The following is a 144,179-nucleotide window of genomic DNA, read 5'->3' as shown; positions in this document are numbered from 1 at the left end:
GGTTGAATGTATTGTTTCTTAAATTATTTTAACTTGTTCTTTCTAGTTTTGTTTAATTTGTAACTGCTCATGGTTTACATGCATACAATAAATACCAATATAGTTGGTCCGTTATTAGACATTATTCGTATAAAATTTCCAGCTGACTCATTCCTGGTTGCCAGCGTTTCACTCCAGTGTGCTAAGTTGGACTCATCAGCTGGTAAATAGCACACCTACCAAGACGCATGCGTGGAGCCTACTTGGAGCCACCGCCAGTGCTAATGCACTATCAGAGACTTTGTTTCGTTTTCTAAAAAAAAAAAAAAAGATGCCTGCCTGGCTATCAGATGATACAGATGTTGATTCCCACAGGGATAATTTATAATGTCCAATTTATAATGTCTAATAACTAAAGCCCGGATTTTTATGCAGTAACAGGTTAGATTGCAAACTAATTTGGTTAGTAGGAAGTGTCGGCCACCCGCTCTTCCATAATGTAGCAAGAGTAACTTAAATTATAGGGGTTCTGATGGCCGTACACCTAATATTTATGCAAACCTCATAGGATAGTCATTATGAAGGTAGACTATGCTTGCTACTCGCTTCACTAAGTTTGTAATCTAACCTATTAATGCATCAAAATCCGGGCTCTACTAATAACGGACCAACTATACTGGTATTATAAATTTACTCACTCGGGACAAATATTTCACGGTCCCTATGGGAATCAACATCTGTATTATCTGCATATAATAAAGTATCCGCATATCTCACTAAGGAATGTTCAATGCTCTAGTAATTGTTCCACACATTACCTGATACCTCTGCAACTTAAGATATATGAGCCTATCACAATTACAAGTAATCTTATTCCTGAGGATATACAATGTTGTACTTGCTCCAAACAAAAGCCATCAGCTACATTTTCTTTCTGGTTACAAATGTGATCATATGAGATTTCATGAACTCTATTTATCAAGATAGGAGGAGAAATCTGAATTTTGGCATCCAGCATGGACAGGGAGCAATATCGTGACCTATTACTAGATGCTCCGTGTGACCTCATCTTGAAGGAGGTTCTAGACAGCTGGTCATCAATCATCAGAGATCTAACACCAGGGAGTGATTCTACCTTAATTAGTTCGCCAAGTCCAACGGGACGTGACATGACATGGCATGATGATTTGCAAACAATATGACGTCAACTACTTCTCAGGCACCTTTTAAATACAGCATCCTGAGTAAAGTACCCAGCCCTTAGATTGTGTTAAGTTATTAATTTTTGGATCGAATTTCAAGAACAGTTGACATTCAAACACATGATTTTATTTTAAACTCGCATGTTCACCTCCAATGCGAATAATTACATCCCAAATCACATGCAGAAGGTATTTTACAATACTGTGCACCTCCTGACACAAAAACTGATCGGACTCTGATACGGAATGATCAGCGTCATTGTTCCATGGCATGGTGGCCTTCGATCCAATGAGTACGGGTTCGATTCCCAGCTGGGTCGAGGATTTTAACCTTCATTGGCTACTTCTTCTGGTTCGGGGACTGCGAGTTTGTGCCGTTTTCAGCAATAGAATTAATCTTAGGTAGGGCCCCTCCTCACAGACACGCAAGTTGCCTATAGGGCGTCAGCTCGAAAAACCTAAAACAACAGACTTTTCCAGAGGCCATACACCATTGAATTATTATAGGGTCATTGTATCCCTCGTCCCGTGTTATGGTCTTTCTAATAACATATTTCTTTCATACTCCTTAACGTAGATTTGGTCCGTGCACACTTTGACAATTAAGTCGCGTAGTTCTACAACGTTACGAAAGTGACAAGCAGTGTCAGGGGGCCGATGACCTAGATGTTAGGCCCCTTTAAACAACTATCATCCTCATCATCATCATCATCATCATCATCATCATCAACAACAACAACAACAACAACAACAACAGTTTTAAGGCAACCTGTAGCGATTGCTACCATTTAAACTCGTTCTAAAAGCGTGAAAGCTCCCTTTTATATGCAAAGGGAAGATAAACCTTCGCATAGCCTATTAACTACACAAAAAGGCTCTATCAAAGTGCTCCCTCCTTTAGGTCGGACAAGTACTCGAGGCATTTCGGTACTTTTAGCCGGTCACTTTTTGCATGAAGTTTACATTATTCAACTTATAAGAATACTGTTTAAGATATTGCAGGCGTATTTAGCGCAATGGTTAAGCTGCTAGCTTTCCAACTAAGCGTATATGGTTCGAATCCTACTGGTTTCTAACGTGAACATAAAGTCATGTCGTATCAGAAATGAGTTTCAGTCTTGAACATGAACCTCAGCCAAATAAAAAAAAAAAATGAGTTTCACTCCAGCGATCCCGGGAACAATTTAAGATAAGCTGAAGAAATATACAGTAGGTCTATATTAAGAGAAATATTACAATCACGCGTAGGATATACGGGAGCTTAAAGCGATAAATTTGGATTAGATTTGTCCTGAAACATCTCCGTTAAATGAAAAATTAAACACCGTTACAACTCCGACTAAGTAACAGATAACTCATTCATTTATGTTTTGAAACTGTGAATACTTCGTAATCATTTGTACCCTTGAGGAAGTGGCACCAGCAACTGCAGTAGCTTTCATGTCTCTTTTTGGCGTATATATTTTCATTGACGTTTTTGCATTTTTCGTTTCCGTTTTGACCCTATAGCAATCTCCTCAGGGTAGTTGAAAAATAAAGAAAAAAATATAATAATAAAATCTGCTTCTGGATGTAATAAACGCACCAACTATACAGTACCGTATTTCATTGACTAAGCTGAAGAGTTACTTTTACGATCAGCTGTAGAAGAGCTGTTCAAATTATTACTAATCAAAACTGATCCAAGTGGTGTCTTACAATAGAAATTTGTACGAAAGTGTAACTGCTAAACTGCTAATTACTACGCAACATTTGCTGCAGAACGTATACTTCGTTGACCTTCGAGACGCGACAGATGTGCTTACTTACTAAATTCACAAATGAGGACCAAATATGTAAAAGGATGAAAGTGCCAGAAACATGTTTTCGAGTAAACGCCAATAACAGAGTTTCCAAGCACAGTGGCACTTTCATCCTTCTCTACCAAAGGAGACCAGGAATTAATGATTACCTACGGCCTTTGAAGTACAAGTATACTACATCCAATACATTTCATATAATTACATGACAAAATATATCTTCTATAAATTGAATGTCTTTAATTAATTGGCTCAGAGATTAGGAAATACATGAGTGATAGCAGACTGACAGCACAGAAGAATTGAAGCGCGAGATGCTGGCACATTCACCCTTCCACACCAAACTCAGGTGGGCACATTGGACTGTGCCTCTACTTGTTGAACTTCTTACCAACTAAACAGAGGCACATTCACAAGTTAGCACCATATGCAGCATGGCAAATACATCGCCTAATTACGACAAAAAAATCATATTTCGGCACTTTCCCCCTTTTCTACCTTTGCTCCTCAAATATACAGTCGAACCTTGATGTATCCAACTTCCATTACTCGAATTTTCAGTATCTCGAAGTAACTTAATTTTCCCAGCCGTTTGTCTTATTTTTCACTTACATTTATTTCTCTACTACTCGAAATTCGGTTACACGAATTTCTCGATTTCTCGAAGCAAACATTTCCTCCCTTGAAGCAGTTAATAGTCTGTAACTTGAATTTTGTGCAACATTAAGTGAGCAATACAGCACTTGTGGTTTGTGAGGAACAGTTGACAAGTAAAAAAAAAAGTTTACTGTGATGCTGGGAGCTAATATGACGGGAAGCGAAAAAACTAAAATTTCTAACGATCGGAAAATGGGGAAGCTTTGTTGTTTCCCGGGTGTGAATTAATTACCGGTCACGTACGAAAGCAATCCCCGAAGTCGCGGATGACAAACTCCATTTACGAATCTTGGCTGCGTGGTATTGACGAGAAGTTTCAACGTGCAACGAGGAAAAGTTAACCTTAACAAACAGAAAAGACCAACGGATTTTTTTCCGAAGGTGTTAACCGAGGATTTTTTTTTGTTTCACTACTGTATGTGTACCGGGCGGTACACCTCCACTCCGCTAATTTAAAATGTGCGCCTGTTGAAACTCCTCTGCTGGAGGAAGTCTGAACTTTATTGACAGTATTAATTTTCTACCGTCTCAGAAGATGTCACCACGTGGAAAATTTTGAGTTTTTGAACTGTGTCATTTTTGATGTGTTTTTGTTTCGCTTGAAGTAAGAAGTGTGAACTTTCTCTTCTAGAGGACACTACTGAAGATCTACAATAGTGCAACCTAGTGCGGAGTCAAAGAACTATTTTTTTGGAGAAAATTTAATTTCAAGAGTTTGTTCTTTGTTAAATTTCTTTCTATCATTGTTTAAGTTGGCAATATTTACCCCTTTCTTCCCCTTGTGTTGAACCTAACCAATCCCGAATTTCTTAAATTAATTTCTATCCAATCAGATGTATCTTCCCCCAACTTGAATCTGTTGCGGGGTCCTATCCAATAAAGAGTTTGTGGGAGGGTGTTTTCTTTCCCCTAACGCCTAGAAACTTCCGCGAGAGTATTTAAACTGCTGATTTTTGGGTCTCTCGGCCACTTCTGTTCCAACTTTCAGTGTGTTAAGTACATAGCAGGGGGCGGGAAGCGCCTCTTTCTTCTCCAGCCGTTCAACACAAGGTAATGGCCGATTAATAACTTCTTTCCTTGCTAGCTCAGCAGTTTAACTTTCGGGGCGGGTTCTAAGCGTTCAACCATGTAACCTTTCCCTAAAATGTAACTTCTCTTTTCATCTATTCTCTTGTAAAACGACATATTGGGATAGAGAGTGCTAACCCTCTCGAGCTCCCACTCACATTGTCTTGAGGTGAACTTATTTTCTCAACCTATTCTTCGTTAATGTAAAACAAATTGTTCTTTTCTTAAGTCACCTCTTTAGCATGGGATTAGCCCTTGTATTAACGGCCTAGTGCCAAGTAGGTCTTAATCAAAGTGTATTAGGAGTGCTAGTTCGCCTCCTCTCAAATTGTTATTTTAGAGGTCATTTAATTAACCTGCTTTTCTTTTAATAGACCTCAGTAGATTGGGTATTTTACCCCTGTGTTTATGTCCGTTGAGGACAACTTGAAGGTGGAGTTTGGTATGGCCAGGGAGAGGCTTAAATTTTGAGAGCGAGTGGCTCTTTTGAAAATTCTGGGTTGTATGCCTCATGGAGGTTTTTCAGTGTAATTTGGAGCAAGGGCTCCTAGGTATGAATGAGGTTTTCTCCCCCTCTGTTAACACTTGTGTTTGGGGTAAAACTGAGCTGATTGCCCAAGCATTGTGAAGTCAGGGCGCGAAGCCCAAATTCTGTAAATATTGTAACTAACCCCTTTTGAATTGCTACTTTGTACCGGCCATGCTTGTTATTTCTTTGTTTTCGAAAAGAAAATATAACCTTGTTGAATTTTAAATTAATTTTACGTCGCACTATAATTTCGTAGCTTGAAACCCATTCACACCCGCACCTTCTTTCACCTCTACCTACCACGGAAAAGTCCGTAACAGTATGTACTGTATCCTGTCTTCTAAAAAGTTACTATAATAAAGGTTATAATTAAAGTGATGCCCTAAAATAGAGGTTGTTTGTATATCTTTAATGGAGCTCGATAGCTGCAGTCGCTTAAGTGCGGCCAGGATCCAGTATTCGGGAGATAGTGGGTTCGAACCCCACTGTCGGCAGCCCTGAAAATGGTTTTCCGTGGTTTCCCATTTTCACACCAGGCAAATGCTGGGACTGTACCTTAATTAAGGCCACGGCCGCTTCCTTCCTAGTCCTAGCCCTTTCCTATACCATCGTCGCCATAAGACTTATCTGTGTCGGTGCGACGTAAAGCCAATAGCAAAAAAAAATTAAATACTGTTAAAAATAATGTGTTCAGTATAAACCCCGTAGATAGAGTTATTCTCTGTATCTCGAAATTTCGATAACTCGAAGTAATATTTAGCTCCCGAGGTGATTCGAGATATCGAGGTTCCGCTGTACTTGTAATTTAATTTTCCCGAAGACATCTGCGAACTTCCCAGTTATTACGCACCTTCTGCTGCCCAACGTATACTTCACTGGCTTTCAAGCCACAACATACGTTAAGTTAATTATTTCAAAAATACACCCGTTCTGAAGAATAGTACCGGTTCGAGTTACTCCCAAAGGATACACTGGAACAACTCGGTAACAGAGGAACAAGTGTAATACGATAACGCGAGTAAACATTTTCCTTCTGATAATTTCCCCAGTTGTTCACACACAAGTAAAACATACACGCACACCTTCATTATGCATCTTTATTCCTCTCAGCGTTCATTGAGCAAGGCCTTGTGAATTAACTAGCCGCCACCACAATCCTCTATTTGCTATTACCTCTGTGGTCTCGTTTATTTCCACGCCTCGCACTTTTTAAAATCACTAAAAACTGAGTCTGATCGTCGCCTTGGTATTCTTGTGCCTTACATGATCAAGTCCATTATTTTCCTCGGTAACCTGTCCTGTCACAAGAACCCCAGGACCAAAGATGGTTAACGCGCACAGCTTCATTCTGTTTCTCATTCCAAATATCCTTCTGTCATTGTTCCCACCCCTTTGTCATTCTCGCTATTTCCTTCGTTTCTTCCAACTTATGAATAAGATACCACCCAGATTTCACTCCCGCTCAGCAAAGGATTCCAATATGAGAGTAAAAGTTAGTGGAAGACATATTCAGAATATTAAATTTGCTGATAATCTGGCATTGATATCAGGATATCCCAAGATTAACACAAGTGTTACAGTGCTTGAATGACAAAATTACGTACTTTGGTATGAAAATCTACCGCAAAATGATAAACAATTCTGATAAGTAAACACCCACAGATACTGCATGTTGCCATGGAGGAGTAGTACAAAAAGTAAAACAGTTTAAATACCTTGAACAGATTCTGAGGGAAGATCTTCGTTGTGAAAATTAAATCAGAACTCTCATAGCCATAGCGAAACATATATTTTGTGACAAAACGTCTCTGTTATATCGACGCAACACATATCCCTCTAAAGAGAAAGCTTGTAAAGACCTATGTGTGGCTAGTTACGATATGTTGTGAAGAAATCTGGACATTGAACAATGATGATATAACAGGCCTAGAAGCCTTTGGGATGTGGTGCTGGCTTCGTTTCGAAAATATACGCTGGGTAGAGAAGAGGACAATGTGGACGTACTTGAGAGAATTAACGAGAAGCGACAGATACTCAATAAAAAAAGGTGATCAACATGGCTGGGGCACTCATTGTGACATGGCGGGTTAATCATTGAAATACAGTACTTGAGAAGAAAATACCTGGGAAACGCCCTAGTTAGAGGCCCAGAAACACACGACACAAGTCGTTCTTCAGTTGTACTGGTCTAATAAATTATGACATTAAAAGAACAGCCCAAGAGAGATTCATCTAGAGAAGACATATCGTTGAGACAAACCAGTTGTAAGACTGAATTGATGATGATGATGATGATAGCAAAGTCGGTCTGAAAGCAGGGCAATGTAAATGTCATTTTGTCTGAGAGGTCAATTCCTTCTTAATTGATTACAACTGCGAGCTCATCTTTGCTACATCTTGATTTGATTTTCTGCCTGCTATCATCTTGATGGTTGCAGTACTTTTGCACCTGTCTCTTGGCACAGATCAGAGCGAAATGCAGCTTCACCTAAGTCCCAGTCTCAGCGATGGCTGTGACAATATGGAAGCTGCTGGGGTGTGGGTGGTGCTGAGTAATGACATTCAGAATACGGCTGATGTATCTGATTGTCATGAAACGTGTTGCTGATAGGGTGAGTCGTACTGCAATAACATTTTCTGGCCTAGTGAGGAAATAAATGGCAAACTACCTCATTCCTCATCTTGCCTAGTACGCCTCTTTTTGGTGCTACGATTGGTTTTTGCAGTTTCCTTACAACCAGCCTTTGGTGATGCTTTCTGAGGATTCAACTAGCCTCCGAGCTGATCACCTAGAAGATAGTCAGATTTCATTTTACTTAGTATACTACCTATCATCCCGAGCGAATGAATCAAAAGGCTCCCAGATAATCTATAATTATTCAACCTTCAAAACCTATTTAATTAGGAAAGATACAAAGATGGATAGTTGCTATCTGAGCAACGACCTAGAAACATAGAAAGTTAATTTACTTTATTTAATGTTTAATATTCATGCAAGTTTGCCGACATTCACCTGAATTCTTTCTAATTTTGGCATGCCAGGCAAGCTGTTCCTTCATTTAAAGGAAACTGAGATACGTGGTGAACGAGATTATTTGGGAATAAGAAATGTGCCCCAGCGATACTCTCGACACATATCTAACGCTGTGAGTTTAATTCCTTTTTCTCTCTTTCCAGTTCGTACCAGCAGAGTTCCGACGCCCTTTCTCCATGCGATCTACATAACACGAGAGTCGTACTTGAATATTCCACTGGCCTCGCTTGGAAACGAGCTCGTGACTTTCAACTTCCAGAGCAAATGCTTTCACCGCTAGTTTCCGAGACGAGGACAGAACATGAGATGGAATATGTAGGATAGTTTGAAACGACCACAAAATCTCAACAGAACATTAAAACCAACATGAGATAAACGTAATCAATATACTAACCCACGAAATGTTAAAACTTGTTTGTGATCCACGGCGAATACTTTTCCTCTGGTAGTTTAAGATCGCACTAACAAATTTTCGGCATACAAGAACAGGAAAGTGCTAGGATTGGGAGGTTAGCGGCTATGGCCAGAAATGGTCGATAAATCACAGCCTGTTACTTTGTCACCGATATTTTTCTGTCATCGATGTATCAGATACGCTGTCACGGAAGTATCTATGGCAAAAGATCGTTCAAGTTGTGTACTTGGATCACGACCACAGGGTTATGTTATCCGCTGTAGCTCAAGGTCTATATACGTTTTCCATTTACCAGTTACCTGCTGCGATACTGAAGGTGTTAAATCATATTTTATCATAGTGTATTTGTGAGCATAGTAAAGAGAATACCTATCTAGAAACTTTATAATTATGTCAACAGCTAGTTCATGTTTCATACGTAGCACGAATCGAACAGATCAGTCCCCAGCCGGCAAATGAGGCATGTGTGAATACATAATATTCTTTCGACAAGTACTTGTCCGATTTTCAAAATAAACACGGTGCTGAATGTGTAATGTTTGTAGATTTAAGGCTATGTGTACAAAATAGTGTGGTACCGTTTAAAAAAGTTAGTACCATGATCCCAAAAAATATTAACGTCATGACACAGTACTGGAAGTCCGATTATTAGCCCTTTGGTAGCATTACTGAAAGAAAAAACAAAATGCCAATATATGTAACCCTTCACGAGTTATTTTAGGTGGACAACTTTGCTGAATGGGAGGAATATTTGTATTAAGTTCATACATTTATTATTTTTAGTCCTTTTATTTTTAAACCTACATTAAGTACTGCAAATAATTGGTATTCCGGAGACACGACACGGGTAATCACTTTCCGCTTGTTAATTTACTGCGCATCATGTTAACAACCTGTTAACACTTCAAATTATAAGTGTAAATATTATTTTCCCCACTTCTAATGTCCCGAATCTTCCGAAGTATACTACCAAACTTTGTCTTCATATCAACTAGAAGTACTTCCATATTGGCCGCCCGCGACCAAAGAACCAAAGAGTGACCGTGACGATAATCATATGCTCGTGCTTCCTGTGACAGAATCACAGATAAAACTCACAGATATTTTTCTATCACAGATACGCCTGTCACCGATATCCGGCGAGTTGGCTACTCGGTTTGAGTCACGTAGTTGTCAGTTTACATTCGAGAGATAGTGTGTTCGAATCCCACCGTCGGCAGCTCTGAAGATGGTTTTCCGCGTATTGTGTCCATCATTTTCTCTATTTTGCTATGGACTTCCTTGTTGGATCGTTTTTGGTGGATGCTATTCTTGCAACCGGATCCCATGATTATAATGATTCTGCGCTCTTTTCTCTCCGTTCTCCGAGGAGTCCTTTATTGGCATTTAGGGATAAGATTTCGGTTGTATACACAATTTCAGTGGAACCTCGATATCTCGAATCACCTCGGAAGCTAAATTTTATTTCGAGTTATCGAAATTTCGAAGTATGGAGAATACCGTTTTTGAGCATGTATAGCACATAATTGAATCATATCTATGTATGGGCTTATACTGAATACATTATTTTTAACAGCATTTAAAAATATATACAATGAAACTACTTTACGGCATCCATTTAATTATGACCCTTAATATAATAACTTTTTTTACCGGGCGAGTTGGCCGTGCGGTTAGAGGCGCGCGGCTGTGAGCTTGCATCCGGGAGATAGTGGCTTCGAATCCCACTGTCGGCAGCCCTGAGGATGGTTTTCCGTGGTTTCCCATTTTCACACCAGGCAAATGCTGGGGCTGTACCTTAATTAAGGCCACTGCCGCTTCCTTTCAACTCCTAGACCTTTCCTATCCCATCGTCGCCATAAGACCTATTTGTGTCGGTGCGACGTAAAATCACTAGCAAAAAAAAAAAAACACTTTTTAGAAGAAATCAAGAAACATACCAAGGTTAAAACCTTTGGAAAAAAATCCGTTAGTCCCTTCTGTTTGTTACTGTTAACCTTTCCTCCCTTCCAGAAACCACACTGACCGACCAAATTCTTGAAGAAGTTGATAAATTGAAGAATCTCCCTTGGACACAACAAACAAAAGTGGACATGAAGAACGCACAAATTCAACCTGTAGACATTTTTAATCGAAATATATATAGAAAGAAAGTTGACAGGTGGCAAGTTACTCCAGAGAATGAAATGCCAAAACGAGCAGGTACCAAGTGGTCGGAAGAAAGGAAGAGGATCTTTAGTGAACAGATGAAAACATCCTGGATCCTCCGCAGACGAAATCATAAATAAAGCTTCGTGTGTTATGAAAGGTACCGTCCACGCGTAAAAATAATAATAATAATAATAATAATAATAATAATAATAATAATAATAATAATAATAATAATAAACTGTACTTCGATATACACGAAGTCAAACCTAATTTCAAATAGCTGAATTATTTTGTAGAGCATTAAACTGTCGATACAAAATTTGTCTATGTGGTTATATATTTTAAAAAATCACTCTTCCTTTTTTCAAATCCCAGTTTACTCAGTCCGTGCTGTCATGCTACGCCACAACAGACATACATAGAGGCTTTTTTCGCATTAATGATAAATGCGACAAAATATATTTTGAAGAGATTTTGAAATATCTGAACCAAATCATATGATTCTGATTAAGAAATTATTGCTTTGTTTTTGCGAATTACAGCGAATTAAAGCGACAAGTCCCGTTTAAAGCGAAATTTCTTTATTTTGCGATAGGTGCGAAAATGCAGCGAAATTCATGGAAAATAACGATCTTATATCACGTGTGTGAAAGGGAACAGAATACAGAAAAACGGTTTTCCCATTTGGACAGAAGTATTTCTTCGTATTAAACAAAAAGCGAATTCATCTACGTACAAGCCATGAAGGACCTTGGAGGGGTGTAAAGTAAAGGCTTTCACTACTCGTAACCTAGGCACGTGATGGGGTAGAGTGGTTAGCTCTATGCCCGGCCGCCTTTGCCCCCCCCCGGAATTAACCTGGTACTCAGTTTTGGTGTAGGATGAGTGAACCTTAGGGCCATAACCACGCCCAGAGGTGAAAATCTCATTTCTTAAGTTTTGCGACTTCCTGACGGGGATTCGAACCTACGTCCTTTCGGGGAACCGAGCACGCCTTTACTGACTCGGCCAGGCAAGCCCTCTTCGTATTAACATTCTATGAAATCTCTTAATGCTAACGCCATATAGGGTGAAAGGGTTATGTAATCTTGATTAGGGCTAGGTTATAGTTCTAATCAAGATTACATAATGCACCCTGGTGGGGTTGTGATAAGCGTCATGCAATTGTAATTATGATGAATTATTGAGGAATATATATTTCATGTTCAGAATAAATAGTATCTTACTGTACATACAGTAAGAACAGGCCAGGCCGAGATGGCAGGTTTCACCATACCACAGAATGTTGTCTCCAGTGAGATTAACAAACACAATGAGGGACAGAATTAGGTTTCTCAGAACTTGGGACAACGAACGAAAGAGAGAGGGTAACTTGTTGCCAAAGTTTTCATAGCCCCGGGCAGTCTTGGTAGTAGCAACAGCGCAGGGAGCCGGGTGCAAATTTCTGAGAAATGATGGCGAGGTATCTCCATGTAACTAGCGGGAGTGGAACACGGGGTTGGCACTGGAAGAAAAAAATATGAGCCTTCCCGGTCACGTGGTTAAGGTGGACCAATGGAAAAATTCACTTGACCAAAGCAAGGCGACAACTTCGTATTGTAAGAAGCACTAGCGAGGCTAACTCCGTGGATTAAACTGATAGAAAGAAGTGAAATATCGATTCAGAATAAAGTGGAATTTAGGAGCCTTACTATATCATAAAACTTATAAAAAGTTAATAATTGCGGGAGATTGCATGGTGAAATTCTGAGAATTCATGGACGCTATTCGTTGATTGGCTGAAGGCAAAGGACGCCACAATAGAGCGCGAAACCCCGAGCCGGGATACGGCAGCTAAATTCGCGAATATATCCATTACCAGCGAACGATAATAGTTGAGAATTGGTATAGAGTATTTGAGAACATAATTACATCATTGGATCATATATTTAAGCCACGGGCCAAACCGCAAACTGTCGTATGAAGATATCGGGACTGTGCGTTCCAAGATGACCTCCGTTGAACTCGGAAGAGAGGGGATACAAGTATAAATATGAGGTCGTAGACAAGGACAAAAAAGTACTTCTGATATAGCGTTCGAGCCGTGACTACGCCAGGGGTGCGAGTGTGTACTTACTCAAAGTAGAGTTCGAAGTATTATATTGTTACATAGTACAGTGATTCATGACGTGATGTAGCTCATATTACGGTCTTGAGCAGTCTACTAGTATGAAGTGTTTCAAATAGACAGGACTCAGTAAAGCATAACTTACGGAGTGTGAGATTCTACCAACAGATTCGGAAGTGCGTTACATGAGAACGGTCACGAGTGTTTATGTCACCTAGTAAACAGTCGATTCTAAACTGATACCTGGTCAGCTACACGAGCGTGAGACGGGAAATTCAAGTGCGCGTACGGGCCGTTGTAAAGGGAAACCCGAGGTATCCCATGTTCCTAGTGTCCGGGAAAGGAATGAAGAATGTAAATCTACATTAAGTTGGCTATATACAAGGCCGAGAGTGTAAAATTTGTGAATAGAATTTAGGGTGGAAATTATTCCAAAGTGCAACAGCTAATTTATTTGTTTTTATTCAAAATGTGTAAAGTTGAAAAGGGTCAAGGATTAATTCTTCAAGCTGGCATGAATACCAGTGGAATGCATTGCTAAAAACCGGAGGGGCTATGGCTTCTCGTCCGGTTTTAGCAGACTACAATGGCAGAGTTGAGTACCTTTTAATGTATTTATAGATTGCTATCGTTAGGGGGAGGAAATCATATTAATTTATCATGGTAACTTGATTGTGAAACGAGCCGTCTACGGCTCGTATAAATTCAAAGATAGATAGACAAAGGGACAAATTAATATGTAGATTAGACCAAGCACTCATCATAAGTTGATTATTAAATAGAGTATAGTAGGGTTGAGTTGTTCATTCAAGTGCTTGAGTTGTTTGCGATGATATGGAGCACGTTTCACGTAAAGATAATGTAAATATTCATTTAGAAGTGCTTCCAAAGTGTTTTTCCGTTATCGGAACCTTTATAGATATTAAAGCATGTTGTTAAGATAATCCAGAGGTAGAATTGCCAAGTGATTTAAATTGTTGTGGGACGGAATGAAGTCCATTGATTTGTTTGTAAATATCGCGAAGTTCGCCAGTGGACAAAATAATAATAATATGTACAAGTGTCGAAGTAATACATTAAAATTTGGTAATGTGTAAAAGCGTGTTTAATAATAATCTTTGAGAATAAAGGCACGGGCTTAGATGGATAGAATGATTGCAAATTAAAGTAATTTAAATGTGGAGATCACATGTGCCGTGAATAATTATAATTTGTGCAGTGAATCCGGTTTTAACACCAATTTTTGATTTCACGTTTTTGGACTCCATAATAATCATAAATAATTTTGGTAGAAACGAGATAGGCACTTTTATAATATGGTCACGCTATGTTTGAGGTCCAGAGGGATTTGAGCCAAAAGTTGAGATTTGGAGTTTTGTGGGACAGAAATCCGGCCCGAAATGAAAGTGAATTGTACTGATGTTGATGAAGAAATAGATGGATCTTAAGGCCCACATAGAGGTTGTATTTATATACCGGTGTATTGAGTGGCAGAATAGAGTCCACACACCGAGGGTTAATTTGTGAAATGTTTTGAAGAGTTCCAAGGGATAAATGGACTTCAAAATGGAAAAGGAAGGAATAATTTAACACTTGCAGAGATTGGAGGTATTTGCCCAACTGCGAGGTGTTATGGGATTTGAGAATTGTCTTAGGAGCATATGGTCTCCATGAATTAACGGCAGTACGAAAATAAGGTTGCGGGTTCGAAAACTATTATGTCCCGACCGATGTGAATTCGGATCTTGGTGATTTCTGTTTGGGAGAGAACGTATGTGACTAAATTATAAAGATGGGGAATAAAAATAAAGATTCTCGAAATAATAATAGTATTATTAATAATAATAATATTCCAAGTAAATCATATCTGGATTGATTAGTGCCAAAATAAATCGGAGTTGTAAAAGGGGTTATGCGTTAAACATATTAAGAGTGGACTACCGTGTAACAGGCGAAATAAATTTTTTTAAAATTAATAATAATAATAAATATAAAAAAAATACTTTTTTGAAGAAGAAGAAGAAGAAGAAGAATTTACTTTTTTTTATTTTGGACATAATAATGATGTTGGGAATTGAAATGAAAAATTTGAGATTTTTAACTAATAGTAATAAAAATGAGAATATTTGAAGAAGGAGAAGAAGAATAATCAACGAAGGTACTTTTATTTATTTCAGATGAAAATAAATAAAATCGCGAAAAGTTGAAATATTAGTCCGAGGATGATTATAGGTTACGATAATCATGATCTCCACAAAATATAATAATAATAATAATAATAATAATAATAATAATAATAATAATAATAATAATAATAATAATAATAATAATAATAACAATAATAATAATAATATTTTATAAAATATTTTTTTATTTATTTTTCTTATTATTTCGGATGCTGATGATGGATGATACTAGGGAAGTCAGCTGGCGAATTAACGTAATAATGCCAATTGGTTGTAAATAATAAGTTAAGTTAATATATGTAAAATGAAGGCAAATCCCTACATCTGGACCATTAGGTTAGAGTCCCTTTGTCGTATTCCTTCAACTAACGATTAGCATATCTTGGTTAGGAACCCGGGGAGAGTTTGTAGTTTCCCGGGTTGGTCTCATCTCAATCAAAGTGGAGGCGATAACATGGTCCATGTGATCGCGCCTACTTAGCCAACAGGTATTTGGTCCATGATCAAATATGGTCATGGTGTTAACGAAGGTAAATCTGATACCTTCAGATATCAACGGTTCTACCACCAAAATGGAAGGGTGGTCAAAAGTGACAAATATTATGTAATCAATTTCAGGAATAATTTGCCAAATTACCGGCAAATCAAAGGTCAACAGATTTTGATTGTGTGTAAAATTTCATTTGTTTACTTAAATAAATGCTCCTTTAACATTTGCAAGGAAACAGTTCCAGGTTCTTGTTCTTGTAGAATAGTAAACCCTTGGTGACCGTTTAAATATCCGTCCCCATTCCTAGGACGGAGCCTTCATGATTTCCCTTTGATCTGAATATATATATAATTTGTGTGTTTTATGATGAGCCTTAAAGTTAAAGATTAGAGTGTCCCGTTCAACCCTGTAGTACTGATTGGATGGCGCCCTTACATTTAGTTTGAGATCTTATATCTCAAAATATTTTTTTTATTGAGTATTAGTTGCGATGGATTCGGACCGTAACACTCCCTGAGATAAATGCTGGTTGGGACTCAGGCTTTGAGCGGGTACAATAAGGAATAATGAATGATTATCAATTTTGTTTCTCTTCATTCAGTTATCATTCTTCCTTCTTTCTTTCTTTCTTTCTTCCTTTCTTTCTTCCTAACCTCCAGGGTTTTTTTTTTTTCTTGGACTCAGCGTGGGATTCTACCTCTACTGTTTCAAGAGCAGTGTCCTGGAGCGTGAGACATTGGGTCGGTGCAAACAACTCTGAAGGATGACCAGTACCTCGCCCAGGAGTTCTCACCTGTTATGCTGAAAAGGGGCTTTGTGGGGGATGGGAAGACTGGAAGGGATAGGCAAGGAAGAGGGAAGGAAGCGGCCGTGGCCCTTAAGTTAGGTACCATCCCGGCATTTGCCTGGAGAAGTGGGATACCAGGGAAAACCACTTACAGAATGGCTGAGGTGGGAATCGTACCCACCTCTACTCAGTTGACCTCCCGAGACTGAGTGGACCCCTTTCCCGCCTTCGTACCACTTTTCAAATTTCGTGGCAGAGTCGGGTATAGAACCCGGGCATCCGCGGGTGACAGTTTATCACGCTAACCACTACACATACACACATTTCACATAAATAATTCAAAAATCTTACGAATTTAACTTTCTATTAATAATTTTAGGAAGTGATTCAAGCGAAATTAAAGCGATGGGGTCAGCCCTATTTCGCGAAATAACGTGAAAAATAGTTTCTTTTTTGCGAAATCGAACATAAATTAATGCGAAAAAATCTCTAGACATACGTGTGCGTATATACATAACGGCAGCACAAGATTTACACACAAATTTCAAAAGTAAATATGAAAGTGTCAGATGTTACAGGTCGATGCAACTGCATACAATCCTCACGTAACATTTTTCATCGTAGGGGTTGTTCACCCTGGTTCTTATGAAGCGGCCTCTCTAGTGTGAGCGATATTTTGTGCTTGTGTCAGATGTGCTCAGTGGTCCGTGCGGTGGTTGTGCCGCGACGCGACGAGAGCGTCCACCGAGGTGCCTTTGACGCGAGGCGTCCACGCTACCTTCACTAAGTACATCACTTTGTAGGAGAAGCGCAGCTTTTTTACCAACACCGTCCCGATATTGCCTTTGATGTTGTTGAGTGTCTACTCCTCACCCTCAACCTCCCTTCCCCCTCAGTCGCTGTGTACAGAGCTAAGCTTAACCTGTTGAACGTCGCCGTTTTGTGTTGCCGACCTCCATTTAAAAAAGAGTTTCTAGATCCTGTTATTGCTATGTGTTAAGTAATGGGTTTCTCTGTCATGTAAAAATCAGCGGTTGTGACAACCAGGTCTGGATCGTACATCCTCTTCCACAATACAAATATGAATAGGCAACACAATTCAGATTCATTAGTGAAAGAAAAAGGACCCAGTCACTCACATTTCGTCACTTTTAAGAAACTGCATTAATTATAAAAATCCTCAAGTTCTTCTTTATCATCATCATCATCATCATCATCATCATCTGTTTTACCCTCAGTGTCCCGGAGATTCAGGCTCTGGGTGGGGGATACAACTGCGGAGGATGACCAGTACCTTGCCCACGCGGCCTCACCTGCTATGCTGAACAGGAGCCTTGCGGGGGGGGGGAGTTTGGAAGGGATAGGCAAGGAAGAGGGAAGGAAGCGGCCGTGGCCTTAAGTTAGGTACTATCCTGATATTTGCCGGGAGGAGAAGTGGTAAATCACGGAACAACCACTTCCACGATGGCTGAGGAAGGAATCGAAGTCCCCAGTTCCAGCCCTCGTACCACTTTTCAAATTTCGTGGCAGAGCCGGGAATCGAACCCGGGCCTCCGGGGGTGGCAGATAATCACACTAACCACTACACCACAGAGGTGGCCTCAAGTTCTTAGTTACTTTAAAAAACCGTCGAAAAGAGTTCATTATGAGTAGGAATTGAATGGAGGATGTACGTTACAAACAAACCTATTTATGTGATTTAATTTTAATGGAATACCAAGAGAAAGGATACTGGCAATACCGATGGATTACGCGATAAAATGTTGGTTTACAGGCTATCAACAGCAGTCAGACTGCAGACAGAGCTGACAACAGAATTTAATTTTTGGTCCGAAGCAGGTACAAGAGTCGGATAAAGCCACAGTCTTTCAACCTTATTCATAGCTTACACATATAGTTAATTGAAAGGCATTACATAACTTGATGGGATTCAATTAGTAATGAACATGGCTTACACCAATAACTTGGACTTCATGACAGATAGCGCTGTAAATCTGAACTCTATTATCTCGGAATTTGAAATGCAACAGAAAAAAAAAAAAAGCGATGAAAATATAATTTTCCGAGATTAAACTGATTGTCGGTTGGAAAGAAATTTTTTTTTTTTTTTTTTTTTGCTAGGGGCTTTACGTCGCACCGACACAGATAGGTTTTATGGCGACGATGGGATAGGAAGGGCCTAGGAGTTGGAAGGAAGCGGCCGTGGCCTTAATTAAGGGACAGCCCCAGCATTTACCTGGTGTGAAAATGGGAAACCACGGAAAACCATTTTCAGGGCTGCCGATAGTGGGATTCGAACCTACTATCTCCCGGATGCAAGGAAAGAAATCTAGGAGAGCTGAACGCCAGATAGGAACTATGGAAAAGGGAACAGATAGATCAGCTGTAGAGTTTAGATTTATATTTTCCTACGATGGTAGTATAAAAAAAGAAACCGAACCAAGATATAGCAAGTTTGATGAAATGGAATGAAATGGCATATTTCTTTTAGCGCCAGGAGTGTCCGAGGACAAGTTCGGCTCGCCAGAGGCAGGTCTTTTGATTTGACGTCCGTAGGCGACCTGCGCGTCGTGATGAGGATGAAATTATGATGAAGACGACATATACACCCAGCCCCCGTGCCAGCGAAATTAACCAATTAAGGTTAAAATTCCCGACCCTGTCGGTAACCGAACCCGGGACCCCTGTGGCCAAAGGCCAACACGCTAACCATTTAGCCATGGAGCCGGACAGCAAGTTTAATGCAGTAAGTTTACAGTTCCGATCAGTGGTACGTGGTGAGAAAGAAGTGTGAAGTTCGCAGACGATATTGAAAATGAAAACTTACAACCTGTTTTCCAGTCATTGGCCGGGTCAGGGATGGAATGAATGAAGCACTGAGGGATGGCGGATTTGGTTTATTACGAATTACACTGCGGTTAGTATTCTCTACAATGTGGAAACCTCCCTCAGATATACTGAATTCAATCCTTATTAAGCATGCTATTAGTGCGATGGGGTCGCCACTCCCAAAGTGATGTATTAATGACTGATAGATGCCATGAAATGAGAATGGAGAGTGTTGCTGGAATGAAAGATGACAGGGAAAACCGGAGTACCCGGAGGAAAACCTGTCCCGCCTCCGCTTTGTCCAGCACAAATCTCACATGTAACGACCGGGATTTGAACCACGGTATCCAGCGGTGAGAGGCTGACGCGCTCCCGTCTGAGCCACGGAGGCTCTCGCAGACGATATTATATTTATATAATGATTTTAGGTTGACCATACAGTGCAGACATGAGAGATGGATAGACTCAGTGAAAGGAACATACGTGACTAGTGAAACTGATGACGGGTAAAAATGGTTGGGATCTATGGTGATAAGGTATTTGTAATGCATAGGTATAGGCTAAATTAGGAATGAAGAAGTTAGATAAAATATACGTCTATGAACTTGTTCCAGTAGGAGACTTCATGAGAGGCGAGTGGAGATGAGTAGCTTACTTAGAGGACAGTATTGTCAACTTAACAGAATTTCCCTCAAAACTGACGAAATTTCAGCGAAGATAGCGAGGAAAAACTGGCACTGAGGGTGGCGGATTTGGTTTATTACGAAGTACACTGCGGTTAGTATTCTCTACAATGTGAAAACCTCCCTCAGATATACTGAATTCAATCGTTATTATGCATGCCAGTCCTAAGCGTGCGTAAACATTCAGAAAATGTTCTCGCAGAGTAGACCAATCCAGCACCTCAATTATTATTATTATTATTATTATTATTACAACGACCAAAACAAACAATTCAGGGAAAAGGTGACATTCTCATATCCTCTTACCCAACACAGATACATTTGAGGTCAAATAAAGGCAGAGTAAGCCATTATGCAATGTTCCAATTCAATAGCTGCAGCATAGCAGGTAGCAGTAGGTACGGTACATCAATTCAGTAAGGTATCGAACAGATTTCGTAAGTCAAATGTTACAACGGTGAAGAGAACTATCTGGAAAGTGAGTGAGACATGGGTAGGCCTATCCTTGAATTGGACTGTACTGTCATCATTTAAACCTTCACCAACTTAACATGTACTCATTATAAACTTCAGTTACATAACACTTAGCAACATTACTTAACCTATTATAAATCAAGATGACTGTCTGCCTCAGTAGCGTAACGGTTAGTGTTATTAGCTGTCGTCCTCGGGGGCCCGGGTTCGATTCCCGGTACTGCCAGAAATGTAAGAATGGCAGGAGGGCTGGTATGTGGTTGAAATGGTACATGCAGCTCACCTCCAATGGGGCTGTGCCTGAAAAGAGCTGCACCACCTCGGGATGAGGACACGAGTTTATTAGTCTGACTCGTTGGTTGAATGGTCAGCGTACTGGCCTTCGGTTCACAGGGTCCCGGGTTCGATTCCCAGCCGGGTCGGGGATTTTTAACCTTCATTGGTTAATTCCAGTGGTTCGGGGGCTGGGTGTTTGTGCTGTTCCCAACATCTCTGCAACTCACACACCATATATAACACTATCCTCCACCACAATAACACGCAGTTACCTTCACATGGCAGATGCCGCCCACCCTCATCGGAGGGTCTGTCTTACAAGGGCTGCACTTGGCTAGAAATAGCTACACGAAATTATAATTATTCAAGATGACTAATACAATTAATACAATTACGCTTAACTCAGTTGAATTTTCCACAAAATTGTAAGATACATGATCCTTGATTTGTGTGAAATAAAATGTCCCTGTCCTTCATTAACGTAGATATTTTGCTACTTTCCCCAAACAATAAACCTGGCAGCCGAGGTGTCGGGTTAAATATTGAAACTAATGTTGTGTCTAGAAGGATTGCCCTCTAGGACACTTTACCAGATGTAACTTCACCGAGCTGATTAATTTCAGCAAACAGACTGAACTCTAGCCAAATCTCGATAGGCAACGTCTAGCTACGGCCACGGAAACTGCAGCATAGTCCATCCAATCTGCTAACAATACTGATGGTCCGACCTCATATGAAATACAATTCCTTCAAGTGAAAAGTGCGTTAGACTATGTTTAGAATGTTTTGAACCGTGTCGATTATTGTTAACTTTTGTTTATTATAGCGCATTCCAACTGAAAATAGTAACCCTGCGCAGCCGAGAGTTTCCAGTTACTTGAGAGTGCCGTATTCGCGCCACATCCGTTAGTATTCATATTCAAAGTAATCTCGAGAACTTTCCTTTCTTTAGCTTATCCGTGTTATTTCTGGGGTCGTTGTAGGATTCGTCCCTAAAAAAGAAAATATGACAACTCCAAGTAAGAATCATTCTGCCAACTTTATTAGTTACTTACGATAAACAAAGAACATTACCAAAACAAACGAGATATTAATCCATGTAGCAATAATGGAGATTCACTTATCTGAGTACACTACTCGCTATACTTCAGATCCTTCTGGCTATCCTAACGCATTACTCCTACATGCCACTATTCTACTTATCTGGTGCTATTCTAGGCTGAATAATAATAATAATAATAATAATAATAATAATAATAATAATAACAACGGGGAGTGGTGTGGTCAGCACGACGAATCCTCTCGGCCGTGGCCGCCATCTCACCGTCAGATAGCTCCTCAACTTGTAATCACGTAGGCTGAGTGGACCTCGTACCAGCCCTCAGATCCAGGTAAACGTCCCTAACTTGGCCTGGAATCGAACATGGGGCCTCAGGGTAAGAGGCAGGCACGCTACCTCTACACCACGAGGAAGTCCTGGGCTTCCGACGGTGAGGTGTAATCACACTCCCCACCCACCTCCCGAATGCAGGATCACAACTATGTGAATCGAATCGCGTAGCCAACTCACTCGGTGGTAACGATTATTATTTCTTCTTTTTTCAATTTACTTTACGTCGCACCGACATAGACAGGCCTTATGGTGACGATGGGATAGGAAAGGGTTAGGAATGGGAAGGAATCGACCATGGTAACACGCAAGGCAGAGGCCACACATCCTCATTAGAGTTTCACCCTTACAAGAGCTATGTCCGACTGTAATAGCGCCACAAATAAAGATATTCATCTTCTTACTGCGCAATATCAAGTCCACATGACATTGGCGATCTTCACGACGAGAGCGGTGGGATCTGCTGCCAATCGGAATAGTTCTTCTGTGCTGGAAATTCCGGTCCACCCTGTGATGTTTCTTAATAATAATAATAATAATAATAATAATAATAATAATAATAATAATAATAATAATAATAATAATGTTATTTGCTTTACGTCCCACTAACTTCTTTTACGGTTTTCGGAGACGCCGAGGTGCCGGTATTTTGTCCCGCAGGAGATCTTTAACGTGCCAGTAAATCTACCGACACAAGGCTGACATATTTGAGCACCTTCAAATACCACCGGACTGAGCCAGGATCGAACCTGCCAAGTTGGGGTCAGAAGGCCAGCGCCTCAACCGTCAGAGCCACTCAGCCCGGCATTGTGATGTTTCTTATCCATGATGTTATTCTTTTTCCAACACCTTTTCGATCTAGTAGCGGCTATTCCTTGGTATGTGGCCGAATTAAGATATCTTTGTTTGTAGTCTTTTTCCTCGTACGAAAATGGGAAACCACAAAAATCCATTGTCAGAGCTGTCGACACTGGGGTTCGAACCTACCGTCTACGGAATACAAGCTGACAGCTACGTGACTATACATAGACGACGGGCGGTAAAAGAGAGGCGTAAAGAGAAATATACTTACGAAAATATGGCCTTCAATAATTCATCGTAATTGTATCTTCTTTCCGACAGAGCGACCTCTAATACTGAGAGATGAGGATTAGTCAACTGAACACGTCCATCCTTTTGGGTTTATGAAGGGCAGTCTGCTTTCAAAGACCGTTTCCACGAGTCTTTCAAACGTCAAGTACTAAAAGGTCGTAAGCTAAACACACAAATGAGACAAAACATAGCTCCTTCGTCTTTAAATTAAAATATAAGCTAATTAGAGACTTTAAAAAATAATAGGAATCGATATTATGATCGATTCAGAAATGTTTCTAACGAGCGTTATCTGTACCTAATACGCAATTCATGAACATCAAAAGGAATTTGTTTTCAATAAACTCCAGAGAATGAAATACTAACTTTTACATTTTGTTTTGCTCAGAAATAGAAAGTTATTCACAAAACCGATGCTTGTATAACGTGTTATTTTTAGTCTTGGTACCAATTTAGTCATATTAAAATCTCACTTGTTTTCTTATCTGACGAAAGTTGTGCAAGTCGAAAGCAAGACTTAGATTGGAAGCAGCATAAGAGGAGAGAAGAAAAGGAAAGAAAAGAGAAGAAAATAAAATAAAAAAGAAGAGAGCGAGATTGGAATCGGTCCGCAAAGGGAATAGCACACAGGAGATAAAAGTTCGACCGGAGCGCGCTTTTTTGTGCTTTGTTATGGGTACAGAAGTTCAACGGTACAAATGTATTTTTGATATGCAATACAATTTATGAAACAAGCCTGTCTCTCGAAATCTCGACACTGTTTACAATTCGAAATGAGAAGTCTACAATAACTATTAACCAAAGAGCATAACAAATACGTTTCAATTATAATAATTTCGTGTGGCTATTTCTAGCCGAGTGCAGCCCTTGTAAGGCAGACCCTCCGACGAGGGTGGGCGGCATCTGCCATGTGTAGGTAACTGCGTGTTATTGTGGTGGAGGATAGTGTTATGTGTGGTGTGTGAGTTGCAGGGATGTTGGAGACAGCTCAAACACCCAGCCCCCGGGCCATTGGAATTAACCAATGAAGGTTAAAATCCCCGACCCGGCCGTGAATCGAACCCGGGACCCTCTGTACCGAAGGCCAGTACGCTGACCATTCAGTCAACGAGTCGGACAAGTTTCAATTAATCACCTATAACGCCAACCACTGCTGGTTCAGATTTAATGAGGGCAGAGACAAATTTAGAAGAAAGCAAACAAAGTATCATACAGGACGAAGGACATTCAAAATAACGTGTTTTGAGAAACTAGCAGTGCTGTTTTACGTCATCATATCATAGGCATTCATTAGCTGGTGAGTAGAGCGATTGTCTTCTGATTGCTAAGGAGACCATTTTTACAACCGCAGCTCTTCTGCAATGCTGACGTATGGAACCTACCACAGCTCCTTGTTGTTGTAGAACCTGGCGGTCAGTTTTTCTCTGTCCAGCTCTTCAGGCCTGGGGTTCGATTTCCAGCAGGGTCAGCTAATTCACATTGCACGGGGACTGGACGATTCCTGCAACTCGCACACAACACTATCCTCCACCACAGTAACACGCAAGGCAGAGGCCACGCATCCTCATCAGAGTTTCACCTTTACAAGAGCTATGTCCGGCATATAAGGTCCACATGACGTTGGCGATCACTACGACGAGAGCAGTGCGGTCTGCTGCCCATCAGAATAGTTCTTTTGGGCTGGAAATTGTGGTCCACCCGCGATGTTTCTTGTCCACTACAGGTAACTACAGGTACCGAAGTTTTTCTGCAACTATTTCATCTTCAGAATTTGATGAATAGAACAATGAAGTATCATCTACCAGAAGAGATATTCTACCCTTAAAAAGAGCACAGGGCTATGTCATTAATATATTATATGAAAAACAAAATTGTACCCAATATGTAACGTTATGGTACACCAAAGGAGATCTTTTGTAGTTCACTTTCATTCATACCATTATGAACATATTGTTGTCGATTTGATAAGAAATCCTTAAACCAGAGCAGTGAGGGACCTCTCACACCTGCCTTTTCCAGTTTGTATATCATCAGTTCATGGCTAACAATATCAAAAGTTGTCAGGTAATCTACAAACAACGGGTAGCATAAAAGTACATTATAAGGAGCAGCTGGTTCACCTGGTATAGCGTAATCTAGACACTGGAGCCATGCTTGTCGAAGCTCCTTTTCCCCACACGCCGCTCATTCCGGTGGTATTTGAAAAAACTCAAATAAGCTAGACTCAAGCAGGGAAGATTTACCGGTACGAAAATGAACTCAAGCGAGACTTCAAATCTGCCACCTCGGCGTCTCCGAAAACCGTAAAAATATAAAACCAATAAGATTACTACTTCAGGTCTCTTCTGAGGACAATCTGAGTGACCCTTCCACCACTACAATACGTAACGCTATGATTTTCTCTTTTCCCGTGTCTGCTGTTACAAAGTTATTTGTTTCAGTTAACTGTAGGATTCTCGCTCCCTTTCCGTTCATTTCACTACATCCACATCCCCTACGGCATTCACAATCGTTTCTGTTCTTTGCTACGTGAATATTAACATAAAATAACACCATTAGAGACAAATCCCGTACTTATTTATTCTCCTCGAACCATAATTCATTTTTCTGACGTCCTTTACCTGCGTTTTACATATACGAGTAGGTAAGGGTTATTCTGCCCGAAGGCAGGTCCGAACCTCTGCAGAGGTGTTCCTGAGCCGGAGTTTACGTGCGGAAGGGTGGCCAGTTCCTTTCCGCTCCTCCATTCCCTTACCCCCCACCAACAGCGCGTGGCAACCCATCTAACTCCTGACCACGCCCAATGTTGCTTAACTTCGGAGATCTCACGGGATCCGGTTACATATACGAGTAGCTTCTAACAAATCAGGTCCCACTGAGGTGTGGTAAGACAGAACTTGTTTGGGGATATATGAACTCATTCACACGCGAAATCACTTGACCTGGTGAGTCACGCCACTGCACCGCCTCTGTGGATCAGTGGTAGAGTGTCAGCCTCCGGATCCCAAGATAGCGGGTTCAAACATGGCACTTTTGAAGGGCGGAAGAAAGTCCATTCGACACTCCATGTCGTACGATGTCGGCATGTGACACATTTGGTGTTTACCCGACAAAATTAATTAAATTTCAGCCATAGACGCCCAAGAAAGTTCCGGTTTACTCGGTCTGCCATCTACTGGGCCTAGAGTAAAACGGAACATCGAAATTGACGAGCAGACAGCCAGATGGCGTCAAATTGAAATGTCTGCGCACGGTAGCTGAGGCCATACGATTATTATTATTATTACAGTATACAGTTATTCAGAGCGGCGTGTGATATTAATAAACGAATGAATATTGTGGTGACAAAGTATAATTTCAGGTATTCCTTAAAGCATTGCTATTTTAGATAACGGTACTCATATTAATGGTACACTTTATGCATTCCCTATTATATGAATTGTTTTAAATATAGCCTACTTTTTAAATTATCCCACAGTACCTTTTCATTTTTATTCCTCTTCACAATTATCGGAGTACTCGGTACGTCATGGTAGCCATTTTAAGTCTCCCAGCAATATCAGCACTGATAGTCATAAGTTTGTTTGAAATGGGAAGAAAAATGTTTCTACCTGGACGGCTGAGGGCGACCTCATGTTAAAATGTGAATGTGATGGAAATCCTAGGGGTCGAATTCATTATGCTCGTTGGGGGCGAATTAATAATAACAACAACAACAACAACAACAATAATAATAATAATAATAATAATAATAATAATAATAATAATAATAATAATAATAATAATAATAATAATAATAATAATAATAATAATAATGTTATTTGCTTTACGTCGCACTAACTACTTTTACGGTCTTCGGAGACGCCGAGGTGCCGGAATTTAGTCCCGCAGGAGTTCTTTTACGTGCCAGTAAATCTACCGACACGGTGCTGTCGTATTTGAGCACCTTCAAATACCACCGGACTGAGCCAGGATCGAACCTGCCAAGTTGGGGTTAGAAGGCCAGCGCCTTAACCGTCTGAGCCACTCAGCCCGGCTGGGGGCGAATTAATGTACTTATTAATTTTCTTATAAGAGAATAAGTTACATGTCAAAATAAAGGAGAACAAAGTGCAGTCGTGCCTGACTCGTTTCTAGTGTAGATCTGAATTTCATATCTCCCTATTCTTATCACTGAAGTTTGATTTTTGTAGTCTGTAAGATAACCCTTCTTCGCCTCTATTCGACCCCAATTACATACAAAATCGCAGAAGATCTTCGACCAATCAACGTGAGCAAGCTTCTTTTCTAGATCTACAAATGTCTTGAACATGAGCTCTCTTTTTTATTCGGTCTTTTAGCATACAAAATAATTAAGTAGCCTGATTACTGACAAAAATTCTAAACACACATACTGCGATATTGGACTAGAGAGTACATGTTGTTCGTCAAAAAATAATGTGCGTAGCTTTACATTCACTAAGTACGCGATACACGGTACGTTTGACGGCTAAACGACTATCATTAGTGTGAAATGTTAAAGTGGTTCGCCAGCTTGTGCAATATTTAATCTTCTAAATACCAGTGCTTTTACATTCGTGAGCAGCAATAAATCAAGGGATGTATTATTACAAAACTCCGTAGCACTCGAATGGAAATGAAGCAGTCGTGGTGGAACTTTTAACAAGTCTGAAGTGTCGGCTGAGTGGTACTCTCATCAACTGACGGAATACAGTAAGTGCCCACTTAACGTTTTGAGGATCAAACCGAAGTTCACTTACTAAACTCTCATTACTTCACCTACAAACTTGTCTACTGTACAGACAGATCGTAAGTTGAGTGTAAACATGAAAGTTTAATGCTATATTTGAACCGAAATATGTGTCTTGCCCTCAAGTAGGAATGAAGATAACAACTTGCAAGCTACACATTTTACCTTATTAGGGGATAACTCATGTTATGGATGATCGTCGATTGTTCTCGATTCGGATTCAGGACTTACGACATTTTGGTAAAAACCTTCCTGTACGCGAGGCAGTAAAAATCGTCGGAAAGTCTGAGGTTTTATAAGAGCAGTGAAAATGTATACAGTCCTAGTATTTTTCTGGAGTAAGTTCAGAATCGATGTGGGTAAATTACACTGTCTGTGCCGTGATTCGTTTCTAGGACTTCTAATTGGTGCATCTCCTCATCACCATTGGTAAAGTGATTTACAAGCTGTATCCGACAGAGATAGAATACCACTCATTGTTACATTAGAAGGGTAGAACAAGTATCTTCTGCTTCTTCTCCTTCCGCCATTTTTACCAGACTCTGGTGGGGTCACGGGTATGAAGTGTATCACACGTATGCACCTGGCCTTCTTTTACGGTCGGATGCCAACCCTGTACACAGCGGTGTACTCACTAGTGCGTGTTTCTGTACACATGGTGCTGTGGTTCGCATACGAAGAGGAGTGAAGAGAAACTCTCAGTCCCCGAGTCAGAGGAATTCCCTAGCAGTGGTTAAAGTCTCCGACCAGATGGGAATCGAACTCAGTTCATAGGAGCCCCGCAGTTGCAAGCCCCACACTAAAAAGATTTTGTAAGCGCCTGGGGAGTGTTGTAATCTCCACGTGAACTTCCATCTACGTTCTTGTAAACCTCATTTTATCGGAGCATTCAGAGCATTTGAGTTGGTAAATTGTAATTGTAATTCCTGTGCAGTGCATGGTATTACTTAGTGCCGGATCCAGTGGCTCAGACGTTAGAAGCACTGGCTTTTTGAGCCTAAATTGGCCGGCTTGATCCCGGCTCAGTGCGGTGGTATTTCAAAGTGCTCAAATACGTCAGCCTCAAATAGGTAAGTTTATTATCAGGAAAAGAAAGAACTCCTGTTGGACAACATTCCAGCACCTCGGCGTCTTCTAGGGACCATGTGCCTCATTTTCCTCTCCTCGCACCATTTCGAGCCTGTTTCCTTTCCCTCCCGACCTCGGAATCCTTCCATTTCTAACACTTTCTTTCTAACAATTTCTCTCCCTCTCTCTTTGTTGCTTCTTCTTCCCTTATGCTGTTTGTTTTCAAATCTTTCTTGACTTCATGAATCAGGGTTTTTTTGACTTCTTGTTCCAAGGATATTTGAATAACTGTTTTGATAACCTGTTGTCATACATTCTGAATAAATGTCGAAAAAAAATATCAATCGCCTCTTCCACATTGTATCTGTTATGTTCCGGTACATTTCATCATTACGTCTTTATTTCCAGAGTTGTAAAGTTCCTAGCGGATCGAGTATTGTCCGTATAATTTTTCTTTTCAGTACTAATTTATTCAGCACTATATATCAGACTAGACATAATAATTTTTCTTCTTGCGTTAGGGTCTACTAGCGACCATACTCCAATTTCAATTCTTCATCCTTTGTTGTTGTTCTTTCCTTTTCTTCCAATATTCCTTCATTGTTTCACTATGTTTCTTTTTTCTTTCTTCAGACCACTTTGTGCCGTGTTTTTTTTTTGTCCCTCCCTTGGAATCCTTTCATCTTTTAAAACTTTCTTCCTGAAAATTTTTATTTCCATTACTTCTTCTCTGATGTTGTTTCTTTCCAAGTCTTTATTTGATCCCTTGAATCCAGGTGGTTGTTAACTTTTTCTTCCAAAGATACGTAAAGATTTTTTGGTTAGTCTATTGTCGTCCATTCTGTAAATATGTCCAAAAAATAGCATTCTCCTCTTCTGTACTGTTATACATATGTTTTTATGTTCTGATAAATTTCGTTATTACTTCTTAATTTCCAAAATTCTGTAGTTTTTAGAGGGCCTAATATTTTTCTTATAATTCTTATAATTCTTCGTTTTAGTACTTCCAATCTTTCAAGTCTATAATTGAGTACTAAGCATTCACTGGCATATAAGCATTCTGGTTTCATAATAATAATAATAATAATAATAATAATAATAATAATAATAATAATAATAATAATAATAATAATAATAATAATAATTGTACCGGTTGGTACACCTCTACGCCGCACTTTTGAATTTTCCGCCTTAAAGTACTCCCCTACAGCAGAAACTCTGAACTGAATTATCACAACAGTTTCTCAGAAGATGTCACTGAGTTAATTTCGAACTGCTTTTGTTTACTAATTATCAAGAAGTGTGGACATTCTCTGATAGATGTCTCTACAAAAACTATGACCATGCACCCTGGTGCGAAGTGGTAGAACTTTATTTGAAGAAATTTTGTATTCATAAGTTTGTTCCTTACTAAATTTCGTTCTTTCATTTGTGGGTTGGCAATATAAATCTTTTCTTTCCGCCAGTTTTGAAGTTAGCCATTCAATAATTTCTGTCATTAATTTTCAGCCAATTGTGTCTTTCTTCTCCAATTTTGATGTGTAACTGTAAGCTACCCAATAAACGACTGTGGGTGTGTCTTAATTATTCATGAAAGGTCTCGAATCTTCCCCGAGAGTATAAAAACTGCTGATTTTCCTGGCTCTCCGCCACTTCAACAACATCTAGCTTAGGGTATGGAAGTATAGCAGCGGGCGGGTAGCGCCTCTTCCTTCGGGCAGCAGCTCTTCATCAAAGGTAATGGCCGTTTAACATCTTTATTTCTTGCTAGCTCAGCAGTTTAACCCTCGGGGAAGGTCCGAAACCTACCTGTCTAAAAATGTAACTTAGTGCCGGCTTATGTAAAATTTATTACTTTAACTGTAAATCGGGGATAGAGAGTGCTTTACCCTCTCGAGCTCCCCTTCATTTCTGATTTGTGGTGAGTACATTTTCATAACCGATTTTCTTCTCTTCTTAATGTGTTAAAATCTTTTCTTATACGAGTCACCTCTCTAGTTTGGGAATAGCCCCTGTGTCATCGGCCTAGTGCCCCTTAGGTTTTATAAGGTTTCATGTAGGAGTGCAAGCAATGCCTCCATTCATCTTGGTATTTTGGGCCATTTAATTATTCTGTTCTTTTCTTTTAAGGCCCTGTAGGCTGGGTTCGAGATACCCCTGTTTAATTCTTGTAAGTTGTGCCTTGATGGCAAGTGATTGTCAGGTATGGTATTGCCTTGAATAGGCTTGAAAGACTGAGAGCGGGTCAGCTCTTTCTGGTGTTTTGAAAGGTGCCTCTAGGAGGCTTGAGATTACAAGGTGGGAGCAAGTGCTCCTTGAATGAAGGGGTTCTCTGCTATTTGATCAAATGAGTCTCCCTTGGTAAAGTTGGGCTAGTAGCTCAAGGATTGTGTAATTAGGGCTCGAAGCCCAGAACCTGTAAAGACCCCGAAAACTCGGGCGTTCGTTTGTAAAATTATACCTTGTACCTGATTAGTGGATAGTGGTCGAGTTGTTGTTATTTAAATTCTATGTGAAATTTGTTAAGTTTTTCTACTATTGAAAATATAACCTTTATTGAAATTTTAAATTGATCTTTCAGCTTTGTACTTGGACCCATTCCAGCCCGCACCTTATTTTAACTCTGTCTTCCACGGATAACTCCGTAATAATAATAATAATAATAATAATAATAATAATAATAATAATAATAATAATTGTACCGGGCGGTACACCTCTACACCGTTTATTTAAAAGTTGCGCCAGTTGAAACTCCTCTTCTGGAGGAAGGTTGAACTTTATCTACTCTATTAATTCTCTACTTTCTCAGAAGATGTCACCACGTGGAAAATTTTGAGTTTTTGAACTGTGTCACTTTTGATGTGTTTTTGTTTAGCTTGAAGTAAGAAGTGTGAACTTTCTCTTCTAGAGGACACTACTGAAGATCAACAATAGTGCAACCTAGTGCGGAGTCAAAGAACTATTTTGTTGAAGAAATTTTTATTTCAAATGCTTGTTCTTTGCTAAATTTCTTTCTGTTATTGTTTAAGTTGGCTGTATACCCCTCTCTTTCCCCTTGTTTTGCATGTAGCCAATCCCGAATTTCTTAAATTAATTTCTATCCAATCAGATGTATCTTCCCCCAACTTGAATCGATTGCGGGGTCCTAGCCAATAAAATAATTGTGGGCGGGTGTTTTCATTCCCCTAACGCCTAGAACCTTCCACGAGAGGTTATAAACTGCTGATTTTTGGGTCTCCGGGCCACTTCTGTTCCATCTTTCAGTGTATTAAGTACATCGCAGGAGGCGGGTAGCGCCTCTTTCTTCTGCAGCGGTCAACAATAAGGTAATGGCCGATTAATAAATTTTTTTCTTTTCTTGCTCAGCAGTTTAACTCTCGGGGCGGGTGCGAAGCGTTCTACCATGTAACCTTTTCCTAAAATGTAACTACTCTTTTCTTCGATTCTCTTGTAAAGCTACATTCTGGGATAGAGAGTGCTAACCCTCTCGAGCTCCCACTCATATTGTTTTGAGATGAACTTATTTTTCTCAACCTATTCTTCGATAATGTAAAACAAATTGTTCTTTTCTAAGTCACCTCTGTAGTATGGGATTAGCCCTTGCATCAGTGGCCTAAGAGCCAAAGGAGGTCTTAAAATCAAAGTGTATTAGGAGTGCAAGCTCGCCTCCTCCCAAATTGTTTTAGAGGTCATTTAATTAACCTGCTTTTCATTTAATAGACCTCAGTAGATTGGGTATTTTACCCCTGTGTTTATGTCCGTTGACGGACAACTTGAAGGTGGAGTTTGGTGTGGCCTGGGAAAGGCTTAAATGAAAGAGCGAGTGGCTCTTTTGGAAACGGAGTGTTGTGTGCCTCGAGGAGGCTTTACTGTGTAATTTGGAGCAAGTGCTCCAGGGTTTGATTGGGGTCTTCTGCCCCTTTATTAAAATTTGTATATCGGAAAGTTGGGCTAGTTGCTCAAAAATTGTGAACTCAGGGCTCGAAGCCCAAACTCTGTAACCCCTGCAATTGTACATTTCAAATTGTGTTTCGGCTACTAAGTACCTGTTCTTTGTTATTACTTAATATTGAAAAGAAAATATAACCTTGTTAAATTTTACGTTAACTTTGATTCCGTAGTTTGAGACCCATTCACGCCCGCACCTTCTTACACCTCTACCTACCATCAAAACGCGGTAACAAGTGGTAGCAGAGCGTGGTTGAATGGGTCTCAATTTAGCCCCTTTTGACGGCTAAACACTGTTTTGATCCGAACTCTAACCATTTTCTCAGTTGCTGGAAATTTTTTATTGAGGTTGTTCAAAATTTTTCCGTCATCATGCCCGGCCCTCGCGATGTTCTCCTCCTTAACTATTTGCGCAAAGAGGAGTTGATCTACGAATTAACTATTAGAAACGTGCAATCTGGAGGCACGGTTGTTATCGACACTAACAAACTTAGAGAGTCCCTTGATTTGCCCATTTCCATCCCCAATTTGGGAGAGAAAGAAATTGATGACTCTCTTTCCACGATCGTCGAGAATATTTCTGGGCTAGCATCTGTAGTTAGTTTTTTTGATGAAAATGATCCGTCTCCTAATCAAATTAAGCGTGTGCAAGGCAGACTATATCACTTTTGAAATAGAGTTAATGATCTGTTGTCTCTAAAGGTGAATGACGTTCAGAGGAAGGAAGCTAATACGCTCCTTGAAACTATTTCTGAATTGTCTAGTAAAGTCACTCAATTGTTAACTGGGGAAGTTCCTCCCAAATCTGATCAGCCCACCATTGTGAATGCAGGTAGTGAGGAAGCGCCTCCCAAGGGAGAAGTCAATAGGATAACCGTTGCTGCTCAAACTATCCCGGCCCCATTGGACACCGAATCTGAACGCCGTGCATCGTTGAGTAACATCCGTTCTGAATTAACTTCCTTACCATTGAAACCTTTACCTACTATGTCACCCGGGTTTAGCAGCTTGCCTCATCCATTGGCAATGTTGCTCAGAGGTATTTCTAAGCTTTCTGTTAACACCACCAGTGATGTAATTTCATTTTTAAGATTTCTAGTTGAATTTCAGGATCACGCCCTTGTGTTTTCTCTTTCCCCTTGTCAAATTTTGCAAATTATCTATCCTTATGCTATTGGTGTTCTCTCAGATAAAATAGTAAGAGCTATTGCTGAACAGTCATCTATTGAAGATTTTCACGCACACTTGCTTGCAAATTTCATTCCTGCCCGCGCGAGGTCATCTCTGATTCAGAAATACTATTATCGGGTACAGCGCTTGGATGAAAACTTGGCTGATTTCATACAGGACATTAAGTTTTATACTAGGGTGTTTGCTCTCCACTTCCCTGATGATCAGATCGTGCAAGCTATTGTTGAAGGGATCTCACCACCCTACAGGTCATATTTGTGTTTCGCGGCATGCCCGCAAACTTTCTCGGAACTTGAAGCATTGGCCGTCTCAGCGGAAGGAGTTAGATACGCCGATTCCTTGCGTGTCGCGAAAGAACCCCCGCCTTCCTTTAGTAACACTCGGCCTCCACCTCGCCGATCAGTCACCCCTCGTAAATGTTATGCTTGCGGGTCGCCTGACCATCTGCGCAATAAGTGTCCTCTGATCAAGTCTAGTAGGGCAAATAATGGAGCTGGTTCATCACAGGGCTGTTTTAAATGTGGGGCTTTCTCACATATCGCCAAGAATTGTCCCAATTCGAATAGCACCCCCTCCTGCTCAACTTCTGGGGTAACTTCCAACAACAGTCAAAAGTGACTAGTGGCTTCGGCTGAGTCAACTAATCCATCTTCCCAAGGCTCAGCCCCTGGCAAAAAGGTCGAGAATTCAGGGAACGATAAGTCTTCGAATACATCTTTTGAATGCCCCAAAGAGTGTCTTAGGATTGCGGCGGATATCCCCGCACCTGTTCCTTTTCTTAAGATTGAGATAAATAACGAACCTATAACAGCTCTATTAGATTCAGGCAGTGTTTGTTCCATTATTTCGGCTGAATGGTACTCCAAATTGAAATCTGTTTGTAAACTACCTGTCTATGACTCTTCTCCTGTTAAATATGTTTCGGCTAATACATCTCCATTAGAAATTCTAGGTTCTTTACTGGTCAAAATTCGTATTTTTAAGTTTACATGGAAAATCAAACTGTTTGTGGCTAAGCACTTGTCTTGCCCCATCATACTGGGAGCGGACTTTATTTCTCACACTGGTCTTGTGCTCGATCTCCAGTCTAGGTCGTGCACATTCAAATTCGCTTCTAGTTGTAAAATCCCACTATTAACGTGTAATTCTGTGTCATGTTTCTCTATTTCGCCTACCCAGGATGAGATGTTGTTAGACCTTAGACATCTACCTGAGGAGCAGGCTAATAGTATTCGTAAATTATGTCAGTCATTTCCAGAGGTATTCACTGATACTCTTGGTGTTACTGATCTTATTGAATACAAAATTGAGGTCACGGATTCGATTCCTGTCCGTTTTCCACCTTATAGGCTATCTCCACCTAAAATGAAGGCTCTGAAAGAAATCATCGATCAGATGTTTAAGGATGGTATTATTAGGCCCTCTAAGTCGGCGTATTCATCGCCTATTTTTCTAGTCCCGAAACCCCAAGGAGGCTTCAGGCATGTCATTGATTACAGGGCTCTCAATCGGAAGGTGGTGTTGCAATCTGTGCCCCTTCCTGACCTTCATTCTTGTTTTTCATGGTTTCGTAAGGCCAAGTTCTTCACTATCTTGGACTTGAATCAGGCCTATAATCAAATTCCCCTTGCCGAAGAGTCTAAACACCTTACAGCGTTTGCCACGGACTGGAATTTATACGAATACAACCGCGTGCCTTTCGGGCTCCCCACGGGGGCAGCTGTACTCACTAGGCTACTAGATAGGGTCTTCTCAGACATCAAATTTGAATACTTATATCACTACTTGGATGATGTCGTCGTGTTTTCGGAGACCTTCGAAGAACATCTAGATCATCTGCGAGAAGTTCTGAATCGCCTTCGTAAGGCTGGGTTAACTGTTAAGTTGTCCAAGGTTGCCTTTGCTAAGCCCTCTATGTCTTTCCTAGGGCATATTGTGTCACCTGATGGTGTAGCAGTCGATCATTCTAGAACACAGGCCATCCGTGATTTTAAACCTCCCAAGGACATTAAAGGCATCGCCAGGTTTATTGGTATGGTGAATTTCTTCAGAAAGTTCATTCCTAACTTTGCTAATAGAGCGGCGCCCTTAAACCTTCTTCGTAGGAAAGGCATCAAATTCGAGTGGGGACCTTCTCAACAAGCCGCTTTTGAAGATCTGAAATTAGCTCTCTGTAATGCCCCTGTCCTTGCTATGCCTGATTTCTCAAAGAAATTCATCGTCCAAACGGACGCGTCGTCGTCAGCTGTAGCTGCAGTCCTTCTTCAAGAGACTGAACTAGGGAGGCGACCCATCGCCTATGCATCTAGGACTTTGTCGGCTCAAGAAGCCAAGTATTCCATCTATGAGCTCGAAGGTTTGGCAGTCTTATTCGCCTTAGAGAAGTTCCGTCTCTATCTGGAACATGTCAAATTCGACCTGGAAACAGATAATCAAGCCTTAAGCTGGGTCTTAGGTAGGCCGCGTCGTACTGGTCGTATAGCCCGTTGGGCCATTCGTATTTCTGCCTTCCAATTCGATGTCAGGCATATCAGAGGTACTGAAAATGTTGTTGCTGATGGACTCAGCCGTATGTTTTCAAACGAGGTCGAGACCCACGAACCGGTCGACAGTTCATCACCTTCCGAGTCCATACTATCCGAGGTTAATGCCATCCTAACAGATGCTCCCATGCTTTTTAGAGATATTGAGAAATACCAACGTGAAGATCCGACGCTGGCTCCGATAATGGAAACCCTTTCTTCTGGGGAACAGGTTGTCCCTTATGTTCTGAGGAATGGTGTTCTATGTTGCCCATCGAGGCATGATAAGATGATGAAAGTTGTCGTTCCAGCCGTTCTGGTACCTATGATCTTCAAGTATTATCATGAGACCCCATTAGGAGGGCATCTTGGAATCTTTAAAACCCGTGAAAAGATTCGTGAGATGTTCATCTGGAAAGGTATGGACGGTGAAATCCGTGAACTTGTAAAAGCTTGTAAATCATGTTTGCTGAGTAAACCCACCATGTCCACCAAGGTAGGCCTTTTGTCTTCGCATCAAGCGTCGCGCCCCATGGAACGCCTGTATATTGATTATGTAGGACCCTTCCCCCAGTCAAAGGGTAATGCCAACAAGTTCATCTTTGTATGTGTAGATGGTTTTACCAGATTTTCTTGGTTATTTCCGACTAAGCTGGCTACCGCTCAGTCCACCATTACCTGTCTAAATTCCATTTTTGCTTCTTTTGGTCCGTCCCAATATATTGTATCTGATAATGCTAAGGCGTTCACATCAAATCTTTTTCGTAAATTCTGTTTTGACTTGTCCATCTCTCATGTAACTACTTCTGCTTATTACCCTCAACCATCTCTGGCTGAACGGGTTAACCGTAATCTCAGGTCTGCACTTATTGCCTATCATCATGAAGATCATTCCAGGTGGGACACGTCCCTGCATTGGATAGCTTTTGCTTTGAATTCGGCGGTTCATGAATCTCACAAGTTTACTCCAGCTTCTTTGATGTTCAAGTTTGTTCCCAACTCGCCGCTCTCTAACCTCTGGTCTCTGAATGACATTCTACCCGAGACAATAGATCCGGATAACATTAAAGATCTTTGGAAGAAGGCTAAAGCCAATCTTAAAGTGTCTCATGAAAAGGTTAGGGAAAGGTATGATCGTGGACGGAGATCCACCCCTTTGAAGGTAGGTGACCAGGTTATGGTCAAAAATTTTGTTCCCGCGGGCAAGCTTGCCCCCAGATTCCATGGGCCATGCATCATTCTCGATTTTCTCACACCGGTTACATTGTTAGTAAGCAATCCAGCCACCGAGAGGATATTTAGGGTTCACCTGTCCCAGGTGAAACCGGTGTAAATTTTGTGTCAATTTGCTTCATATAATTTGATAGGAATATGATGGTTATATTTTTTTTTGAGTTCCACTTTTAAGGCATTCTGCTCCTTCTATTTTATTTTATATGTAAGCATTTCTTGTAAACCTCCCCCGATTGTTAAACTGCCATCCTGTCCTTGTCACGGCCATTACCACGCTCCCGTCTCCTGCTCCACTAAATACAGTGGCTGGCTTAGATGAAATGCCATGGATATCGCCACGCCGCTGGCCCCTCAATCTACATGCCTGTGCCCTCAAAAAAAAGATGATGGTCCAACACAATTTTGCCGCCGAGCTTTTATGTTTCAGTGCCCCCGCAGCCGCGCAGCGCCGTGCAGCAACTGGGGAGGGGGATGGGCCCCCTCCTCTCCAGCGAGGACGACATGTGTACGGCGAGCCGGAGCTCTCCTCCCGGCCAAGGCTGATGTGCGGCGCACGACCTGCTACTGGCCCGCAGCCTGTATATGTTCACCGCGGGCGCGGCGTATTTCAACACCTCTGCTCCCCTCATAGTGCGGGCGAGCGGTATCTCAGGGTACTTGAGGGGTCCGAGCGGCCTCCTTTGGACGCAAGCTGCAACGGCCGGTCTGGCCATCCAACTTAATCTACATCAACTACATGGACAGTCACCATAAGCAATAATTACACTTGGGAATTCAACAACCACATTTGGTGGACATTGCAAAATTTTCTTCACTTTTAAGTAGTAAAAGTTTATCTTCAGAAATTCAAATTCTACAAACATAAAGACTTTCATTCACCTGCAACAAGAACATTTTGAAACTGAATTAAGAAATCTTGTAAATGCTCCTGCTATCTATCTTCATATCAACATCATTACTTGGACTTCGTTTCAAACTGATCTCATGCGTCACCCCTGGAGGAACTTTTGGGGGGGGGGGAAGGTCTGTACCGGGCGGTACACCTCTACACCGTTTATTTAAAAGTTGCGCCAGTTGAAACTCCTCTTCTGGAGGAAGGTTGAACTTTATCTACTCTATTAATTCTCTACTTTCTCAGAAGATGTCACCACGTGGAAAATTTTGAGTTTTTGAACTGTGTCACTTTTGATGTGTTTTTGTTTAGCTTGAAGTAAGAAGTGTGAACTTTCTCTTCTAGAGGACACTACTGAAGATCAACAATAGTGCAACCTAGTGCGGAGTCAAAGAACTATTTTGTTGAAGAAATTTTTATTTCAAATGCTTGTTCTTTGCTAAATTTCTTTCTGTTATTGTTTAAGTTGGCTGTATACCCCTCTCTTTCCCCTTGTTTTGCATGTAGCCAATCCCGAATTTCTTAAATTAATTTCTATCCAATCAGATGTATCTTCCCCCAACTTGAATCGATTGCGGGGTCCTAGCCAATAAAATAATTGTGGGCGGGTGTTTTCATTCCCCTAACGCCTAGAACCTTCCACGAGAGGTTATAAACTGCTGATTTTTGGGTCTCCGGGCCACTTCTGTTCCATCTTTCAGTGTATTAAGTACATCGCAGGAGGCGGGTAGCGCCTCTTTCTTCTGCAGCGGTCAACAATAAGGTAATGGCCGATTAATAAATTTTTTTCTTTTCTTGCTCAGCAGTTTAACTCTCGGGGCGGGTGCGAAGCGTTCTACCATGTAACCTTTTCCTAAAATGTAACTACTCTTTTCTTCGATTCTCTTGTAAAGCTACATTCTGGGATAGAGAGTGCTAACCCTCTCGAGCTCCCACTCATATTGTTTTGAGGTGAACTTATTTTTCTCAACCTATTCTTCGATAATGTAAAACAAATTGTTCTTTTCTAAGTCACCTCTGTAGTATGGGATTAGCCCTTGCATCAGTGGCCTAAGAGCCAAAGGAGGTCTTAAAATCAAAGTGTATTAGGAGTGCAAGCTCGCCTCCTCCCAAATTGTTTTAGAGGTCATTTAATTAACCTGCTTTTCATTTAATAGACCTCAGTAGATTGGGTATTTTACCCCTGTGTTTATGTCCGTTGACGGACAACTTGAAGGTGGAGTTTGGTGTGGCCTGGGAAAGGCTTAAATGAAAGAGCGAGTGGCTCTTTTGGAAACGGAGTGTTGTGTGCCTCGAGGAGGCTTTACTGTGTAATTTGGAGCAAGTGCTCCAGGGTTTGATTGGGGTCTTCTGCCCCTTTATTAAAATTTGTATATCGGAAAGTTGGGCTAGTTGCTCAAAAATTGTGAACTCAGGGCTCGAAGCCCAAACTCTGTAACCCCTGCAATTGTACATTTCAAATTGTGTTTCGGCTACTAAGTACCTGTTCTTTGTTATTACTTAATATTGAAAAGAAAATATAACCTTGTTAAATTTTACGTTAACTTTGATTCCGTAGTTTGAGACCCATTCACGCCCGCACCTTCTTACACCTCTACCTACCATCAAAACGCGGTAACAATAATAATAATAATAATAATAATAATAATAATAATAATAATAATAATAATAATAATAATAATAATAATAATAATAATAATAATGCTCGACTGTCATTATAAGGACACAGCTACAAGTGAATTATGTTGATATTCAGACTGCAGAACGCTACAAAATCTTTCTTTACAATACAGAACAAGAACAATACGATCAAAATCAACAGTTTGAAAGCGTATTGTATGCTCGGTTTATAATCTAAAATCAAGAACGGTCAGAGTTGAGGCCTTCGGTTGAGAGGGTACCGGGTTTGATTCCCGGCCGGGTCGGGGGTTTTAATCGCCTCTAATTCATTCTTCTGGCCCGGGGACTGGGTGTTTACGTTTGTCCCAAGACTTTCCTCTTCATATTCACACAACACAGTACACTACCAACCACTACAGAAACCCGCAACAGTGATTGGCGTCAGAAAGGGCATCCAGCCGTAAAACAGGGCCAAATCCACATGTTCGACACATTTCGCACCCGCGACCCCACAGGTGTGAGAAAATCGGTAGATAAGGAAGAAGATCTCTTGATTTTACAGTTATGTCTCTGTGAATGTTTATTTAGTTACTTGTTTATTCCATTTGGGGGGGAGGGGTCTAATCCCCAGTAACCCACCTCACCCCTGGCTACGCCCCTGACTCTAATAATACGATTTTATATGTGCAATAATAGTTTTTTAAATTTGGGTAGAACCAGGTATTGCAAATAAATATTACCTTACAGATGTCTTCCACAGATGTGTCATAATGAATGTCTCAACTCACCTGAAACAAATAAAGAGAAACAAAATTATATAGGACAACAGCTCTTGTCCTCATTACAAAAAGCTGGTAGCATCACGACAGACGGAACATGGAATTAATTTGGGGGGGGGGGAAGGGAAAGGGATATTTGTTTTCTTCTGTTACACAACAACATACAATCTTGACATTGGAAATTTTAAATGAATCGTGAGAGTTCCGCGGGCGGAGTGTCTGTCGCCCTACCAAGTAGCACGACCATTGAGCGCCACGAGCAGAGGTCGCTGACCTTCACGACGTACAGTAACGAACTCCCTTCAAGGAGTAAAAGTAGAGCAGTTCGACGTGCAAACAAACGATATTTTTAAAAAGGACGGAGCATGCCAGAGGAATTCCAAGAGTGGTGATGTGTACTTTAAGGGGATATATACGTAGATAAATATTATCTCCCGCTAGCTCTTAAATAATGGGAAAAAAGTGGATTACGTCAGACCTCTCAATGAATAAGGAAACCGGCAAAACAGAGGGCAAGGTTATCACAGACGTTGAGATGAAAAACTCGCTAGATTTCGGAGAGAAATTTTGACTTTCAAAACCAGTACCAGAGTGGATCCAGCGATCCAGAAATACCTGGGATATACTAAAGATATTTTGTAATTAATAACAATAATCATTATTGACAATAATAACTGCAGTGTAAGTAGCTCCGACAGTAGAGCACTGGGCTTCTGAACTCAAGTCGACTGGTTCGAACCTGGTTCGTTCCGGTGGTATTTGAAGATGTTCGGATACGCCGGCTAGTGTCGGTAGATTCACCGGCACGTGAAAGATCTCCTGTGGGACAAAATGCCGACTCATTTGCACCTCCGAAAACAGAACTAGAGGAACGTAAATCTAAATAATATATGTATTGACAATATGCTTTACGTCACACCGACACAGATAGGTCTTATGGCGACGATGGAATAGGAAAGGCCTGGGAGTGAGAAGGAAGCGACTGTGGCCTTAATTAAGGAGTGCAAGTTCAAATGGTGCCATTTCCATTTTAAGAAAGTTGTGGAAAAACGCAAGGAAAAATAAAAGGCACATTGAACGTACCCATGATCGAGTATGGTACTACTTTAAAGGAATTACGTCATTCTGGTCTGAATTGCTCATGGTATTCGATGGTACTCAACAACTGCAATGAATGTGGACGAAATACTATAAAAATATTTAAAGTGAAAATAGCACCGTTTGATCAGACACTCCTCAATTAAGGTACAGCCCCAACATATGCCTGGTGTGAGGATGGGAAACCTCGGAAAACCATTTTCAGGGCTGCTGACAGTGGGCTTAACAAGCTGATGTACCATGCTTCGCTACGGAAATCTCAGAAAATCTGCCTTTGTGGTTTTCCCAACTGAAATACATTACAATGTCGTCAGTAAGAATGCAGCGATTAAAAGCAACGCTATTATATAAAATACTCGATCAAATGAAAAGCCGCACATTTTCTCATTTTTACGCTACCGATCTAACAGTCCAAAGTTCCAAAGCTGGAATGACCAGGCTACAGAAAGCCCCGAACAATCCTCTGCCATAATTCCGTTAAAGGTGCACATTGCTCATTCCAATCAGTGCCTCTGAGTACGGATTGAATTGCTGGAATGCTACGATGAAGTAATGTGTTACGTACCAGTAGTATCAGAAAATTCATGAACCAGAGGAATGGCATGCTAAAGAACAAAGTTATCTAACTCCCTAGCTACTTCCCGGCAATATTCAAGCACACTGTTATACTCGGTACGCAGCAGTAATCCCATCTATTGGTGAGGAGTGCCAGCAGAAGACACAAAGCTTATCACAACAAACAGTGGTCAGTGTAATGTTATTCATCAATTTGATGAGCTTTCTAGATTGTAGGCCTTCACATTTAGTTTTTTCCCACTCTGTGATATTAGAACATCTTATAAAATTATTTATAGCATAGAATGTAGTTGCTTATTCCCATGTTTTACATACCGATTTTCATTAAAATCTGTTTACCCATCTTCTCGTGACTCGGCGTTGACATTGGACTTGGCAATAAACAAAAATACAAATTGATGACTATCTTTGTTATCATAGCCGGTACGATAAAAATGTATAAGACATAAAATATTGGAAATTTAGTTCTATATAGCTTTAGTTATGTAGTATTTATCAATAGGACCACTAATAACAATTATTTGAGAATTAAATTTAAGGCCTTCCCCTAAACTACCATTTCACTCAGCATGAATAAAATGATTTATCCCCTAGATTGTAGCAACTTATTCCCCGACCTTACATACCGATTTTCATTAAATTCTCTTCAGCCGTTTTCTCGTGACAGACAGACAGACAGACAGACAGACAGACAGACAGACAGACAGACAGACAGACAGACAGACAGACAGACAGACAGACAGACCAGACAGACAGACAGACAGACAGACAATACGGAACATGAAAAAGTGCATTTTCTTGTTACTGTGTACACGACCGATACAGAAATACAATTCATTTTTAAATTCTGAGCAATGTACAGACAAAACTCTTATTATATATACTGACTGACTGACAGAGCAAATGCAACACCAAGAAGGAGTGGTCAGAACTTTATGCCAATTGCAGGGTAGACTGACGTCACTGAGGTATGCTCATGATGTGAAATGCGCCGCTGTGCTGCGCACGTAGCGAAAGATAAATGGGACAAGGCGTTGGCGAATGGCCCACTTCGTACGGTGATTTCTCAGCCGACAGTCATTGTAGAACGTGTTGTCGTGTGCCACAGGACACGTGTATAGCTAAGAATGCCAGGCCGCCGTCAACGGAGGCATTTCCAGCAGACAGATGACTTTACGAGGGGTATGGTGATCGGGCTGAGAAGGGCAGGTTGGTCGCTTCGTCAAATCGCCTGTGGCGAAGATGGTTGGCGCAGGGACATGTGGCACGTGCGAGGGGTCCAGGCGCAGCCCGAGTGACGTCAGCACGCGAGGATCGGCGCATCCGCCGCCAAGCGGTGGCAGCCCCGCACGCCACGTCAACCGCCATTCTTCAGCATGTGCAAGACACCTTGGCTGTTCCAATATCGACCAGAACAATTTCCCGTCGATTGGTTGAAGGAGGCCTGCACTTCCGGCGTCCGCTCACAAGACTACCATTGACTCCACAGCATAGACGTGCACGCCTGGCATGGTGCCGGGCTAGAGCGACTTGGATGAGGGAATGGCGGAACGTCGTGTTCTCCGATGAGTCACGCTTCTGTTCTGCCAGTGATAGTCACCGCAGACGAGTGTGGCGTCGGCGTGGAGAAAGGTCAAATCCGGCAGTAACTGTGGAGCGCCCTACCGCTAGACAACGCGGCATCATGGTTTGGGGCGCTATTGCGTATGATTCCACGTCACCTCTAGTGCGTATTCAAGGCACGTTAAATGCCCAAGGCTACGTGCAGCATGTGCTGCGGCCGGTGGCACTCCCGTACCTTCAGGGGCTGCCCAATGCTCTGTTTCAGCAGGATAATGCCCGCCCACACACTGCTCGCATCTCCCAACAGGCTCTACGAGGTGTACAGATGCTTCCGTGGCCAGCGTACTCTCCGGATCTCTCACCAATCGAACACGTGTGGGATCTCATTGGACGCCGTTTGCAAACTCTGCCCCAGCCTCGTACGGACGACCAACTGTGGCAAATGGTTGACAGAGAATGGAGAACCATCCCTCAGGACACCATCCGCACTCTTATTGACTCTGTACCTCGACGTGTTTCTGCGTGCATCGCCGCTCGCGGTGGTCCTACATCCTAATGAGTCGATGCCGTGCGCATTGTGTAACCTGCATATCGGTTTGAAATAAACATAAATTATTCTTCCGTGCCGACTCTATTTTTCCCCCAACTTTCATCCCTTTCGAACCACTCCTCCTTGGTGTTGCATTTGCTCTGTCAGTCAGTGTGTGTATATATATATATATATATATATATATATAGAGAGAGAGAGAGAGAGAGAGAGAGAATGCCTTTGCTGGCGGGACCTAGTGTTTACACTGCACTAAGTCTTCTGGTATGAGCTAGAGCAATTTTGTTACTTTCATTGATCTGTCTCTGTCTTTTCCTTGGCTTTGACAATATGAAAGTGACTAAGGTATGAGCGATGCTAGTAATGCCATTCCTTACGCAGCCAGTCCCTGCTATGAATGGTGTGAAACTGTTGCTCATAGGGTCGGTTGGTGAATGCATTTCAGTGGGCTTGGCAGACTGAAATGTAATAGCAACTTCTGGCTCGGTGAGGAAAGCAACGGGAAACTACCTCACTCCTCATTTCCATAGTACGCCTCTTCAGTGATGCCTAGGCCATCTATGACAGCTCATGGTGGAACTGTTCAGGATCCAACCAGCCTTCGGGCTGATGACTAAACATACATACATACATACATAGAGAGAGATTCCTGTCCTGTGGTGTATGTAGGGGTAGCATGTTTGTCTCTTATCCGGATAATTCGGCTTCGATTTGCAGTCAGTACACAGTTTTTAATTCTTAACTGAGGGCTGACGTAGACTGTTGATGATATTGCTACGCTGATCGCGTGTCACTTGGCTGGGCACCAATCATCTTTGCAAGTCAAGGCCTTTGATTGGCTGTATCTGCCACAGGTTTGGTTGTATTATTATTATTATTATTATTATTATTATTATTATTATTATTATTATTATTATTATTATTATTATTCAATGCTATGTGTTTAACGGCATCACAGCTGATTGTCGGTCTACACCAGAGTCTACATTTTGCACTGGAATAGGATTCTCTTACATCTGAGCACTCATAAGAGTCTACTGATTGTGTAAGGATTCGTTCTCGCATCCTTAATTTGAGGATAAGAACCAAATGAGGCCAAGTTGTTCCTTTAATTATGAAAGGTATCGTAAAGTTCGCTCACGTCCAAATTCATTCCATTTATGGTTTATGTTTGGCAACCCTACTTATGAGCTTCTACTACAGAACGATGATTACAACAGTAGTCTAGTTTCCTAACTCGTGCCTGTTCGTACAGAACATGAAAACGTGCCTCACCCAATGCATGTCGTGACGAACGAATCGATTGGGCCGGTAATGTGACAGAGATTTAGATTGTTATTGCTTAGGCTTGCTTTTACCCTAATGCACCGATAATATACAATAAGTGCAACGATACTCTGGTCACTGCGAGCAAACAACACGCACAGAACAGAGGTTATCGTGATTTGTATCAGCACGCGAGAAACGAACCCTACTAGACAAATTTATATAGTTATGGATGCGATGTCAAATAGGATCAACGAGTTTTGTTCTGATTGCAAGATACTACATACTCGCTATACATATGAAAAAATGTATGTACTGCATAGTATCAATTATCCATTTTGATGGACATATGCAAAGTGAATGGTTAAGTTTGGGAAATATTTGATTCCTACAGGATACTCTTTTAATTACCGTAATGTACGTACGTCGTTCAAAGAGTTATCGAACTTTGCAGCTACTTACTTGAGTCCGTAAATATTCGAGCAGGAGGATGCACAGTGACTTTTTGTACTCCTTTACAATTCTGGAACTCTTCACAAGAAAAGTGTATGTGATTTCTCTGTCGTTGATTCCTGCTACAAGAGCTTCGTATACTTGTATGTTGACTCCTCAGCTCAAACGGTGGCTGGATCCTCAACAAATCCAGCTTGAGCTGTTATAGGCAGCCTAGATGTCGCTGCAGATGCGTAGAAAATAAATAAGAAATGAGGTAGTTCCTTGTTGCTTTGCTCACCGAACCAGAAGGTCCTATTACATAACAGTCGCCAAGCCCCCTGAACAACAAACAGCAACCGACGCAATTAGCAACACTTTCGCACCATTCACCACAAGAACAGTTTGCAGAACGAATTGTGTTACTATAGTACAATACTACTCATATCTCCGTCATTTTCATATCGCTAAAGACAAGGATGAGACTGAAAAGAGAAACAAACATGATCTTTTTTTGTGTGTGTGTGTTTTACGTCGCACCGACACAGAGATGTCTTATGGCGACAATGGGATAGAAAAGGGCTAGGAGTGGGAAGGAAGCGGCCGTGGCCTTAATTAAGGTACAGCTCCAGCATTTGCCTGGTGTGAAAATGGGAAACAACGGAAAACCATCTTCAGAGCTGCTGACAGTAGGATTCGAACCCACTATCTCCCGGATGCGAGCTCACAGCTGCGCGCCCCTAACCGCACGGCCAGCTCGCCCGGTCAAACATGATCTAGCCCATACCAGGAAGTGTTATGCACTCTGCACAATGTATCTCACTAGAGATGGGTCTGGGAAACTCCAGTACTTCGTAAGTGATACTTATTTTTGAAATGATTTTTTAGAAAAGAACCGAGCTTGTACGAGTTACGTTACTGTTGATATCATACCCACAGCACGCCAGTGAGATGTGACTTTTCATTCCTAAAATCCCACATACTTTGACTGGGATTCAAACCGCGGCTGACTTGACCAGATGCCAGACACTACACCAGCCATCTACCACGATCCTACCTGTTAAAGAAGTCTTTGAGTGTGCCATTCGTCTATGTAACACAACCTTCAGCGTCGCCGAAAACCTACCTGTGTTAGCAAAGTCAAAGCCATCTCCGTGCAGGCCATGAAGGCCCATGAAGGAGTGAATTGTTCTGGCTTTCACTATTAGTAACCTCGGTAGGTAGTGGGATAGAGTGGTTAGTGGTTAGCCACTTTCACCGTATGGCCGACACATGGATATTGGTTGTTCATACTCCTACGACATCATCTATCGGCAGGGGATATAATTCTAATAACTGAGATACGAGCTACAACAACGCTTGGTTTGATGTGGGAGACTTCGATCGCACTATATATATAGACTTTAAGACTTACGAATTCCATAGCCCGTAATATAAATAACCAAAACAGAAAGCAGTCTGATGTCACAGTAGTTTGTAGAGTTCTGTTCCAGTTTTTTAATTTATGTTCGATCGTTAAGTTATGAGCTTAGTAAGGACCTTCTGCTAAGTTTTCAGCCCACAGGATGGTTGGATCCTCAAAATACGTAGAATCAATCAAAGTTTGTGCAGTTAAGGAAATAACGCAAAAACCGATGGTGGCGCCAAAATGAAGCATACAAGGAATTTTAAGGAATGAGGTAGTTTTCCATTGCTTTCCTCACCAAGCTAGAAAGTGCTATTGCAGCACGACCAGCACCTTTCATAACATCCAGATGCACTAGCTGTGCTCCGAATGTCGTTACTGTTGTGTGTCCTTCGCTATCTCAGCTCTGCGCCTGATAGCTCCGCAACACGCCGAGCCCGGATCTTTCTCGACTCTACGAGGTTACTGCAGTGCGCTTGCTTGTGACGTCAGCCAGCGCTATAAAAGAAGCTGCATTCCGCTCCTTCCCAGGACTCCCCAGTGTCTAACGCCAGATTACACTGCAAGTCGAACACGGAGGCTATCCCTCTTAAACATGTGTATCGAATAGGTGGACGGAATTCTGGTTGTGAGGTCTCACCTCCCGCTTCCTGTAACCACGTCGAGCCCCGATGTCAGTATTCTACTCATCCCACAGTCCTCACTTATGCTCCGACAACAACATTAGTATTCTACTAATTGTGAATATTTATGTCAGCTCCTGACAAGCCTACGGCAACTACTAGCATTCTGTTAGTATGAACTTTCATTGCTAGTTACACTAGTAATTCTACAAGGCAGATAGTTTTCGTGAGTATATAGAACTCTCATGTATATAAAGTATATTTCAACAGACCCACAGTCTACTGTAATATCATCATTAGTTGGGTACAAGTTCATCCAGCTTCAAGAAAAGTTTAGTTCTCTTTATGTACATATTGTGTAAAAACTGATTGAAACAATAAATTTATGTTCTGTTTTCTGTATACCGATTCCTTGTATACAACAGTTACTCAGCATCCTGTCACAGCCATCAATGAGACTGTGACTTTGGTGGAAGCTACATGTTAATAATAATACTATTTGCTTTGCGTCCCACTGACTACTTTCACAGTTTTCGGAGACGCCGAGGTGCCAGAATTTAGTCTTGCAGGAGTTATTTTACGTTCCAGTATATGAGCACCTTCAAATACCACCGGACTGGACCAGGATCGAACCTGCCAAGTTGGGGTCAGAAGGCCAGCACCTACATCTACATGTTGCTCTGCCCGGTGCCAAGAGACAGAAACAAGAAATAGCAACAGTAAGGACTACGAGGCGCATTTGTGGCGAAAACAACGTACAGACTGCCCCAGACGGCAGTTCCTGTTTGTCACGGAGTCGTTAAGACCATTCCTACACTTAGAACACTTCAGTGTTGTCCTCGAGTCCAGAACATTAAGAAGCTATTAAACTAAGTGCGATGCTGATCGAGATATGGAATTCAAATAACCGCGGGTTCAATGCTCATCAACGACGGTCGATCTCTGAAGACAGGAAGAAAGCAAACTGCCTATACCACTCGTGTTGTCATATAAAATAAATATATTAATATGAAGGAAGAAATATGGAGCAAAGTATGAAAATGACATTTGGAGGTCAGCACATATTTGTGAATTGGATTTTTTTTTTTGCTAGGGGCTTCACGTCGCGCCGACACAGATAGGTCTTATGGCGACGATGGGATAGGAAAGGCCTAGGAGTTGGAAGGAAGCGGCCGTGGCCTTAATTAAGGTACAGCCCCAGCATTTGCCTGGTGTGAAAATGGGAAACCACGGAAAACCATTTTCAAGGCTGCCGATAGTGGGATTCGAACCTACTATCTCCCGGATGCAAGCTAACAGCCGCGCGTCTCTACGCGCACGGCCAACTCGCCCGGTAATTGGATATTTTTAAGACTCTGATGTGCTCTTTGCTACGAAAATTCGAATCTAGGAGGGCACTGCATGTTGTTAGATTAGAAAAGGTTTAGTCTTCCAGAAATCCTATAGATGTAGAAGAAATGGAAAACCCAAAACTACTCTGTTTAGATGATGTAGATCTCAAGGTTGTGGATGGGAAATGATGGATGAGGAAGGCGTCCAGAAGGGATGAGTTGAAGAAAGTCTCTGAGTAGTCCAAGACTTCAAGGCTGCTGCCTCAGAAGAAGAAGAAGAACAACAAAAAAGAGGAAGGTCGTAGACGTATGACGGATGACCTCCTAGCAAAACTCTAGCTCTCTGCGTTCTCCCCCGTCTATATACAGGATGTTTCCGTAAGAGCGTGCAAACATTTAACAGGACATAGAGGATGCTCCACTGAACAATTTGAAGTAGGGAACCTGGGGTTGGAGAAGCCAGCTAGGAGATAATAGGTATACAATCACATTACTGTGTAATTTTTTAATTTACATTAGTTACAGTTAACTGCAAGTACCATCAATGATACAATGAACGTACAATTTTCACTGTATCTTACAAAATGTGCTGAAACTAACGGCCATCCACCTCAATGCATGCGTGATTCATAGCACGTTCTGTCAAGGGACATCGTAAATACGATACAACAGAGCCACCTTATGGACAGATAAAGTAAACAAAACCTGCGTCATGACGTCCACCTTGTTTCCTTGCAGGAAATAATGAATGTACATGTAGCACAGCACGTGTAAACTTGTACGCATATTAGTTGTAGATAAGCTGGAAAACAGTAATGCGAGACGAAGTGGTAGACAAGTTTACTTCCATATCTCCTTAAGCCGATCTCTCCGACCACATGTTCCCTACCTAACACTGTTCAATGGAGCATTCTCTATGTCCTGTTAAACTTTTGCATGCTCTTACGGAAACACTCTGTATACGTATCGATTACAGTATCAATTATGATTTAAGATATACATTCACTCCCATAAATATTCGGCCACTGATAAAATCCGCGAAAAAGTGATGACAATAACGCACCCATGAGCCGAATGTGAAACCAAATGTGTCCAAGTTATGAAACTACACTTGGTTGCTTAGGCCGAAGAGGAATCACTGAGCATTGATGTACAGTATGCTGTAAAAGAAAGGACACTGCGCACATGACACGCCTCAAATATATTTGGTCACCTGGAAAGGCCGGGATTGCCGCTGTGTTCATTGACAGAGACAGGGAAGATAGCGTTGCAAAACGTTCGGTTCAGGAGTGCGATGCCGCGAGACACGTCGTGCAGAAATCATTTGCTGCAGTGTTGCGGACTGCTATCAAATGGGGTGCAAAAGACAACACAACACCAGGTTTGAAGAACGCCAGCTTGTGATATTCCATCGTGCTCGAGGTAAATCGCATAGAAAGATATCGCAGATGCTTAACATAACCAGAACAACAATTGGAGATGTAATAAGACGATGCAAAAATGAAGACAGAATTGATTCAGTTCCCCGGACAGGCAGACCATGAAGGCTGACAGAACGAGAAGAGCGGTTGTGCTTCAGAATGGAAAACGAAATCCGAAAATTAGTGCTCTGAAACTGGCAGCAGCTGTTTTAGAGGAGTGTGGAAAGAAAGTGGGTATTGATACTGTGCGAAGAGCACTGCGAAGGAATGAGTTCTTTCGGAGAAGAGCTAGGAGGAAACCATGCATTAGTGCAGTAAATAAAAACAAGCGGCTAGAGTTCGCAAAAACCTTCGTACGCAAACCCAGTGCTTGGTGGGAGGATGTGTTATTTGTTGATGAGTCAAAGTTCAAAGTCTTCGGGTCCGATGGAAAGCAATTTGTGTGGCGGAAACGTCACGAGGAACTGAGAACAAGCAATTTACAACCAACGGTAAAAAAATTGTGGTGGAAGAGCAATCGTGTAGGGATGTGTAACATCGAACGGGGTTGGTGCACTGAGTTTCATTGAAGATACTTTGACAAAAAAGGGGGTATTTGGCTATCCTCAAAGACAATTTGTGACAATTTTCGGAAGAACTTGGTATACAGTGTACTTTCAAGTTCTACCAAGACATCGACCTCAAGCACAAGTAGTAACTTGTCAGGGAGTGGCTGTTGTACAACTGCCCGAAAGTCTTGAAACTCCACCCGACCTGAACCCCATCGAGAAGGTATGGAGTCGAATGAAGGCAGCTCTGCAATTGTGGCGGCCAAGTTCCTTCAGAGACTTGAAGAGGAGACTGCTACAAGAATGGGTGGCATTAAGCCCTGATTATATCAAGAAAGTTATCGCCAGTATGCCGAATCGACTGGAATAGGTCCTAAAACATCAAGGCGGACATACAAAGTAATGAATGTGTAACAGTGTTGTGAATTATGCGAGTTTATGTTGCTTTTTTGTATAGAGGCCGAATATTTTTGAGGTGGCACTGGAATTATTGCTTTTATTTAATGTACGACAGAGGGCGTACTGATGACTGTCAGAAGATTTTGAATTACATCACAATGTTTGTAGAACGTGTTACTATGTTTTCCTACATGTTTCGTTGTATTAAACGTTATCATAATAGTGTAAGAATGACTACCCAATAAAAGGGTGTGAAAAATCAGACTGACCGAATATTTATGGGAGTAACTGTATAAGCTCAAAGAGAAACCCGTTAAGAATCAAAGAATGACAACTTTCATCCAATCTATTAGAAATGTTCAGATTTCTCAAACTCTATGAAATCAAAATAATATTATCCGCGAAATACTGCACATGCAAGCAATATACACCCAATGTATTTACCTATTAATTGTAATCTTGTCAGTTATCACGTTGCGGAAATAGAAAGGAGACAACCCAGACAATCACACACGACCTAAAATAACAACGTATTTCGTTTTTGTATGCCAGTGAGGAGTGTAGTTTGTAGGAATATCTTGCTCTGCAATTCTTTTACTATTTCATTCGTGCGACGTCAGACACAGGGAGAGAACAGAGAGCAGGATGACATTTTTTAAGATCAATTAAGGAATGCACAAGAATGAACACAATACCAAATTAAAATAATAATGAATAATCAAATAAATCCTCAGTATGTCCGCCTCTGTAGTGTGCCGGTTAATACTTAACTGCCGTCCTCAGAGGCCCGGTTTCGATTCCTGATACTGTCAAAGATTTAAGAATGACAGGAGGGCTGGTATGTGGCTAAAACGGTACACGCAACTCATCTCCACTCGGGGTGCGTTTGAAAAGACAGGACGAGCAGAGGAATTTATTTCGTCCTCAATAAAGGTAAAAATCAAGTAACACAAACAATGGAGGGATTTTTTTCAAGAATTCCAAAACTGGCTTTAAATTAAAACCTAAAGGGAATGTATTTTTCTGGACTAAGGAAGTAGAGCGTTGGCTTTCTCAGCCCAAGCTGGCTCATCTGGGAGATACACATCAGCTCGTGTCGGCAGATTTACTCTCGTGGGACAAATTTATGGCAGCTCCCGAAAACAGTACAGTTAGTTAGAGGAACATACATTCCGTAGAAGTAATTAGTGGGACATAAAATCAGTAACATTACAAAATTCTTAGTTACCGGGCGAGTTAGCAGTGCGGTTAGGGGCGCGCGGCTGTGAGCTTGGATCCGGGAGAAAGTGGGTTCGAACCCCACTATCAGCAGCCCTGATGATGGTTTTCCGTGCTTTCCCATTTTCACACCAGGCTGTGCCTTAATTAAAGCCACGGCCACATCCTTCCCACTCCCAGGCCTCTCCTATCCCATCGTCACCATAAGACCTATCTGTGTTACTGCTACGTCAACTAAATAATAATAATAATAATAATAATAATAATAATAATAATAATAATAATAATAATAATAATAATAATAATAATAATAATAATTGTTACGGAGTTATCCGTGGTAGTTAGAGGTGAAAGAAGGTGCTGGCGGGAATAGGTCTCAACTTACGAAATTAAAGTTAATTTAAAACTTTAACAAAGGTTATATTTTCTTTTCAGAATCAACAAATGACAACAAATAACAAAGATGTAACAGGTACCAAGTAGCAGATTAACAATTTAAGAATTTACAGAGCCCCAAGATTAATTTATGAGCTCTCAGCTCACCACCACAATAGTTACAGGGCAGAAAACCCCTAAGTACAAGGAGCACTTGCTCCTAATTACAATGTTAAGATGAAAAGAGCAGGTCCGCTCTCAATTTTACCAGCCTGTCAAAGGCTAAAACAACCTTTATTCCTAACTGCCCTTAAGGCACACATACTGTGAAACAGGGGTATCTTGTACCCAACCTACAGGGCCTTCACATGAAGAAAACAAACACTGGGTTAATCAAATGGCCCAAAAAACAAATTGACTGGAGGCGTAGCTTGCACTCCTACATGAAACTTCTTAAAACCTAGGTGGCACTCGGCCAGTTATACAGGGGCTAATCCCATACTAGGGAGGTGACTAGTTGGCAAATAAGTTTAAGACTTTAAGAAGGAAGAGAAAAATGGTTACGAAAACATAGTCACCTCAAATTCAAAATGAAGGGGAGTTCGAGAGGGTTAAGCACTCTCTATCCCAACTTGCGGCTAATTTACATGAATGCAGTAAGGTTTACATTAAAAAGGATTCGAACCTTCCCCCGCGGGTTAAAACTGCTGAGCTAGCAAGACATAAAGATGTTAACAGGCCATTACCTTGTAGATGAACCGCTGCTTGGAGAAAGAGGCGCCTCCCGCCCCCTGCTACATATGTTCACACACTGCGAAAGATGTTACTGAAGTGGCCCCGATACCAAAATATCAGCAGTTTTTATACCCTCGTGGAAAATTCGAGACCTTTCAAGATTGAAAAAGACACACCCCTTCAACTTTATTGGTAGACAAGGAATTACACGTGGAAACCTGAGGAAGAAAGCTATGATTGGAGGAAAATTAATTACAGAAATTACCCATTGGTCAAATTCAAAACTGGCGGAAAGAGAAGGGTTATACTGCCCACCCAAACAATGACTGAAAGAAATTTAACAAAGAACAAACTTATGAATACCAAATTTCTTCAAATAAAGTTCCTTCACTTCGCACTAGGGTGCACAATTGCAGTTCTTAAGTAGTGCCATCTAGAAGAGAGTGTTCACACTTCTTACTACAGAGCAAACAAATACAAATCGAAACAGACATAGTTCAGAACCCTTCAAAATTTACAGTAGAGACATCTTCCGAGAAACTTTTGATTTAATACAGATTGTTAAAGTTCAGGCTTCCTCCTGTAGAGGGATTTCAACTGGCGCAATATTTGAATTCGCGGCGTGGAGGTGTACCGCCCGGTACAATAATAATAATAATAATAATAATAATAATAATAATAATAATAATAATAATAATAATAATAATAATAATAATAATAATAATAATAATAATAATAATCTTTTTCTATCCCTTTTCCCAGACCTGTGAGGTCGCGGGTGCGAACTGTGTCGCACATGTGGATTTGGCCTTGCTTTACGGCCGGATGCCCTTCCTGACGCCAACCCCATATGGAGGGATGTAATCACTACTGCGTGTTTCTGTGGTGGTTGGTAGTGATAATGATGATGATGATGGTTTAAAGGGGCCTAACATCTAGGTCATCGGCCCCTAATGGCACGAAATGAGACGAAATGTAAGGACAATTAAAAATCCCTAATCCTCCACTGACCAGAATTCAAAACGTGAGGACAAAGAATAATGGATGGATATGAAGTTAAAACAATCAGTGGATCCGACCCGCAATGCCCCACATTCCCAGAAACTAACGTTAAACAATAGTATTATTAACCAATGGACTGCGTCTAAAGGACAATATTGAATCGATGATGCTTGTAGTCTACGCGGGTCCAAAATCCAGTTCATTGGCCTCTCATAATGGTACTTATCGCTAGGAAAGTAGAACCATGGGGTTTGTCATGTTGCGGTACTAATCTTTTTTTTTTTGCTATGGGCTTTACGTCGCACCGACACAGATAGGTCTTATGGCGACGATGGGATAGGAAAGGCCTAGGAGTTGGAAGGAAGCGGCCGTGGCCTTAATTAAGGTACAGCCCCAGCATTTGCCTGGTGTGAAAATGGGAAACCACGGAAAACCATTTTCAGGGCTGCCGATAGTGGGATTCGAACCTACTATCTCCCGGATGCAAGCACACAGCCGCGCGCCTCTACGCGCACGACCAACTGCCCGGTGCGGTACTAATCAAAAGTAGCGTAGACTCGCAGTATTCCACACATTATGTTACTACTCACAGGTAATGCGCACATGTAACACAGACCTATGGTGTTTCGCACATTGTGCCGCTATTTATAGGCAACGCAATCCTATACAGACAACGCAAACCTATGGTGTTCTTCAGATAAGTGGACTAACCACAGGGACCCGCACTATCCGGTGGTGTTCCTCACATAGTGGGTACTAATTATAGCCAAGGCAGAACCATGGTGTCGCTCATATAGTGGCACGAATCACAGGTACTGTAAAATGCATCCTGAGCACACTCTGTCGCTATGAATCACAAACCTATTGTGCACCTAACATAGTGGTACTACGCGCAAGTAAAAGCGTCTCATGGTGTTCCCTGCGTGCTGGTACTAATTACAAGTAGTATCATGGTTCTAATTTGTTCATCCCATGGTCGCCCCTTTTAGTCACTTTTTACGGCAGGCAGGGGACACCGTGGGTGTATTCTTCATCTGCGTGCCCCACCTACAGTGGATAATGTGGTTGGTAGTGAAGTGTGTTGTGTGAATATGAAGAGGAAAGTAGTTGTGACAAAAACCCAGTCCCAGAGCCAGAAGAATTAATCAGAGGTGATTAAAATCCTCGACCCGGCCGGGAATCGAACCCGGGACCCTCTGAACCAAAGGTCTCAACGCTGACCACTCAGCCAATGAGTCGGATAATAATAATAATAATAATAATAATAATAATAATAATAATAATAACACTTTACGTCCCAAGAACTACTTTTACGGTTTTCGGAGACGCTGAGGTGCCGAAATTTAGTCCCGCAGGAGTGTTTTTACGTGCCAGTAAATCTACCGACACGAGGCTGATGTATTTAAGCACCTTCAAATACCACCGGACTAAGCCAGGATCAAACCTGCCAAGTTGGGGTCTGAAGGCCAGCGTCTCAACCGTCCGAGCCACTCAGCCCGGCACCAGAGGTCTCTTACAAGTCAACACTGTACGACATGGATTGTCAAAGGGAATTTTCTCTGCCCTTAAAAAATCAAGCTTCCTCTGTCGGGTTTATACCTGCGATTTTGAGTCGAAAGGCAAACACTCCATCAATGATCCAGCGAGGAAGCTAACGCCGAGACAAATTTCCGAACGTCTAAGGAATTCACCAGAGTCTTTTTAAATGAAGCCTACGTGCCTCAGACGGCAGCGCGTCGGCCTCTCACCGCTGGGTTCCGTGGTTCAAATCCGGTCACTCCATGCGGTATTTGTGCTGGACAATGCGGAGGCGGGACAGGTTTTTCTCCGGGTACTCCGGTTTTCCCTATCATACTCCATTCTGGCAACACTCTTCAGTATCATTTTATTTCATCTGTCATTCATTAATCATTGCCCCAGAGGAGTGCGACAGGCTTCGGCAGCCGGCACAATTCCTATCCTCGCCGCTAGATGGGGGCTTCATTCACTCCATTCCTGACCCAGTCAAGTGACTGGAAACAGGCTGTGGATTTTCATTTTCTTTTAAATAATGATAAATGGTTTGACAGGATATTTTCCTGCTTTCACTGACTCCTGTGTGAATATTACCATCGGTTGGGGCATATGAAACTACTGTAGTTGAGTAACTACTCGACTACTGTCCGGCCCCATCGATAAATTGTTAGCGTGCTGACCTTTGGTCGAGAGGGACTCGGGTTCGATTCCCGGCCGGGTCGGAGATTTTAACCTTAATTGGTTATTTCCACTGGCTCGGGGACTGGGTGTGTGTCGCCCTTAAATATAAAATACAAGGAAAAAGAAAGAATGAAAAATATATTAAAAGAAAAACTGGGAACGGCTTCTTCAGTGAACCTGTACTTTACATTCATGTTTTCACTGGAAGATGTGAATCTTCCTTTCTAGTATTCAGACTACAGTAACAACAATTGCATGAGTTCTGAGAATGTATCACACGACTGTCATTTTCAAAGTGGTAGCTGTACATGTGTCAAGAAACTCTACTCTGAGACGGAGCGAATTAAATTAGAATGCCTACGGGGCCTTAAAAGGAGTGTCAGTATTACTTTTCAGAAATAGGTTTCGTGCGAACACCGTCAACAAAATGCATGGGTGCTATATAAAGTAAACAGTATTAGTCCTTGTTCCTATCCTGTATTTAATCTTGGTGTAGATATTCTCAGTTGAGACAGCTAAGAAAGATGCTATTGTATTTTCTGGGGAGTCACTGTACCAAGTACATTTCCATTTTCATAATCGACCTCCTACGTCAGTGAGGACAAGTGATAAGATACAACAAGGACAGCTGGTTTCTCTTCCCTCGGCTATACGCCTTTCACTGGTATCTTATTGTGTAGAACTTGATGAATGGGCACTACGGTGAAAGTGGAATGTTATAAAGGAGATGTGCAAACCGACTGTGGAAGTAACGGACACTTATCCAAATAACTGAAAACTGGACAGCGTAGAAAGTTCTTGCGGTGTAAACCATAAACAATATTGGCAACACATTAAAACTCTCACACGGAAGCGTGGCTTAGAAAAGGATATTCTTTTGGCAAGTCGCTTTACTGGTGGGTTATTTGCATTCTCATTTTACAGACACACTTACGCTGTCATGACTCATGAGTCATTTTTTTTTCCTGACTTACTTAACGGTAGCTCATATGCTTAAATGTCGTGACCACGAATTTCAGTTTTGTATGGTGAAGATGAATGTCAGCGAAACGATTTCACCAGATTACCATTTCTCAGCACTGAACAATCGTGTAAGCAAAAATCATCATTTTCTAGGAAGATTAATATTAAAATCAATGTCGTGTCTTACCACACCAATCCCTTGACAAGTTCTCTCACAGTGATTCGTAATCCAAATTAAAGTAGCAAGTTGAATGCAGTTTCGCATTCTCCGACGTATGGAATATGCATTTGCAAATTTTAAATTACGTTTGTATAAAAAAAATCTAAAAATCAACCAAAACACTACAGTAACATTTCTTTTTACAATTTGCTTTACGCCGCACCGACACAGATAGATTTTATGGCGACGATGGGATAGGAAAGGCTTAGGAATGGGAAAGAAGTGGCCGTGGCCATAATTAAGGTACAGCCATTTGCCTGGTGTGAAAATGGGAATGTAAGAATAGGCCTGTGTTAAAATTTTAGATTTCTGTGTGCTGTAGATTTGACTGTGCATTGCACACGTACACACAAACACTTCCGGAAATCGTGGACACAATATGGCTCCTCGTGTCGGGGACCAAATATGGCCTCCTACGCCATGAACTTAAAATGGCTCCTTGACTTACATTACCTATCTCATGTACGTTGCCTAGCGACAGTGAATCTGTACATTTTATCCTGGTGACAGCACGTTGGATTGCCATTTCCCAACCCATGTTTACTGCCGGTTTTTCATTCATAACTCGCCAAAAAAAAAAAAAAAAAGCAAAAATGTTAAAATCTGGCTTCGAGGTGCATTTGGATCCCCTTCCACCCACCTATGTTAAAAATGTCAGATCTCTGGGGAATTAACAAAACAGTAAATAATTAAACAAACACTATAAACCGCACTGCAGATAAATACCCCCCTTCTATTGACATAACAGTGTTCTCAGTTACTCACTACTTCATTCAAACCAAATGCTCGCAATCGCATGTAGGGCCTAAACAAAAGAAGCTTTGACAAGAGATCGATTTTTCCGCGTTTCAAGCAACCACTTTAAATTCATCGAACCATTTTACAGCCCCATTCCGTATAACGATTAATGACAGCAAACAATACATGTCAAATGTGAAACTTGAACCGGAAACGTTCAATGGAACTCATCTTTTCTCTTCCCGTCAGCTGTGACAGGAAGCAGAATGACTTTATTTGAAGAGAATTTCAAAGGACAATGCATATAACGTAAGAGCTCGATACGGATCGGGTGCTAGGAAATAGCTGAGAAATAGAATTACAATAATATAAACCAACAAATGCCATGATGTGAAGTCGTAACTCATTCGGCGAGCGTTCCCAACATTTACTACATTCTGAATGGCTGTCAAATACTGCTTGTGACATAAGTGGAAAATACACAGAGGGAATCGATATAGAGTTCTGTTAGTTGTATCAGTTTGTTGGTAATTGTATTTCAAAATTCATCCTTGCTCTTGTAGACAAATTAAATTTCCTGTATACATTCTCCGCGATCGACAAATATTTATTTCCAGTAAGTTTATCTTCCATGACTTGTGAAAAACATTGTTCGACCATGATATCTTGTTATGCAGGGCACAGGATGTCATAACTTCTCAAGTAAATAATAACTTATGGCAGTCCATTATAACTCAGCGCCTGAGCGCTAGGGAACACTTTTCATAGAAGATATTATAAACAATTTGTATGTTTTAAATGCTTCTTTCAAGGCAAAAATGTGTTGATTGGAGCTAAATAGGACCTTTTTTCCCCTGCCAAATCTTTTCAGTCGCACTGACACAGAGAGGTCTTATGGCGAGGATGGGGCAGGAGGGGGCTAGGATTGGGAGGGAAGCTACAGTGGCCTTAATTAAGGTAGAGCCTTAACAATTGTCTGGTGTGAAAATGGGACACCACGAAAAACATCTTCAGGGCTGCCAACTGTGCGGTTCGAATTCACCACCTTCCGAATGTAAGCTTACAGCTAAGTGACTAAAACTACGTGGCCTAGTCGTTCGAAATTCGTGATTTTCCAATAGAATTTTCACTGTTCGGAAAACCATTAGAGGTTAAAGATTTTGAAGAATTCCCATATTTACCCTTCACCCGCTCGCGCCCTTTGAAATCGGACGAACGCTCTCAAGGCCTTTTCATTTATTTTTATGGGTCCCTCTCTATTTTAGTCCCACGTCTGATGGGAGATTGAATTGATGGACTCTAAAACAAATTGAAATGCACTTAATCCTTACATTAGAGAACAATGAAAAATTAACTCAGCTTCTTCTGGCTTACTAATGACTAAGTTTCGCATGTTAAGGAAAAGGCATATTTCTTTCCTGATGTAATTTTACCCGAAATTTGAAAAAAAACCCTGTAAATGATGGGTCCCTGGCCCCGTTTAAGGCAATTTTATGTTGCATATAAATGCATATTTCGGCCATTGTTATTGCTTTGGTCATATTTTATTCATTTTAGTGATAAAATGTCATATTTGGTCATATTTTGTTCATTTTAGTGATACAAGGTCATATTTGGTCATATTTTGTTCACTTTAGTGATAACAGGGCATATTTGGTCATATTTTGTTCATTTTAGTGATAACAGTTCATATTTGGTCATATTTTGTTCATTTTAGTGATAACATCATATTTGGTCATATTTTGTTCATTTTAGTGATAACAGGTCATATTTTGCTCATTTTAGTTATAACAGGTCATATTTGGTCATATTTTGTGTATTTCAGTGATAACAGGTCATATTTGGTCATATTTTGTTCATTTTAGTGATAAAAGGTCATATTTGGTCATATTTTGTTCATTTTAGTGATAACAGGTCATATTTGGTCATATTTTGTGTATTTTAGTGATAAAAGGTCATATTTGGTCATATTTTGTTCATTTCAGTGATAACAGGTCATATTTGGTCGTATTTTGTTCATTTTAGTGATAACAGGTCATATTTGGTGATCTTTTGCTCATTTTAGTGATAACAGGTCATATTTGGTCATATTTTGTTCATTTCAGTGATAACAGGTCATATTTGGTCATATTTTGTTCATTTCAGTGATAACAGGTCATATTTGGTCATATTTTGTGTATCTCAGTGATAACAGGTCATATTTGGTCATATTTTGTTCATTTTAGTGATAACAGGTCATATTTGGTCATATTTCATTTTAGTGATAACAGGTCATATTTGGTCATATTTGATTTTAGTGATAACAGGGCATATTTGGTCATATTTTGTTCATTTTAGTGATAACAGGTCATATTTCATTTCAGTGATAACAGGTCATATTTGGTCATATTTTGTGTATCTCAGTGATAACAGGTCATATTTGGTCATATTTTGTTCATTTTAGTGATAACAGGTCATATTTGGTCATATTTCATTTTAGTGATAACAGGTCATATTTGGTCATATTTTGTGTATCTCAGTGATAACAGTTCATATTTGGTCATATTTTGTTCATTTTAGTGATAACAGGTCATATTTGGTCATATTTTGCTCATTTTAGTGATAACAGGTCATATTTGGTCATATTTTGTGTATCTCAGTGATAACAGTTCATACTTGGTCCTATTTTGTTCATTTTACCGGGCGAGTTGGTCGTGCGCGTAGAGGCGCGCGGCTGTGAGCTTGCATCCGGGAGATAATAGGTTCGAATCCCACTATCGGCAGCCCTGAAAATGGTTTTCCGTGGTTTCCCATTTTCACACCAGGCAAATGCTGGGGCTGTACCTTAATTAAGGCCACGGTCGCTTCCTTCCAACTCCTAGGCCTTTCCTATCCCATCGTCGCCATAAGACCTATCTGTGTCGGTGCGACGTAAAGCCCCTAGCAAAAAAAAAATGTTCATTTTAGTGATAACAGGTCATATTTTGTGTATCTCAGTGATAACAGTTCATATTTGGTCCTATTTTGTTCATTTTAGTGATAACAGGTCATATGTTGTGTATCTCAGTGATAACAGTTTATATTTGGTCATATTTTGTTCATTTTAGTGATAACAGATCATATTTGGTCATATTTTGTTCATTTTAGTGATAACAGGTCATATTTGGTCATATTTTGTTCATGTTAGTGATAATAGGTCATATTTGGTCATATTTTGTTCATTTTAGTGATACAAGGTCATATTTGGTCATATTTTGTTCACTTTAGTGATAACAGGGCATATTTGGTCATATTTTGTTCATTTTAGTGATAACAGTTCATATTTGGTCATATTTTGTTCATTTTAGTGATAACATCATATTTGGTCATATTTTGTTCATTTTAGTGATAACAGGTCATATTTTGCTCATTTTAGTTATAACAGGTCATATTTGGTCATATTTTGTGTATTTCAGTGATAACAGGTCATATTTGGTCATATTTTGTTCATTTTAGTGATAAAAGGTCATATTTGGTCATATTTTGTTCATTTTAGTGATAACAGGTCATATTTGGTCATATTTTGTGTATTTTAGTGATAAAAGGTCATATTTGGTCATATTTTGTTCATTTCAGTGATAACAGGTCATATTTGGTCGTATTTTGTTCATTTTAGTGATAACAGGTCATATTTGGTGATCTTTTGCTCATTTTAGTGATAACAGGTCATATTTGGTCATATTTTGTTCATTTCAGTGATAACAGGTCATATTTGGTCATATTTTGTTCATTTCAGTGATAACAGGTCATATTTGGTCATATTTTGTGTATCTCAGTGATAACAGGTCATATTTGGTCATATTTTGTTCATTTTAGTGATAACAGGTCATATTTGGTCATATTTCATTTTAGTGATAACAGGTCATATTTGGTCATATTTGATTTTAGTGATAACAGGGCATATTTGGTCATATTTTGTTCATTTTAGTGATAACAGGTCATATTTCATTTCAGTGATAACAGGTCATATTTGGTCATATTTTGTGTATCTCAGTGATAACAGGTCATATTTGGTCATATTTTGTTCATTTTAGTGATAACAGGTCATATTTGGTCATATTTCATTTTAGTGATAACAGGTCATATTTGGTCATATTTTGTGTATCTCAGTGATAACAGTTCATATTTGGTCATATTTTGTTCATTTTAGTGATAACAGGTCATATTTGGTCATATTTTGCTCATTTTAGTGATAACAGGTCATATTTGGTCATATTTTGTGTATCTCAGTGATAACAGTTCATACTTGGTCCTATTTTGTTCATTTTACCGGGCGAGTTGGTCGTGCGCGTAGAGGCGCGCGGCTGTGAGCTTGCATCCGGGAGATAATAGGTTCGAATCCCACTATCGGCAGCCCTGAAAATGGTTTTCCGTGGTTTCCCATTTTCACACCAGGCAAATGCTGGGGCTGTACCTTAATTAAGGCCACGGTCGCTTCCTTCCAACTCCTAGGCCTTTCCTATCCCATCGTCGCCATAAGACCTATCTGTGTCGGTGCGACGTAAAGCCCCTAGCAAAAAAAAAATGTTCATTTTAGTGATAACAGGTCATATTTTGTGTATCTCAGTGATAACAGTTCATATTTGGTCCTATTTTGTTCATTTTAGTGATAACAGGTCATATGTTGTGTATCTCAGTGATAACAGTTTATATTTGGTCATATTTTGTTCATTTTAGTGATAACAGATCATATTTGGTCATATTTTGTTCATTTTAGTGATAACAGGTCATATTTGGTCATATTTTGTTCATGTTAGTGATAATAGGTCATATTTGGTCATATTTTGTGTATTTTAGTGATGACAGGTCATATTTGGTCATATTTTGTGTATTTTAGTGATAACAGGTCATATTTGGTCATATTTTGTTCATTTTAGTGATAACAGGTCATATTTGGTCATATTTTGTTCATGTTAGTGATAATAGGTCATATTTGGTCATATTTTGTTCATGTTAGTGATAACAGGTCATATTTGGTCATATTTTGTTCATGTTAGTGATAATAGGTCATATTTGGTCATATTTTGTGTATTTTAGTGATAACAGGTCATATTTGGTCATATTTTGTTCATTTTAGTGATAACAGGTCATACTTGGTCATATTTTGTTCATGTTAGTGATAATAGGTCATATTTGGTCATATTTTGTGTATTTTAGTAATAACAGGTCATATTTGGTCATATTTTGTGTATTTTAGTGATAACAGGTCATATTTGGTCATATTTTGTGTATTTTTGTTTAAACTGAGGCGCCGTTTTTAATAAGGTAGGTCCATGTTATCTGCGTCGATTGTCAAACAAAGAATAACACAGGATTTCAAAAGACGGTAGTAGATGCATTTTTCTTTCTGTTCTCGAAACAGATATGTAGCAGGCTGGACACGATTCCGAAAAATGGGAGGTGCTATACGAACGTACGCCGACAAATACTAAAAAGCATGTTAAATACAGTCGAACCTCGATATTTTGAACCTCCATTAGTAGAAGTTTCAGTATCTCGAAGTACCTTCAATTTCCCGGTCGTTTGTCCTATTCTTCACGTGTATTTATTTCTCTATCACTCGAAATTCGGTTACACGAATTTCTCGATTCTCGAAGCAAACGTTTTATCCCTTTAAGCAAAAGTTACTCTGTAACTCGAATTTTGTGCAACATTAACTGTGCAATACGGCATTTGTGGTTTGTGAGAAACAGTTAACAAGTAAGGAGAGGTTTGCAGTAATGCTGGGAGTTAATATGGCCAGAACGCAAAAAATTAAAACTTCTAATGATTGGTAAATCTGTGAAGCTTCGCTGATTTTTGGGTGCGAATTCACTAACGGTCACATACGAAAGCAACCCCGAAATTCGTGGATAACAAGCCCCCATTTACAGTAACAGACAGAAGAGACTAATGGACCGTTTCCAGAGGTGTTAACGGAGTATGTTTGTTGTTTCACTACTGTATCCTGTCTTCTAGTAACTTAATAAAAGGGTTATTATTAAAGTGATACCGTAAAATAGAGTTTGTTTGTGTATTTTTAAATACTGTTAAAAATAGTGTATTCGGTATAAGCCCGTAGATACATATGGTTTTTTTTAATGTACTATACATGCTCCAAACGGCATTCTCTAGATCTCGAAATTTCGGTACCTCGAAATAAAATTTAGCTCCCGAGGTGATTCGAGATATCGAGCTTCCACTGTTTGTAGCAGGTTGGACATGCTTCCGAAAAAAAAGGAGGTGGTGTAAGAACATACGCCGACAGATAATAAAAAGCATGCTAATACTTATTTTTGTTCTTTTTTTAGAAAATGAAATGGCATATGGCTTTTAGTGCCGGGAGTGTCCGAAGACATGTTCGGCTCGCCAGGTGCAGGTCTTTTGATTTGACTCCCGTAGGTGACCTGCGCGTCGTGATGAGATTGAAATGATGATGAGGTCAACACATACAACCAACTCCCGTGCCAGCGAAATTAACCAATGATGGTTAAAATTCCCGACGCTGCCGGGAATCGAACCCGGGACCCCTATGACCAAAGGCCAGCACGCTAACCATTAAGCCATGGAGCCGGACTCTTTTTTTTTAGAAAAGCAGAGTGATAATAACAATAATGTTATTTGTTTTACGTCCCACTAACTACTTTTTAAGGTCTTCGGAGACGCCGAGGTGCCGGAATTTAGTCCCGCAGGAGTTCTTTTACGTGCCAGTAAATCTACCGACACGGGGCTATCATATTTGAGCACCTTCAAATACCACCGGACTGAGCCAGGATCGAACCTGCCAAGTTGGGGTCAGAAGGCCAGCGCCTTAACCGTCTGAGCCACTCAGCCCGGCAAAGCAGAGTGAGAACTGCGCCTCGGGGCTGATACTGAATGTGTGTAGGTATAAAGTTTTAACCCACCTTCTGTATCTCTGTCAGTTTCAATCATTAAATGTGTCTGCTGTATTGTCGCTTATCAGTTTTTGACGCGTTTAATGCTAGTAATGCTTGCTATCCATCCCTAAAATGCTTAAGTAATATTTTACTTTTTGGGGGCGTGGGGATCATATTTACCTAATTTTTAGGGCATATTTTGTACTTCCTTAGGTCATAAACTTCCGAACCCTTCAATGACAAAAACATTTTAAATCGCTGTTAATTAATTAATGGCGTGTGGCCTCCAGAAAGGCCTGGAGCAGGTCTTTCGAATTGACACTCTGTGGGCGACCTGCGCATCTGTGAGAATGGGGTCCTACCCGTGATAAAATCTTTTTTTTTTTTGCTATTGGTTTTTACGTCGCACCGACACAGATAGATCTTATGGCGACGATGGGACAGGAAAGGGCTAGGAGTCGGAAGGAAGCGGCCGTGGCCTCAATTAAGGTACAGCCCCAGCATTTGCCTTGTGTGAAAATGGGAAACCACGGAAAACCATCTTCAGGGCTGCCGACAGTGGGATTCGAACCTACTATCTCCCGAATACTGGATACTGGCCGCAATTAAGCGACTGCAGCTATCGAGCTCGGTGTGATAAAATCTAATGCTCAAGACGTCACAAACACTCAGCCCCCGAGGATAGGAATTGACTAATGAAAGTTAAAATCCACTACACGACCGGGATTCGAATCCGGGATCCCTTGAACCAAAGGCCAGCATACTAACCATTTAATTATAGAGCCGGACAAACCACTGTTGAAATCACAGAACAGTTTAAAATTAACTCGTACCTTAGTGTATTTTTCTAAAAAAGAAGTAGGCACTTCAGTAGAAAAATACAAAACTAGAGAGGAAAGGAACTTTTGAACAAAAAATGAAAAACTGGATGTTGGAATAGTCTGCTATCGGAATTATGCGTAAGAAGAGAAATACTATCGCTTCCCGATACCTTAGCCCCCCTGTCTAAAGATATGAGCGCCTTTTTTCTTTTTTTCAAAAATGACGGCGATTTGCCGCCAACGCGAGCAGATGATTAAAACCATGTGACTCTTCCCATTTTGAGACTGATAGTTACTGCGAAACCTTTAAATAATGCGACAATGGTTCAGAAATACTTGGATTAAACATTTTTATCACGAGCTGTTCGGAAAATTTTGAGCAGGCTCCAGTCAAATGTCAAAGACAGCTGGTAAGGTTTCAATGTAGCACAATTTTCAAAGATAAGTATTACAATATTCCAGGCGGTATCCTTGCCTTTTATAAGAACTTTGAACAAAAAGACTTTTTTTTTTTTTGCTAGTTGCTTTACCTCGCACCGACTCAGATAGGTCTTATGGCGACGATGGGACAGGATAGGGCTAGGAGTGGGAAGGAATCGGCCGTGGCCTTAATTAAGGTACAGCCCCAGCATTTGCCTGGTGTGAAAATGGGAAACCACGGAAAACCATTTTCAGGGCTGCCGATAGTGGGGTTCGAACCTACTATCTCCCGAATACTGGATACTGGCCGCAATTAAGCGACTGCAGCTATCGAGCTCGGTAACAAAAAGACTTTCGGCGTATCAACGCACTGGGATGAAAATTAGTTACTCTACGTAACTTCGTGAATACATATTCTCAGTCTTTCTTTCTTTCTTTCTTTCTTTCTTTCTTAATCTGTTTACCCTCCAGGGTTGGTTTTTCCCTCAGACTCAGCGAGGGATCCCACCTCTACCACTACAAGGGCAGAGTCCTGGAGCTTCAGAATCTGCGTCGGGGGATACAACTGGGGAGAATGACCAGTACCTCGCCCAGGAGTTCTCACCTGTTATGCTGAACAGGTGCCTTGCGGGGGTGGGAAGATTGGAAGGGATAGACAAGGAAGAGGGAAGGAAGCGGCCGTGGCCTTAAGTTAGGTACCATCCCGGCATTTGCCTAGAAGAGAAGTGGGAAACCATGGAAAACCACTTCCTGGATGGCTGAGGTGGGAATCGAACCCACCTCTACTCAGTTGACCTCCCGAGGCTGAGTAGACCCCGTTCCAGCCCTCGTACCTCTTTTCAAATATCGTGACAGAACTGGGAATTGAATCCGGGCCCCCGGGGGTGGCAGCTAATAACACTAGCCACTACAACACAGAGACGGACTCATATTCTCAGTCACGAACCTAAGTAAGTGTAGAACTAGATCATGTTTGTCCAATGTGCGTTGGTAGTAGGGTTAACACATTCATTCCTCTCGAAACAATTTTCTCTGACATCACTAAGTTGGTGAAATCAAAGGAATGTCAAGTGACGTCATAATTACTGAAAAAAGAACATTTATATTTTGTTGAATTTTGTAATTATTCATTTTTTTCTGTCATAAAACGTGCCGTTATACACTTCACTCCCCTCTGCCTTTATCTCATTCGGGGTCGCTCTCGGTCCCAAGAACCTAGGGCTGTCTTCCGCCAAGCATGGAGGCTGTCTATTTACTGATGCCCACACAGATGGCCTGCAGATACTGGAGGGCATGTGGTCAGCGTAACAATATCCTCAGCTGTACATCTTGGCTCACGAGGTGAGGTTGGGTGAACTCCATTTCAGCCCTCAGTCCAGAATTTAAATCCTTGGCACTAGTCTGGAATCGAACCCGGGGAAGAGGCAAGCAAGCTACTCCTACACCACGAAGATGGTAATAGACAAGGTTAATCTTATTATTAACAAACCTGTTCGGTTCTTTGGCTAAATTATCACCGGAGTGCTTTCGGATTGGATGACCCTCGCTTCGATTCCCAGGCAGACCAAAGATTGTATTCGCGTCTAATTAATTCCTCCAGTTTGAAGGATCGTCTGTTTTTGTGTTCGTCTTTAAACACACACAAACACACACCAGAGTTGGCGTTATCAAGGACATCCTACCGTAAAACTGAGCTTAATCCACAAATACAATAGTACCAACCTCAAGTGATCGGGAAAATGGCTAGAAAGAAATAAAGAAGAAAGAAAGAAAGAAAGAAAGAAAGAAAGAAAGAAAGAAAGAAGCAAAGGAAAACTACGAGTGAAAATTATTCAAACTGTGAGATAAGGATTACAATCCGTGGACAAGTCGGTAATGGAATCTGAGACCTCCGGTTAAGAGAGACATGGAGTTGGCATAATAATAATAATAATAATAATAATAATAATAATAATAATAATAATAATAATAATAATAATAATAATAATAATAATAATAATAATAAACGTTCTTGCAAGAGACTTCCTAATGCTGGTAAAAATGAAATGGCGTATGGCTTTTAGTGCCGGGAGTGTCCGAGGACAAGTTCAGCTCGCCAGATAAAGGTCTTACGAGTTGACGCCTCTAAGCGACCTGCGCGTCATGATGACGATGAAATGATGATGAAGACGACACATATACCCAGTCCCAGTGTCAACGGAAGTAACCATTGATGGTTAACATTCCCAACCCTGCCGGGAATCGAACCCAGGACGCCTGTGACCAAAGGCCAGTACGCTAACCATTTAGCCATGGAGCCGAACTTATAATGCTGCTATTTCCCTAGGAAAAGGGGTTGTTTAACATGCCAGTAAATCTGCTAACACGAGTCCCTCAAATTAAAGCTATCTTAAATGTCTGTCCTGGAATGCTATCCTGCAACCTGGAGTATAGGAAGTACTCGTAGAATAAACAACTCTATGCAGTCGGCCACGACATATTATTATTTATTTACTGAATCAACATTGGGCAACTATTGCTGAATATCTACAGTAGATCAAAGAGAATAAAAATCTCTGAGGGATTAGAATTTGAACACGAAATATCCAAACATCAGAAGTCTAACAGAAAAAAGGCAATATCGGTTGTTTGCAAATGAGAGGAAGATCAGCTTCAAGTTGCGCAAGTTTCCCATAAAAACCACCTGCGTATTAAACTGTTGGTTCATGTTTGTTGAGGGGAATGTGGATAATTCCCCAGAGGCTTGTGTTTAAATACGCTGTTTGCTCAAACTCTGCGAGTCATGTCTGCTCGTTCTCCTGCTTATCAATCTATATACCAACCTATCTGGCCACTCATCTCCTCTCTAAGCATCTATAATGAATATTTGTGGCCAGTCTGCTGGAACGTGCATTGCGCTTTTGCGTCATAGATCCTGTCAAATATTCTATGGCCTTCGAATTAGGCGACATTACTCATGATCAAAGCCTGAGGTCTTGGACTGCCAAGTGACCGCTTCTAAGCCAGAAGATCTGCAGATTATGCGGTGGAGCGTGGTCAGCGCGCGAATCCTCTCGACAGTTATTCATGGCTTTCAATAGATCAGTGTCACTACCCCTTCAGCAGATAGCTTCTCTCTTGATAGCATGTAAGCAGAGTGAACCTCGAACCAGCCCTCAGATCCAGGTAAAAATCTCCGGGCCTCCGAAAATTTGTAGAATAGGCTGGCTTTTCTTTTACTCTGATTATCTGGTAACCCTATCTGAAAGATATAATAACGTTAATTCTCGTTACAAATCTGGTCAGAGATCACTAGTAAACTTCGAGACTTCATGAATTTAGAAAGACGCCTAGTCCGGAACGAAATTCAACTTAACAAGTAATTGAATATATATTGCTTCGGAAAATTATTGATTACATCCTAATCTATCAAACAGGCTTAAGACTAGGAGAGCCGTACAGGTAAACGTAATTACCTGTTACAATGTTTGGAAAATATTAGTGTAATATTATAAACAATAGATCTGAAACTGCTAAAATATGTATATCCCAGGGCCTCTCAGGGTGCATACGCCGGTGCACTGCACGGCGCAAGGTGCAGGGGACGACTTCACTCGGTTGAACAGAGTGCAAATCCCCACTCCTCCTCCCCTACATCTGTCTCACCCTTTCGGCCTGTCTCCGCCTTCTTCACCTTCCTGATTCTTCCCTCACTGCGAAATGTTTATGTGCAGACACTCAGTTGTTACCGGTGTTAAAAGAACTCCTCTTTCAATTTGGTTTTAGCAGACAATTTAACTTCTCTAGGTCTTCTTTTCCTTTTTCTTAGCAACTATACCGGTAATGCCTGGAATAAGGGATCGGTTGACAGCAATTCTGAGAGCGTTCTCTAAATTACAATCAGAAATACTCGCACACGTTTTAGTTTTCGTACGAGTCAAAACAGGAGAAATACACCGTTCACATATGCGTGAGGAACCAGACATAGAAATAAACCTAGTTGCTTCTCGATGCAGCTTAGGAAAACCTTCCTTCTGGCAGAATTCGAGCAACCGAGCTCGATAGCTGCAGTCGCTTAAGTGCGGCCAGTATCCAGTATTCGGGAGATAGTAGGTTCGAACCCCACTGTCGGCAGCCCTGAAAATGGTTTTCCGTGGTTTCCCATTTTCACACTAGGCAAATGCTGGGGCTGTACCTTAATTAAGGGCACGGCCTCTTCCTTCCCACTCCTAGCCCTCCCTGTCCCATCGTCGCCATAAGACCTATCTGTGTCGGTGCGACGTAAAGCAACTAGCAAAAAAAAAAAAAAAAAAAAAAAATTCAAGCAAAGCCTTTCTACTGAAGAACAGATCTTTATGATGATCACGTAATTATTGTCCCGCAGATTAAGCATTTGGCTTTATCATCACGAGTGATAAAAAATGCGAAATTTCCCAGTTCCACTGAAATAGACTTTCGAACGTCTTTGCTTTCTTCGAAACAGGTAGCTCCATTATTATGTTGTTGGCTTGCGCCCATCTGTTTCACTGATAAACAAGCGGTCTATCACCGATCGCTTCGTCGCTCGAGGCACACTACACCCTCCGAGTCAAGCCGAGTTGAGCCGAGTAGGACCGATGCACAGTGCACAGAACCTCAGCGCCTCAGTTTGCACGCGTCTACCCTGGTCTACCCATTAGTCCAGTTTCCTGATACGGGGTCAAGGATATAGTGAGATTTAAATGACATGTTTTAACGGCCGGCTGTCCTTCTTGATGCCAAATTCAAATGAGGAGCTAATTAAGATAAATTGGGCAAGGAGATAGGAGGAATCGACTGTGGCCTATGAATAGGAACTGTGCCGGCATTTGCCTAGAAGTGAACATGAGAAATCACAGGAAACATTTATCAGGACAGCCGACGGTGGGATTCGAACTCACTCGTCTCCCGAATGCAGAGCTAGACTCCATAGCCACACGCGGCCACCATACTCGGTAGATTTGAATCTCCTCATAATATTGTTATATTAAAGAAAGAGTTATTTTCTGAAATTTGGCTCGTATTCTCCCTTCCTAGCTACCATACCGATCAGGGTGGTAAGTAGTAACTCACTCTGAAGACGATGGGAATACCACCGTCACTCATCCTTGAAACGCTATTCTGTAATTTCTCATTTCTTTTCAAGCGTTGCAAGGCTACGGCTGCTCCGTTCACAAACTTAGTTCCAAACAACTGCACGACACACATCTCACAGAACTCGCACTAGTAAAGCAGTCATCTGCGTACAGGTCATGAAGGTCCTTGGAGGGGTGGAAGGTAAAGGCTTCCACTATCCGTAACCTCGGCACTTGATGGGGGTAGAGTGGTTAGCTCTACGCCCGGTCACCTTTGCCCCCAAGAATTAACCTGGTACTCATTTTTGGTGTAGGCTGAGTGAACCTCAGGGCCATGTGCACCTCCGGAAGTGGAGATCTCGTTCCTTACATTTTTCGACTTCCTGAAGGGGAATCGAACCCACGTCCTTCCGCGTGAACCGAGCACGCCTTTACCGCCTCAGCTAGGCAGCCCCCACTCGGACTAGTAGCGCAATAGATACACTCGTTCTTGACCACGACGTTCCAGAGTCATGACATTTACTACTACTACTACTACCCTACTGCCGGACTGAATGGCTCAGACGGTTGAGAAACAGGCCTTCGAACCCCAAACCTGGTAGGTTCAACCCTAGCTTAGTCCACTGGTATCTAAAGGTGCTCAGATCCGTCAGCCTCGTGTTGGTAGATTTACTGGCACGTACAAGAACCCCTGCGAGACAAAATTCCGGCACCTCGGCGTCTCCGGAAACCGTCAACATTAACATTATAGTTAACTACTAATAATACCATCAACACACCTCCTAGTTTGCGGAAGCGGGAACTGAATTCTTCACCTTCATTCCCCTACTAACACGACAGATTCAAGGCCAAAATCCGGGAATAGCTTTCTATGAACTTGGCAAATATTGAAGGACCAGCAGAGGAAGCTAGAATCTACCACCGATCAAAGTGGATGGGACCTAAGGAATCGTTAACTCCCGGCCATACGGACGATCTGGGATTCTTTAAACAGACTATAGACGTTCGTAGGCAGATCTAAGGTGAAACTACAGTAGGTTCTTTCCAACCAACAAGGACCTGTGTGGTTAGGGCGGACTACAGATCACGCATCTACGTTGCTGAACTCTGTGTCCATCAAGACCTGCAACGAACGATCAGTGGTGGCTCCTCCTTTTCGCACACTCGCAAGAGTTGATGATGATGATTGTTAAAGGGGCCTAACATCTAGGTCATCGGCCCCTAATGGTAAGAAATGAGACTAAATAGAATGACAAATTAAAAGTCCAAAATCCTCCACTGACCAGAATTCAAAACGTGAGGACCCAAGAATGAATGGATGATATCAATTTAAAACAATGAGTGAATCCGACCCATAGTGTCTCAGATTCACATAAACTGACGTAAAACAATAGTATAACTGACAAGGGATTGCTTCTAAAGCACGATACTGAATCGATGATGCTTGCAGTCTAAAGCAAAGCAAAGCAAAGTCACCTCCGTACAGGCCATGAAGACCCTTGGAGGAGTGGAAGGTAAAGGCTTCCACCATTGTTAACCTCGGCACGTGATGGGGCAGAGTGGTTAGCTCTACGCCCGGCCGCCTTTGCCCCCAGGAATAAACCTGGTACTCATTTTTGGTGTAGGCTGAGTGAACCTCAGGGCAATATGGACCTCCGGAAGTGGAGATCTCATTTCTTAAATTTTACGACTTCCTGACGGGGATTCGAACCCACGTCCTTCCGGGCGAGCCGAACACACCTTTACCGCCTCGGCCAGGCAGCCCCTCTAGCAGTCAAAAGGGGTCCAAAATCAAAGCCATCGGCCCCTCATAACTGTACTTATCACTATGAAAGTAGAACCATGGTATTTGTTGTCATGGTGTGGTACTAAACAAAAGCAGCCTAGACTCGCGGTATTCCACATATTATGGTACTACTCACAGGTAAGGAAATTCGCAGATGTAATACAGACATACGGTGTTTCGCACATTGCGGTGCCATTTACAGGCAACGCAAACCTATGGTGCTCATCGCATAAGTGCACTAACCACAGGGACTCGTACTATCCCGTGGTGTTCTTCATGTAGTGGGTACTAATCATAGGCAAGCCAGAACCATGGTGCCTCTCATATAGTGATACTAATGACAGGTACTGTAAAAGGCGGCAATGCACTCTGTTGCTACTAACCACAAACCTATTTTGTACCTAAAATAGTGGTACTACACGCAAGTAAAAGCGACCTATGCTGTTCCCCGCGTGGTGGTACTAATCACAAGTAGTTTCATGGTTCTAAGGCAATCATCCCATGGTCGCTCCTTTTAGTCAACTTCGTCTGCGTCCCCTATCCACAGGGGGTTGAGTGTTTGGTCTGCGAGGGGTATTTTGTTTCCCTCAAGTCCGCCGGCAAGCCGGTTAGGACTCCTCTATCCGCCACCTGGGACGCGCCATGTGGGAGTATCACCTCTCCCCCTGCTACGCTAGCGTAGTCGGTTCGTGGATATAAGAAAGTGAAGGCATTCTCGTAGTCAAAATTCCGGTCGACCACGTCTGACCACCACAAGGAAGGATCACCCCTTCACATTTGTTCCTGCTGTGCGAGTACAAGTAATGGACTCCCTGCAACATTCTGTGTCATCCCACACCATTGGTCGGAGACTAGATGCAGCCAGACTAGGGCTGCCATTAATACCACGACACAAACGGCTGCGTTTGGAGTGGTGCAGTGACCGGGAAGCATGGACGGCTGATGAATGGTGTTGCATTGTGTTCAGCGATGAATTTCAGTGCTGACAACATTGTCTGCGAGTATGGCGGCGAACTAGGGAGAGGACCCATTCTTCTAACGTTCTGGAGAGGCACAGCAGTGTTACTCCTGGCAGCCATCGCGTATAACTTTAGGTCACGGCTGGTAGTGATTGGGAGAACAGCACATCGGTACGTGACGTACACCGTACGTCCGCATGTGTTACCTCTCACACGACAGTATCGTGGTGCCATTTTTCAACAGGAAAATGCTCGTCCACACACGGCACGTGTCTCTGTGAACTGTCACAGTGATGTTGAGGTACTCCCATGGCCATCAGGATCTGTCCCCGATAGAACATGTGTGGAACGAGCTCGGGCGTCAACTCCGTCCCAGTACCAGTATCCAGGATATCAAGGACCACTTACAACAGTTGTGGGCCAGCTTGCCTCAGGAGAGGATACAACAGCTTTATGACACCGTTCCCAACCGAATCAGTTCATGCATCTAGACCAGAGGGGTGCAACGTCATACTGATAAGTGGACTCGTACTGATAAGTTCTTTGTAAATTTCACTCGATTTTGTAATCACTGAGATAATATCACATACCCACTCAACACGTGAAGTTTCATTTCATTTCCTCCACCCCTCTTGGGTGCTTAAAATTTTTGTCAAGCAGTGTAGTTTTAATTTTAGTACAGTACTTCTGACTCAAATGTACGATGAGGATGGATGTATGAAAAGTGTGAGCTTAAAACAGAACGAAAAAAGGCTTCGAAAGAATAAAAAATAGGCAGAGTTCTGAAGACCAGAAATAGAAAGCGAAATATTTCAGTGTCACTGCAAGACGGAACTAGATCGAGAAGTATGTGGGATCTATAGCCCCCACTAGAAGTGTGGGTGAAGGCTAATTGTCGTTACGAAGATGGTATCATGTTGAAAAAGGAGAAAGCATCTCTCTCTCTCTCTCTATCTCTCTCTCTCTCTATTACAGAGAGCATGCCCTAATTCAATTCGTTATGCGCCAACCTTGAAAATCTAAGATTATATGTTCGAGCACAGTTCAGCACAACGGGTGTTCAATCACGAAAGTCTCTTGAAAGTAGACTATCAAGCAGGAAGGAGAAAAATCTTCGCCACAAAATTCAGACGTTCCAATATCTCCAATAAGTTTATAATTGAAAGATTAATATTATTCATTTCTCAGTTTACTCTATTCATATTTATTTTTACATTGTGTGAACTCGTAACCATTTTCACAAAGTTTCTTCCTCTAATGACATTATGAATTGCTTGAATTGCAAGAAACAAGTAAATCCCAGGTATAACGAAACGCACGAGACAGCAGAAGACTCTAGGTGGCAACAATGTTCACAACGCAGAGAGGGAAAGATTAGTCCCAATAAATAGTTGAGTAGGGTTGCTGTGGGACTCACCATATCAAATGTTCGTTGACGATCCTTTGTTTAGGTCCTCAAAGGCAGACTCAGAAGATACAGTATATCAAAGTCATGTTTATCAACACCAGCATAAGACTAATACATTTTCTGTAGAGCAGGGGTTCTTTAGTTTTGAATATCTACTAAAAGCTATGGACCTAACTCTCCCCATCAAAATAAATACAACCGAGCTCGATAGCTGTAGTCGCTTAAGAGCGGCCAGTATCCAGTATTCGGGAGACAGTGGGTTCGAACCCCACTGTCGACAGCCCTGAAGATGATTTTCCGTGGTTTCCCATTTTCACACCAGGCAAATGCTGGGGCTGTACCTTGATTAAGGCCACGCCCACTTCCTTCCCACTCCTAGCACTTTCCTATCCCACCGTCGCCATAAGACCTGTCTGTGTCGGTGTGACGTAAAGCAACTTGTACGAGATTCTGTCATATTTAAGAGCAACATCCAATTGTTGCATCCGCCCTGCCAATGCACAAGGAATATTAATTATCTCCACCTCCTGATAGAACGAGGAAAAGTCGTGGGATTTTTAAACGATATAAGAATGCTAAATCCACTCTCAATATTGCGATATCGCTTTCTGCCATCAGAAGAGTGGGAAGAACGATGAAAAACCGGGACTCTCCCGCTTAAATCGAGGGAACAGAGACGTCTGAATATATGTTCACCTTGAAATTATGACTGAGATAGATAGATAGATAGATAGATAGATAGATAGATAGATAGATAGATAGATAGATAGATAGATAGATAGATAGATAGATAGATAGATAATCAACAGTAAAGTATTGAGGAGAGATCTAAAACAAGAACAAATTACTTTAAGAAACACCGACGAAACATCAAGGTGAAAATAGTGAAAATACTCTCCAATTGGCAACACCGGCATGGGCAGACCTTACTCCCTCATGAACTGCGTATTCTCATTCCCGGCAAGCTCGTTCGTTTTAAGAATGCACGCTGCGTATTTCAGACGGCGCTCGCTCGCTAGGATATTTCATTATCTCAAATGAATTCTCGGAAAGGCGTAAAATATCAAAGGCGAGTTAGGAAATTCACAACTCCATTGCTAACGATTCATTACATCGCATACCACTCGCAGAACAGGAGAGCGACCTAGAAAATAAACAAAGGGGAAATAAAAAACAAGAGATAAAGAGAAGGAAAGAGAAAAATAAATATGGATAATTAATCTCACTATTCTAGGGGTGTGAAACACAAATTAACATTTTCCCTCCTTCAGGGTCGCTGGGGCAGGCTAACATGGTCCATCAGTATTTCATATTCATGGCCAGAGTTTGGTCACTGAACTAGAACATGTTGGCTCAGAGTTAGCATCAGCCATCATAATTGTGAAGAGAGGTGAAGAAACAATCCCACTAGAAGCGTGTAGTGAAATAGACTAGGATATGGTGAATATACGTCCCCGATTTCTGGGTAAGGACTTCGAATAAAATGCCCTGCCCTGGCCAAGATTTTTTACTGGTTCTCTTCTGGATTTGTTACATCATTATACTCGCCAGTGAAGGAATGTCCATGATGCGACAAAGCAATCCATCCATACACACACCCACATGCTTACATACTATTGTGCAATATAGGCTATAAAACAGCGTTCAATCTCAAAACCTATGTGAATTAACTAATTAAAGGTAAATACAAACATAAGTATCAAATATAATTTTAAGAAACTGAGAAGCAGTTGCAGGTCGTGTCCGGTAACAGCAGAGCAAAAGAATATCTACGGCACAGGGTTGGATTCTCCATCCAGCCTGGTAATGCAGCTAGTCATTTTTGGCACGTTACCAGATTCTGCGTCTCGGAATAATGTATTTTTTCTTGCATTTGACCAATTTGCAATGTTTCCTTGAAAGTTTTAAAGAAGAATTAACGTTTTACGCATTAATGAGTTTATTATACACACATCAAAAACAGTTGTGCATCACCTCGGATCAACTAGTTCCTATAATTTATAATTTCGTGTGGCTATTTCTAGCCGGATGCAGCCCTTGTAAGGCAGGCCCTCCGATGAGGGTGGGTGGTATCTGCCATGTGTAGGTAACTGCGAGTTATTGTGGTAGGGGATAGTGTTATGTGTAGTGTGTGAGTTGCAGTCCCCGAGCCAAGTGAATTAACCATTTAAGGTTAAAATCTCCAACCCGGCCGGGAATCGAACCCGGGCCCCCGAGGACGGCAGCTAATAACACTAACCGTTAAGCTACGGAGGCGCACAACTAGTTAAAAGAAACGTAAGAGACATACCGATGTACCACTTCAGCGTTATCTATTGCTCAACAACACAATAAATTGGAGCCTCTAAAACAATACAGCTTTGTTTCTCAATTTGAGTTACTGAATACAACACTCGCCAGTACTTTTAACACCGGGTAACACGTTTCCTTGGATTGAGGCTTGCCTGAATTCGTCTTGGCATAGGCCTACTTTCCGCTGGTCTATCAAGGTAAGGTTGGTCCAAATTGCCCCACTCCTCAATGATGATTCGGCGTGGATCTCGCAGAGTGGTTTGTGGGTCGTGACGTCTATAAACAGCCTCCTTTTATTTATTCTAAGCATGTTACGTAGGGTTCATGCCCGGCAGACACGGCGGCCACTCTAATCAAATGATATCGTGATTACGAACGAAGTCATTAGCGAAAACAGTACGATAGATATGCGCATTTTCTTCTATGGTGACAAATTCTCCTCCAAAATGGTGTCACTACGGTCGGAAGTGTGTCTTACAACCGTGACATTGCCCAGCATGACTAGGAGTGGCGTTCGGTGGCCCCACATAATGCCACCCCAAAATATCAGAGAACCACCATCTGGCTGCACGTGCTGCATAATATGTCTGAGACGTGAATCCTGACCAGTTTGCCTCCAAATATGCTGCCGACGAGGATCGTCGTGAGTCAGCGATTGAAGCAGTGTTACTGGTCGTTGTTGTGAGGAGTACTGTCCTGCTGTTTAACACTGTTGAACTGTCGCTGTTTAGCTGTTCACTGTATGTGACTGTGTTAAGTTACTGGAGTCGAACCAATGTAGAATCATCGTATGCTGTGTGGCCAGCAGCCCTGTGTTTAAACCTAGCGGTCTGCACGCAGTTGCGTACGGGGTGACTGACTTGTGAGCGCAAGTGCAAACAGGTCTGTGAATCAGGATTACCGTCGTCCATGTAATTCCAACGAACCGAACCGCCTCCTGCGTGAAAAGAGGAAATACTTGTAAATACGCAGCAATTAGTGAGTTCATGGTTGAAAGGAAATATGTGTGTGAATTTATTGGGTCTTATTAAAATAAATTAGAGTGATAAAACAGACTGTGTTTTATTTGTAACAATTTTCAAGTAAGATACATATTTTAAGAATAAGGGACGAGCCTTTTCTTCTCTGTGCATGTACATGAAATCTGCAGGGACATTTCAGTGATCCTAGAGCCCGGATTTTTATGCATTAATAGGTTAGAATGCAAACTTACTGAAGCGAGTAGCAAGTATAGTCTACCTTCACAACGACTATGCTATGAGGTTTGCATAAACATTAAGGGTATGGCCCATCAGAACCCCTTTAATTTATGTTACTCTTGCTACATTATGGAAGACCGGGTGACCGACACTTCCTGCTAACCAAATTAGTTTGCAGTCTAACCTGTTACTGCATAAAAATCCGGGCTTTAATGAGGTCACACATAACGTTCATTTTTTTGGACGTACTAGAGAACTTTCCAGTGTACAGTTTGTCACAACAAATAAGAAATGCATCTTTCATGTTTTGAACACGACGGCACATAAAGAATGTTACGTCTTTCGCTCTATACGAGAGTTCCCTGAATATCCTAAAGACCCTGAATTTTTTATGTAGGCCCCTATATACTGAACGAGACAAAATTTGAATACTGTGAGGTGCATTTTGTACTGGATACAAGGTGATTCAGCTAAGTTTTCCATCTTCTGATTCGTTAAATGAACAGACATTCTGTTTTCAAATTCTTAAATTGTTTTAAGCTATTCATAAAATACTGCCCTATTCCTCTCGTTCACATACATAGGCCTAATTACCGAGAAATTGGTAGCAACTTTTTTTAAGTGGGACTATACTAATTTCACCCAACAGAACAATTAAGACCAATTACGACTCGAGCGACGAATTCAATGACGTGCTTACTTTGCAAATCCGACGAGTACCTTAGGAGATATTAAAGGGTGTCAAATGTATAGGCATCGGACAGAAAGAGATGTCGGCACATAGTTCTCGTGCTTGACTCAAGCCGTGTTGATAAACACACACACACACCTCGCCATTTATCTTCAGGACGGGGGGAGGGGGAGAAAAAATAGTATGATGTAGGCCTACAGCATTTCGGAGATATAAAGCTTTTGTTTCATTGCCATGGACAGTGAAATTGAAATAATTTAAGTGCTTTATTGTCCTTCTCTTGAGTACATACTTCATGAGATGAAATCAACAACTTCAAGATCCAGCGAATGACATGGTCATTGGAAAGAATGGATGCAAACTTAAGGGACAATATTAATTTTGGGCTTTGTGGTCCTCATTAAAGCCAATATGTAAGATCTATATACAGTATATTAGCAACAGTCAGTGGTCAAGTTGAAACAGTAAGTACTAAACTCTTTCCATACTGGCGAACTGGAGAAAATTGAATTAATTTACACATTAAAATTTAAAATGAAACAAAACTCGCCCATTTGGTTTCTTGTGAACGTCTCTTTAATTTTATTCTTACGAATGTGGCTGATCATCAAACATTTTGACTAGCACAGTACCATCACATTATGCGGTCTGTGTGTGTATCAACAAAGCGTGAGTCATGCAGGAGGACAATACACTGTACATCACAGCGAGTGGTGCATCGCTTTCTGCCTAATACCCACACATTTGAAACTCTTTAATAAGTACTCGTCTGATTTGTAAATCCGAGTTTGTCGCTCGATTCTTAATTGTTCTATTGGGCGAAATTAGTATAGTCCCATTTAAAAGAACACCAAGTTGCTATCTGTTTCTCGGTAATTACGTATTTGATCGAGAGGAATAGGGCAGTTTTATGAGCCCCTTAAAAACAATTTAAGAATTTAAAAACAGAATATCTATCTATACCTTTGACATTTCAGAGGATATTTGAGGTGGGCAACTTAGCTGAATCACCCTATATAAACTTATTCCATGACACTGTGTACTTGTAGAAGTTGAACATTTAACTTTACGCACACAGCCAAAAACGTCCGCATGTCCATTTATGTGTATGTTCAATTCGGAACTAAAACTCAGCAGATTTAATTTCAGAACGGGTGACCTTCAAAACGGAACACAGTTCCCCGAACGTGAGTCAGTTTCATGACCATTTGACTAGCTCCAATGTTATGCCTATGCTACATTTAATGAGTTTTGTAACCGCAAGCGAACGATTGGGGGAAAAGAGGCTCGTCTGACCTTACCCCTCATGCAAGTAAAGGTTAAGAGGTATCAGGGGCGTTCTACAATTTGGTACTCAATTACAGAGCTCTGATATGTGAGCTGTGACGAGTGGTTTCGACTGCACGCGATCCGCGTGAAAGACTATGTTCTGTCATTGTGTGCAACTGCACAATCAACCGATATCTTACCAGTTTTTTTTTTCTAATAGCTACTAAGGCAGGTGACATCCTACAGTTTTCAGACCCTTGGAATGTTGGAATTTGTCGCTTCGTTTACAATATTTCCGTTGACAGCATTCGCCGAGATGTTCAGTGCTTCTCCGTGATCCGTGCCGGTAAAAAGTATTCGCTCGCCAACGCTGTTTCTCTTGTTTTCACGGACGTGATTTCTCTCTTCCCACCTTCCCGCTTCTCAGTTATCCTGGAGTGCTACGCTTAACTGTGTAAGTTTGAACGCTGACCCTTACCTCCCGAGATGAAGGACGAACTGCTGATTGCATTAGTGATGGCACACCCTTTATATACCTATATATATATAGTTTAGCTGATCCAAAATACATGGACAGTGGCTTGAAGAAGCGTGTATAGGACGAAATAGGAGAGAAAACGGAAGATGAAGGTAAGTAAATATAACTTTTTATCAGATTAAGAAAAATTGTGTGTGATAGTTAATTCGAATTTAATGGAGTCAGTAACGTTGCAAACAATCAAATAGGCTTGTATAATATAATAATAGGCCTATCATAGAAGTAATAATGTCTGTCTGTTAGGTCATCAACCCAGAGGCTGGTTAGTTCCTCAAATAGCACCACCACTGGCTATGCAGTTACAGGAAAACCGCAAAAACCAATAGCAGAGCCCGAATGAGGAGTACTAGGCAAGATGAGGAGTGCGGTAGTTTGCCATTGCTTTCCTCACTGGACCAGAAGGTGGTATTGCAGCGTGACTGATCCTATGAGCAACACCTTTCATAACACTCAGACACTAACTGTGCTCCATGGATGAGACTGGGACATCGGTGGAAGCTACACTTTGCTCTGGCCTGTGCCAAGAGACGGATACAAAAATACTGCATCCATCAAGAAATGGCAACAAGCAAGAAGTAATAATATCAATAATATTATGAAAAATATTTGGTAGCGTGTTCCATCATGCTAGGGTTACAAGTTGAAAATCCAACTAGTGGTGATCTTTTGGGAAAGATCACGAAAATACAACTCGATTGTTGAGATCGAGAGGTGCCTCGAGATGTCCGTGGCTGTGGGCAGGCATTTCCTCCTAACCCAAAAGTAATAATGTCTGTCTGTTAGGTCATCAGCCCAGAGGCTGGTTAGATCCTCAAAAAGCACCACCACTGGCTATGCAGTTACAGGGAAACCGCAAAAACCAATGGCAGAGCCCAAATGAGGCCAATACCCGCCAATACTCGGGTGGAAATAAAGCAGGACTTAAAAGAAATGAACATCACAGAAGATATCATCAGGGATCGCAAGGCTTTTGGAAATCTGGTTGCAAAGCAAACGTTCACGGAAAAGGCTAAAAGAACCACATGGAAACAATGGACGGAAGAACGCAAGAAACAGCATAGCGAGTTCATGAAGAGATTTTGGGAGGAGAAGAAGAAAGGAAAACCTTCATCAAGCTAACAAGTTCCAACGCGCTCTGTAAACGGGCATAACGAAGAAAGAAAGAGAATGAAAAATATTTGACATCTTAGCATTTCCTTCGGTGTAACTGTAAGTATCCAGAATGTGTTATTTTTAGTTATTAAAGGTTCGACCTCCTTCAACAGCACACTGAATGTATTTGTGCTCAGTCTGAAGTATCCGTCCTCCTTACTGACAGTAGAAAACCCCTACGTTTTCATATAGGATGAACCCACTGTTTCTCCTTTTCTTCCTCCTCTTCATCCAAGATTGCAGCTATCATTGACAAAAATAGCGTATGGATTGTAGTGCCGGGAGTGTCCGAGAACATATTCGACTCGCTGAGTGCAGGTCTTTTGATTTGATCCCCGTAGGCGACCTGCGCGTCGTGATGAGGATAAAATGGTGATGAAGATGACACATACACCCAGCCCCCGTGCCAGCGAAATTAACCCATGGTGGTTAAAATTCCCGACCCTGCCGGGAATCGAACCCGTACCCCTGTGACCAAACGCCAGCACGCTAACCATTTAGCCATGGAGCCAGACAGTTATCATTGACAGATCACCATCACTAAAATTCATCATGGAACACTTGACTACTGATGTAATGAGCTTGCATCCGGGAGGTAGTGGGTTTGAACCCCACTGTCGGCAGCCCTGAAGATGGTTTTCTGTGGTTTCCCATCTTTACACCAGGAAAATGCTGTACCTTAATTAATGCCACGGCCGCTTCGTTCCCACTCCTAGCCCTTTCCTATCCCATCGTCGCCATAAGACATACAGTATCTGTGTCGGTGCGACGTACAGCAAATTGTTTAAAACATCGGATACGGAAACGGAGAGCACCGTCACATCCTGAAGATGTGGAATTGACCTTTAATCTTTATTTATTAGTGCAAGTTCTTAAAGCACTATGGAAACGGAACAAATTCCGAGAAATGAAGGTACTGGAAGATCACTGAAAACGAAGACAAGATGCGAAGGATCCCAGGAAATACAGCAGAGAGTTGTAAACTCTACAGCCTTCTTAATGTTCCAGTTACGGTACCCATTGTTCCCAACGTACTTTTCTAACTCAGGCGGAGCTGGTGATCTTTCTCGACCGAACCTCAACTGTAGCATGTCAACCATCGTATCCTGCGGCATACAATTTCGAGCCTCTTTTAGCTCGTAATAAAATTGATTGCTAGAGGCAAGTTTGGCGTGGCAGTAATTGGTTGCGTGTCTTCCCATTTAGTACGACTGTCATGAAACAAAAAGCAATTAACTATGTATGGTTATTGCTAGTACAATCAAAGACTTTATAATTCCATAAACTTGAAGGGGAAATACAAAATGTATACAAGTAATGAAACGAAATAAGTTTACAGTAATGGCATTTTGCTGTGTTTCGTAAGAGCTTTCACGTCACGTTCAAGAACGTGCTCATAAGAATAGCTCTTTTTATACGTGTTATATGTTTAAAAATAAACTCACTGGCTAGATGATGAAGTCTGAGGGTGCTTTAATGATAGGCTATAATTTTAGGGTCGCTTAAGTGCGGCCAGTATCCAGTAATCGGGAGATAGTGGGTTCGAGCCCCACTGTCGGCGGCCCTGAAGATGGTTTTCCGTGGTTTCCCATTTTCACACCAGGCAAATGCCGGGGCTGTACCTTAATTAAGGCCACGGCCGCTTCCTTCCAATTCCTAGGCCTTCCCTACCCCATCGTCGCCATAAGACATATCTGTGTCGGTGCGACGTAAAGCAAATAGCAAATATATATATATATATATATAATTTTAGGAATAAAAATACAGGCCCGCCAAGCAAGCACATAGATTTGTCGTATCGTGGGTTAAGATACGATGCAAATATTTTGATGATGGTCAATTTTTAATGCTGTTTTCAGGAATGAAACATTTACTCGTAAAATATTGAACAGATAGAATTACGATCTACCCACTGAGGGTGGGGGTGGTAGAATAACACCCATGGCATCTCCTGCCTGCGTAAGAGGCGACTAAAAGGGACCCCAGGGGTCCTGAACTTGGGAGCGTGGGTTGGCGACCACGAGGCCCTTAGCTGAGTACTGCCATTGCTTCCAATTACTTGTGCCAGGATCCTCACTTTCATCTGTCCTATCTGACCTCCTTTGGTCAACACATGTTCTTTTCCGACCCCGACGGTATTAGAGCATTCGAGGCCTAGGGAGCCTGTCATTTTCACGCCCTCCATGGCCCGTGTCTTTCTTTGGCCGATACGTTAACTTTTCGAAGTGTCGGATCCCTTCTATTTTTCTCTCTCTGATTAGTGATATGGAGGATGATTACATCCGCTTAAAACAATAATCACTACCACCACTTACGATCTCACGAAGTATACAATTGGTGGTAGGCTGTCCCGGCTCCATGGCTAAATTGTTAGTGTGCTGACCTTTGGTAAAGAGGTCCCGGGTTCGATTCCCGGCAGGGTCAGGAATTTTAACTATCATTGGTTAATTTCGCTGGCACGGGGGCTGGGTGTATGCGTCGTCTTCATCCTCATCACGACGCCCAGGTCGCCTACAGGTGTCAAATCGAAAGACCTGCATCTGGCCAGCCGAACATGTCCTCGGACACTCCCGGCGCTAAAATCATTAAGATTTTCAGTCTTTCCTGAATCTAATACAGTACAGTAGCACCAGGGGTAATTTTAAAACAACGGGAGTACTAAACTCCCGGCACAAAAATAATAAATGGTTAATCATAGCGTCAGTTTACATTTCCGCGATGAGATGACGTTATGTCTACTTGCCATTCGGCTCTAAGATATCAGTTATCAAGGTTTGACAAACATTCTGGGATTCTGAACTAATATTTTTCAACCTAGACAAGGAAATTTGTAGTATTGACGTATTTATCTCGTAATTTACAAAACCATTATATTCTTCGTCTCTAAGGTTCACAAATCTCTGCCACTTCGCCCATATGTCGTTACTGTTTTCCACTTTTAATAAATCATAGATACAGCCTACTAGTTACTGTGCCTTGCCACAGAAGAGAACTTCATCTCGGTATTTCTTATTTTAACACCCTGTAAAAAATGCGAAGTACTCTTCCCTGGCATTACATTTCAAAAACTCTAGCTTGTAGTGTCACTGTGAAGTACTGATCAACTTTATAAGGCAAACTTATATTGAAATAATATATATTGGTTATGGTAAGCTTTGTCCTTGCGGCAACCTGCAAATGTTGTAGGGATATATATATATATATATATATATATATATATATATATATATATATATATATATATATAAATTGGATGTTGGTATATCTAATATAAAATATGAAAGGAAATCTCTCTTTGAGTCAAACCATTCGTAAGGGTGTAGTGGCATCACGCGACAAGGCGTTTGGTGATCTGCCTCCAAGAGTTTCTGCTTTGAGCATGGTGACTTGCTTGCTGTAAGCTCATTATGGTCCATCCATCGTAACGGTCCCCGTCCTCTAGGTCTTCGGCCGTCGACTTTTCCCTCTATGATAAGTATTTCCATTGCCTTGTTGTTGTTGTAGTTTTTGGTTGATAAGAGTCGACAGTCTTCTTCTGATGCCGAGCTGTTGCAGGATCGATTCATTAGTACGGTGTGCTGTCCATGGTATTCGCAGTAATCTCCTATAGCACCACATTTCTAGAGCATCAATCCTGCGGCGATCCGCTACCTTCATCGTCCAAGTTTCTGCTGCATAGGTCGCGATAGGGAAGATACGGAAGAGCAGAGTTCGAATGAGGGTGAGCTTTGTCCTGGAAGTGATGGAGTTACCCTTCAAGATGGGAGTAAATTTTGCTGTTGAACTTCTCGCAATCGCAAGGCGCTTAAGGATCTCAGGTTCACAGTCTCCGGTATTTGTGACAATAGATCCCAGATATTCGAAGCGACTGACAACCACATAATCAGCAGTTCTTGTTATGGCAGGTCTGTTGTTACTAAAACGATCTACAATAATCACTTTAGTCTTTTTATTGTTGATTTCAAAACTATATTCTCTGCTTCGCTCGTCTCTTGAGACCTGTGTTGAATTACTTTCACTACACCAAGTTCCTCATATACTTTGTCGATTAAATTTCTTTCTTGTTCTTGATCTTCTTCTTATTTATTATTAGCGTAAAACGCTAAAAATGACAACAGAAACATCGAAATGTTAGTTCTTTGCGCAAGAATGTATCAGCATAAAGACGGGTTTCTTGTCGATGCAGTATATAGGTACAGTATTTGTGATCGGCTGGGGATTGGATTTTGGGAAAAGCTAATTTTGTCCATATGCTTGATACAATTTTGGCATTCACAAGAAGTTGCAGAGTAAAACCACTGAGACATTCTTTAGAGCTGACCAAAGAGGTCTTTCATCTACTTCTCTTCTAATTCAGGCTGTATATGAGCATTGCTGCTCTTTAAACCAGCCTTACATTCGCGACAAAGTCGTACGCGGCCTTTGTTAAAAATCAACATGCTAAACCAGGTCCTCTCAAACGCCCAAAATCTCACGCGTGCAAACAGCGGCGGAGAGTTCCTGTGCATAGTGCATCAGTCCCACTCGGCTCGGCTCGGATTTGGAGCGCTACGGGGCAAGGGAGGAAGAGGGAGACAGGGGAAGCTAGCGAGACAGGCGTGGGGGAAAGAGAGAGACAGCGCTATTGCTCCAAATCGAGGAGTGGGGGTCTGCAGTCTGGTCAACCAAGCAAAGTCGTCTTTTGCACCGTGCACAGTGCTCTGAGAGGTCCTGTGCTAAACCATGAGCCAACATTACATACAGTTTCATCCCCTTAGTCTTGTACATGATTTCAATCTTCATTTTGTTAATATTCAGACTCTTGGCCGGAGCAAGATGCCATCAGAAGGTATTACATTAAGCTATAAAGAAAGAGAAGTTAAACAATTAAACATTTCATTATTATTTATGCTAACGTTCCATTTTAATGTCGTGCTCTAATAAAACACGGCCGGTATCGCAGCTTCTTAATTTACTGAACGTTTTCATTCCTCATTTTACTGCCTGACATCATCTTTAAGAGCAGTGAAAATTAAATACGAACGAAGGAAATTGCAAGACGGCTCCATTTCCACCGCACAGCGCTCATTGACGTGTTTGAAACTCGTCGTAATTCTTGACTCATTCCCCAAAGAAATCTTAATTTTTGCTCGCTAATCTCAAACAACGGATTGTTTGTCAAAAATTACGATCCTCTTGCAGTACAGTGACAACATTCGTTGGGTGAGTTCTCAAGACGTAAATGTTAGAAATTAATTCCCCTATTGATATCTTAGATGAAAGAGCTTAAAATCTGACTGATCCCTGGACTCTAACCTGAATTCCCGATTTCCTGCAAGAGTAAATCATTCATTTTGCGCTTGGTAAATTCAATTAAATCAGCGCTCAAACTGAAGAATGTCAGGTTCAGAAGAGAACAAGAGTTGACCCAGGGAAGTCAGGTAGGGAAGATGACTCAGCTGAAGCCCCGTGGTCACCCACAGTATTGCTGTTGTTTTTTGTTTCCTGAGGAGCTTCTGCAGCAGGCGGCCGAGAATTTCAACTGAAATTTGTCTGAAAACTAGTTTAAAGTTAGCGTCTGGTATAGTGAACGCAAGTCCGAAAATTCAATAGAAGCCCAAGAATATGAAATGGTAGATTGCTGTTCACTGAATGATTGATGGGTGGATGCTCAGTGTATAGGGAATTGGCATAGGGGTCATCAACCACATGACTAACAGAGGGTGATTTCCACAATTCCTCACGAACTATAACTAAAGAAATGACTCGGCAGGGTAGCATTAAGAGACTCTATAGGCTTCAGACAGGCAAAAACAGAGCTAACTAGTACTTTACATACAGATGGACTAACAATTTTTAAAATACGGAATAAAATATGCACGAATGTTTTAATAAATAAGGATGAAAAATAATGAGAATAAAATGTATCAATTTTAATAGTTGTAAAAATAACACAGCTAAATATTTATTTCTTAAAAAAGGAAGCCCACAAAAACAAGAATTTAAGTGACGGTCACAGAACAAGAGTTTAATTTTCTTGATACAGGTCACGGCGGGATGAGCGATAAGGCCACAGCCAACAAGAAAGAATAGAATGCGCACAGAGCAGAGCAGAGCTTACTTTCCATATTTCATAAAATACCAGAATTCAGCTTTGAATTATTGAAAAATAAATTTAAAACGAAAATATATCGAAGATTTTTAAAATTAAATGTTAAATTATGTACATACTGTATATGTGAGTTTTCATCAAATATGTAAATAGATGTTCTAAAGCCGGAGATTGAACAAATATGAAAAATATAACGTGTTTTAAATCACTCCAAATATCATCATTCATAAACATATTGCAAAATTTTAAGTGTAGCAAATGAAAAAACAAATGTGTACTTGCACACAAGTCTCAGCCCCGCTAATAACGAAGGTTTCAGAGAAGAAGCAGAGTTGAACAAAGGAATACAAAAAATCCAACATAACCAAAAATATGGCTTCCGAATGAGATAGCTTAAAATTCATGAAACTCAATCGTCAAAAATTACCAGTGTTTCGCACAGTGCTGCATGGGTTCATCAGTTGGATATCGCACCTTCCCAAGACACTGGCCTTCATGGAGATGAAATTCTCCCTCAGTACGTCGGCACTGCATTGTGCTTATCACATGTGGCCAACTTGCTCGGTTGTCATCTGTAATTTTATGGTAATGTTTATGGCCGCGCCCACACAGAGCCTACCCAACGTCTTTTTATTCCCTGCTGGTTTTATGTCGCACGGGCACATAGAAGATTTTCGGCAACGCAAGTAGGGGAAAGGGAAATGAAGCGATCTTGACTTTAATGAACGTACGAAACTAGCATGAGCCTGGTGTGAAAATGTGAAACCACTGAAAAACATCTTCAGGGGCGCTGACGACGGGATTCGAACCCACCATCTCCCGAATGCAAGCTAATGGCTACGCCACCCGAAATGCGCAGCCAACTCGCTCGATGCGCTAGGGTTCGATTCCACAACTTGGAGCATAATGAGGTCGAGAAATCTTACGCGGTAAATCCCACAGAAGGTAGCGGTCGAGGATAATTATTCGCCTAGAAGCACAATGTTGTCATCTCTCAAACAATTTTTGGTAGTCATTGAGAGTAATGATTATGATCCTTAGCTCACGGTGGTATTGACAGAATAATGAGCGCTTGTGAACAAGAAGTTCTGTAGTGAGCGCCGCATACAATAGATTTTGATCGCAAAACGGCACAACACACATTGCTATGATATTTCCATTACTGGTCTGGTATCATTAATCTTAATTATAAGTTATCGCACAGAGGAAAACAGCACATAATATGATGAATCATCAACTTATCAATGTAACTCAATACACCGACGACGTTAACTTTTGGAATTATTGGAGAGAGAGGAAGGAAAATGATGGAGGAGTTTGTACAGTCTGCTACCCACTGGGCTCTCTTCGTTCGGTGAGAATCCCGGCGACTTCGGGTTGGATTTTTTCAATAATATATAAGTAAAATAAATAAAAAACACCTTTTCAATACTAATATTAAACTAAATAAGTTATAAAATTTACTTGGAACTAGTTTCGTCGCTGGTGAGCGTCATCTTCAGCCAAATATGAGAACTGGCAATCGTGAATATACATATCATAATTAAATCAATGCATATATAAACACTCTTATATGGGACTTATGATGCCCCTAAAAGTATCTGGAGAATAAAACTTCAAATAATCACAATTTCACAATCTTGTAGTCACAATTAGAACGACACTTAATTATTTTACACAAGACAGAATCTTGAAAGTCCTGAATTCTACTTAGAGTAGGAAGATTCTCAATTTAAATAACAGTTCTTGTCACAATTGATCAGAAGGCGATAAGAAGGGCACGCGGCCTAAAACTCCAGCCAAGTCCTAACCTGGATGCTCCATCACTTAAATGTAGTACGATTCCGCTTAAAAAAAGAAAAACAGACGCTTTTATTTGCTATTGGCTTTACGTCGCATCGACACAGATATGTCTTATGGCGACGATGGGACAGGAAAGGGCCAGGACTGGGAAGGAAGCGGGCGTGGCCTTAATTAAGGTACAGCCCCAGCATTTACCTGGTGTGAAAATGGGAAACCACGGAAAACCATCTTCAGGGCTGCCGACAGTGGGGTTCGAACCTACTATCTCCCGAATACTGGATACTGGCCGCACTTAAGCGACTGCAGCTATCGAGCTCGGCGACGGTAATCGCTGTTTTACGAGGCCAAGCCCCTGAATCATATATCAAAATTATACTACAACCTCCCGTGGTGTAGGGGGAAACGCGTCCGCCTGTCACCCAGCGGCCCTGGGTTCGATTTCTGGCTGGGTCAGGAGCTTTTAATTGTAAATTGAAAATGATTCATATCCCTGGCATGGGAACTGGGCGTTTGTGTCGTCCGTAACGTTCCTTTCTTCACATTCAACACTCTACACTGCCTCCATTCCAATTACACGCAGGTTCATACCACATGGTGCAAGTAGGGGTAAAAGATCTCTATAGGTCGACGCTACGAACAAATAGCATTTAATAAAATACTACACCTAAGTGACCTACGGAAAGTAAGTCCAAGATGTAAAGATCTGTTTATATTTATTTTCAGATCAAAAAACATAGACACATAAGGGATTGTACAGTCTAAGCGCAAGGTATTGTATACGTTTCTCGCAGGTCACTTCCCTGAAAAATAATTTAAAATAATGTTTACTTTGTTGATGGGGTGATAACACATCATGGTGAACACTATAAGTACCTAGGTGTTAGTTAAACGAGGTTGTGAAGAAGGAATCTCAGCACATGGTTATGAGAGTATTTAGGGGTGTAGTAAAGATGTAAAGGAGAGGGCGTATACGTCTCTAGTAAGACCCCAATTGGAGTATGGTTCCAGTGCATAGGACCCACACCAGTACTGCTTGATACAAGAACTGGAAAAGATGGAAAGGGAAACAGCACAATTTGTTCTGGGTGATTTCCGACAAAGGAACAGTGTTACGAAAATGTTAAAAACGTTGGGGTGGGAAGACCTGGGAGTAAGGAGACGGGATGCTTGACTGTGTGGTATGTTTCAAGCTGTCAGTGGAGAGATGGCGTGGAATGACACTAGTAGATGAATAAGATTCCATGGAGCTTTTAAAGGTAGGAGATATGAAGATAAAGTTGGAATTCAAGGGGACGATTTGGGGCATATGCGAGGAGGAGCAGGGGATTGAATAAATAATCAAGGGAAAATTTTGATAAATTTCAAAGTTCTTTAAACGTTTAATAAAAAGCTAGGGAACCCATGATAGGGAATCCGTCACCTGGATGACAGCCCAGGGAAGTGAGAGGGATAATTTGATGGTTAATGAGTGTATAAATAATAAAACTATAAAAAAAAGATCGAAGCACTTTATGCAATAAAGATATGGAAGAGGTATACCTACTAATAATAATTTCGTGTGGCTATTTCTAGCCTAATGCAGCCCTTGTAAGGAAGAAACCAGGGAGAACAGCAAAATTATGTAATATTATAAGTGGAATGTGGGAAAAGAAATCTAAAGAAGGTGAAAATAAAGACGATGTAATTAGTAGTAAGTACATACATGCGGCGGTATCCTAAACTCTATGACTTACTTAAAGTCGAGGAAGTACCTCAAAGGCTATGTTTATCTCATAATTAATTTAAGACACGTCTAAGAAGTATTTATGGGATATACAGTATATTGGTAAGTTATACTTAAATCATTTTTCAACATTTTTTAGTTTGATTATTTTAATATTGTGAAGGCCTATTACAGTAGAAGTCCGATAGCCCGGCACGTTCGGGACCGGCCCGGTACCGGATTACCGAAAATGCCGGGCTATCGGGCGGTACCTCCTACTACGATATAGGTTAAGGCTTACAGAGAAAACAGTTGTAACACGGCTTAAAATGTTGATCAGCAGAGTCATTAGTTTAATAACTTTAGCTCAAAATTAGGGCAGCGCCAAATCTTGGTTTGCTGAAAGTGTCTCTCCGGTTAAATCAAGTCTTCGAATTCCATGCCGAAACTTAAAGTTTATGAGCCAACCATCAGAAAAATTGCATTCACTTTCTTTGCCTTTTCAATACCCACTGGCCTCGTTACCGGCTTTCCTTCGGAGCGTACTGCACTGAACCATTTGTACAATAAGATATCTTATTGTTCCAGTTTGTTTATGTTTGTCTGGAAGCTAATTTTTCGGTTGTTACCGATTGAGAAGCAAATCTAATTAGTTCATTTTTTGTTTTTTTTATGCCGTAAATTGTTGAACAAAATGGTTCAACAAAATATTTTTATTCTCACGTTTCTCCAGGCGTTTGATGATTTCCAGTTGGTTGATGGTCAGAGTTACGTGCTTACGTTTTTCTCCGGTTTCGAAAACATTGTCACTGCTTAAATATCAAGAAAACTTCCACAGGGCACTTTGATATGTATGTTCACTACACTACTGCATTGCTGTAATACGGATCCTAGATCGCAAGAAACTCGCAATCAAAACAATGAACCTGTGTGTCTAACGCGTAGAGGACACTTCCGGGTGCACTTTAACCGTCACAAATGTAAAAAAGTAACATAAAAAATCCTGGAATGGTGCCGGACCATCGGGCGTTCCGGACTGTTGGATGCCGGACTAATGGAATTCTACTGTATTAAAAACTAACTGGATGTTTTACAGTGTAGTCATGATTACAATAAATGGATAATCTCTCCCCAGCTGGTGGTTACCCATGACCGGAAGAGAAAAGTATTCCATTCATTCATAACTCGCCGGCTTTTCCCTATCAATACTCAGAGGCTGATTCATCGGCGAGCAAAGTTCCCTTGATTGCAGACGTCCACTTACAACCCGGTTTGGGACAGACATTCTAGTATCGAGAATTTTCTACTGTGGTAAAAATATATGACACATGAAAGGTGAGGATGTTACTCAAAGGTAAGACGTAGGAAATAAAACAAAGGCAAATGTTTCCGTTATTATCCGTTGAAGGATCAATATGTATTGCGCAAAAGTTCGGAAATTCTGATTTCTACAACTATGGTGTATCCATCGGACCAGTGTTAACGAAGATTTTTAAAAATTCATTTCCACACCTTCCCCTAAACTACAATTTTACCCAGCGTGAATAAAATTGTTTATAGCATAGATTTTAGTACCTTCTCTCCTGACCTTAAATTTCCATTTTCATTAAATTCCGTTGGACCATTTTCTTGTGATGCGCGAACGTACAGACAGACATGACAGGAATGCAAAAAAAAAAATGCTATTCTTTCTTATTCTGGAGATGACCGACACACAAATACAAAATTAAAAGGAGAATATACGCTGTAAGTTCCAAGTATAGGATGCTCGCCTTCTTCCTGCTACTACTTGCGGGCCAGTGACTGCTCCAATATAAAGAGGGTGGTTTACACGGGAGTGTCCCCGTGTTTACTCAACTGAAACAACATTCGCTATGTTTAGATAAAAGCAGTGACAAGAAAAACCACTTGCACCTATTTTGCTTCCTAAAGATATATTCACATATCGAATAAGGCTCTCTCTGGTTTCTTATGCAAGTGCTTCATCTTTCACAATGCCATCCACTTGAGCAGGCGTGGATGCAGTAGCTCAAACATGCACAGGCAGATTGAATTCTGCGGGATATTCAGATTAAACCGCGATCGAACGTGAAAATCGGCCTAATTGTCATGCAGATCTCTACAATACGAAGAGCAGGGGTACAAAGGGCCGCTAGAAACGTAATATCAAAGCATATTATAATCAACTGGCCACTGGCTATTAACGTGATGAGAATGATTATTATTGTTGTTGTAACCCTAACATTGTGATTATTAGCTCACAATTCACGATTCATTCTTCCCCTGACTTTTTTCCCCAATTATTTGGCATCGGCTTGGTCTAATTTTACGGCCGCATGCCCTTCCTGGCATATTCAATGTTGCGTGTTTCTGTGGTGGCTGGTAGTATGATGTACTGCATGTACTGTAGGTGACGAGATGCATCTTATAACGATTGCAAAAATCCAATTCCAGAGGCAGGGGAATCGAACCCGAGACCCACTGGACAGAAGGCCATTACGCTGACCATTCATCCAAGAAGACAGACTGTAACAAAAACCTCAATCACACTCACAATACTAACGGACTGCGCCAGGATTCGATCTACAACATCGAACATAGAATTACGCTGCGAAGACGATCAAGCACTGAGCTATTGCGATCGGGAGTAAAGTTAATCCGAAACCATATTCACTTTAGGAAGAAATAAGTAAGCTGCTATTACGTAAAACTGAACGAAACAATACATTGATTTTATGTAATATTCGGATTCGTCGTTCACCGAGATACTTTTTCAGCTTTACCGAACACATGAAAATGGCATGGCGCCAAGTCCGGACTGTATGGAGGAAGTTGCCATACCTCCTACTTGAATCGCTGTAGCAGTTCGTAGGGATGTTTACATTATCTTGGGGACTATGTGGAAAAGTGAACTTACATTGCCTGCGTGTAGGTGGTCTAATGAATGGCCGTAACTTGGACGTGTAACTAATTTTTTAATTCTCCCTCATACATAGGGGCATGACTTTTCGCATTAATTTATGTTCGATTTCGCGAAAAGTAAACAATTTTTCGAGTTACTTCGCGAAATACCGCTCAGACCATCGCTTTAATTTCGCGTTAATCATTTCCTAAATTATTCATAAAAGGTTTAATTCGTAAGATTTGTGAATTATGTATGTGAAAGGAATATAAATAAAGATAAACAATATTAATAGTCAGTCATTATTCCGTATGTAATCTTGATTAGAACTACAATGTAGCCCTAATCAAGATTACATACTAAATTATCCTTTCACCCACGTGGCCGTAACTTTTCACTATATTAAGGGATTTTATAGAATATTAATATGAAGAGATACTTCTGTCGAAATGAGAAATCATTATTCTGTCTTCCGTTTCCCTTTAAACACGTGATATTTGCATACAATTTCAAGATCGTTATTCTCCACGAAAAAATGAAATGGCATATGGCTTTTAGTGCCGGGAGTGTCCGAGGACATGTTCGGCTCGCCAGGTACAGGTCTTTTGATTTGACTCCCGTAGACGGCCTGCGCGTCATGATGAAGATGAAATGATAATGAAGACGACACATACACCCAGCCCCGTGCCAGCGAAATTAACCCATAGTGGTTAAAATTCCCGTCCCTGCCGGGAATCGAACTCGGGACCCCTGTGACGAAAGGCCAGCACGCTAACCATTTAGCCATGGAGCCGGATATTTTCCATGAATTTCGCTGGTATTTACGCACTTATCACAAAATAAGTAAATTTCGCTTTAAACTGGCCTTGTCGCTTTAATTCGCTGTAATTTGCGAAAACAAAATCACTCATTTCTTAACCAGAATCATATGATTCATGACTATCTCAAAATCGCTTCAAAACACTTCTTGTCGCGCTTATCGTTGGTGTGAAAACCCATGCCTCTAATGCAGTATATATAATTTTAAAAAATCCTCTTTTCTGTTTGCAAAAATAAAATTAACATGAACATGTCTCTCGGTGAAGGGCATCTCAACGACTGCTAATTTCAGATGACCGACAGTCAAAAGACAGACTACACGGTTGCTAAGTAACGACGTCTGGCCAAATAATATATACCTTGCATCAGAGCCTGCACGGTTGCTAGGGTTACAATTCCGTCAAGCTAACTTCCATAAGGCACATTTTCAGAAGACCTTCAGCCATAAGAGGGCTGTCAATATAAAAGTGGATTTTACATGATAAATCACTACTTGTTTCAGATTTGATTAGTTGACAATTTACAATGGAGAGGGACTCCATGTGCATTTTCTTTCTACTTAACATCTTCGAAAGCCATTTCTTATCAGTTTCGAGTTAGTTAATCTATAATTGAAAAAATAAATTAGCATAGGCTATTTAATTAATAGTAGCCTATCTTTTTAGGTATTATCTGTTATTAAATGTTTTCTTTTTCAGGTATTTTTTAAAATTAATTTTATCCGGAATTAGTTTCGACAGTCCGAAGAATCTCACAGTTATATATTCTACTTAATAAGTAGTTCAGTTAATATACATGAAATAGTTACCATTTTCTTAAATGTTAACTGTAGTCCGTATGTTTTTAAGCTCATTATATTAACAGTCCATACAGATTAAGTTTAGATCTCCAGGGGGGGACATATTAACCTGTTGTTTGTGAGTGACCGTGGCCAACATAAAACAAATATTTTGCAACCACTTGTGAAGCCGTTTGGAATGTAATTACCAGGCACTTCAAATGAGAGAGTAAACAATCGCTCTCATTAAGTGCCAGTCTGGTATGTGACGTACGAGAAGAATAGCTGACTACAACAGCGTACTGTATGTGCATAAGCAATGCAGTACTGCGCTCGCAACGACTAAAGAAAGTGTGCGGCGGGTGGAGGTAACTGAATGAATTTCGTCTAGAATAGGAACAAATTAGTAAAACATTCGAACAGGATTGTTTGGCTACAAACATACAAGTTAAGTGTACAGTACCATACGATTTGCAGATTATATAGTACTGATAGCTGAGAATGGCACTAAGTTACATGAATGAATTACTAAAAGAGAGTCCGACTCGTTGGCTGAACGGTCAGCGTACTGGCCTTCGGTTCAGAGGGTCCCGGCCGGGTCGGGGATTTTAACCTTAATAGGTTAATTCCAATGGTACGGGGGCTGGGTGTATGTGTATATGTTGATTTATCGTACCCTCAAAAGCGTTATTGGAAGAGAGGAATAATAATAATAATAATAATAATAATAATAATAATAATAATAATAATAATAATAATAATAATTGGTACGGAGTTATCCGTGGACGTCAGAGGTGAAAGAAGGTGCGGGCTGGAATGGGTCTAACTACAAGTCCGAAAGATGAATTTAAAATGTAAATAAAGGTTATATTTTCAACAGACAACAAAGTTTAACAATTTTTCACAAGGTGAAATAACAAAAATATCAGGTACAATGTAATTTTACAAATTCTGGGCTACGAGCCCCAAAGTCTGAGCTCTCAGCTCATAACCACGAATTACCAAAGGGCAGAAAACCCCTAATTACATGGAGCATTAGCTCCCAGCAATCAAAAAATTGCCACGCCTCCCCGAGGCACCTTTCAAAATACCAAAAAGAGCTGATCCGCTCTCGATTTTTCAAGCCTATTTAAGAGGCCATAACCTGACTTTACACTAACTGCCCTCAAGGCATATTTATAATGAGACAGGGGTACCTCGTACCCAATCTACTGGGCCTTCTCAGGAAGGAAAACAAAACGTGTTAAATAAATGACCCAAAATACAAAATTGAATGGAGGCGAGTACTTGCACTCCTACACTAAAGTTTTTTAAAACCTATGTGGCGTTAGGCCATAATACAGGGGCTAATCCCAAGCTAGGGAGGTGACTCGTATGAGAAAGTTTAATACATTAAGGAAGAGAAGAAACGGTCACGAAAACGTAGTCACCTCAATTTCAAATGAAGGGGAGCTCGAGAGGGTAAAGCACTCTCTATCCCCGAGTTAAAGTTCAAGAAAACTGAAGTTTACCAGGAAAAGGGTTTACATTTTTAATAGTTTACATATTAAAGGTTTCGAACCTTCCCCGGGAGTTAAACTGCTGAGCTAGCAAGAAATAAAGATGTTAAGAGGCCATTACCTTGATGAAGAGCTGCTGCCAGGTGAACGGGGCGCTTCCCGCTCCCTGCTACATATCCACACACTAAGCTAGATGTTATTGAAGTGGCCCGGAGACAAGAAAATCAGCAGTTTTTATACCCTCGCGGAAAATTCGAGACCTTTCAGGAATGAGTAGACACACCCACTCAATTTTTATTGGTTGACTAAAAGTTACACATGGAAATTCGAAGAAGAAAGCAATGACTGGAGGAAAATTAATTACAGAAATTACTGATTGGCTTAATTCAAAATAGGCGGAAGGAAAGGATTAATATTGCCAACCCACAAACCACAGAACAAAATTTAGTAAAGACAAAACTTATGAATACAAAATGTCTTCAAGAGAGTTCATTCCATTGCACCAGAGTGTATTACCATAGTTTTTGGTAGAGACATCTGTTAGAGAATGTCCACATTTCTTGATCAATGAAAAACAAAAGCAAATCAAAAACACACAGTGACATCTTCTGATAACCAGTAGAGTTAGTTCAGTTGTTAAAGTTCCGGGTTTCTACAGTAGAGAAGTTTCAATTGGCGCAAGATTTGAACTTGCGTCGTAGAGGTGTACCGCCCGGTACAATAATAATAATAATAATAATAATAATAATAATAATAATAATAATAATAATAATAATAATAATAATAATAATAATCGCTTAACTGTCCTTTCAGTTGCTATACATTTTAAGAGACGACATGGTGCCGATATTTTGCCTCGCAAGAATAATTCAAAATACCGGGCGCCAACGACATGGAGTTAACGCATTCAAATTCCACTACGTCAGCTGGGATCGACTACGACTAATAAATTGGGAAACTGAGATCGATACTACCATATGGAACTTTAAAATACGTCCTCCCTCTCTACAGATCACTTGCCACAGTAAGATCCTCTCTTTAAAGCTGAATATCAAAGATCGCATTAATGTGACAAGTCGCAGGTTTCCAAGGTGATGATGACACGGCTTAAAGCTAGACATTCCTTGTTGAAAACAAGTCACTTGCATCATTGGGCATATTATGACATCAATATAAATAACGCAACGGAAAATAATATATACTGTATTATGCAGCCGAGTGGGATAGCTGGCACACTGCCAAGTAGTATATGATAGTGCATAACTGTCAATAACAGTTATTGGACTTGTGAATGAAAGAGTGTACCAGACCTACACATTACTACAACTACAGTGGTACCTCGATACCTCAAATCACCACCGGAGCTAAATTTTATTTCGAGTTATCGAAATGTCGAGATATAGAGAATACAGTTTTTGAGCATGTCTGTCTGTCTGTTAGGTCATCAGCCCAGAGGCTGGTTGGATCCTCAAATAGCACTACCAAAGGTTAGGCGGTTATAAGGTAACCCCAAAAACCAACGGCAGCACCAAAATGAGGAGTGAGGTAGTTTGCCACTGCTTTCCTCACTAGGTCAGAAAGTACTATTGCAGCACGACTGACCCTATTAGCAGCACCTTTCATAACACTCAGATGCACCAGTCATGCTCTGAATGTCATTACTCAGCACTACCCATACCCCAGCAACTTCCATATTGTCACAGCCATGGATGTTGACTGGGACTTCGGTGGAAGCTACACTTTACTCTGGCCTGTGCCAAGAGATGGACGCAAAAGTACTGTATCCATCAAGAACTGACAGGAGGCAGTTTGAGCATGTATAGTACATAACTGAGTCATATGTATCTACGGACTTATAGTGAATACATTATTTTAACAGTACATAGAAATATACAAACAAACCTTATTTTACGGTATCACTATAATTATAACACTTATTATAGTAACTTTTTAGAACACAGGATACAGTACATACAGTAGTGAAACAAGAAACATGGGTCTACCTCCGTTAACACCTTTGGAAAAAAATCCGTTAGTCTCTTCTGTTTGTTACTGTTAACCTTTCCTCCCTTCACGTTGAAACTTCTCGTCAGTACCACGCAGTCGAGATTCGTAAATGGAGCTTGTCATCCGCGACTTCGGGGCTTGCTTTCGTACGTGACCGCTAATTAATTCATACCCGAAAAACAGCGAGGCTTCGTCGATTTTCCGATCACTAGAAGTTTTAGTTTTTAAGTTCCCGTCATATTAGCTCCCAGTATCACTGTAACCCTTACTTTACTTGTTAACTGTTCCTCACAAACCACAAATGCCGTATTGCACAGTTAATGTTGCACAAAATTCGAGTTACAGAGGATTTTTTTTTTTTTTTGCTTCAGGGAAGAAAATGTTTGCTTCCAGAAATCGAGAAATTTGTGTAACCGTATTTCGAGTAATACAGAAATAAATACACGTGAAGGACAGGATAAACGGCCGGGAAATTCAAGTTAGTTCGAGATACGGAAATTCGAGTAATTGAAGTTCGAGATATCGAGGTTCGACTGTATATCCATGTTAGAACTCAATTTTCTACAACTCTACACAGTACATTAACGTACCAGCATACCACATGAAATGTTCAAATGTTAGAATTGATACGGGCACGAAGACTCTCTACATTTTGTACCGGGATTCAACGCGACGGTGGCTTGAGGCATGACAACTGCAAGCTCATTGGTACGTGATTCGAACCACGAAGACAACTCGCTCGATACTATGCTATCTCTGCCGTCTGATTATATTATTACGATGTTTACGGGGGAATATGAAAATCTTAAATAAACCAGACAAGAAACACTGTTAGATAACAACTGCTGGCACAATCACAACGTTTGTCTTTGAAGTCCTGCCTCACCCATCATCATACAGTATCACTGTGTCACAGCTGGATGCGATAAAAGATGCTACATTACACTATAAAATATTTTATCATATCATCGCTGCGCATCGAAATACCGCTTCTTTTTTCATTTATAATTTGCTTCAAGTCGCACCGACACAGTTAAGTCTTATGGCGACGATGGAATGGGAAAGGGCTAGGAGTGGGAAGAAAGCGCCCGTGGCCTTAAGATACAAGCCCAGCATTTGCCTTATGTGAAAATGGGAAACCACAGAAAACTACCTTCAGGGCTGCCGACAGTGGGGTTCGAACCCACTATTTCCCGAATTCAAGCTGATGGCTACGTGACTCAAACCGCGCGGTCATTTGCTCGGTTTTCGAAATACCGTTATAGGAAAATGAGGGTCTGCCTGGCCGAGGCCTTAAAGGCGTGCTCGGTTCACCCGGAAGAACTAGGTTCGATTCCCCGTCAGGAAATTGACAAAATTTAGAAACGAAATTTTCACTTCCGGAGTTGCACATGGCCCTGAGGTTCACTTAGCCTAGACCAAAAATGAGTATCGGGTTAATTCCTGGGAGCAAAGGCGGCCGGGCGCAGAGCTAACCACTCTACCTCATCAAGTGCCGAGGTTACGGATAGTGGAAGCCTTTACCTTCCACCCCTCCAAGGGCCTTCTGGCCTGTACGGTGATGACTTTGCTTTGCGTTGTAGGAATATGTTGAGGGAAGAAATAGTGACCCGCAGCACATGTGCCACAGAACGAAAATTCGTTGATGTAGTTCATGACTGAACCTTTCTGGTCAGTGTTCTAAGCTGAAATATTATCGCGTAGCGGTTTTTCTAGCCGTAACGACGACTGTATACATTATCAAATGTCCGTGTCACAGAAATGTAATATAGGGTAATATAGGCCTAAATACGGTTTCAAAACCATTGAAGTACAGTAGAACCCCGTTTATCCGAAATAAAGGGAGCGGAGCCACTTCGGTTGACGCGTTTTTTCGGATGACACATGGTAAATATTTTCGGAATTTAAATGTCGAAATAAAAATGCATAAACTCTGTTAAGCAAAGGTGCATACTGTATATTAACAATATACAATCCGCCACTGTTGACACATCAACTTCATAATTCGCAGTAACATTTAGCAATATCGCACCATTATCACCTGCTTCACTGCTTCGATTTTTTTCCCGATGCTTACAACAACGCGTTTTCGTTTAGTTGACATCATTCAATAAGCACGCAATTGCCAGTGTATTTTTAAACACAACTGAGTACTGTATACTGTACCTTACTACTGTATTTCATAAGAACCCAGTCCAGATGAGTGACAGCGTTGGTAAGGAAAGATACAGTACCGTTATGAGCATGTAGTTCATTTTGTAGTGGGGTAAGAAAAGCATTGGAACCACAGTCTAGAACTGCGAGGCCAGTGGAACGACCTTGGGTGAAAGAAAAATATGAATGGAGAAGGGTCGCTGGATTTCCCTGGTTTCCTAACAGAAGCTGCAGTATAGTCCGAGAAATAAACAAGATGAAATTCCCACAACTGAAGCAACGATAACCACAGTCAACACAATACAGTAATAATAATAATAATAATAATAATAATAATAATAATAATAATAATAATAATAATAATAATAATAATACAGTAATAATAATTCCTGCTTGTTCAAGAAACAATGCATCATGGAACGAACGAGACGGTAAGATACTGTTTTGTTTTATGCTACACGTGCATTTTGGCAAAGTCATAATATAAAAATAGGGTTTGCCTAGTAGCTCTCAGCACATATAGCAAGAGAATTGCTAATATCGACGGCAAAGCACGAGAGGATAAAACAAAATATTAAAGTACCATTTTGCCAGGGCATTTCGATTAAGGCGGGTTTCGGTTAAGCGAAGTTCGATGATGATGATGATGATGATGATGATGATGATGATGATGATGATGATGATGCTTGTCGTTTTAAGGGGCCTAACGTCTAGGTCATCGGCCCCTCATGGCACGAAATGAAATAACAAAACAAAAGTTTTAACTTAATCCACTGACCAAAAAAAAAAAAAAAAAGATGACATGAAGAATGAATGGATGGACATGAACCCAAAAACAGTCAGTGGATCCTACTCAAAAGCTACCAGAAAAAACAGCGTTACTGACCAAGGGACCATTCTAAAGTACAATCCGGATGATGATGACGCTTGTTTTCTAAAGGGGTCCAAAAGCCAGGACAACGGCCCCTCATAATGGTACATGTCGCTAGTAAAGTGACCGAGCTCGATAGCTGCTGTCGCTTAAGTGCAGCCAGTATGCAATATTCGGGAGATAGCAGGTTCGAACCCCACTGTCGGCAGCCCTGAAAATGGTTTTCCGTGGTTTCCCATTTTCACACCAGGCAAATGCTGAGGCTGTACCTTAATTAAGGCCACGGCCGCTTTCTTCCCACTCCTAGCGCTTCCCTGTCCCATCATCGCCATAAGGGCTGGTTTACACGGGTAGAGTAGCGAGGCGAGTAGAGTGGATAGTAGAGCTACTAGCATCGTGTAAACGACTGGGATAGTAGCAAGTAGAGTAGAGTAGCTAGTACGCAGTAGAGTAGAGTGGGTTTCTGCTGTGGTAAAGTAACTCTACCACTATCCTACCCCCTCCACCGGAACCGAGCTCCGAGAGCCGGCGGAGAAGGCCGAGGACGCTCGATTTTTCAGTTGGCGCGTCATTCGCCTATTTCATGTGTGTACTGACGGTATTCCGCTGAGTAAACTGAGCATTTCTGTGCGTTCATTTGGTGGCAAAATCAAGTGTACGGAAGAAGAAACATGCAAATTTGTAGAACTGGCAGTGAAAAAAGAGTGTTTATGGAACATAAACAGCATTATTTACAGAAACTAAAATATGCGACGGGCGGCGGAAGAGGACTTGATTACGAAAATGGATAAAGAGGGTTTTGGTTTTATGGAACTTAAACAGAATTTTTTTTAAAAATACGATGTACCAACAACCAAGGACTGACAAAAATTCGTAAATCCAAGAAGTCTGGAGGTGGTGCCGCCGACATCTACACTCTCTCTCTTAAGTGGTTTAGTAAAGTATAATTTGCAAGGTAATACTGAAAGCCGTCCGCCTCTGTGGTGTGGTTAGTGTGATTAGCTGCCACCCCCGGAGGCCCGGGTTCGATTCCCGACTCTGCCACGAAATTTGAAAAGTAGTACGAGGGCTGGAACGGGGTCCACTCAGCCTCGGGAGGTCAACTCAATAGAGGTGGGTTCGATTCCCACCTCAGCCATCCTGGAAGTGGTTTTCCGTGGTTTCCCGCTTCTCCTCCAGGCAAATGCCGGGATGGTACGGTACCTAACTTAAGGTCACGGCCTCTTCCTTGTCTATCCCTTCCAATCTTCCAATCCCCCACCAGGGCCCCTGTTCCGCATAGCAGGTGACACCGCCTGGGCGAGGTACTGGTCATCCTCACCAGTTGTATCCCCCGATCCAATGTCTCATGCTCCTGGACACTGCCCTTGAGGCGTTAGAGGTGGGTCCCTCGCTGAGTCCGAGGGAAAAATCAACCCTGGAGGGTGAGCAGATTAATAAAGAAAGAAGAATATTAAAAGCCACAACGTAAAATTATAGCTCAGTGATATTAAGGGGAGGTGCGCCTTTGGAGGTCAAACAAATGCAGGTGTATTGTCCTATAATGGAGTACAGACCTCCCTCTTTTCGATGGAATAAGTATTTAAAAAATACCTAAACCTATAATAGTTTCGAAGATGCAACAACAAATATAAACAAGTGTCAGCTGGATTGTCCCTTTAGATGAAGGTTTCTCAAGTTTGTGTTACACAGCGTGTTAATCATGTGTCTCGACGTGTTTAAGTTAGACAATGATGCAGGACTGTGTACTTTAATCATATTAATAACATAGGCCTACATAGGGATCTTCTACCTCGTATCACTTGATAGGTAAGGGTTATACTGCCCGAAGGCAGGTCCGAACCTCCGCAGAGGTGTTCCTGAGCCGGAGTTTACGTGCGGTGGGGTGGCGAGTTCCTTTCCGCCGTATCACTTGACAATGCCATTAATTTTAAGCAATAACAGTAATGTCTACAACAAATAGAATAATTTTCATATTTTGTTTGGAATATCCAAAATAATTATTGTTTACAGTACAATGTCAGGTCTTGAAACTTAATCTCTACACCTGGGCCGTAAATGCAAATGTCTTTAAACTCTTCGTTACGATGTGCTTGCGTCTTGACATGAAGCTACTACTCTACTGTATGACTCTACTCCCGTATGAACGATACAAGTGTCAACTCTACCATACAGTGGTAGAGTAACGTGGCTACTCTACTATCTACTCTACTCGCCTCGCTACTCTACCCGTGTAAACCAGCCCTAAGATCTATCTGTGTCGGTGCGACGTAAAGCAACTAGCTAGTAAAGTGGAACCATGGTATTTGTCCTGTTGGGGTACTAATCAAAAGTAGCGATGACTCACGGTGTTCCACACAAGTTGGTACTACTCACAAGTATTGTACTTCGTACCTGTGGTGTTTCTCACACAATGGCACTACTCATAGCCAACGCAAACCGATGAGGTTCCTCACCTAGGTGTACTAGTCACGGGTGCCGGTATTCCCGTGGTGTTCCTCACATGGGTACGACTCACGGGTACTGGAAACCCACAGGGGAACCAACTCTTTGCTGCTACTAATCACAAACCTATTTCGTACCTAATATAGTGGTACTACTCGCAAGTACAGGCAACCCATGGGGTTCCCCGCGTGATGGTACGAATCAAAAGTAGTTTCATGGTTCTAATTTAATCATCCCTTGATCGCCCCTTTAGTCGCCTCTCATGACAGGCAGGGGATACCGTGGGTGTATTATTCGTCTGCGTCCCCCACCCACAGGGAGAAAAGAGAGAGAAAAAGAAGAAAGAAGCGATCCGTCACTTCGAAAGATGAAGTAACGGACGAAGAAAGGCAAGGGCCATGAAGGGCGTGAAAATGAAAGACTCCCTAGGCCTCGAATGCTCTAATACCGTCGGGGTCGGAAAAGAACAAGAGTTGACCAAGGGAGGTCGGACAGGCTAGACGAAAGTGAGGAGCCTGGCACAGGTAAGTGGAAGCAATGCCAAGACTCAGCTAAGGGCCCTGTGGTCGCCAATCCACACTCCCAAGTTGAGAGCCCCTTGGGCCCCTTTTATTCGCCTCTTACGACAGGCAGGGGATACCGCGGGTGTATTCTACATGTGCATCCCCCACCCACAGGGGGTTAAGCGAAGTTCGGTTAAGTGGGGATCTACTGTATTCTACCTCAGAACGCAACTGATTGGCCTGGTTTGAGAAAATATTTTCCCTGATGAAGACCACCCCACTTTTCTGATCAACAGTATGGGCAGCGTACAGGAAACAGAGAAGCCTGTGTCTTTCAGTGATAACTTTAAGAATGCGAACAAACTCGCTCTAAATAATGGAGTCCTTATCGTTCTTTTAATGACCTACTCACGGATTTACCTTATCAGTTCGCAAGTTCGCAACATTAACACTAAACGTGTTTACTGGCTGATAAGTAACTTCCTGATCACAGCACGATCCTTCTTGTGCCAGCTCGATAAATGGTCAAGAGCGCTGAGGAAGCATATTCATTCTGCTTTCGGTTCGACTACCGTACGTGCTGAATTCGCATGGCATACTGAACTCAATGTGGGTGAACTAATTTTCGAACGTGAATGATAATGATGCAACAGTATTTGCGGTATAAGCGCGAATATGTGGAATTGAAGTTCTCTACATGTGTATACACGTACTAAAATTAATTCAGTCCTAACTCTAATGACCACAGCGCAGTTTATGTATCGATAGTATTACATCGAGCATTTTAGTGCATATTTCTCAGACAGCTAAAAAGCCAAGCCATTTCCGTACAATAATGATTCCCAAACTGTGATCCGTGACTCCTAGGGGAACCATCAAACATCGGCATGAGTGCCACGCCGAGGATAATGTGCCTACAGAGTGGTTAAAAATCTTCGCATAGGATTAATATTTTAGTACACAAACTGTCCGCCTCCTTAGTGTAACGGTAAGCGCCATTAGTTGTCCTCAGAGACCTGGGTTCGATTTTCGGTACTGCCAGATTTTCTTTTTTACAAGTTACTTTACATCGACACAGATACGTCTTATGGCGACGGTGGGACAGGAAAGAGCTAGGAGTGGGAGGGAAGCGGCCATGGCCTTAGTTAAGGTAAAGCCCCAGCATTATGTCTGGTGTGAAAAAGGGGAACCACGGAAAACCATCTTCGAGGCTGCCGACAGTGGAGTTCGAACCCACTACCTCCCCGAATACTGGATACTGGCCGCACCTAAGCGACTGCAGCTATCGAGCTCGGTAAAGCCAGAAATTTAAGATTGTTAGGATGCCCGGTATGTGAATAAACACACTGCGAAGTATTCTCACCGCTTGCGAAATCAAATAAAAGTCTAAAAATGTCTCTTATTTCTGTATATTTGAACTCTCATAGGGTTTCATAAGGTTTTTCAGTATAAATTTTGGAATGACCTGTCTCTTTAAGGGTGAAATTTAGTATCGTTTAGGATCTTGCAATTCCTTCAAATCTAATATTTAAACACATTTACACGGACTGCGTAATAACTTTTGAGAATATATCTGTGAATGTTTCTTTGATCTTTTGACATACATTTAGAATATGTACATCTTTATGACTATTGGTGCCATTTTTAACACTACCTTACCATTTACGTACATGGAGTTTGACCTCACCATCTGAGGGTTAAATATGAAGGTATGTGAAGACGAGTAGTAACGTCACTGGCTTCTCACCAAGGCGGTTGCTGTTCGAATACCAGGCAATGCATATGGAAGTTTTGAAATGGAAAGTCACATATCCTGTGGTAAAACTGGAGGTTACAAGGCTATGATTAACAGTTACGTAGTGCAGTGGTTAGTGTGATTAGCTCCCACCACCGGGACCGGGTTCGCTTCCCGGCTTTGCAACGAAATTTGAAAAGTTTTACGAGGGCTAGAACGAGGTCCACCCAGACTCGGGAGATCAACGGAGTAGAGGTGGGTTCGATTCCCGCCTCAGACATCCTCGAAGTGGTTTTCCGTGGTTTCCCACTTCTTCCAGGCAAATGTTGGGATGGTACCTAACTTAAGGCCACGGCCACTTCCTTCGCTCTTCCTTGTCTATCCATTCCGATCTTCCCATCCCCCACAAGGCCCTTGTTCAGCATAGCAGGTGAGACTGCCTGGGCGAGGTACTGGTCTTCCTCCCTGGTTATATCCCCCCACCCAAAGTCTCATGCTCGAAGACACTGCCGTTGAGGCGGTAGAGGTGGGATCCCTCGCTGAGACCGAAGGAAAAATCAACCCTGAAGGGTAAACGGATTAAGAAAGAAAGAAAGAAAGAAAGAAAAGAAAGAAAAGCTACAAAATTGGTTTTAGCTTGTTCTTAGTTATGAGATACAATGTGACCTCATATTCTTCACAACGTAGTAGTCCTAAACTGTTCGACTATTAATTAATTAATTAATTTATTTATTTATTTATTTATTTATGTATTTATTTATTTATTTATTTATTTATTTATTTATTTATTCATTTTGACTAGGTGAGATTTTGCGAGAAACAAGTCTCTTCACTTGTGCCCATGGTTTACATGGCGCAAACTTTACGCAGGGATTTTTGTACACTTTCAGCATACGAGAAAAGCGGTGCCTGTAAGTTGGGTTGTATTGGGCTCTCTTTCTCTTCCTGACGTTACCCGTTCAAACTAGCTTGGCGCGATACGGTAGTGTTGCTGTCAATCTCCCCGCTTCACCCCGGCCCTGCTGCCTACTTAGCCCGGATCCAAGATGAGGTCGCAGCTGAGGATGCGTAGGAAGGCCAGAGGTCACACAGGCTGCCAAGTTGATCTTCGACCCATCTCGTATACATTCCAAAAGACTTTCTCCTCAAATCCCATCACCGGTTTTGTTATCTATTTAAATAAATATACTATTATAATTAGGGCGTGTACTGGGATCGCACGGACATTGTTCTGTCACGACAGATGGCGGTGTTAAGACCCACGTACGATACAACCTATAATGCACTGGAGGGGGCTGCATCACACCTGACCTCCTCGAAATGCCCAGTCACTAGAACAGGGTGTGGCTCCAGTTAAACACACATACATGTTCGCTTGAACATGAAGCGAATTATTATTCAAGATCGACACAATATTACGCTGATCATGGTGTATGTTGTCATCATTATAAAAAGCACAATATATATGTTTTATTTCTAGTACATTGAAACCTGTCAATTGCCACACTACACGGTTAAACAATGACCGACTTCACCATACGTGTTACCACTCAATACAAGTTATATGAACTAGAGTACATTAATATTACCAGACTGTGGCCCGACTCTTTGGCTGAACGGTCAGCGTACTGGCCTTAGGTTCAGAGGGTCCCGGGTTCGATTCCCGGCCGGGTCGGGGATTTTAACCTTAATTGGCAGGGGGGCTGGGTGTATGTGTTGTCTTCATCATCATTTCATCCTCATCATGACGCGCAGGTCGCCTACGGGAGTCAAATAGAAAGACCTGCACCTGGCGAGCCGAACACGTTCTGGGATATCCCGGCACTAAAAGCCATACGACATTTCATTTCATTTAATTTCATTTCATTTCATACCAGGCTGTGAGCGCGGATCTCTATGAAGCATTCGCTGGCTTTCAGCACCTTCATAATGTCAAAGAGCGATAATTCACCTTCCAAGATACCAGACTATTGAAGATTCTTACTTTTGCGTTTGTCCCTTTGAACAGACCAGAGCAAAATGAAGCTTCCACTAAAGTCGCAGTTTCATTAATAATTGTTACCGAGTTTTTGTGGTAGTTAAGCATGAAAGAAGGTGCTGGGTGGTGAATAGGTCTCAAGCTACTAAAGAGAAATTAAATTTTAAAATTTAACAAGGTTATATTTTCTTTTCAAAATTAGGTAACAACAAATAGAACAGGTACTTAGTAGCCGAAATACAACTTGAAATGTACAATTACAGGGATTAAAGAATTTGGGCTTCGAGCCCTGAAAACACAATTCTTGAGCAACTAGCTCAACTTTACGATATACCAATTTCAACAAAAGGGGCAGAAGACCCCAATCAAACCCTGGAGCCCTTGCTCCAAATTACACAGCAAAGCCTGCTCGAGGCATACAACTCTCAGTTTTAGAAAAGAGCCACTCGCTCTTAAAGTTAAGCCTCTCCCAGGCCACACCAAACTCAACTTTCAAGTTGTCCTCAAAGGACATATACACAGGGGTAAAATACCCAACCTACTGAGGTCTATTAGGTGAGAAAAGATTAATACATGACCTCTAAAATACAACTTGAGAGGAGGCGAACTTGCACTCCTAATACACTTTGTTTTTAAAACCTATTCTGGCTCTGGGCCACTAACGCAGGGGCTAATCCCATACTACAGAGGTGACTTAGAGAAGAACACTTTACATTACATAAACGAAGAATAGTTTGAGAAAATAAGTTCACCTCAAAACAAATGTGAGTGGGAGCTCGAGAGGGTTAGCACTCTCTATCCCAATATGTAGCTTTACAAAAAAAGATGAAAAGAGTAATTACATTTTAGGAAAAGGTTACATGATGGAAATGCTTCGAACCCGCCGCGAGTGTTAAACTGCCGACCTAGCAAGAAAAGAAGTAATTAATAGGCCATTACCTGGTGTTGAACGGCTGAAGAAGAAAGAGGCGCTTCCCGCCTCCTGCTATGTACTTAATACACTGAAAGATGGAACAGAAGTGGCCCGGAGACCCCAAAATCAGCAGTTTATATCCTCTCGCGGAAGATTCTAGGCGTTAGGGGAAAGAAAACACCCTCCCACAAAATCTTTATTGGTTCGGGAAAAGAAACCCCTACATAGAGGAAAAAGAAACACATTATTGGTGGAAAATTAATTAAAGAAATTCGGGATTGGCTAGATCCAAACTAAGGGGAAAAAGAGGGGTATACAGCCAACTTAAACAATGACAGAAGGAAATTTAACAAAGAACAAACTCTTGAAATAAAAATTTCTCCAACAAAATAGTTCTTTGACTCCGCACTAGGTCGCACTATTGTTGATCTTCAGTAGTGTCCTCTAGAAGAGAAAGTTCACACTTCTTAATACAAGCAAAACAAAAGTACGTCGAAAATGACACAGTTCACAAACTCAAAATTTTCCAGGTAGTGACATCTTCTGAGAAATTTGGAAATTAAGACCGTAGATAAAGTTCAGACTTCCTCCAGAAGAGGAGTATTAACTGGCGCAACTTTTAAATAAACGGTGTGGAGGTGTACCGCCCGGTACAGACCTCCCCCCCCAAAAGTTCCTCCAAGGGGTAACACAGAAGAACATAAACGTTTGTTTGAAAATAAGTTCCAAGTTTTGATGTTGATATTAAGATAACTTGCAGAAGTTTTTGAGAAATTTCATAATTCAGTTCCAAAATTTTTGTTGTAGTTGGTAACGTAAGGTTTTTATATTTATCGAAGTTGAATTTCTGAAGATAAGCTTTTAATACTTAAAAGTGAAGGAAAAATTTGCAATGTCCACCAAATATTGTTGTTAAATTCCCAAATGTAATTATTGCTTATGGTGACTGTCCATGTAGTTGATGTAGATTGAGTAGGATGGCCAGACCGGCCGTTGCAGCTTGCGTCCAACGGAGGCCGCTCGGACCCCTCAAGTACCCTGAGATACCGCTCGCCCGCACTATGAGGGGAGCAGAGGTGTTGAAGTACGCCGCGCCCGCGGTGAACAGATACAGGCTGCGGGCATGTAGCAGGACGTGCGCCGCACATCAGCCTTGGCCGGGAGGAGAGCTCCGGTTCGCCGTGCACATGTCGTCTTCGCTGGAGAGGAGGGGGCCCATCCCCCTCCCCAGTCGCTGCACGGCGCTGCGCGGCTGCGGGGGCGCTGAAACATTAAAGCTAGGCGGCAGAATTGTGTTGGACTATCATCTTCTTTGAGGGTACAGGCTTGTGGAGAGGTTGAGGGGCCAGCGGCGTGCAGATATTCATGGCATTTACTATTATGAAGCCACAGTGTAAGGTGAAGCAGGAGACGGGAGCGTGGTAATGGCCGTGGCAAGAACAGGATGGCAGTTTAACGGGTCGGGGCAGGTTTTACACAAGGCTTACATCTAAAACCAAAATATTACAGAAGGGGCAGAAAGCCTTAAAAGTGAAACTCAAAAAAAAAAAATATAACCTTCATATCCTTTCAAAATGATATGAAGCAAGTTAACACAAAATTACACCGGTTTCACCTGGGACAGGTGAACCCTAAATATCCTCTCGGTGGCTGGATTACTTAACAATAAGGTAACCGGCGTAAGAAAATCGAGAATGATACAAGGCCCATGAAATCTGGGGGCAAGCTTGCCCGCGGGAACAAAATTTTTGACCATAACCTGGTCACCTACCTTCAAAGGGGTAGGTCTCCGTCCACGATCATACCTTTCCCTAACCTTTTCATGAGACACTTTAAGATTGGCTTTAGCCTTCTTCCAAAGATCTTTGATGTTGTCCGGATCTATTGTCTCGGGCAGAATGTCACTCAGAGACCAGAGGTTAGAGAGCGGCGAGTTGGGAACAAACTTGAACATCAAAGAAGCTGGAGTAAACTTGTGAGATTCATGAACCGCCGAATTCAAAGCAAAAGCTAACCAATGCAGGGACGTGTCCCACCTGGAAGGATCTTCATGATGATAAGCAATGAGAGCGGACCTGAGATTACGGTTAACTCGTTCAGCCAGAGATGGTTGCGGGTAATAAGCAGAAGTAGTTACATGAGATATTGATAAGTCAAAACAGAATTTACGAAATAAATTAGATGTAAAAGCCTTAGCATTATCAGATACAATATATTGACACGGACCAAAAGAAGCAAAAATAGAATTTAAGCAGGTAATGGTGGACTGAGCGGTAGCCAGCTTAGTCGGAAATACCCAGGAAAATCTAGTAAAACCATCTACACATACAAAGATAAACTTGTTGGCATTGCCCTTTGACTGGGGGAAGGGTCCCACATAATCAATATACAGGCGTTCCATGGGGCGCGACGCTTGATGAGAAGACAAAAGGCCTACTTTAGTGGACATGGTGGGTTTACTGATCAAACAAGATTTACAAGCTTTTACGAGTTCCCGAATTTCACCGTCCATACCTTTCCAGATGAACATTTCACGAATCTTTTCACGGGTTTTAAAGACTCCAAGATGCCCCCCCAATGGGGTCTCATGATAGTATCTGAAGATCATAGGCACGAGAACAGCTGGAACGACAACTTTCATCATCTTGTCATGCCTCGAAGGGCAACATAAAACACCATTCCTCAGAACATAAGGGACGACATGCTCCCCAGAAGAAAGGGTTTCCATTATCGGAGCCAGCGTCGGATCTTCACGTTGGTATTTCTCGATATCCCTAAAGAGCATGGGGGCATCAGTTAAAATGGCATTAACATCAAATAGTGTGGACTCGGGAGGTGATGAACGGTCGACCGGTTCATGGTTCTCAACGTCGTTTGAAAACATACGGCTGAGTCCATCAGCAACCACATTTTCAGTACCTCTGATATGCCTGACATCGAATTGGAAGGCAGAAATACGGATAGCCCAACGGGCTATACGACCAGTACGACGCGGCCTACCTAAGACCCAGCTTAAGGCTTGGTTATCTGTCTCCAGGTCGAATTTGACATGTTCCAGATAGATACGGAACTTTTCTAAGGCAAATAAAACTGCCAAACCTTCGAGCTCATAGATGGAATACTTGGCTTCTTGAGCCGACAAAGTCCTAGATGCATAGGCGATGGGGCGCCTCCCTAGTTCAGTCTCTTGAAGAAGGACTGCAGCTACCGCTGACGACGACGCGTCCGTTTGGACGATGAATTTCTTCGAGAAATCAGGCATAGCAAGTACAGGGGCATTACAGAGAGCTAATTTAAGATCTTCGAAAGCGGCTTGTTGAGAAGGTCCCCACTCGAATTTGATGCCTTTCCTACGAAGAAGGTTTAAGGGCGCCGCTCTATTAGCGAAGTTAGGAATAAACTTCCTGAAGAAATTCACCATACCAATGAATCTAGCGATACCTTTGATGTCCTTAGGAGGTTTAAAATCACGGATGGCCTGTGTTCTAGAATGATCGACAGCTACCCCATCGGGTGACACAATATGCCCTAGGAATGACATAGAGGGCTTAGCAAAGGCAACCTTGGACAACTTGACAGTTAACCCAGCCTTACGAAGGCGATTCAGAACTTCTCGCAGATGATCTAGATGTTCTTCAAAAGTCTCGGAAAATACGACGACATCATCCAAGTAGTGCTATAAGTACTCAAATTTGATGTCGGAGAAGACCCTATCTAGTAGCCTAGTGAGCACAGCTGCCCCGGTGGGGAGCCCGAAAGGCACGCGGTTGTATTCGTATAAGTTCCAGTCCGTGGCAAACGCTGTAAGATGTTTAGACTCCTCGGCAAGGGGAATTTGATTATAGGCCTGATTCAAGTCCAAGATGGTGAAGAACTTGGCCTTACGAAACCATGAAAAGCAAGAATGAAGGTCGGGAAGGGGCACTGATTGCAACACCACCTTCCGATTGAGAGCCCTGTAATCAATGACAGGCCTGAAGCCTCCTTGGGGTTTCGGGACTAGAAAAATAGGCGAAGAATACGCTGACTTAGAGGGCCTAATAATACCATCCTTCAACATCTGATCGATGATTTCTTTCAGAGCCTTCATTTTAGGTGGAGATAGCCTATACGGTGGAAAACGGACAGGAATCGAGTCCGTGACCTCAATTTTGTATTCAATAAGGTCAGTAACACCAAGAGTATCAGAGAACACCTCGGGAAACGACTGACACAGTTTGCGAATACTATCAGCCTGCCCCTCAGGTAGATGTCTAAGGTCTAACAACATCTCATCCTGGGTAGGCGAAATAGATGAACATGATACAGAATTACACTTTAACAAGGGAATTCTACAATTGGACGCAAATTTGAATGTGCACGACCTACTCTGGAGATCGAGCACAAGACCAGTGTGAGAAATAAAGTCCGCTCCCAATATAATGGGGCAAGACAATTGCTTGGCCACAAACAATTTAACTTTCCATGTAAACTTAAAAACACGAATTTTGACCAGTAAGGAACCTAGAATTTCTAATGGAGATGAATTAGCCGAAACGTATTGAACAGGAGAAGAGACATAGTCAGGGAGTTTACAAACAGATTTCAATTTAGAATACCAATCAGCCGAAATAATGGAACAAACACTGCCTGAATCTAAGAGAGCTGTTATAGGCTCGTTATTTAACTCAATCTTAAGAAAAGGAACAGGTGCGGGGGTATCCGCCGCAATCCTAAGACACTCTTTAGGGCATTCAAAAGATGAATTTGAAGGCTGGTCGTTCTCTGCATTTACAACCTGTTTACTAGGGGCTGAGTCTCGGGAATATGGATTAGTCGGCTCAGCCGACGCCACTAGTCACTTTTTATTATTGGCATAGCTGGAATTTGCACCAGAAGTTGAGCAGGAGGGGGTGCTATTTGAGTTTGGGCAATTCTTGGCGATATGTGAGAAGGCCCCGCACTTAAAACAGCCTTGTGATGACCCGGCTCCATTCCTTGTCCCACTTGACTTGATCAGAGGACATTTGTCGCGCAGATGGTCAGGCGACCCGCAAGCATAACATTTACGAGGATTGACTGGTCGGCGAGGTGGAGGCCGAGTGTTACTAAAAGAAGGCGGGGGTTCTTTCGCGACACGCAAAGAATCGGCGTATCTAACTCCTTCCGCTGAAACGGCCAATGCTTCAAGTTCAGAGACAGTTTGCGGGCACGCCGCGAAACACAAATATGACCTATAGGGAGGTGAAATTCCCTCTACAATAGCCTGTACAATCTGATCTTCCGGAAAATGAAGGGCAAACACCCTAGTATAAAACTTAATGTCCTGTATGAAATCAGCCAAGTTTTCATCCAACCTCTGTACTCGATAATAGTATTTCTGAATCAGAGATGACCTCGCGCGGGCAGGAATGAAATTTGCAAGCAAGTGTGCGTGAAAATCTTCAATAGATGACTGTTCAGCAATGGCTCTTACTATTTTATCTGAGAGAACACCAATAGCATACGGATAGATAATTTGCAAAATCTGACAAGGGGAAAGAGAAAACACAAGAGCGTGATCCTGAAATTCCACTAAAAATCTTAAAAATGAAATTACTTCACTGGTGGTGTTGACAGAAAACTTAGAGATACCTCTTAGCAACATTGCCAATGGATGAGGCAAGCTACTAAACCCGGGTGACATAGTAGGTAAAGGTTTCAATGGCAAAGAAGTTAATTCAGAACGGATGTTACCCAACGATGCACGGCGTTCAGACTCGTTGTCCAATGGGGCAGAGATAGTTTGAGCAGCAACGGTTATCCTATTAACTTCTCCCTTGGGAGGCGCTTCCTCACTGCCTGCATTCACTATGGTGGGTTGATCAGATTTGGGAGGAGCCTCCCCCGTTAACAATAGAGTGACTTTACTAGACAATTCAGAAATAGTTTCAAGGAGCGTATTAGCTTCCTTCCTCTGAACGTCATTCACCTTTAGAGACAACAGATCATTAACTCTATTTGAAAAGTGATACAGTCTGCCTTGCACACGCTTAATTTGATTAGGAGATGGATCATTTTCATCAAAAAAACTAACTACAGAAGCTAGCCCAGTAATATTCTCCGTGATCGTGGAAAGAGAGTCGTCAATTTCTTTCTCTCCCAAATTGGGGACGGAAATGGGCAAATCAAGGGACTCTCTAAGCTTGTTAGTGTCTATTGCAACCGTGCCTCCAGACTGAACGTTTCTGATAGTTAACTCATATATCAACTCCTCTTTGCGCAAGTAGTTAAGGAGGAGAACATCGCGAGGGCCGGGCATGATGACAGAACAATTTTGAAAAACTCAAAAAATTCCAGCAACTGAGAAAATTGTTAGAGTTCGAATCAAAGCAATGTTTAGCCGTCAAAAGGGGCTAAATTGAGACCCATTCAACCACGCTCTGCTACCACTTGTTACCGAGTTTTTGTGGTAGTTAAGCATGAAAGAAGGTGCTGGGTGGTGAATAGGTCTCAAGCTACTAAAGAGAAATTAAATTTTAAAATTTAACAAGGTTATATTTTCTTTTCAAAATTAGGTAACAACAAATAGAACAGGTACTTAGTAGCCGAAATACAACTTGAAATGTACAATTACAGGGATTAAAGAATTTGGGCTTCGAGCCCTGAAAACACAATTCTTGAGCAACTAGCTCAACTTTACGATATACCAATTTCAACAAAAGGGGCAGAAGACCCCAATCAAACCCTGGAGCCCTTGCTCCAAATTACACAGCAAAGCCTGCTCGAGGCATACAACTCTCAGTTTTAGAAAAGAGCCACTCGCTCTTAAAGTTAAGCCTCTCCCAGGCCACACCAAACTCAACTTTCAAGTTGTCCTCAAAGGACATATACACAGGGGTAAAATACCCAACCTACTGAGGTCTATTAGGTGAGAAAAGATTAATACATGACCTCTAAAATACAACTTGAGAGGAGGCGAACTTGCACTCCTAATACACTTTGTTTTTAAAACCTATTCTGGCTCTGGGCCACTAACGCAGGGGCTAATCCCATACTACAGAGGTGACTTAGAGAAGAACACTTTACATTACATAAACGAAGAATAGTTTGAGAAAATAAGTTCACCTCAAAACAAATGTGAGTGGGAGCTCGAGAGGGTTAGCACTCTCTATCCCAATATGTAGCTTTACAAAAAAAGATGAAAAGAGTAATTACATTTTAGGAAAAGGTTACATGATGGAAATGCTTCGAACCCGCCGCGAGTGTTAAACTGCCGACCTAGCAAGAAAAGAAGTAATTAATAGGCCATTACCTGGTGTTGAACGGCTGAAGAAGAAAGAGGCGCTTCCCGCCTCCTGCTATGTACTTAATACACTGAAAGATGGAACAGAAGTGGCCCGGAGACCCCAAAATCAGCAGTTTATATCCTCTCGCGGAAGATTCTAGGCGTTAGGGGAAAGAAAACACCCTCCCACAAAATCTTTATTGGTTCGGGAAAAGAAACCCCTACATAGAGGAAAAAGAAACACATTATTGGTGGAAAATTAATTAAAGAAATTCGGGATTGGCTAGATCCAAACTAAGGGGAAAAAGAGGGGTATACAGCCAACTTAAACAATGACAGAAGGAAATTTAACAAAGAACAAACTCTTGAAATAAAAATTTCTCCAACAAAATAGTTCTTTGACTCCGCACTAGGTCGCACTATTGTTGATCTTCAGTAGTGTCCTCTAGAAGAGAAAGTTCACACTTCTTAATACAAGCAAAACAAAAGTACGTCGAAAATGACACAGTTCACAAACTCAAAATTTTCCAGGTAGTGACATCTTCTGAGAAATTTGGAAATTAAGACCGTAGATAAAGTTCAGACTTCCTCCAGAAGAGGAGTATTAACTGGCGCAACTTTTAAATAAACGGTGTGGAGGTGTACCGCCCGGTACAATAATAATAAAAAATAATAATAATAACTAGGATTTCTATGCAGTGTTGCCAACTTGGCAGCGGATTTTCCGCTAAATTTGGCGGAATTAGAAGACTGCCGGCGGAGAAATATATCATTTAGCAGAGAGTGGATTTTTTGGCGGAATTCTAGATTTATTGTAGCGGAATTTAGTGGTTTATCCATTTTACGTTTTTTTCTAAATTTTGTACTCCAGTCTGTCTCTAAGCTATTCCGTATTTCTTGTCAGGAGTTAGCAGTCACATGAGGAAAACATGTTTTTTGGATTTGATGTTATGAGATCATGTTGTCATAAATTTTGTAATGCGTGGGGAAAGGGTACTTTTATCTTTAGCTGACGAATGACGACAGATAATGAAACTGTGAGAGAGTAACATTTATATTTATGCTATGAAGGAAGACTGTTTAATGAACTGGTCTGTTTTGTGTGTGGCCGTTGAGGTAGGGGATTCACCTAGTTTGCACCCGGCACTAAAACGTCTACAAGTTTTAGCTCACCGGCTCGCAGACAGGGGGTTAATCCCAGTAAAACTCACAGATCAGGTGAGTGCAGACATTTATTATTATTATTATTATTATTATTATTATTATTATTATTATTATTTTGCTCTTTTTTATTAGTGGCTTTACGTCACACCGACACAGATAGGTCTTACGGCGACGATAGGATAGGAAAGGCCTAGGAGTTGGAAGGGAAGCGGCCATGGCGATAATTAAGGTACAGCCCCAGCATTTGCCTGGTTTGAAAATGGGAAACCACGCAAAACCATCTTCCTGGCTGCCGACAGTGGGATTTGAACCCACCATCTCCCGGATGCAAGCTCACAGCCGCGCGCCTCTAACCGTACGGCCAACTCGCCCGGTTTGCTAATTTTTATTGCTCATTCTTTGAGATCGGATTTCTTAGCGGAATTTTAGCGGATTTTTAGTAGTATTTAGCGGATCTTGAAAATATAAGTTGGCAACACTGAGAAATAAATACATATTTCATCAGCTACAGTCAAACTTTTGTCATACTGTATCTTCACGATATTTTCCTGGTTTGAAAATGGGAAACCACGCAAAACCAGGATATTGAGACTGGTTTAGGCTAAACATACTTCTTTTTTTTTTGCTAGGGGCTTTACGTCGCGCCGACACAGATAGGTCTTATGGCGACGATGGGATAGGAAAGGCCTAGGAGTTGGAAGGAAGCGGCCGTGGCCTTAATTAAGGTACAGCCCCAGCATTTGCCTGGCGTGAAAATGGGAAACCACGGAAAACCATTTTCAGGGCTGCCGATAGTGGGATTCGAACCTACTATCTCCCGGATGCAAGCTCACAGCCGCGCGCCTCTACGCGCACGGCCAACTCGCCCGGTAAACATACTTCTAGCTTTAGTACATGTTTTTACATATTTGAGGAAAACTCACATCGGCTATATACATAATTTAACGTTTTATTTTAAATATCACTGCTGGGTTCCGTGGTTCAAATCCCGGTCATTCCATGTGAGGTTTGTGCTGGACAAAGCGGAGGCGGGACAGATTTTTCTCCGGGCGCTCCAGTTTTCCCCGTTATCTTTCATTCCAGGAAAACTCTCCAATATCATTTCATTTCATTTAATCATTCATCAATCATTGCCCTAGAGGAGTGCGGCAGGCTTCGGCAGCCGGCGCAATTCCCATCCTCGCTGCTAGAGGAGGCTTCATTCATTCCATTCCTGACCCGGTCAAATGACTGGAAACAGGCTGTGGATTTTCATTTTCATCTAAGTCATTCCCATAAAACAATTTCAAATGTATTTTACTAGCATCAATAATTCTAAGCTGGATTCTGGTACAGTATTTCTATGAAATATGGAAAGAAAGTTCTGCTCTAAGCACATCATTTCCTTCTTTCAGGCTTTGCCTTGTCACTCAACATGCTGCGACCTATATCAAAAAGTTTAAACTTATATTCCGTGACTTAATTTTCCTTTTAAAATTCTTATATTTGTAACTTTTTATAATGTAGGATAATAACATTTGACACAACACAGATATTCTTCATATTATTATGCACCAATTTTATTTCAAGAAAATAGTCCGTATTTAACATATTTTCGAACATTTTAGCCCATATATGAGGAGTTCAAGAGTTGTTATTTCCACTTCCAAAAAATAAATCAGTACAGTATTTCGTCCACATGAATTATAGTAATTGAATATTATCGATTGCCCTGAGCAATCCAGACCAGGAAGATGTAATTCCTTGAAATTCCGATAATGGCTACGTTCCACGTGCCTTTCATTTTATGTTTCTTGCGCTTTTCCCCACAACCTTCTTAGGGTGGAAATAGTGCGCTGTGAACAGACACTCCTCAAATATATTTAGCCATTTTTTTTACATATAAATCATAAAACCTAACCCCACGGCACTACAGGGCTGAAGGGCCTTGGCCTACCAAGTGACCTCTTCTCAGCCCGAAAGCCTCTAGATTACTAGGTGTCGTGTGATCAGCACGACAAATCCTTTCCGCCGTTATTATTGGGTTTCTAGACCGGGGTCGCTATCTCACCGTCAGATAGCTCCTCAACTGTAATCACGTAGGCTGAGTGGACCTCGAACTAGCCTCCAGATCCAGGTAAAAATCCATGACCTGGCCGGGAATCAAACCCGGGGCCTCCGGGTAAGAGGCAGGCACGCTACCTCTACATCCCGGGGCCGGAACATATAAACCCTAGCCCCGATAATAATAAAACCAAGTCCTGAGATCCACTACCCTTGCACTTTCTTATTCCGTTCTGAATACTGCTGCCCACTCTGGCGTAACAGCGCTCACACTGAACTAATAGACACCCAACTGAACCAAGCAATTTGTGACAGGGTGTATCCGACCAACGAATATCCCTGGCTTTCCATCGTACGTCACATACCATTTCCATCCCTAAGATGATCACAGACATTGCTTAACTTGTAGAAGAAAACAGAAAACGGTCCTCACCTCCCCATTCATTGTTTCAAGGCAGGTTTCTCAGCTAAACGACAGAAATCCAGACACCCCTCTTGGCGTACTGCAATTAATCAACAGGACAGATCTTTCAATGGATCAGACGCCTGGAAAGAAAAATAACAGCAATCCTCGTTCCCCATCATCATATGATCAAGAATCCCTGCGAATGCCCAGATAAAGTTCTCTTTCCGAGACGACAGAGTTAGAACTGGCCAAGGCAGATGTGGAGTTACCCTGTTCAAATGGGGATGGAAGCCTTCATCACACTGTGACTGCAGAGAAGAGGAAAAGACAATCGACCATCACATTTGAATGTCCTTTATGTGGTTGGCTCAATACTGTGTCTCAAGCGAAACCCTTTTCTGGCTATCCAACACTGACACGAAGCTTTAGTTGTGAACTTGAGATGGTTGTTATAATTGTATTCATCGTACGCTGAAAAATGAAATGAAATGGCGTATGGCTTTAGTGCCGGGAGTGTCCGAGGCTAAGTTCGGCTCGCCAGATGCAGATCTTTTGATTTGACTCCCGTAGGCGACCTGCGTGTCGTGATGAGGATGAAATGATAATGAAGACGACACATACACCCAGCCCCCGTGCCAGCGAAATTAACCAGTTAAGGTTAACATTCCCGACCCTGCCGGGAATCGAACCCGGGACCCCTGTGACCAAAGGCCAGCACGCTAACCGTTTAGCCATGGAGCCGGACATCGTACGCTAAATAGTAGTAAATAATACCATGGTCTAAGCTGGCAACTTGCTGGCTTGCTGAAATCGTGCAATCCAGGGAGCTTGCCAATCAGTTTCGACATCGTGCTGCTATCTAGCAACGCAAGCGGAATTCTACTGGACGATTCCGATGGCTGAGTTAATTTAATTTTGTCGAGTGACACTGAGTACACAAGCCAGAAACGATGAGATGGGTGTGGCAAGATTTTTGACTGTCCTTCAACAAACGACTAGCTCATCCGGGATCGAATCTGCACACTTCAGATCTTGAGACGGACACCGTACCAGTGATCCACCAAGGCACCTATTTATGGCTGTGGTAGTAGAGAAGCTGAGTGAAGGTATTCACAGCACGCCTTGTGCGACTGGATGCTATGAAAAGCGTTAGTCATTACGACGTGGCTCTCCTATAACCGCATAATCTTCAATGGTACCATTTGAGGATCCAACCAGCCTTTGGACCGATGACTGAATGGGCATACAGATAGACTGATAGTACTACGAAGCTAATGTTGACGGATTAAGTCGTGGTTCAGATATACAACAATAACAAACATGATATTTTATTGGTTAGTCTCGTAGGCTGAATGATCAGCTTTCTGGCTTTCAGTTCAGCGGGTCCCGGGTTCGATTCCCGGCCCTACCGAAGATATTTAACTGCATATGGTTAATTCTTCTGGCTCGGGGACTGGGTGTTTTTGTTCGACGTCATACACTTCTTTTCATCTACTTCAAACGTCCGCCTTCGTAGCGTAACGGTTAGTGTTGTTAGCTGCCGTCCTCGGGGCCCCGGGTTCAATTCACGGCAAAGCCGGACATTTAAGAATGGCAGGAGGGCTGGTTTGTGCTTGAAATGGTATATGTAGCAGCTCACCTCCATTGGATGTGTGCCCGAAAAGATTTGCACCACCTCGAGATGAGGACACGAGTTTAGTCCGGCTCCATGGCTAAATGGTTAGCGTGCTGGCCTTTGGTCCGAAGGCTCCTGGGTTCGATTCCCGGTCGGATCGGGGATTTTAGCCTTCATTGGTTAATTCCTGATAGAGATTCTGAGATCAACATGTATTGACTCCGGTGACCTACGTATAATCAGTAACCTATACTGGAATCAGTTTGCAGATGTCAAAGCGTATCAAGGAACTTCAGAAACATCTTCGATCAACAAGGGCGTTCGCCAGGGTTGTGTGCTGTCACCTCTGTTGTTTAACATTTACTCAGAGGCAATCTTTAAAGAAACATTGGCAGACTATGGTGGGATCAAAATTAACGGAAAAATCATTAACAACATCAGATATGCAGATGATACTGTTGTCATAGCTGATGACATGCCTGCCCTCCAGTGCATGATAAACTTCTTAGTTCAGCACAGTGAAGAGTTTGGATTATATGTTTACCCCTCAAAGACGAAACTGGTGGTGTTCTCTAAAAAGCCAATTCAAACAAATCTCACAATAAAAGATAAAATAGTTGAGCAAGTGTCTTCTTTCAAATATCTCGGTACCATCTTGGACGACCAATGTAACTCGAAACGGGAGATAATATCTAGAATTGAGCAGGCCAGGAAACAATTCATTACCATGAAGAAATTCTTTGTGAGGTCAGATCTCAGTCTCCAGCTACGAATTCGTATGATACGCTCTTATATATTTTCTGTTCTCCTATATGGATGTCAAAGCTGGACTCTGAATCCAATCATAGATAAACGTATTGATGCCTTCGAAATGAACCTGTATCGCCGTCTGTTGCGGATATCCTGGGTAATGAAAATCTCAAATATCGAGGTACTTAGTCGGATGAAAAAGCAAAAAGAACTACTGTTCACCATAAAACAGAGGAAAACACAATGCCTGGGACATCATGAGAGGTGAGATGTATCAGTTATTACAGCTTATTATCGAAGGAAAGACACAGAGGAAGAGAACTGTTGGGAGAAGAAGAAATTCATGGCTGAAAGGCCTTCAAAGATGGCACTGCTGTACTTCAGAAGCGGCATTCCATTCTGCGCTGTCAAGATCAGAGCTAGTTACGTGGATCGCCAACCTCCGCTCGGAGACGGCGTCTTAAGACGAATAATAATACGAAGGTTGAATCCGATGGCTCGGGGCCCGGGTGTGTGTGCCGCCTTTTATGTTTCGAATTTATCATAGGTAGGGTCCCATTCTCATAGATGCTCAGGTTGCCCATACGGCGACAGCTTGGAAGACCTGCACCAGGCCTCTTCGGTGGCCACACGCCATTATTGACCTACTTCAAACCACCACAGAAACATAACAGTGAATGCACTCCTCCACATAGGATTGGCATCAGGAAGGACATCCAGCAGTGAAACAGGGACAAACCTGCATCAAGTGCCGAACTCAACAAAACTGGGAAGAAGAAGAAGAAGAAGAAGAAGAAGAAGAAGAAGAAGACAACTTCGGTCCATTGCCTAAGAAGTGAATCACGACCGAATAATGCCGAAATTGATCGTTGATGATATGGTACTGTACTCTCTTTGGTCACCACACTGCTCACTATGCGCTATTATATTCCTAGTAGGGCTGGTTCATGTAGAAATTAGTGTGTTTTCTCGACCGTGAGCAGGAAAATATAAAACATCAAGGTCATTAGACTAATACAAGAATATTCCATGAAAAAATTTAAAAAACAAGAGTTACGAAAGGCACGGTCCCCGTCTTTCGAGCATCGACTACCTCAGCCGAGATCGAACATGCGACTGTAAGTCGGACACACTAGCTCTTAACTTATCCACTGAGGCAGCTTCTGAGACCTAATCACTCCAATCATCTTTACACAAACAAACATTCATTATAAATGAAAGTATCTTAATCACTGTGGAACTATCGGTTCATCCATAAACTGTACACACAGCCTCTGGGTTGAAATAAAAAAATACATTCCTGAGTAAGTACATGCACCTGTTCGTCGAAGAACAGTTACTGTTACGAGCGCAACATGAGTTCCCATCGGAAAATAAGGGTTATTTATATTCAATATTGCTCCTGTTGATTTGTGTAAGAACAAACAGAGGCAGCCATCCACTGTCTTCTCCTCCCCTCACGCTCATTAACATATATATTGAAGTTTTTTCTAATTATACGTTTCAAGAACTTCCGGTGCTTTGTCATCTGCGGTCGGCTGTCGAACTCGTATATGAATTAATTTATTCTGATATATGTCTGACATCATTATAATATACTGCCTGTACCTCTAAGAGAAAGAAGGAGGATATATGTGCGTTCCATCTCAGAGAGCAGGAGAATTATGAAAGATAACGGTACATAAAGTTAACAGTTTGTTCGTTTTACTTTCCACAACCAGTATTCCATGCTCTTCAGCTGTACGAGTTCGATCATTTGACAGTTTGAAAGTACAAATAAAGCCAGCGAGCCACAGGACAATAAATGTAGTGTTTAAGGGGGTGCTCTAACAGCCCTACATTTAAGACACATTGGACCTAAATTTCGCTGCAAATAGGTAGTACACACTTCAATCTATACGTTAATTCCCGGAGTATGCATTTAGGCACTGCAAACTACATGTAGTACATCCTGTCACTCAATAGTTTTTAGGTACCAGAAAAATATACTTTACCGAACTGGGAACTTAGTATTCCGCTAAATTTCAGCGGGTTCATCCTGGTAGTTTATAAGAATGTATTTGACATGAGTTGCCCTAAGTTCTGTAACAAGTGGTGCACTTTCGTGAAAGAGAACTAAACTACTTTGATCTGATGGTCAACTGAGTTGCGGCCCATACCTCCTGCCTGACATTGGTAAGTTTAGTGAATTTCTATGATCGAAATCAAATGAATTGTTATGATAAAGTGAGTCGCTAACATAATGCTGTAGTAGATATATTTCTAGGATTAATAAGAAATGCTACCAAAATACCAGGATATCCTGATAGTACGGTGGGATGGGAGGTGATGAGCGACATTAGATATACAGGCTAGAATGAATAAAGCAAAAATTTGGTTATCTATGGTTTGTCATTTTCACGCTGAGGTTGTTACTTTAATTAATGCCCATCCTATCGTCGCCAAATCACCTGTCTCATTTGGTGTGACGTTAAACCACTAATAAAGCTATTGTCGATTATACTAGTAGTTTCTACACCAAGATTATTTTGCTTTTGTAAATATGACATGGCCCGTCTCTGTGGTGTAGTGGTTAGTGTGATCAGCTGCCATCCCCGGAGCCCCGGGTTCGATTCCCGGCTCTGCCACGAAATTTTAAAAGTGGTACGAGGGCTGGAACGGGGTCCACTCAGACTCGGGAGGTCAACTGAGTAGATGTGGGTTCGATTCCCACCTCAGCCATCCTGGAAGTGGTTTTCCGTGGTTTCCCACTTCTCCTCCAGGTAAATGCCGGGATGGCACGAGTACCTAACTTAAGGCCACGGCTGCTTCCTTCCCTCTTCCTTGTCTATCCCTTCCAATCTTCCCATCTCCCAACAAGGCCACTGTTCAGTATAGCAGGTGAGGCCGCCTGGGCGAGGTACTGGTCATTCTCCGACCCAATGTCTTATGCTCCAGAACACTGCCCTTGGGGCGGTAGAGGTGGGAGCCCTTGCTGAGTCCGAGGGAAAAACCAACCCTGAAGGGTAAACCGATTAAGAAGAAGAAGGAACTAACGTTACGGAGTCGTCACATTTAAACTAACCTCAAATTACATCGATCAACCAGGATCAAACCCACAATATTGGGAACAGAAGAACTCCGAGTACTGCGATAAGTTTAAGAATGGCACGAGGACTGGTATGTGGTTAATATTGTACATGCAGCTCACCTCCATTGGGGGTATGCCTGAAAAGAGCTGCACCACCTCAGGTTGAGGACACTTTTACTTTACCTTGGTATTTGGTGGTTTTTTTTTTTTTTTTTTTTTTTTTGCTAGGGGCTTTACGTCGCACCGACACAGATAGATCTTATGGCGACGATTGGATAGGAAAGGCCTAGGAGTTGGAAGGAAGCGGCCGTGGCCTTAATTAAGGTACAACCCCAGCATTTGCCTGGTGTGAAAATGGGAAACCGCGGAAAACCATCTTCAGGGCTGCCGATAGTGGGATTCGAACCTACTATCTCCCGGATGCAAGCTCACAGCCGCGCGCCTCTACGCGCACGGCCAACTCGCCCGGTGGTATTTGGTGTAATATCGAGTCTGACAATCCAGCGCTTTGTTGTCCGATCTTGGGCATGTAGGGATGTGGGATTAATTGGGACTCAGACTGACACGAAAGTAAATCCATCCTGAGAATGATTAACGGCAGAATTCTAACTTTTTATGTCTGTATAAGGTTGGCGTATTAAGCAATCCAGGTTGTTTGTCAATTTTTGCCTAGTAAGTGGCCAGGCAATAATAACGTGGATTTCATTTTTCGTTACGAAGTCTAGAAATTCAAAATCAGGGCTTCCACTTCTGCAGAGGCCTAAGAGTCTGGTGACTGGTTCAGTGTTTTACACAGAAAATCCTTCTGGTCAGCGTAATACAGACATGAGTACCTGGTTTATTCCTGTGAGGAAGGCGACTTTGCATAGCTAAACACCTTTCTCATTTACAAGTTAGTGCATAGTGGAAGTCTTTCTCTTCTACTTCTCAAGACATACAGTACCGGTCAAATGTTTAGGACCACATAAAGAAATCACGAAATGTCATCTAGAACCTAAAATTGTGCCACTAGACCTCTGTAATTTTCTTTCTGGTATCTCACATCTAATAGGATATATGTCGCCTGATTTCATTGAGTTAGTACAAGTACTGTAGAAGTAATGAATTTTTTAACTCTTGGAAGGTCACAACAAAAAGTCAAAAATTTTGGTAATATAATGTACTGAATACTCTAATTGGTTGCAAGTATCACCAACAAGATTTTTCTGTAGACTTAGGAATACGTGGGGGCCATTTTAGTATAAATATAAAAAATCCGAAAATATGCGGCACCGGTTTTTTTCGTGTTTTATTTTTTGAACCAGGGCCAAAATTGTTGATTTTCTTTGTCTTTTTCATGTAAGGCCCAAGGTCTCAGTGTGAGCTATCGGCGTCAAACTTATCTGCCTTGATAGTTTCATTTGCACTCTGTGGATGGCATCCAAGAATACGTTTCTGATGTCGATAGTTCACACCGAGACCTATGACAAGAACAAGGAGAAATTGACTATTTTAGCACTGGTTTGAAAAAAAACCCACAAAAATGGGTGCCGCATTTTTTCGGAATTTTCATATTTAAACTCTTTTTTTTGCTAGGGGCTTTACGTCGCACCGACACAGATAGGTCTTATGGCGACGATGGGATAGGAAAGGCCTAGGAGTTGGAAGGAAGCGGCCGTGGCCTTAATTAAGGTACAGCCCCAGAATTTACCTGGTGTGAAAATGGAAAACCACGGAAAACCATCTTCAGGGCTGCCGATAGTGGGATTCGAACCTACTATCTCCCGGATGCAAGCTCACAGCCGCGCGCCTCTACGCGCACGGCCAACTCGCCCGGTCATATTTATACTAAAATAACCCCCAACTATTGCTAAGTCTCTACAAGAATCGTGGTGGTGATATTTGAAACCAATCAGAGAATACAGTACATAATATTTCCAAAAATGTTGACATTCTGATGTAACCTTATAACATTTTAAATTGTATAACTTATACAATACTTGGCGTAAATCACTGAAATCAGGCGACGTATATCATATTAGATGCAGGAGCTCAGGAAAAAAATACAGAGGTCTAGTAGCAAAATTGTAGGTTCTAGATGGAACTTCATGATTTTTCAATGTGGTCCTAAACTTTTAACCGGTACTGTATTCAAAGGCTGACGGGCCTGCTGTAACATACAGGTCGCGACCGCAGGACACAAGCTCAACATCGACAAGGGCTATCGAACAAAAGCTTACAATGGTTTGATGTCCCAAATCTCGTTAATAAGAATAAGTGAGAAAGCGAAACAATCTGGCGTGATTCTGCTGCGTCTATCAAGTCCAGAGGACATGCACAACACCAACCTAACCAGCCTGTTATCGTCCAGGCTGTATTTTCTAGACAGCCTGTCATATTCGACCGTTTCATTCGAAAGGAATCAAAAACAAATGAATGACGACGTGACTCAGTTCTCCAAACATCGATAAAGTAGGTCTTTGGGCCATTCCGATAAGGAAGAATAATGACTTCTGAAGCAAGCTTACACAACCTTTATTTCAACGTTGCTATCACAGTCACTACAGTGCTAGCTAATGTCTTTCTCATTTGCTAGGCTCGTTCTTCAAACATTGACCATTGGACATGGAAGTTACATATAGAGATGATCGGCAGTACATTTTTAGAAATTCAGATCAGCGGTTGCAAAATAGGCTTCGCCTATAAGTGGTCCGACAGCTCTGCACTCCGACCGACCAACCGAGCAGAGGACGGGTAGCCACGGCTCTACCGGGCTCTACACCTCTGCATTCGGGAGACGGAAAGGGACTAGTCCTCAGCGTCGTCTGTCCGCTGTTTATCCATTCTCCTGTACTAAGGCGTATGCTGGGACAGTCCTAGTGTAGGCTTCGGCCACCAACAGGATCACCTTCTCCACACACCTTCATCACCACCACAAATCTCCTGGCCTGAGAGACGGTGCCACCGTCTAAGAGGCCCCCCTCTCTTTTCGGGGGAGGAATGAAAAGTCCTCTAATGTTCAGAGTCCTTCTTATTCTCCTCCATATGTTTACCCTCCAGCGTCGGTTTTTCCCTCGGACTCATCGAGGGATCCCACCTCTACTGCCTCAAGGGCAGTGTCCTGGAGCTTCAGACTCTGGGTCGGGGATACAATTGGGGAGAATGACCAGTACCTCGCCCATGCGGCCTCACCTGCTATGCTGAACAGGGGCCTTGCGGGGGGATGGGAAGATTGAAAGGGATAGACAAGGAAAAGGGACGGAAGCGGCCGTGGCCTTAAGTTAGGTACCATCCCGGGATTTTCCTGGAGGAGAAGTGGGAAACCACGGAAAACCACTTCCAGGATGGCTGAGGTGGGAATCGAACCCACCTCTACTCAGTTGACCTCCCAAGGCTGAGCGGACCCCGTTCCAGACCTCGTACCACTTTTCAAATTTCGTGGCAGAGCCGGGAATCGAACCCGGGCCTCCGGGCGTGGCAGCTAATCACACTAACCACTACACCACAGACGCGGACATGCTCAGAGTTCGATTTGCTAAATACTTCATGTAATCGATACAAATGACGGTGATGGGAGGATCATCTCTTCCGCAATTACACGTACAACAATAATCAACCAACATCACCTAATCGATACTACGGTAGTGAATAGTGAAGAAGCAGCTTCTATGAATAAAATCGATATGTTTGAAAACTGAATATTTACCAAAGAATAATCAAAATGCGACGGATAGTATGGTTAATTAACAAAGTAGTACAGATACTACGAAAGGGTGATCAATGAATAATTACTGGTTGGGGAAGGAGAGCTGCATGTCTAACCAGGGACGTCCAAGAAGCACCTGACAGGTACTGGAATAATACTGAATAAGACAATGCTCAGTACAGTAACAGTGCTTATTGTGATAATTCTACTTACATATTGGTAAAAGTACAACTGAACTCAATAGCTGCAGTCGCTAAAGTGCATCCAGTATTTGGGAGATAGTGGGTTCGAATCCCACTGTAGGCAGCCCTGATTATAATTTCCGTAGTTCCCCATTTTAATACAGACAAATGCTGGGGATGAACCGTAATTAAGGCCCCGGCCGCTTCCTTCCCTCTCCTAGCCCTTTCCTGTCCAATCGTCGCCATAAAACCTATCTGCGTCGGCGCGACGTTAAGCAGCTTATAAGAAATGGCACAAGTACTACAATATACAGAATAAATAAAATCACTGTGAGGAATCCGTTCTCAAAGTTTTGCCGTTGACTTTTGATACTCACTGTATTAAGGCGACTGAGTGCGCACAGCGCACACTAGTGACCTAGCGACATCATCGCCGAACGGGATTACTTGCGGTTACGTCCCGGAAGCGACCGTGCCGGTTGCCACCACGACAAAATCGTGCCGTGTGTGACCGAGTGGATTAAGCACCGTGCCGCAATCAATCAATCAATCAATCAATCAATCAATCAATCAATCAATCAATCAATCAATCAATCAATCAATCAATCAATCAATCAATCAATCAATCAATCAATCAATCACCACTGATCTGCATTTAGGGCAGTCGCCCAAGTGGCAGATTCCCTATCAATTGTTTACTAAGTCTATTTTAAATCATTTCAGAGAATTTGTAAATTTACTCAGCATCTTTCTAGGTAAATTATTCCAATCCCTAACTCCTCTACCTGCAAACGAATATTTGCCCCAGTATGTCTTCTCAAATTCTAACTTTGATGATGATGATGATGATGATGATGTTTGTTGTATAAAGGGCCCTAGCGGCTAGGTCATCGGCCCCTAATGCAACGAGGTGCAACGGAATGACACGATAATTAAAACCTCAAAATGTATCCACTGACTAGAGCCTAAAACGAATTATGCTGAGAAATTACCATGATTCCAAAACAGTCAATTCATAATTTCTTATTTTCAGAGCTGATGCTTGTTGTTCAGGTCACGGCCTCACATTGGTAACGCAGAACCAAGGTTTTCGTCCTACAGTGGTACTAATCACAGCCCTGAAAATGGTTTTCCGTGGTTTCCCATTTTCACACCAGGCAAATGCTGGGGCTGTACCTTACTTAATTAAGGCCACGGCCGCTTCCTTCCCTGTCCCATCGTCGCCATAAGACCCATCTGTGTCGGTGCGACGTAAAGCAACTAGCAAAAAATGTACTAATCACAGATAATATAGACCCATAGTATGTTACACACAATGGCACCGCTCACAGGTAACAAAAATCCATGGTGTTTCAAACATTAAGGTACTACTCACATGCAACGCAGACCCATGGTTTTCCTCACATAATGCGACTAATTACGGGCGTCACTATTCCCGTGGTGTTCCTCACATAGTACAACTAATCACAGGCCACGTATACTCATAGTGTTGTTCACATAGCGGTATTAGTCATAGGCAATGTAAACACACGGTAAATTACACGTTATGGTAACACCCACAGGCAACACAAGCCCATTGTATTCCTCACATAATGGTACTACTCTCAGGCAAAGCAGGCCCATGGTTTTCCTCACATAGTGGTACTAATTACGGGCGACAGCCAAACCCGTGGTTTTTCTTACGTAGTGGTACTAATCACAGACAACGTAAACCCATGGCGTTAACGCAGACCCATTCTGAACACAACGGAACCGACCAGTGGAATGCAAACGATGACACATATCACAAACAACGTCCAGACCCCTAGTGTTCCTCGCTTAATGACACTACTGCTCCTATGTAATGTACACTCGCATGGTGGTCCTAGTCGCAAGTACGTCCACGCATGATGTTCAGCACGAAGTTAAACTAATCACAAGTTGTCACATGGTTCTAATGTCATCATCCCTTGATCGCCCCGTTTAGTCACCTCTTGCGGCAGGCAGAGAATACGGTGGATGTATTCTTCGTCTGTCCCCTACAAGGGGTAAATTCCAACTTAATCTACATACTGTGATCTTCCTATTAGAAAAAAAAACTATCAAACTTATTCGTCTACTAATGTCATTAATTTCAAAATGAAAATTTGTGCACGATTTAATGTTATAGTAGTTCGCCATTTCAACAAAACAAAGAACAATTTCATTCCCTACCCGGTAAGCAGTGCTATAAATTATTGGTTTATGGTTCTGATTTAGCTCAACTTATCTTGGATGATGACCTAGCTTATTGAATAACTAAACCTCATCCCGAGGCGGTGTAGCTCTTTTCAGGTGAGGTGCATGTAGCATCTCAACCACATTCCTGCCCTCCTGCGATTCTCAAATTTCTAGCATGCATCCGGGAGATAGTGGGTTCGAATCCCACTGTCGGCAGCCCTGAAGATGGTTTTCCGTGGTTTCCCATTTTCACACCAGGAAAATGCTGGGGCTATACCTTAATTAAGGCCACGGCCGCTTCCTTCCAACTCCCAGATCTTTCCCATCCCATCGTCGCCATAAGACCTATCAGTGTCGGTGCAACGTAAAGCCATTAGCAAAAAAGCAGCAACATTTTTAGCAGTACCGAGAATCGAACCCGGCTCCCCGAGGATGGCAGCTAATAACACTTATCGTTACGCTACGGACGCAGACGCTTATTAAATGAAAACTGGCTTGTCAACACGGGTGGTATCCGGCACCGTAACAGATTATGCGGTCGCTAGTGGCACCACTTGCACGCGGCACGGTCGCATCCGGCACGACACCTTACTCGGATGTGACATAGAATGCGGATTCGGAATCATAGGAACCGATTCTTGCGGTTCCGTGTTATCGACTGAACTTCAATTCCAACAACGACAACACTAAAAATGATGACGATACCCGAGGTGCAGAACTACTGATTAAGACGACAAAACGATGAAACACTTGGCAGTTTTGTTGTGATTACTGGTGTCCAGTTTCGTTTTTTCATTTTTGTGGACTTGCAAACAGAACCACCTCTTTTAGACCGTCCACCAAACGCATTCGAGGAGAGTAGCAAACGAATGAAAAAACGTACAACCAAAGATCTGCGGCGAAGCTACTTACCAGCTGAGTGACGTATGCTTCGTAAATGAGATTGCGTTCTGCACGGGAAAACATTCAGCAGTGAACAACGCGTGCCAAACATCTAAATTAAAACCCATCATTCCTTACACACCGGAAGAAGCGTTGTCCTTGATGGTTGACACAAATCTTTCGAACAAGAAAGTTCAACTGGTGAAAGCAGATTGCTACCCTCTACGCGAATCCATCAAAATTACGGACAACATATGTAAAATACAGTTAAAATTTCTACTGAACCATACTTACAGAAGACTTCTGCACGACTGTGTGGAAATTCTAGAGTCATTGTGTGAAGACGATCGGAATAAGTTGGTTCTGATTTCGAAGTGGAGCTATGATGGCAGCGGCAACCAGTCAGCATAAAACCAACTACCCGAACAAGGTGATTTGCAGAACACGGATGTACTTATGACGCACTTGGTTTCTCTTCAGATGTTTGTCTAATCAGAAGTTGATGCTGATGATGATTCAGTGAATATAATCATAGTTTGGTAGGACCCTCGTCCTTTCTCAACTAAGTACTGTGGGCCAGTGAACCTGGAATTTGTTAAAGAAACCCTGGAAGTTGTGATGAAAAAAAGGCAGAAAATTATGGAACAGTAAAAACCGGTTCTAGGACATTTCGTACCTTTCGTACCACCGGACATTTCGTACCACTTGATCGGCTGATTACCTGCGAAGTGTCAGCTAATGATTTTAAAATATTTAGGAGAGGACATTCCGTACCACTTGAAAGAGTGGGAAGTATTGAGAAGTAAAAACGATATCCTAATTAATGTATTCATTTGTATATCCATTGTCCATTACTGGCGCAGAAGCCTCCACACCGTATGACCACTACTGATATTAACATTCCGTCGGGCTCAACTTATCTGATTGGTACTATGCCTTACTTTTGAGTTGCGACCTTTACCAGCATATCTGTCTTACGTTTTTGAAATATTACCTGTGCATACACATATGTAAATATTACTCCGGTCTCTTAATTCTAAGTATCGGGTCGCAAGTCACACAAAGATTCCAAACTGGAATTGTATTCTCGAGCATGAGTTCTAACATATGGCATATAATCATTTCTCAGGGTAAAACTCACTTCGTTGTTCCTAAATGCATTAAATAAATCGCGGATTCCGTTGAAGAGTCGCCATCCGTTGAAATATTTATAATATATCCTTATATTAAAAGAAGTTATCAGATCCTCACCTAATATTAAGCGTAAGCTAGCTCAATAATTCCGTATGCTATCCTACTACTACCTACTTAAGGATTATAAAAGCAAAATCAAATCTATATACAATTTATTAGCATGCTAATGTATAATTACAATGAATCATATATATTCATTGGCAATAAGGAAAGGAAAATCGTAATATTTTAAGTATCATCCTCAAAGTGCTTGGATTCCGGAATAAACATATTTGAAAAACGTTCAAATCTTCAATACATTTGCTTACATAATTGATAATAACCAAATTATACCATATCTTCCATGATTAAATTCGTATGAGGGGACAAATAGGGATCAGACCTTTATTAAATCAAGGAGGAGTGGAATATCTTTCATTTAATGTTGTTTGGAATTTTCTTTGGGGCATAAGTTAAGTTTTATTTTGGTTTTCGGTCTATTTGACCAACAATTTAAATATACGTTTGGCTTCTTGTTAGTGACTTTCCACGTTACGAGATAAGCATTAGCATTTTTAATTATGGGTTCAAAACACCCATATAGTTACCAAAAATTCCTATCATAACCCAAATGAATAGATTAATTCAGTACATCACCATCTGTACAACATAAACCAACTAAATCTAGTACGGAGTGCTATAGATTTGACGGTACGTCATTCTAATCTGCGAAAATCGTGCCATACAGTGCAAGTCATGTGCTAAAATATTTACATACTCCCAAATATTTCTTCGCTGTGCCATAGTTTCGATAAAGCAGACCGTACTTCGTGTAAGCGCTAACATGCTGACCTTCAAATACGTAAATGTGCGAGATTTCATTATACTCCTAAAGATATATATATCATAATACGTAACAAACACGTAACCTCACCATATCCTCTTCCGAAAGTTACAACGAAACAAAAACAGCATGGATCGAAACATGCATTCAACTCAACATGGCCTATATTCATTACTTGCAGTGCTAACCCAAATCTAAATATATTACGTAACACAGGAAACCGCATTCTAATTATCTATCCCATTCTTCAATAACGAACAGAAGCATGTTTCCTCATTCTACATATAACATGCCACATTAACATTTCATTTCCTCTGTAAATATATATATCTTCATATTTAAAATATATCATCACTCAATTCCACTAAAATAACCCCTGTGTTACGGACGCAGTATTCAATAACCTGACTATACTTTATACACTGCAACTTCGTAATATCAAACACTTCTTTACCATATTATTATCATACTGGCCATGGTTGGTATGCATATTGACCCGAATTTCTAGGTTACGTCTTATATCTCGCTTATATTTATACATCCACAACTGGTTAAACGCTTCACGGTCTATACGTATTAGTTGGCACAAAACATGCATAAATACACAGTCAGATCTAGTTTCCAATAACCTTAACATTATCACATTAGCACTGCAGTTATATAGCACAAAATAGCACTTTTCATCGGCTAATAAATCGCATTTATATTCATATATCTTCTCATTGGCACTTGATCTCGTATATCTAGCACTCCTGTACACCTATAAATATTTTTCATTAATTGATTTGAAATTCATTACGATGCAACTCGTAATACTTATCTCGTAACTGGATTTCTGCTGGCTCTCAGCTGGACTACGGCATCATGGAACAGGCAATCGCTGCGATCCGAAGACTACGTCATCTGCGGCTTCATCTTGGATCTTGGCTTGAGCTAATCAGTCTTGAGCAAAACATCTCCTCTGTTTAAGCTGAGTCCATGTCACCAGTCATCATGCAATCATAAAAGAAAAAAAATACATGGTAGAGTATATATAGTATGCTGGTGAAAAATAGGCAATTCAATTCCCAATACTTGTTGTTGGAAACTCGTGTTAGACGAAAATATTCTTTTCTTTAAATTTATAATGTTCTCTAATTTGGCCTATTCCTTGTTCTTTCTTTTGCTTAAACAGCTATTGCCTCCCTCCTGGAAACAATAAATTTTGCCGTTATGGTACTACTTTCGGCAACGTGTAATTCAGCTGAAGCTTTCTTTCCCCGATTCTGACTTCAGATCTCACAGTGACGAATATTTCTTTCAAATATACTCCTTTTCCGTATTGTATTCTTGCAGATAGAGTCTTCTATTCCGTTAATATATCAATATTTCCGTATGTGACGTTGAGTTGATCTTTTAATAATCTTATTGTAAGCCGTGCAGCTTCCCTTAAACTTGTATCTTTCATCAGTCACAAAGTAGTCAAGAATCGTTCTCTTTCAAATTTTTTCCGTCCGTCATTATTTAACTCTTGAAATTCTTTTCCCTTGCGGCCGGGCGATATCGATTTATTCGATCACTACTCTGTGTACTTGCACCTGAAGTTATTGTCCGCCATCTTTGTCCACTGTATTCCTTCCATTGACGGCTGCTAATGTAACGTAATGGTACAGTACACGTGTTAATTATCTCGTATTCGCCATTCGCGGGGACCTAGCTACTTTCACCGTTCAGTAGTTTGCTGTTTCCGTGTGACCTTCAAGCCCATGTCGGCCAGTTCGTCGAATCTTTCATTTTGCTTACTTGATAATGAAATAATGCAGTAGTTTATAAACATTCACAATAATATTAATATTATCAATCCTTATGCTCGCCAGGCACATTGCGCCCGAACACGAAGTATATTTCTGTTGTATTGCTTTGTTTTAGGATTTATACTTCAACAAATCTACTTTCTTACGATAATATTTACGTAAACATAAGTATAGTTTAAAGGCAAATTATTAAAATAATATAGAAGTTTTCTTCAGCATATGTAAATTATTTTTCTTTCCGATTTCTAATGCGTGTCTATAGGCTAATTACAACCGCCTGTGTGGAAATAGAATTCAAATTTGACAACAAGTAGTACGGATTGTCCTGGCGTAAATATTTGTGGATTACGGGAAAACCGTTCGCAGGGTGGTACGAAATGTCCTCAGAAATCAAGTGGTACGGAATGTCCGTGGTACGAAATGTCCGGACACCGTAAAAACCCGGTTGCTATCAACAATCAACATTTTGCTTCAGGTTATGGGTGTTAGCCTGTCTACAACATGGTTCGACGCCCCGAACAAATAACGTTTAATAAAACAAAAAAAATGTCGGTAAATTTACTGGAACATAAAGAACTCGTTCGATACAAAATTCCGGCATTTGGGAGTCCCCGAAAACCAGAAAATAGTCAATGGGACATAAAACAAATAATATTATTATTAATTGTACTTCGTTTCTACAATTGCAATAAATGTTAAGAGATATCTCGGTCTCTAAATTTTGTCCTGCAGGATTTCTGTAACGTGCCGGAAGTTAATGACGCGGAACTGTCACATTTAGTCACCCTCAAATAGCACAGCGACAGGATCGAACTCATTGTCTTGGACACATAAGCACAAGGATATACCGACTACGCCACTGAAGTTGTGAACCATCTTAAAAGTATAATTATGATGATATGCTGAATGTTTATTTCTCACTTTCAAAACAGTCCTACTTCTCATGACTTCAGAAGGTGTTCTCTGAAAGGTCACTTCAACGAAACTCTGCAATGAACGACATATCGTTAAAAAAAGAATATATAAGAACGAACCTGATAGTGAGCAGGCATTATGTTGTGAATGAATATTGATAGAGTCATAAATAAACCGTCTTTAAGATCTATATCCGCATTCATATGGGTACTCGTGCGTGGTTTCAAGGACAAAGCGGGGTCGAAGGCCGGTGATAATAGGATGGGATGAGAGTCGTATTCGAAGCTTAGTCGTAACCATTCATAAGTGGAATGTCATGGGACGGACGAGAGTCACAAGCAAGGCCATCACATCTAGAGAGAGAGAGAGGGAGGGGGTCACTGCTCCATTCCCCCACCCATATCATTCTCCATAGAGATTCAAAACAAAGCAAGCCTTCATCTCATTTATTAAATTATTCCACTTAATTACAACACTCTCCTTTCGCTGAAATATTATGTTTACAGTTAGAAGCACAGAGTTCCCAGAGACACGCCCAGTTCAATTTAGGGCTCAATACAGCTATGTTATGTCTGTGTAGTGATTAAGATTGCATTTCTTTATTATTGTATGGATTTTAGTGACGGGAGTGTCTGAGGACATGTTCTGGTGCAGGGCTAGGGGTCTGCTCGAAGCTTCATGTCTCCACCGGCCACTTGACGTACGAAACACCATCAACAGCGTCATATGCCCTCACTTTATATGAATCGGTTAGCATGCTGGCCTTGATCCACGAGGTCTCGGGTTCGATTCGTGGACGGGTCGGGGATTTTAACAGTTAATTCCGATGGCTCGGGGGCCGGGTGTGTGTGTGCGCGCCGTATTCAGCAGTGGAATTCATCACAGATATAGCCCCATCCTCACAGGCACGCAGGTCGCCTATAAGGCGTCAACTCAAATGACCTACACCAGGCCTCTCCGGAGGCAACATGCGGGAAGGTTTGGAACTAAATCCAAGGCTTTTGGCACTCAATCTAGTGATTAGAAATTGTATACCATCACTTTTCCTACCCTGCCGGCCAACATTCTGATGGTGACATTTTTTCCACCATCGGGACTCGAACCGGCTAACCACGGAGTCAGGCCGTATAGACTTCACGACTTAACGAGCATAACCACAGATGAGCAGATTATATCTTATATTTATTGACAGAGGGTTTGGACATCGAGATCACAAGCAGCATGCACTTCGGGAGAGAAAGTGTGCTAAAGCAATGTAAATATACAGTGATTTATTGAACTTTTCTGAACAGAATTGCAATCAAAATAAAGTAATTACTACGCAAGATAACCTGTCTGAAAGAAAGAAAGGAGAAATGAAAGGGGAGGAGGCTTACAAATAGTTGCCGACTCCCATTTCACGTAAGTGTTTTTGGAGTTACGATGGGGCGCGTACAGTGCCGAGGACATGTTCAGGTCGCCTGAAGCAGGTTTTTCTACTTGACGCTCGTGGGTGACCTGCGCGTCTGGATGATGGGTGATGGTGAATCTCGGTGGCAGCACATAGCCTACACCTATAGATTAACACTATCGGATCTGCTTAAAGCTTAACGTCTCCATCCGACGGACGAATCGCTTTCGATAGTGTCATATGCCCTTACTACACACGAACTTTGCGGAGAGATTTGTAATTGAAACGAAGATTTTCGCACGCAAATAGTGATTAGAACTTGTATACCTCAACCTCCCCTAACCTGCTGGCCCAACATTCTGATGTTCGGGACTGGACCCATGGTGCCAAAACCTAGAAACTTTAAGTCGTAGCGAGCATGGCGAACACAGTGTCATTTTGAATTCAGTGTTTATGTTTAAAAAATCTACGGTTCTAGTCCTTCAGGCAAGCAACTCAGTTTTGAAAACATCCTAGGGATATGAGCTACGAACTTCAGGTAAATCAAATCTAATAAAGCAGGGCGCCGCCCTCTCATCGCTGGTTCCATGGTTCAAATCCCGGTCACTCCATGTGATATTTGTGCTGGACAAAGCGGAGGCAGGACAGATTTTTCTCCGGGTACTCCGGCTTTCCCTGTCATAAATAATTGCAGCAACACTCTTCAATATCATTTCATTTCATCTATCATTCGTTAATCATTGCCCCAGAGGAGTAAGACAGGCTTCGGCAGCCGGCACAATTCCTATCCTCGCCGCTAGATGGGGACTTCATTCATTCCATTCCTGACCCGGTCGAATGACTGGAAACATACTGTGGGTTTTCATTTTCAAAATGTAATAAAGACTGAGAATACATTATTTATTCCTAAAATTTACAATCCTTTTCTTAATCATCGTTATCCGGTCGATTAGATTAGCACTTTGTCTTTTTTCTACCACTACGAGCGCTAATGTGAGTCAATGCATTGTTTCACTTAAGCACCACTACGAGTGCTAATGTGAGTCAATGCATTGTTTCACTTAAGCACCACTACGAGTGTTAATGTGAGTCAATGCATTGTTTCACTTAAGCACCACTACGAGCGCTATTGTGAGTCAGTGCACTGTTTCACTTAAGCACCACTACGAGCGCTAATGTGAGTCAATGCATTGTTTCACTTAAGCACCACTACGAGCGCTAATGTCAGTCAGTGCATTGTTTCACTTAAGCACCACTACGAGCGCTAATGTGAGTCAATGCATTGTTCCCCTTAAGCACCACTACGAGCGCTAATGTGAGTCAATGCCGAGTTTCACTTAAGCACCACTACGAGTGCTAATGTGAGTCAATGCCGAGTTTCACTTAAACCCTAATCTACATTCGGAGTGTACATAAAAAAAAACTAACTCCTCCGGGAACACATTACGGAAAGAATTCTGTATATTAGTTCATTTGGCTAGGTTTTGAATTTTTAAAAAACGAATAAAGGAACATTCGATTTTACTCTGTTATTCCGGAACTGCATTTAGGTCGGAACTGATTTTCGAAATATGCTTTTCTTAGTTTGGTAGAGCTATCCAAGACTTTCCGGGCCCTTTAGCTCTTCAGCTTTCGGCACAATTGAGGAATTTGCTTACTTTTAAGATTTTCGTAGTATGGGGAGCCTTCCTTTCTCTGCTAAGAAATGTTTTCAACATTAAAACTCTGCGGTGCATTTTACATCCTCTTTGATCTTTTGATATTTTTATTCTTTGCTTGAGCTGCGTTTCTTTCACTGAAGTTTCCTTGGAAACTAAGTGATTGAAATCCAATATCTCTTGAGTTACAGTTCACAGCTGCATCACCTGCACAATGTAGCCGTATCGCTTCGTATACTATGTATTCTATATAAATACCTAACAATGGGGATGACTGCCATATGTGACTTCTGGATAGTGGTTCTTATTGCATGACAATGCACGATCACACATTGTTCTATGCATCCAGGAATTTCGTTCTAAACATGAAATGATCACTATTCCCGACATCCTCCATATTTTCCTGACATGTCACCTTGTGATTTCTTCCACTTTCCTTGACTGAATAGACACCGGGGGAAAAGGGCAACAATAGAATGCTGTAAAAAGGCTATGGTGATTGAGATGAAGTGTACCAGAAACAGCTTTCCCACAGTGTTCTTAAAACATTGCGAAACGTTGGCATGAGTTTCTCTCCATTGCCCGGGATGCCACTTTATAGGGAATGAGGACTGTAAGTCAGTAAGCTGGGTGTTTTATTTCTGCTAATACCACTCGGATATGTTATAGGCCTAA

This window comes from Anabrus simplex, chromosome 5 (assembly GCF_040414725.1).
Source record: "Anabrus simplex isolate iqAnaSimp1 chromosome 5, ASM4041472v1, whole genome shotgun sequence".
Classification (NCBI taxonomy): Eukaryota; Metazoa; Arthropoda; class Insecta; order Orthoptera; family Tettigoniidae; genus Anabrus; species Anabrus simplex.
The sequence above is the reverse complement of the archived record's forward strand: the minus strand, read 5'-3'. Positions refer to the sequence as shown.